At 38.5% G+C, this 144179-nt stretch overlaps 4 protein-coding genes across 11 annotated transcripts; 3 read left to right on the top strand and 1 right to left on the bottom strand.

The window, feature by feature from the left end:
* Positions 1 to 3278: 3278 nt before the first annotated feature.
* Positions 3279 to 99491, bottom strand: MRE11 (MRE11 homolog, double strand break repair nuclease). Of its 7 annotated transcripts, none has more exons than XM_055356086.2 (21): positions 80940 to 81032; positions 80560 to 80795; positions 79927 to 80051; positions 77975 to 78107; positions 73068 to 73228; positions 66828 to 66915; positions 65899 to 66040; positions 63451 to 63565; positions 58741 to 58926; positions 57638 to 57809; positions 54969 to 55049; positions 51269 to 51395; positions 44551 to 44651; positions 43023 to 43196; positions 39878 to 39940; positions 30818 to 31037; positions 29410 to 29493; positions 20742 to 20800; positions 19403 to 19470; positions 13472 to 13547; positions 3279 to 3601 (listed from the first exon to the last, which is right to left on the bottom strand). In XM_055356086.2, the coding sequence occupies exons 3-21, from the start codon at positions 79944 to 79946 to the stop codon at positions 3545 to 3547; spliced, it is 2127 nt and encodes a 708-aa protein (XP_055212061.2). In that variant the 5' UTR covers positions 79947 to 80051; positions 80560 to 80795; positions 80940 to 81032; the 3' UTR covers positions 3279 to 3544. The 7 variants fall into 7 exon arrangements, with proteins under 7 accessions (XP_055212061.2, XP_055212065.2, XP_055212063.2 ...); XM_055356090.2 differs by having other exon boundaries at positions 29410 to 29490; positions 80940 to 81027; XM_055356088.2 differs by lacking the exons at positions 80560 to 80795; positions 80940 to 81032 and adding an exon at positions 99128 to 99491.
* On the top strand, positions 81092 to 86710 carry ANKRD49 (ankyrin repeat domain 49). 2 transcript variants are annotated; one of them, XM_004051983.4, is made up of 3 exons: positions 81092 to 81184; positions 83732 to 84078; positions 85199 to 86710. In XM_004051983.4, exons 2-3 carry the CDS (start codon positions 83821 to 83823, stop codon positions 85658 to 85660), a joined length of 720 nt encoding a protein of 239 aa, XP_004052031.1. In that variant the 5' UTR covers positions 81092 to 81184; positions 83732 to 83820; the 3' UTR covers positions 85661 to 86710. The 2 variants fall into 2 exon arrangements, with proteins under 2 accessions (XP_004052031.1, XP_018892974.1); XM_019037429.3 differs by lacking the exon at positions 81092 to 81184 and adding an exon at positions 81202 to 81319.
* Positions 99492 to 99567: 76 nt separating the features above from the next.
* Positions 99568 to 119277, top strand: C9H11orf97 (chromosome 9 C11orf97 homolog). Its single transcript, XM_004051984.5, has 4 exons — positions 99568 to 99712; positions 104734 to 104838; positions 115242 to 115367; positions 119050 to 119277. Exons 1-4 carry the CDS (start codon positions 99568 to 99570, stop codon positions 119052 to 119054), a joined length of 381 nt encoding a protein of 126 aa, XP_004052032.1. The 3' UTR covers positions 119055 to 119277.
* Positions 119278 to 130046: 10769 nt separating this feature from the next.
* Positions 130047 to 137308, top strand: FUT4 (fucosyltransferase 4). The gene has a single exon (XM_031015951.3). The coding sequence runs from the start codon at positions 131529 to 131531 to the stop codon at positions 133119 to 133121; it is 1593 nt and encodes a 530-aa protein (XP_030871811.2). The 5' UTR covers positions 130047 to 131528; the 3' UTR covers positions 133122 to 137308.
* Positions 137309 to 144179: the final 6871 nt, after the last annotated feature.

The raw sequence follows: 144179 nt of genomic DNA on the forward strand, positions 1-144179 counted from the left end.
GCCTGTAATCCCAGCACTTTGGGAGGCTGAGGTGGCAGATCACAAGGTCAGGAGATCGAGACCATCCTGGCTAACACAGAAAAACCCTGTCTCTACTAAAAATACAAAAAAAAAAAAAAATTAGCCAGGCGTGGTGGCGGGCACCTGTAGTCCCAGCTACTTGGGAGGCTGAGGCAGGAGAATGGCGTGAACCCGCGAGGTGGAGCTTGCAGTGAGCCGAAATGGTGCCACTGCACTCCAGCCTGGGCAAGAGTGCGAGACTCCGTCCCAAAAAAAAACAAAAAAACAAAAAACAAAAAAACACAAAATACTATGAATTAAATTTACGACAGATACAAAAAGGACATCAGATTACTTTGGGGGAAAGTTGCTTTTAAATTCTATATTTCCAAAGAAGATATTTTACATTGAGATAACTTTTTTTTTTTTTTGAGATTGAGTTTTGCTCTTGTTGCCCAGGCTGCAGTGCAATGGCACAATCTCGGCTCACTGCAACCTCCGCCTCCTGGGTTCAAGCGACTCTCCTGCCTCAGCCTCCTGAGTAGCTAAGATTACAGGCACACACCACCATGCCCAGCTAATTTTTTGTATTTTTAGTAGAGACGAGGCTTCACCATGTTGGCCAGGCTGGTCTCGAACTCCTGACCTCAGGTGAACCCCCTCCTCGGCCTCCCAAAGTGCTGGGATTAAAGGCATGAGCCACTGCGCCCAGCCCATTGAGATACTTTTTTACTCAGTTTTTTTCTAAGAATGGATTTTTCTCTTTATGAAAACAAAATATTCCTTTTCTTTATAAAACTTGATATGCAAATTTATCAAGCTGGTAAATTCCATAACAGGCTGAACCAAATGAAATACCTAAGTAAAGCAAATTACATGATTAGAAGGCTAATTATGGTATTACTGCATAGGTTTAGTATTAATGCATATGTTCTAAGTTTATTGCAACTACACTAACTTCGTAATTTTAGATTTGCAGTTGCATCCTCCTAACTGCGTCTAATGGCAGAAGCACCACCTTGTGGCAAACGTAGGAGCTTTTAAATTACAGAAGTCAGGGCTTGTTACCCAGAAAGGAGAAAACAATATAATGGGCATCCAGGACACTGCGCTATTTCTTGACCTGTAGAGGGATTCCATCAGTGCTCAATTTATAATTATTTATTCAACCATATGACTTTTCTGTATTTATTGTATTTCCTACTTTTAAAAGTTTGGGAAAAAAGTCTTTTACATACCTGAATTAAAGGTCACATTCCTAAATGCTTGAATTTTCTAAGCACCACTTATATTTTCAAGAATTTCCTAGAACTTCGAGGAATCTTCAACCTTGTAAATGCACTGTTGTATTTTTATGATAGGAAATAAAACACCGGAAAGATACTTATTCTTTGGTAAGTGACAGAAGAATTCCCTACAGATGTCTTCCTCTGAATGTTTTTATTCCTGCTCTCCCAAAGCCTCCAAGAGCAAATGCAGCTGCTTTCAAATCATCTGAAAGACCTCTACATTCCTATACCAACAGGTCTGAAAATTGTTAGAAACAAAAAACAAAACTCCCCTAAAACCAACAGATTTTGCAGGATCAATATAAAATATTAAGGATATATAGCACATTTAACTACGTAACAATATTCAATCAAAAAAAGGTTTCCCTGTCATGTTTTATTTACCATATTTTCAGGGCTTAATACATAGTATTCACAAAATGACCTGAATTAGCTGGAGAGATTTATCACCTTCTGTAACTGCTATGGCATCACTTTCCTTAGCGGTGAACTGAATCGCATTTAGTACCTCTTTTCACAGCCAAGAGCAATTTTTTTTTTTTTTTAAGGAAAAAAGCTTTATTCCTTTTTTCCTAGGAACTTGTCAGGATACTTTAGTGACCATTCCCTCACTATAACTCTCACCCAGACCCACCTAACTGATGCATGAGAAGAGCCACCAGCTGATGTGGCCCACAGCTCAGACTGAGCCAGCATGGCTTGTGCAGGGGTAGGTAGCACAGCATCATCCAGACACTGCCTCCCCTGGTAGCTTCCATTACATCATGGACAGCACTGCTCTTCCCTGACTTAACCTTCTGCTTTGTTCAAATACTAGAAATATTAGATTTCAAGTTCAATAAAGATGTGGGCAGATCTGCCTAAGAATATTTCACAGGACAATGCCTTCCACTGAGTTAATGTTACCTGCTCAAATAACCCTTATGCTCAAGTTAGGTACAGAAAAAATATTTTTAAGAAAGTCAATAGAATGTTATATTGCAAGTTTTGACTTAGGCCTCTTCAAAAGTGCTATATGAGGCAGCCACTAACCAAGTGCCTGTCTCTTATAATTTGACACATTCCAGGTATGACTATTCTAATGGTCATGAGTATCACTGAGTCAAGTATTTGTTTTTACCTATGAAGAAATGTCGGGCCATTGTACTCCCAAGATGTACAACTTGAATTTTAAAGTAAAGCTGTCACATAAGACTAGAAGAAAGAATAATCTCAGGGATCTTTTTACAAAGGATTATAAAGAATAGGATTATTTAACTTAAATCTGAAGATGTCTAATTCTTATTTCTCCCCGAAAACAAGTAAAAAATAGAAACTTAACATGGGCTACTAAGATTTCTGGAATTGCCCATTCAGAAATGTATCACAGGAACCAAAGTTGAGATAAAATATTGTTAATAAGAAATCCTGGCATTGACATTCCACATTAAATATATTTCTATACTTTACTGTAAGGTTAACTGACCACTCTACCTAAAACAAATTCTTCAATATTTTCAAGAAGATGTAGTTTAAAACAATTTTTAACCCGCTTCCTCCTAGAACTAGGCACACATATATGTATGAAAGAGAAGAAAAAGCAAAGGAGAAAGGAAGAGTGGGGAACGGGGGGGAGAGAGAGAGAACACCATTAAGGATACAGAATAATAAAGGAAATTACTACCACTTAATGGGAACACAATCTTTTGAAATCTTTGCTACAACTGGAATAAAAAACTCAGTAATTCTGAAAGGTTATTCTACTCTTTTAAATAAAAACGTATCTGTTCAAACTATTAGGTACTTCTAATCATTTAGTCTTATAAGAAGCATTGGAAAAAAACATACATAGTAACAAACAGTGAATTTAGGCACAGGTTCGCATAAATTGTTTTACTTTCAGAAAACCCAGAACCTCTACGAAATTACTAAAATTATGAAGAAGTTAAATTTTATAAGCTCTTTCCCTCAACTTTGGCTAAATGTAACCATATTAAAATACTCACACAGTTTTTCATTATGAAATAGAAATGTAAAATGGTAGCTTTATTTTAATCTTTACTCAAGGGTGATATTGAAACAAAGCTCTTACCATAACAACCAGGTTAAAAAAACAAGGTGAATCAATGCTATTGTATATGTCTGTGAGCTAGAAATTTCTTACTTATGGAGTTATGCTCAGGAAACAATATGTAAAATCTTAAACTGTAAACTCTTAGCTTGTAACATTTTCATTTTTCCTATATCTTGCATGTTTCTCAGTGCCATTAAATATATTATCTTCTATTTCTTCTTAAAGAACTAGTGTTCATAAAAGGATCATCATCGTCATCCTGAAATGAGATACAAATGTTGTATTAGTGATTGTTCCATGCGTCACTGAAACAAGACAGAAGTCCTTATGGGCAAAACAATACCAGTGAGAGTCATTTCACATGGGGTAGACTTTATTTTTCTATTTCCTTTATAACTGCAAAATATATTAAGTACAATTAAATTCTTAATGAGCATTAAAATGAAAATTTATCCTGCTGTGTGTGCATGTATCTACAATATAAACCACACACATGTCCCTTACTAACCTTAATAAAGATAAATGAAGTATAGGTAAGCCAGAAAAATAATTCAAGTCATTTTATATTTGGTTTGTGAATATATTTTCTCATTTACATTTTATTACAGTTGTATCTACTCTTCTGGAAATTCACAGCGAAAAAATAATGAAGCCACATGGAGATCCAACTCAGAAACAGCTGTAATTTTATTTCCCATTACCATTTAATACTAGAAATAGCTAGCTACTGTCACACTCATACAAAAAACAACCTAGCAAAGCAAGCTTTCAAATAGTTTTTTGGATAAAAAAAGAAATACATGCAGTATTTCAAGAGTTCCCATGCTGGCCGGGTGCGGTGGCTCATGCCTGTAATCCCAGCACTTTGGAAGGCCGAGGTGGGTGGATCACGAGGTCAGGAGATCGAGACCATCCTGGCTAGCACGGTGAAACCCCGTCTCTACTAGAAATACAAAAAATTGGCCGGGTGTGGTGGCGGGCACCTGTAGTCCCAGCTACTCGGGAGGCTGAGGCAGGAGAATGGCGTGAAACTGGGAGGCAGAGCTTACAGTGAGCTGAGATCGTGCCACTGCACTCCAGCCTGGGCAACAGAGCGAGAGACTCCATCTCAAAAAAAAAAAGAGTTCCCATGCTAATGGGCTATAGATTGTATGCATGGTAAGAATAAATAGGAATATCAGATGTTAACTAATAATTTAATTAAAGAGAATGAAAACAAACCTCAGATAAGCCCAATTATACAATTTTATGAAGATAACATAAAACCAATCCTTACGTATTCTATAAATATTCAGAAAATAAAGCAAATTTGTTTGTAAGTTTTTTATTTGTGTTTAAGACATTAAAAGAAATTAAAAGAAATTATTTGATGCTAGGCTTTGTTGGTGGTATCAGCACTTCCAAATGTTAGCTAAATTAACTATCTCTGATGAGTAATGGATGCCTTAAGAAATATAAATTCATTTTCATTTATTGATTCATTTTCTGCTACTATCAAAGACAAAACTTAAATAAACCAGAGACAAATCCAAATGAAGTCTAATAGATAATTTGCTAATAGTTTGTCTTTGCAGTTAACATGAACTAGTATACAAATTTTTAACTGTAACATATAACCGCATATATATCCAGATGTTTTGGAATAAACAAACAATAATTGCTCACTTCCCTCCTGGAAGCAACATGTTAGTATTTAACAGGTAGAATGAGCTCTTGCTGCCATTTTTCTTGGCAGCCTGAGTTGAGTCCTCTCAAGCTGTTTTAAACCACAGCTGAAATATAGGGAACACGGCAGCAGCAGCCAAAGCTAAAAATGAAAGGTGTAAGTCACAGGCTACAACGTAGATAAACCTTCAGGAACTTACGCTATGTGAAATAAGCCAGTCACAAAAAAGCAAATACCATATGATTCTACTTATATGAAGTATCTAGAGTAGTTGAATTCATAGAAAGAGAAAGTGGAATGGTAGTTACCAGGGGATGAAGAAGGGGAAACAGAGACATTATTTCAGGCATATAGATTTTCAGTTTTGCAAAATGAAAAAGTGCTGAAGATCTGTTTAATATGGATCTATTTAACACTACTGAACTGTACACTTAATAATGGTTAGTTTTATGTTATGCTTTTGCTACAATTAACAATTTTTTAAATAAAAAAATAAATGAAAGGGGTCATGGGCCTAAGAGAAACACTTTCAAGCAAATCAACAAAAACTAGCAAAGGCCCTTCAAATGGCAGCCATGAAGGAAAGGGGAAGGGCAGTATCCTTCAGTCATGTAGTTTTATTTAAACTTAATTGAAACAGCAAATTAATAAAGGCAAGAGGCAAGTCCTGACTTATAACTCTTCCTCTTCCTCCTCCTCCTCATTCATGGTGGGGAGATTTCATGGTTGCAGACGCGATCTGGAACTGGAGTTTTTTCCAGACATCCTCCCAGAGAACATTTCGGACAATGCCTGAATACCTATATGTCATGAAATCACCACCATGTGCCACCCTCTACATGGCACATGTAGAGCATATAGTGAGTACTTAGTAAATATTCATTAAAGTAATATTAAAAGCTCTTGGGATATCATCATCATCATCATCATTTCTCCAAATATAGGTAAATGGTAGAAGCTAAAAAAAATTCTGATCCCACTGTTAACTGGGCAAATAAGAACTGAGTGAATATCATATTTTAAAAATCTACAGGACTTTTATATCTGAGGTATTACACTGATGGGCACTCAACATATGTTACTTATTAACTCTTAACATTAACTATAGTTCAAAGGAAGGTTATCAATGAAACTTTTTTTTTTTTTTTTTTGAGATGGAGTTTCGCTCTTGTTGCCCAGGCTGGAGTGCAATGGTGCAATCTTGGCTCACCGCAACCTCCACTTCCCAGGTTCAAGAGATTTTCCTGCCTCAGCCTCTTGAGTAGCTGGGATTACAGACATGTGCCACCATGTCCGGCTAATTTTGTATTTTCAGTAGAGACGGGGTTTCTCCATGTTGGTCAGGCTGGTCATGAACTCCCGACCTCAGGTGATCCGGCTGCTTCAGCCTTCCAAAGTGCTGGGATTACAGGCATGAGCTACCGCGCCCAGCCTGAAACTATTTTTAAAAATAATTTTTAGTGGAAGAAGGACAAGACGGCCAACTAGACAGGGCCAAGAAGCACCACTGCCACTGATAAAGACCAAAATATCGAATAAGCCAACATATTTTGAGCAGATCTTTGGAGAAAAAGCACCAAGAGCGGATAGAGAGGTGATACAAACTGGAAGCTGAAGAGGGAGGAAGCTGGTAACCTTGTGGGGGTTGCCCAATGCCAGGGCTGGTTCTTGGCCTTGAAAGGCTCCTAGAAAGGGGTGAGTGAATGGATGATGGGGCAGCACACTCTCACTATGGACCTCAGAGATCCTAGCTACAAGATTCCATGCCCCCTGGAGACGTTTCAACTGGCAGGGGGATTGGCCCAAACAGTAGGCAGAGACAGAGCTCCAGAATACATGGAGCCCAGGGGTTTTCATATCTAAGGCAGCTGCAGCAGAAGGTGGCCATAGGTGCCCATCCCCCAAGACTTCTTATTTCCCCTGGAGTAGGACTAGCCCCACCTGAATGCTGGGGCAGGCCAGACTGGGGCCAGCTTCCCTGTGGGACAGAGGAACATCTGTTCTGCAGGCCCTCCTCCCCTACAGCCCCTTCCAGGGCCGCTGCCAAGCTGCCCTGCAGGAATGTGTGCACAGGGCAGCCTCTGCTGCCTAGCCTTGTTTTTTGCTGGTGGTTCCACCTGAGTACCTTCCTGGCAGCCTGGGAGCATTTCGGATTCCCCAGCACAGCTGGTGCCTGACCCTGAGGGTCCAGACGATGGAGCCACAGGCTGGTCCCAGTGCTACAGGGCTACAGCACACAGCTGGGGCTGTCGAGCTAAGAGCTGGCGCTGGCACTCAAGTGGGGGAGAAATCCCACTTTCAGAACACTGAAAGGAGTGAGACACGTGGGTTCGTGGGCCAGTGCAGGAATGGGACATGCCTTCCTCCACAGTGCTGATCTGGGAAGGGTGTGGCCTGTCTGGCAGCCATGGCCTCTGTCTGAGGGAGCCCTGCAACCCAAGACACCAAACAACAGTAATGCAGGTGCAGTGCCAGTGATAGGAGGGACCTCACCCATGGCCCAGGAGTGGCCCTTGTGAGTGGTCATCTCTCTCCCCAACCCCACCACAGAGCATGGCTGCGAACACACAGAAATACAAAAGAACTATGCAGCTGAGTAAGAGCCTATCCGCTGGGCACTAATGTTAAATGCCAGCTACTGGATCACAGCCAAAATTACAACACCAAAATAATTCTGCCAATATACATCTCTGTGACACCCAGGGCAAGAATCTAGCCACAGTAAAGATCTATATAGAGCTGTGGCCCTCTGAAAGCACCCAGAAACAAGGCCAGTTGACTATACTCGACTTACACTGCAGTTAAAGGAACAATAGCCCTCTAACATGAGAAAGAATCAGTGCAAGAATTCTGGCAATTCAAAAAGCCAGAATGTCCCCTTACCTCCAAATGAGCCTGCTAGCTCACTAACAATAGTTCTTAACCAGATTGAAATTACTGAAAGACAGACATAGAATTTAGAATCTGGATGGCAGGGAAGCTCATCAAGATTCAGGAGAAAGTTAAAACCCAATCCAATGAATCCAGTAAAACAATCCAAGAGCTGAAAGGTAAAATAGCCATTTTAAGAAAGAACCATACTGAACTTCTGGAATTGAAAAATTCACTACAAGGATTTCATAATACAACTGAAAGTATTAACAACATAACCGACCAAACTGAGGAAAGAATCTCAGAGCTTCAAAACCAGTTCTTCAAATCTACTTGGTCAGAGAAAAATAAACGAAAAAGAATGAAGAAGAATGGAAAAAAAAAACCTCTGAGAAATATGAGATTATGTAAAGAGGCAAAACCTATGACTCACTGGCATTCCTGAGAGAGAAGAGAGAATAAGCAATATGGAAAACATATTCGAGGATACAGTCCAGAAAAATTTCTCCAATCTTGTTAGAAAGGTTGACATGCAAATTAAGAAATACAGAGAATTCCTATCAGACATTATATAAGATGACCATTCCCAAGGCACACAGTCATGAGATTCACCAAGGTCAACATGAAAGAAAAGATCTTAAAGGCAGCTAGACAGAAGGGTCAGGTCACTTACAAAGGGAACCCCATCAGGCTACCAGCGGACATCTCGGCAGAAACCTTACAAGCCAGAAGAGACTGGGGACCTATTTTCTGCATCCTTAAAGAAAAAAGAAATTCTAACCAAGAATTTCATATCCCACCAAACTAAGCTTCATAAGCAAAGGAGAAATAAAATCCTTCTCAGGCAAGCAAATGCTGAGGAATTCATTACAACTAGATCAGCCTTACAAGAGGTCCTTAAGAGAGTGCTAAATATGGAAACAAAAAACCACCACCTACTACCACAAAAACACACTTAAGGACATAGCTTAGAGACACTATAAAGCAACTACATAATCAAGTCTACAAAACAACCAGCTAACAATACGATGGCAGGATCGAAATCTCATATATCAATACTAACTCTGAATATAAATTGTCTAAATGTCACTACTTAAAAGGAATACAGTGGCAAGTTGGATAAAAGGACAAGACCTGACTGCTGTCATCAAGAGACCCATTTCGCATGTAATGACACACACAGGCTCAAAGTAAAGGGATGGAGAAAGATCTAACATGCAAATGAAATACAAAAAAGGGCAGGAGTCACAATTCTTTTATCAGATATAGCCGACTTTAAACCAACCAACAGTAAAAAGGGACAAAGAAAGGTATTACATAATGATAAACGGTTTGATTCAACAGGAAGACCTAACTATGCCAAATATATACATGCCCAGATTCATAAATCAAGTTCTGCTTAACCTAAAAAAAGACTCAGACAGCAACAGAGTAATAGTGGGAGGCTTCAACACCCCACTGACAGTGTTAGAAAGAACATCCAGGCAGAAAACTAACAAATTCAGGACTTAAACTTGACACTTGACTAATCAGACCTAATTGAAAGCTACAAAATACTTCATCCAGTAACTGCAGGATACAAATTCTTCCCATCTACACACAGAACATATTCTAAGATAGATCACGTGTTCAGTCATAAAGTAAGTCTAAATAAATTCAAAAAAATCAAAATCATACCAAGTATACTCTTGGACTACAGTGCAATAAAAAGAGATATCAATATTAAGAAGATCTCTCAAAACTACACAAATACATGGAACTTAAACAATTTACTCCTGGATAACTCCTGGGTCAATAATGAAATTAAGGCAGAAATAAAAAAATTCTTTGAAATTAATAAAAATTCATCCATTAATTAATGAAATTTATTTCATTAATGAAAATAAAAATAGAATCACAACTTACAAAATCTTAGGGATGCAGCTAAAACTGTTAAAAGGAAAGCTTACAGAACTAAATGCCTTCATTAAGAGAATCAAATTAACAATTTGTTAATTTAAATCAAATTAACAAATTGTTAATTTAAATCAAATTAACAAATTGTTAATTTAAATCAAATTAACAAATTGTTAATTTAAATCAAATTAACAAATTGTTAATTTAAATCAAATTAACAATTTGTTAATTTAAATCAAATTAACAATTTGTTAATTTAAATCAAATTAACAATTTAACATTGTACCTAGAGGAACTAGAAATAAAAGAACAAACCAGCCCCCAAATTAGCAGAAGAAAAGAAATAAATTAGAGAAGAACTGAACAAAACTGAGATGCAAAAATCCATACCAAAGATCAATGAAATCAAGAATTGGTTCTTTAAAATAATAAAATTGATAGGCTGCTAGCTAGATTAACAAAGGAAAAAAAGAGAAGATCCAAATAAGTACAATCAGAAATGACAAAGATGACATTACAATTGACCCCACAGAAATACAAGAGATCTTTCGAGACTACTATGAATAACTATTCACACACATTAGAAAATCTAGAGGAAATGGATAAATCCCTCTAAACACACAACCTCCCAAGACTGAACCAGGAAGAAAGTGAAAACCTGAACAGACCAATAATAAATTCTGAAATTAATCAGTAATAAAAAACTGACCAACCAAAAAAGCCCTAGACTACATGGATTCACAGCCATATTCTTTCAGACATACAAAGAACTGGTACCAATCCTACAGAAATTATTCCAAAAAAATCGAGGGGGGCTCCTCCCTAACTCATTCTACAAAGCCAGCATCAGCCTGATACCAAAATCTGGCAGAGACACAACAAAACAAAGAAAACTTCAGTCCAATATCCCTGATGAACACAGATGCAAAAATCCTCAAGAAACTAGCAAACCAAATCTAGCAGCACATCAAAAAGTTAATATACCATGATCAAGTACGCTTTATTCTTGGGATACAAGGTTGATTCAACATATGCAAATCCATAAATGTGACTCACCACAAAAGCAGAATTAAAAACAAATCGATATGATCACTTCAACAGACACAGAGAAAGCTTTTGATAAAATCCAACATCCCTTCATGATAAAAACCCTCAACAGACTAGGCACTGAAGGAATATATCTGAAAATAATAAGAACCAGCTATGAAAATCCACAGCCAACATCATGCTGAACAAGCAACAGCTAGAACCATTCTCCCTGAGAACTGGAAAAAGACAAGAATGCCCACTCTCACCACTGCTATTCAATATAGTACTGGAAGTCCTATCCAGAGCAATCAGGCAAGAGAAAGAAAGAAAAGGCATCCAAACAGGAAAAGAAGTCAAACTCTCTCTTTGCTGATGATATGATTCTGTACCTGGAAAACCCTAAAGACCCTGCCAAAAGGCTCCTAGAACTGATAAACGACTTCAGCAAAGTTTCAGAATAAAAAAAAAAGTGTACAAAAGTCAGTAGCATTTCTATACACCAATAACATTCAAGCTGAGAGTCAAATCAAGAACACAATCCCATTTACAATAGCTACAAAGAAAATTAAATACATAGCTATATAGCTAACCAAGGAGGTGAAAGATCTCTACAAGGAGAACTATGAAACACTGCTGAAAGAAATCACAGATAACACAAACGCAAAAACATTCCATGCTTAGGAACTGGAAGAATCAGTATCATTAAAATGACCATACTGCCCAGTGCTACCTACAGATTCAACGCTATCCCTATCAAACTACCAACATCATTTTTCACAGAAATTAGAAAAAAACTATTCTAAAATTCACATGGAACCAAAGAAGAACCCAAATAGACAAAGCAACCCTAAGCAAAAAGAACAAAGCCAGAAGTATAACACTATCCAACTTTGAACTATATTATAAGGCTACAGTAACCGAAACAATATGGTACTGGTACAAGGACAGACACACAGACCAATGGAACAGAACAGAGAACTCAGAAATAAAGCTGCGCATCTACAGCCATCTGATCTTTGACAATGCTGACAAAAACAAGCAATGGAGAAAGGACTCCCTATTCAATAAATGGTGCTAGGATAACCGGCTAGCAATGTGCAGAAGAAAATGGATCCCTACCTTTCACCATATACAAAAATTAACTCAAGATGAATTAAAGATTTAATAGTAAGACCTCAAACTATAATAATCCTAGAAGAAAACCAAGAAAATACCCTTCTCAACACTGGCCTTGGCAAATAATTTTTGGCTAAGTCCCCAAAAGCAAGTGCAACAAAAACACAAATGGACAAGTAGGACCTCATTAAACTAAAGAGCTTCTGCACAGTAAAACTATCAGGCTGGGCACAGTGGCTCACACCTGTAATCCCAGCACTTTGGGAGGCCGAGGCAGGCGGATCATAATGTCAGGAGTTTGAGACCAGCCTGGCCAACATGGTGAAACCGTGTCTGTACTAAAGATTCAAAAAATTAGCCGGGCGTGGTGATGCACACCTGTAATCCCAGCTACTCGGGAGGCTGAAGCAGGAGAACAGCTTGAACCCGGGAGGCGGAGATTGCAGTGAGCTGAGGTCACACCATTGCACTCCAGCTCAGGTAACAAGAGCGAAACTCCCCGTCAAAAAAAAAAGAGAAAAGAAACTATCAACAGAGTAAACAAACAGCCTACAGAATGGGAGAAAATATTCACAAAATATGTATCCAACAAAGGTCTAATATCAAGACTCTAAAAGGAATGTAAATAAATCAGTAAGGAAAAATCAAATAACTTCATCAGAAAATGGGCAAAGGACATGAACAGGCACATTACAAAGAAGAAGACATACAAAGCAGCCAACAAACAAAAAGTGCTTATCATCACTAATCATCGGAGAAATGTAAATCAAAACCACAATGATACCATTTCATACCAGTCAGAATGGCTATTACTAAAAAGTCAAAAAACAACAGATGCTAGTGAGGTTGTCAGAAAAGGGAATGCTTATACATTGTTGGAATGTAAATTCATTCAGCCATTATAAGCCATTTGGAAATTTCTCAAAGAACTTAAAACAGAGCTACGATTTGACCCAGCAATCCCATTACTGGCTATATAACCAAAGGAAAAGAAATCATTCTACCAAAAAGACACATACACTCATGTTTACTGCAGCACTTACTCACAGTAGCAAAGACATGGAATCAACTTAAGTGCCCATCAATACGGATTGGATAAAGAAAATGGTGGTACATATATAACATGGAACACTATGCAGCCATAAAAAGAACAAAATTATGTCCTTTGCAGCTGGAGGACACTATCCTAAGCAAATTAACAGGAACAGAAAACCAAATACCACATGTCCTCACTTACAAGTGGGAGCTAAACACTGAGTTCACATGGACATGAAGATGGGAACAACAGACACTGTGGACTACTAGAGAGTGGAGGCTGAGAGTAGGATGTGTGTTGGAAAACTGCCTACTGCTCACTACCTGGGTGATGGGATCTGTACCAAACCTCAGCATCACACAATTCCCATGTAACAAACCTGCACATGTACTCCCTGAACATAAAAGATGAAGTTATTTATCAAAGAAAAAAAAGTTCAGCAACTAGCTGGCAGTCTCTATTTAAATTTTATAAAGTTAAAAATTAATTAAAATTTAACAATATTACTTATTTACCTCACTTGATTCAAAATCAACCCCTTTCGATACTTGACTCTGGGACATGATTTTGCTGGATGATGTGCTGGACCACCTGAGGCAAAACAAAAACAAAAACAAACACAATGAACTACATAATTCATCAAGTGTGCCTTTCTGGCTAAGTTTTTCAATCCAGCAGCTGCCACGAATATAAATAACACACAATTCCCTTAAAATCTACATTAGAGGCAATAAAACTTAACTGTAAGGAAAAGGACTCTGGGGCCGAGGTTTGAACTCCAGTTTTGCCCTTTACTACCTATGTGGCTTTGAGCAAGTTACTTAACTTCTCTGTGCTTCAATTTTCTCATCTGTAAAACGGGGATAATAGTTTTATAAAGACTAAATGTGTTAATATGCTTAAACACTTAGAACAGTGCCTGACACATATTAAGTACTACAACGATACTTACTTATATTATTATAGTACTTATCATGTACCAAAATGTATCCATTACCATCTTCCACTTCTGAAAACCATGGGAACATTGAAATATTTTCTATTCAAATCTCAGTTAATAAGAAAATCATAATTCCTACTCTTTTTACTCTTTTTTTTTTTTTTGAGATGGAGTCTCGCTCTGTCACCAGGCTGGAATGCAGTAGCACCATCTCGGCTCACTGCAACCTCCACCTCCCAGTTCAAGTGATTCTCCTGCATCAGCCCCCTCAGCATGCCACCATGCCCAGCTAATTTTTGTATTTTTAGTAGAGATGGGGTTTCACCAGGTTGGCCAGGATGGTCTCTATCTCCTCTATCTCTTGACCTCATGATCCGCCCACCTCAGCCTCCCAAAGTGCTAGGATTACAGGCGTGAGCCACCATGTCCAGCCGATTCCTACTCTTACAAAGCTTAACTTGCAGTAAATTCCTACGTCTTTTAATTAATAAGAAATTTAAGTCATTTTAGATCGGGGCCAGTAAGCAAATCTAGCCCACCACCAGGTTTTGTTTTTTTTATGGCCTATAAGCTAAGAATGGTTTTCACATTTTGAAATGGTTACATTTTAAATGGTTATACAAGTGTCTACCTACATAATATCCCCAGTTTTGCCTCTTGACCTGCCGAGCCTAAAATACTCCCTATCTGGCCTGTTAAGAAAAAGTCTGCTGATTCCCGTCTTCAATAAAAGTAGTGTTTATAAATTCTTAGTCTACAATTTTATTAACATGCTTTGGGATGTCATTATAGCAAAAGAAATATGTCCAAAGGTTTTATCTGGAAAAAAGAATGAGAATCACGAGATCTTATGTCAGAAGTAAATAGAAAAATTCACAGGTCCTTTGCACAAAAGGAAAGTACAGAAGGATTTACCAGACAAACTTGAAGAGCAACTAAGGTTCAGAGGTAGCAGATTAGCACAATTATCAAGGTCCACTCTGGTAAGTGGCAGAGCTTAAATAGTTTAAATTATAAATAAAACACCATGCATAACCTGCAATTACTAAAACATTCTGCAAAAACAGTCTAAATTATCATTTAGATGCTGTAATTAGAAACACCAATCTGCCAAAGCTGATTTCTGATGTGTTTCCAAAATGTCAATTTTGGAAATTGCCTCTAAAATTTTAAACAGCCTCTCAAAACTTAAATGATTCTTATTGCTTGCACAATGGTCAGAGAAGTTAGTTACCATACCAAGAAGCAACAACAGAGATGAGTTTGGGGTCAGAATGCCTGGACTGTATGACTAGTTGGGTGACCTTAGGTAAGTTACTTAGCCACTGTGCTTCACACTTCATCTGTAAAATGGGGATGATAAAGTTATAACTATAATCTATCTCCTCGGGAAGTTGTGAGCACCACACAAGCTAATTCACGTGTAAAATGCTCAGAGAAGTGCCTGGCACATAGGAAGTGCCAAACAACTGTGAGTTATATTACTATTTCATGTCTAAAGAAATCGGCAGACATTTATACAGCTGAAAAGTAAACAATCTACTGTGATATCAAAAGCAAACTATTTTTTCTTTAATATCCTTAAGCATATATCAAAAATATCAAAATAGCATTTTGATCCATTTCTGGGAAAAAAAAAAAACTTAGAAAGCTAGATCTGATTTGTGTGTGCTTCAATTTACAAAGACAAGAACAACCAAACAAGGACTCAGAAAGGGGCCCTTACTTCCTTCCAAAACCTGAGGTATCCTGATAATCGTCCAATAAATCTCCTTTTCTGTAAGAGAATCTGAGTTAGGTTTCTATCAGCTGGAACCAAAGGAGTCCTGTTAAATACACACAAATGAGCCTGAGAAATTCAAGTAAACCTTCATGAGCTAAAATAAGTCCCTCCACTACTTACCATAAACATATAAACTGACTTGCATCTGTGCCCATCTTGGTATTTTTTACTCCTATAAAGGCCAGTACGGCCTTCTGCAACTCTATACTCTCCCGGATTTTTCTCATGTCTTTATTGTTTTTTTCTACTCTACCCAAAGGTTGAGTAAGGTTAAAACTGCAGGCTAGGAAAACAAACACTCTTCTGCTCCGCCTTCTTTTTTGAGGTGATCCTATCCATCCCAATGGTTTTAAGTACCATCTGCATGCTGTCCGGAGGTAAATCTAAGTACCATTTCAAACCCCTTATCTGGGACGAGCACGGTGGCTCATGCCTGTAATCCCAGCACTTAGGGAGGCCGAGGCGGGCGGATCACGAGGTCAGGAGATCCAGACCATCCTGGCTAACACGGTGAAACCCCATCTCTACTAAAAATACAAAAAAATAAGCCGGGCATGGTGGCAGGGCCTGTAGTCCCAGCTATTCGGGAGGCTGAGGCAGGAGAATGGCGTGAACCCAGGAGGCGGAGCTTGCAGTGAGCCGAGATCGCGCCACTGCACTCCAGCCTGGGAGACAGAGCGAGACTCCATCTCAAAACACAAAACAAAACAAAACAAAACAAAACAAAACAAAACAAAAACCCTTATCTGAGTTCTGAATTCACACATTCAATTGCCTATAACTTCCCTTCATGTAAGTTTCTAGGCATCTCAAACTTTTCACATCTAAAGTGGAACTTTTAATTATATGCCTATCATTCCCTACAACACATCTGCCCTTTCTTTTGTGCCCTTCTCAATATATGGCACAATGTAAATGCTCCAGCAAGAAACCAGAAAATCAATCTTGATTCCTTATTCTCCCTTACTCCAAATATTTAATCCATCTTCAAGTTTTGTCATGTCTATCTTCAAAATATATCCTGAAACCATCTGTTTTCTCCATTTCACCTACCACCAGCCTGTGCAAGCCTCCATCATCTCTCTTAGCTCGGACTACCTGCAGCACCCACCTTTCAGATAAGCTTGTTTACACTTGTTCTGCAACCACAGTGATCCTTTGTAAATGTAAATCAGAAGGTGCCACTCCTCTCTTAAAATCTTTCTGTGGATTCCCACTGCATTTATAACAACATCCAATACCTTTGTAGTGCTCACCTGTTCCTGCAGCATGATTTACCCTGTCTCTCTTTTCTATTCTCATCTCAAACAACCTCCTTTTCCACCACACATTAGTCATTGGCTCCTAAATAACATTATTAAACTTGCTTCTTCAATAGACTGTGATATGGTTTGGCTGTGTCCCTACCAAATCTCATCTTGAATTGTAGCTCTCATAACTCCTAAGTATTCTGGGAGGGACCTGGTGGGAGATAATTGAATCACGGGGGCAGTTCCCCCATACTAATCTCGTGGTAGTGAATAGGTCTCACAAGATCTTTCACTTGGCTCTTTTTCTCTTCTTTTGTCTGCTACCATGTGAGACATGCCTTTCACCTTCTGCCATGATTATGAGGCCTCCCCAGCTATGTAGAAATTTGAGTCCATTAAACCTCTTTGTTTTGTAATTGCCCAGTCTCGGGTATGTGTTTATCAGCAGTGAGAAAATGGACTAATACAGGCTGCATGCACTTGTCCCTCTGCTTTTTGCAAGGCCACGTTTCCCTTATTAAAATTTCGGCTTAAATGTAGCTTCCTCAGAGGCTTTCCATGACCATCCTTCAAAGTAGATGCCCGTCCTGTGCCACTGTTTCTTCTCTCTACACCAGATCATTTCTTTAATGCATGCTAACTAATCGGCTGATCACCAGCTCAAATGTCACCTATCTTCTTTGTAAAACCTTCAATGACCTTTCCCAGGAAGATACTGGCATGTCCCTTAGATTTCATTACACCTGAAGAAAACATTTATCTTGGTCGATTAGCAGTGCCCTGTAATTAGCATACCACTAAAGTGTAAATTCCTTGAAGGAAGAAACATTTCTTTTATCTTTCTATCCCCAGAACCTAGCATGATGTTTGAAGGATCTAATAAGTGAACGTGGAACTATACTTACACTTGCTCTAACATTAACCTTTAAGTCACATACAGCTTATATTCTCAGTGGGGTCAGTATCATAAAGAACAAAAATTGGCTCCAGGGGATAGAGTGGGATGAAAAAGCTACGGTTTTTGGCCCTCTCAGACTCAACTATACCCCAAAAAGTTTCATTCTTTAAGTATTTAATTTCTAATGTTAGGGAGAAATTGACTTACATCTAAGTTACTTAATTCTTCTCCTTGGATAATCAAGAAATGGCTGAGATCATGAAAAAAAGCTTGAGAAACACTGATATAAAGCTTTTTCCTCAATCGCCCTTCTTTCTGGAGTTCCTGCTCATGCCCTTATTCTCAGCTGGGACCACCATTCTCCACCCTACTAAGCCAAATATCTTTGAAACCTCAGGTCAATTTTACTCCCTTCATGAAGCTGCTTCTTCTAGCCCACATTCCTTGTTCCTTTTTTCACCAGCCCATAAGCACTCACACTTATGGGTCTGTAATATAAAATTCTACACCTAATTATGTACTAATTCATTCTTTGATGAATTCAAATATGTTCATTTCTCTTTTTCACTATAATTGAAGTTACCTGAAGGCAGAGGCCATATTAAAACATTCGTTATGCCCCCCTCATCAGACCTAATATAATGCTCAAACAAAAAATAAGTACAAAATAAGGCAGTTGATTACTTTATTAAGCAGAAATTCTCATTATTCGAGCTTTAGTTAAGCAGTATTCAACCAAAAATGTTAACGTATAAAAGCAAATGGTAATAGTGAATCAAGTCAAGCTTAACAGCAATAGGCAAAAAATCCCAAAACACACAGGAAGAGCATGCAAGTCCTCTGAAGGCAGACTGAGTCTATGTGATCCCCTTTTTAGTGTTTAGTACAGCACCATGTGTAGTTAAGAATATAAAAATAAGACAATGACAAAAAGCTGAAATCAAATGATAGCAAAATACAAAATTATTTTCTGTTATTTGGAGAGAACACAGTCTTCCATTAAGAAAAGCACTGAGGCCAAGCACAGTGGCTCACATCTGTAATCCAGGCACTTTGGGAGGTCGAGGTGGGTGGATCACCTGAGCTCAGGAGTTCAAGACCAGCTTGGGCAACATGGCAAAACCCTGTGTCTACCAAAAATACAAAAAATTAGCCACGTGTGGTGGTGCACGTCTGTAATCCCAACTATTCAGGAGGCTGAGGTGGGAGAATTGCTTGAGCCCAGAAGGTGGAGGTTGCAGTGAGCCAAGATCGCACTACTGCACTCCAGTCTAGGCGACAGAATGAGGCACTGTCTCAAAAAATAAATAAATAAATAAAAAGAAAGAAAAGCACTAATAAAGTCAAAAGGAAAAAAATTACAGGCTATTTCAATTTTCACTGAAAATCCTTGTACTAATGCTGCATCAACTCTGTAAACTAGCCCTTGGTCTGTTTTCATTCCTCTACATACTTTACTAGTTGAAAATAAGTCTGTTAAACTTACATGGCATAGAAAAATGTGTAACTTTGGAATTCTGGATAATTTTAAATTTTTTTCAGATGTTTCTTTTCGCAGAAAATCACTGCACCTACCTTTGACCTGTCTTTGAAGTGGTAGGAAAAATGTCTTCTTCCACATCTGATTCATCTACCTCAATCACCTGGCAAGGAAACAAAGCAACAAACAGTTTTTGTGAGAATAGACTCTGAATAAAAATGAAAATGAAGAAATGAATTACACGATTAAATCTTAGTTATATATGAGCCACAAAAAAGGAGACAGAAAGCCATAACCATTAAAACTAACACTCAGTCTGACCTCCCTCCAATGTCCCTCTTCATTCACAAATGTTACTTTCTGCTCACCTCTCTCCTGGCCATCCCAGGAGCCTGAGCACCTAAGGGAACACAGTTACACTGGTGAATGACTTGCATAGGCTCGTATGCAGACCTTATGACTTTCCTCTTAGTTTCTTACGAGAGGTGAGACCATCAGTGTTCCATCTCCAACTTTAAATGAAGTATCAGACCATGTGGGAGATACTAGATATCTTTCTGTTAAATCTGTCCCTCTTAAATACCATTTGTTAGTGTTAAGACCAAATAAAGGTATTTCTGACTGTTGATTCTACCGCCCAAAATACTATTTCTCTACATTTTGTTATCTTGACATTTGATACATACATTTGCCATATCTTCATCTAACTTAAGTACAGATGAGGATGAAGCCAAAGACCAAATACTGAACGAACAGCCCCTGAGGCTAAGGATGCTGTTAAATATCCCACAATGCATAGGACAATCCTTCACAACAGAGAATTATCTAGTCCAAAATATCAACAGTGCTACTATGGAGAAACCCTGATGTAAAGGGAAGAGTATTGGCTCGGGAGTTAAGACACATAGTTTTGAAAGTGAAGTAATAAGAGAATCAAGCCCATATTGGACTCTTCTTGGAATCGAAAGGAAGAGAAGGCCCAGGCTAAACCTAGGGCAAACCACATGGATCGCTGGACTCCAGCCTTTTCATTCATCTTAAGTCTAGCGACAGCTGTTAAGGCACAGCTAGTATTTTGGGAAGATAAGTAACAAAAGGAAACCCAGTATAGAAAAAACCTCTATAACCATTGAACTCACCTTCAATATTAGTATTCCACGTATGAGCTCTTTTGGTTCAACACTGTTATCCTTGAAAACATTACTGTATACATGACATCTATGGATTTCTATAATAACCATTATTTAAAAAAAGAGAGCAACCAAGAAAAAAAAAATCAAATCCTAGAAGCCCTAGAGATAATTGGCAAAGCTCCTTCCAGCTTTAATGTTCCACAATTTTTCTTCTTTTATTTACTTTGTAAATCAGAGAGTTGACAATTCATAATGCAGAAAACAAATTATTAATACACAACTATAAAACTTTTTTTCTTACCTCTGAATAATTCTTAGTAGTGACATTTCGGGAAGGCTGCTGTCTTGTAGATTTAAAGGCTAGAATGAAAAAGATGAAATGTGCATTATGTTATTCTTAAAATAACTTAGAAAAACTTGCATATTTCTTTAGCTAAAGATTTTCTGAGTCCTATCTGCAAAACTGCATGATGCCTAATTATAAAACTATTTGATATTTTTAAAAATCTAAAGGGAGATAGAATTATAGGTACGCATAACTCAATGCCCAACTGTCAGTCTCATTATTTCCCAGCTTATTGAGATACTGTAGTGTTTATAAATACACACACACTAAAAATATTTCATAGAAAAATACCTGAAGGATAAAATCTAATCACCTAACCAAATGAACTACAAATGTATTGAAGGAAAGCCTCCTAATCCCTTCTTTGTTGTTGACGATACCTTTATCCCTGTTGCTACATTAGGAGCAATGGGGTTCCAGTAGTTTCTCATTTTCCTCTATCTTAGTAGCCATATTCAATATCTAAGAAATATTCCAGAGGAGAATTCTAGAAAACAGCATTCTATGATAAAAATTCCTTTGTATCCATACCTTTTTTCCTTTTAAACTTGGTTAGATACTTGAAGTTTAGCTAGCTCTTTATCTTTCCCTTTCTTTTTCCTTGACATCGAAACCTACAATAAGGCCAGGCGCAGTGGCTCACGCCTGTAATCCCAGTGCTTTGGGAGGCTGAGGCGGGCGGATCACTTGAGGTCCAGAGTTCAAGACAAGCCTGGCCAACATGGTGAAACCCCAAGTCTACTAAAAAATATATAAAAATTAGCCAGGCATGGTGGTGGGTGCCTGTAATCCCAGCTACTTGGGAGGCTGAGGCAGGAGAATCGCTTGAACCCAGGAGGCAGAGGTTGCAGTGAGCCGAGATCGTGCCACTGTGCTCCAGCCTGGGCAACAGAGCGAAACTCCGTCTCAAAAAACAAAACAAAACAAAACAAAACCCACAATAAATTTCAAACGTCTAATTTAGGTTTATTTTCTCCTACGCCTTACCAGTTTGCTAATATCAAAAATATCTTCCCCAAGATAACTCACAAACTAAATAGGGCACAGAAAAACAAAGAAATACTCAAAAAATCCTGCAAAGTCCAAAATTCTCCTAGTCAGAAAACTAACGAATCTTTCTATCTAACCTAAATTTATTGTGTTTGCACATGTTTCCTATTCTAGGTTCTATCCCCAAACTTGTAATATCTAAGAGGAGAAACGAAAGGCAGAAACAGTGTTCTTATCTGCTTTACTCAGTTACTTTTTTCACATCCTACTCTAGTCAAAAGGCTAGACAGAGCAACTGAATAAAAAATCCAGTGATCATGATGATTTCAAAGAATATTTCTGTTCAGTATTTATTCACTGACTCCTTTAACTCTGAGATCCTAGAAAACAAGATACCTTTCTTTTTATCCCACTGGAAGGCAAAAGATGAGTGATGTTGTGAAATAATTTTATCAGAAAACTAAGCAATACGTTCTATTAGGAAGACAATAAAGTGTGGTGGTTAAAAGCTCTGGTTTTGGAGTTAGACTCATTTTGACTTACTAGCTTGACTATGGCCAAGCTCCTTGGCTTCTTTAAAACTCAATTTCCTCGCCTGTACAACAGTGTTAATACTTCATGCAGAAAACTGCTGAGAGGGTAAGAGGAAGTGTCTAGCAGATAGAAAGCATTCAAATACATGTAGCTATTTGGGTAGCAAACATAGTAGCAGCAGTGGTACCCACAGTGGTATAAATGAAATGTAAAGGCAGTGACTTCAGAGGTACTTTTATTCACCTAGCAACTATCCTCTGCTGACTAACTTCAATGGAAAAATCTGGGCTGTCAACTCCTATTTACAACTCCTGTGGCTACAAGTGTAATTTTTATCTTTTCCAATAAAATTGCAGCACAATAATAAATTTCCATACTCCATGGACCTTGTTATAAGAGAATTTGACCTTTATTTATCTCTTCACTCCTCCATTTAAAACAGAGATCTAGAAGTTAGTCTTAATTTGTTGCTTCTATCCCAAAGTGATGACAAGTATAGTTACTACTCCACAGGTATTCTGTCAGAGACTTAAAAAAAACCCCACCAAATCCAACCTGATAAAAATGTTTCACAAATTTATACTTAAAAAATCAGTTCATTTTTCAAAAAAAGGCCTAGTACTGGAAGTAATCAGTTAAGTTAGAGAAACCATTATATCAAATCAATTAGATAAAAGACAAATTTAGACCAATGATTCACATAATATTCATCTTCATAATCTTATTGCAAAACACTACCACTAATATTAATAACAGCTATCATCTATCGCATTTTTACCAGGTGCTGTGATCAGTACTGTAAATACTTAAGCTCATTTAATATAATTACTCTGAAGTCAGTACAACATTGTCAAATTTTATAGCTAAGGGATCTGATGCTTGTAGAATAACACCAGTTTGCACTTACTGAGGGCTTAATATGCATAGACACTGCCTGATACTTCACATGCATTTTCTCATTAATCCTCAAAATAACACAATGAGGTGGACGCAATCATTGTCCCATCCTACAGATGAGAACACTCATTCCTAAAGATGAAAAACTTAACATATTTGCTGGAGGACACACAACTAGTAAAATTGAGAAGTCAGGATCCAAACCAAGATCTTCCTGACTTTAGAACCATGGTCTTCACCCTTATGCTACACAATCTCCAAGTAATTTTTACTCAGTCATTGTCAAGTATTTAACAAGCATCTACTATGTTATGTGCCAAATATAGTGGATACAGTGATGAGGAGGAATGATGCAGACCCCTTTCTCACAGCACTTACAGTGCAAGGGTGCTAAGCCAGCAGTAAAGAGCTGGCTGTGACTGACCCAATGGACCTGACTCCAGAGCCTGCATTCTTAACCATCATGCTCTGCTGCAAAAGGTACCATAATATTTTTGCTTACAACATAATTCAGGAAATCTGACGTTTCGTATTTAGTTTATTTACATAGCCTCTTTTCATAGATGAATACTGTTTCCTTAAAAAAATTAGTCAAGCCATTCTGTAAAACTTTCAAGGCATCATAACTGGTCTCCAGTCTTTCTACACAAATAGAAGCTTTATTCTATGTTGTCAATGGGTAACAGTCATTGCAGGCTAGGTTATTCAGACAAAATGACCTCTCATTGTCTTCAAACTCACTTCTGCTGACAACAATCCAAGTTAGTACCTCAAACATTAAAAAAAAAAAAAAATTCTCAATGGCATTGAAGAGCTGATCACATACCAAGGAATTACCAGGCCAAAACTGAAGAAAAGCTAGAACTCAAGAGAGGTAAGCAGAGTCCTTTCCCTGAGTTCACTTTTCAATTGGGAAAATGTTAACATTGGTTTTGAGAATCCTGAAGAAAAAGAGAGAGGGCTACCATAGCCCACGGCTGCCCAAAGTGAAAACCCTGACGCATTTCCCTTCCTAAGGTGGAGCCCCAGTGGTTGAAGAGAGAAGCAGAGGTAAACAGGATTTCATAAGCATGTAACTGAGTACCCTCGTTTTTCTAAGAGGTAGTTCATTACTTTTTCTCTCTCTTCTTTTCTCCTTTCCCCCACTTTCTACTTAGTTCTTTAGAAATGCAACTATAGTCTTTTATTTCCTCTTCATCAGAGACTCCCTAAAAGGGGAGTTCATCTAACTATGTGCTTGGAAGCTCCAGCGTTGAACTATCACCCACCAGGGGGTTGCCTCTAGAGATAACAGTCAATTTACAACCCAAAGTCCTGCTATGAAACTCTCACCAACCTAGAGAGTATTCGGCCACCTTTATAGCCTATTTCTACCCATGAAGATGCCAATTCAACTGCCTGGTAGATAAGACACCAAACTAGAATGCAGACCCCCCACTTGCTCGCTTCCTCCCCTGCATGCCACTCCTGATAGGCCCCCTTTAAAAGAGTCCACTTTCTGCTGCAAAGGGGGAAGCAGTACCCTTAAGGTAGGAAGCCTGTATTTCTTCCCCTAAGTTCGCTTTGGAATAAAAAGTCACTTTCTTTATACCACACCTTGCTCTTGTTAATTGGACTTTGCAAGCAGCAAGTGACTGAACCTGCATTTTAGTTACAAGTACGTATCAAATGACTGGTCCGAGAAACCCTCAAATTTAGCTTAAAGTGGTCTAAGACCTGTGGTGCCCTACAAACCTAGAGAAACAAACGTGAATCTTCTCTGAAGGAAGATGGCTTCATCCAAGGTCTCAAATTATTCCTGTTGATAATTTTCTAGGGACAGTAAGTAACAAAGCATGGAAGGAAATAAGTCACCATAAATAAGAACCAACAGAAACAGACAACAGAAAGAGGCCAAAGACATTCAGACACTAGGTTATTAGATACAAAATTTAAAAAGTCCTTACTGTGTACACACGAAAAATTAAAACAGGCCTAAAAATATCTTCAGAAAACTTCTACAAACTATTAAAAGTGACAGAGCATATTTTAAAGGAAGCAAATAGGCTGGGCAAGGTGGCTCATGCCTGTAATCCCAGCACTTTGGGAGGCCGAGGCAGGAGGATCACATGAAGCCAGGAGTTTAAGACCAGACTAGCCAACACAGTAAAACCGTGTCTCTACTAAAAATACAAAAATTAGCCAGGTGTGGTAGTGCACATCTGTAATCCCAGCGACTCGGGAGGCTAAGGCAGGAAAATTGTTTGAACCCCAGGAGGCAGAGGTTGCAGTGAGCCAAGATGATGCCACTGCATTCCAGCCTAGGTGACAGAGAGAGACTCTGTCTCAAAAAAAAAAAAAAAAAGTGATCAGAAATAACTATTCAGAATGTAGCACAGAAAGAGAAAACAGAAAATACAAGAGTCATGTGAGGAGAGAGTAAAAAGGTCTTATCATTATTTAACTGAAGACTCGGAAGGAGAATAAGAATAGCATAGAGGTAATATCTGAAGGGATAATAGCTAAGGATTTTCTAGAAGTGATGGAAGACAGCAGTTCAGAGATTCATGAAGCCCAATAATTGCTAAGCAGGATAAACAAGAGTACCATCTTTAGATTCATCACAGTGAAACTACAGAACACCAAAAACAGCAAGCTGAGAGAAAAACAGATTATTTTTTAAAAAACAAAAACCAACAAGCTTAACTGATATCTGATTTCTTAATTACAGTGGAAACTCAAAGACTCACTTTAAGTGATGAATTCTACCCACTGGAGTCAAGGAAAGCTTAACATAAAACAAGCCAGGACACTGGATTCCACAGGACACAAAAAAACAAAAACAAAAAAGAAAAAAAAACCAAGACAGGACAAAAAAAGACGATTTGGGCTAAGGTAAAGGTGGGTAATCTACATCTATGACTCTGTCGATTGCATGCTAACCAATTTTGGTGGTTTAACATGGAAGTGTTCATTATTTTATTCACTCTTTTTCTATGTTCCTGTTTTCTCATTTTTAAAAGAACACTGGATAAATGCCTACTGTGCCAGGCTTTTTGATCATTTAATCTTCAGAATAACCCAATACAATAGAGATTATTATTTCTAATCATATCTAAGCAAACTAGGAGAGTGACTGATTTGTCTCAAGTCACAAAGCCGTCATTTGTTGAACGCAAGGTTGAACTCAGCATGAATCCTTTACAATTTTCCAGGCTGCCTTTTCTCTCTTTCTTCCTCTCTGCTTTTATATTAAACCTACCAAGAATGGAACAGCATCTTTCCAGATACCACTTCCTAAATGGCAATAAAGACAACATGTTTGTGAAGCAAAAAGCTAAGGATCTTAGTTAGCTCTTCTGAAGTACTAAATAATACTTGAGTAAAAATATAGCAATGGAATTTTTTGTAAGGTTTAAGAGTCATTTAATCAACCTGATTTTGTATCTTTTCTTCAATGTCAGCTGTCATTTGATAAATGTTGAAAATTCCTTTAATGGAGTGACACTTACTTCCAAGGCAAATTAGTCCATCTTTATATTAATTACATAGGTTATTCTGTATAATGCAAAAATTATTCTATGGAGAACTAGTAGCTAGGTCTCTAATTTTACCTTGCTCTGGAAACTAGTACAGTGGTCAACTACTGGTTGTAGAGTGCAGAGAATGTGAGATCATTCCCAGATCTGGTATTGACAAGTTATGAGATCTAGGGTAAGCTACCTATCTTTTTAAAGCCTCAGTTTCCTTTTCTGTAAAACAGAAATAATATAGTAAGTACCTACCCCACAGACCTGTTAAGAGGCACGCAGTTTCATAAACATTAGCTATTATTGCTACTATTAGTGGTTTTATCAACTCAGGGCAAAACTGCTTGGCTTAGTTCCCTCACATATAAAACGGGAACAAAGTTGTTCTTAAATCTTCCAGGTCCATTCTATCAGATGAGAAACTTAAATCAGTATGTTTCTAGCTATTCCCATCCATCCCCATTGGGCCAGGAGTTCTTAAGCTGGAAAACAGGAATGCGCTTCATGGGAGTGGCTGAACCCTTTGAAATTGGGTGCAATTGCATGTGAGTACTTATTTAAGGAGAGAAGACATAGCTTTCATCAGATTTTTAGAGAATCCATAAGCCAAAAGAGATGAAAAAGCATTGCCTTTGGGACTAAACAGATCAAATCTATTCATTCCACATTTTACACGATAGAACATAATCTACATAAAGATCTGAATGTTTCCCAGGTTAGATATCCTAAGTTCCTTCAACCATTTTTTTTTTTTTTTTTTTTTTTTTTTTTTGGAGATGCTCCGTCACCCAGTTCAGTGGCATGATCTCGGCTCACTGCAACCTCCATCTCCCCGGTTCAAGTATTCTCCTGCCTCAGCCTCCCAAGTAGCTGGGACTACAGGTGCACGCCGCCATGCCTGGATAATGTTTTGTATTTTCAGTAGGGGACAGGGTTTCACCTTGTTGCCCAGACTGGTATCGATCTCCTGAGCTCAGGCAATCCGCCCGCCTCAGCCTCCCAAAGTGGTAGGATTATAGGCATGAGCCACTGTGCCTGGCCAACCATTTTTTATATTATTTGGTATCTCTTCTGAATGATCATATTCATTCCTTGAAATATAATTTGACAGTCTCCTTGAAATATAATTCCAAAGAGGAGTACAGTATCCTTGGCATGTTATGGCCAATTTAGTACACAGGGAGAACTTCCTTGCTGTGCAAGCTTGTCCAACCCACCTCATTTTGTTATTGTTTTTGTTCTGTTTTCTTTTGTTTTAGGCTTTTAGCAGCCTGAAGCCATGGTTTTTAGTTTCTGTCGCTAGTGATATGAGGAAAAGAGGGATGAGAAAAGGGCTTTACTGGCCCAACCAGAAACAGAAACTAAGAATCCATGACTGTATTCTCTCCCTTGGACACCTCTGCAAGACTCATTAAATACTGTTTAAAATATCAATAGATTTGGACAGTTGGGTATGCCTGCATAACTCTTACTGACCTAAGTCTTTTTCACCTGGGTTGCTGTTAAACTCACATACCTCTCACAACTCTACTTGTGCAGCTGTCCTTTTGGACATAAATGTGGTTTATATTATCCTTGATAAACTTCATCTTCTGAGAATTAGTCAGCTCCCCAGTGTGTCAACAATTAATCCTAGCTATAAGATTATAAATATTATAATTATAATATTTAATAAATTAATATTTATAAATATTATAATTATAATATTTAATAAATTAATATTTATATTATAAAAGTGAAACAATAACCTCAAATAACTGATAATATAAATAATATACATATGAATATATTCTAAATGCTAGGTAGAAAAAAGTATCACCACCTATCTTAATACATACTTTTTGTAAATATGACTAACATTTTAGGCTGATCTCATCATCTATAATATTAAAAATAGTTAAACAGATCCCCTTAAGTTGAGGCCAATTTTTAGACCATAGGATATACACAAATTAATTCCAAGGGCCTAGCCGTAATTTCTCTTAAATATAGGTCACATGACTTCTCTATATGGAAAGCAGAGACTGACAGGGCAGTATGGGGGAAGCAAGGAAACAGTAGAGACAGTTCCTCTCTCTTTCGACCACTGTCCATATAGTGACCAACTACTTCACTTTCCTGTTTCCAGGGTCTCTCTGCCAAACAGAAACAACATTTGTCTGAAAGTAAGAAATTATAAAACATAATTTTTGTTTTGTTTTGTTTTGTTTTTGAGACGGAGTCTCTCTCTGTCGCTAGGGTGGAGTCCAATGGCATGATCTTGGCTCACTGTAACCTCCACTTCCTGGGTTCAAGTGATTCTCCTGCCTCAGCCTCCCAAGTAGCTGGGACTACAGGCATGCGCCACCACGCCTGGCTGATTTTTGTATTTTTAGTAGAGACGGGGTTTCACCATGTTGGCCAGGCTGGTCTCGATCTCCTGACCTCGTGATCTGCCTGCCTCGGCCTCCCAAAGTGCTGGGATTACAGGTGTGATCCACCGTGCCTGGCCTATAAATCATAATTTTAAAAGCTTACCCTCTTCAGTAACTCTAATGCATAGCGAAGATCTTTTAAAAAATAATTTATCCTGTGATTCTAACTGCCCTTTTAACTTCCCAATGATTGCAACACAAATAAGGGCTACCAATGGTGATTACCTTGGTCTTCCTAATGTTGGAATTTATAAATAATCACTTGCAGTCTATACTCACCATCTATAATAGACATATTTCTAGATGCTGACACAGCAGTCTTTGAGTTCCTGCTACGGGTAGAAGTCTCCAGACCAGTGTCTGCTGTTAGAAAAATGAACAGTCAATGCACAAGCCTATCAGCAGCTAAGGTTTATTTCATACAACACCAAAAAATGAAAGCTAAATAAACTTATGTCAAATAGTTTGTCTGTAAAAAGCCAGACATATATATAAGAACAAACATCTAGAGTCTGACCAATTTTCAGAGACTATTCTTTTAGGCCACACTTCAGTTTATCCAATTTAATTTATCCAATTAAAATGTAAGGAAATAGGCTGGGCGTGGTAGCTCACGCCTGTAATCCCAGCACTTTGGGAGACAGAGGCGGGAGGATCACTTGAGGTCAAGAGTTCAAGACTAGCCTGGCCAACATGGTGAAACCCCATCTCTACTAAAAATACAAAAATTAACCGGCATGATGATGGGCCCCTGTAATCCCAGCTACCTGGGAGGCTGAGGCAGGAGAACTGCTTGAACCTGGGAGGCGGAAGTTGCAGTGAGCTGAAATCGCACCATTGCACTCCAGCCTGGGCAACAGAGCAAAGACAAGACTCCATCTCAAAAAAAATTAAAAAACAAAAATAAAAATTTTTAAGGAAAAATTTTGTAAATGCAAGAATAGTGGAAATAATCATCATTAAAAGATGAGGATTTCTCTCCCTGGAGATTTTAAACCAAATTAATATTCATTTCACCAGCTTAAAATTCCTATGGATGCATATTTAATAAAAACAATTTTAAAAAATCTTTAGAGATGAACTGACATAATGTGTGAGAAAGTCACTGAATTACCAATTTCTATTGGCATGAACTATTCAATGCCAATAGTCTCACAGTAAATACAATGTTGACTATGTTAATGACTAGTTTTAGAAATCAAATTGGGGGCAGTTTTCTTTCTTAAACTGACTTTATAAAGACTACTTGATAAGCATATGTGTATTTGTATCTTATGACAGTAACAAAAATAATAATTGTATGATCTGGAGTTTTCCTCCTGTTGCCAAAGGCTTTTAGCTATTTTCTTTAACAACTCATATTTGCCTATTACTTTGCACATGTGAAAATACATATGACATTAAATGTATCCAAAAGGTACTACGTGACAAACACAGTGAAGCTTTTATAAGGTATGTGCTAAGAACAATTAAAACCCTAAGTGCATGTGGCCATTCAAAATTTATTTAAGTAAAAGGCACATGTCAGAACTGCCTTAAAGACCGTCTTTATATATTATAAAAATAGATTTTTAAAGAACCGTGTTTTAGAAATAAAACTTATAATTCAACTCTGACAAGATCTAATTCTGTATTTTCCACTCAACTGCCAAGAGTGAATGTGCACAGGACTGAACTCAGTGCTCACCTCTTCCTCTTTGAGACCCTCCTCTCGATGCTGAATTCTGCCCTCTTCCACCTCTTCGACCTCTTCCTCGGCCTCTTCCTTTGTTGGTTGCTGCTGAGATGCTATCATCAGAGTCATTAGCCATCTGTTCTGCTAAATCTATACTCATAAGGTCATCAGCACTAAAGGCAGAAGCAGACTCCTCTGACTGAGATCTGAGTGCTCTGGCCCTGGTCATAGCCTAAGAGGGAGAAGGAGAAAAGTACACACAATGAGATAATGTACCATCCTAAAAATCATTAATTTAGGCACTGACATGAACTAATCATACTATAAAAACATAAAGGAGGCTGACACAGTGGCTCACGCCTGTAATCTCAGCACTTTGGGAGGCCGAGGCGGGAGGATCACTTGCACCCAAGAGTTTGAGACAAGCCTGGGCAACATGGCGAAACCCCGTCTCTACAAAAAAAAAAAAAAAAAAAAAAAAAAAATTAGGCATGGTGGCATGCACCTGTAGTCCCAGCTACACAGGAGGCTGAGGCAGGAGGATCACTTGAGCCTAGGAGATACAGGCTGCAGTGAGCTATGATCACACCACTGCACTCCAGCCTGGGTGACAAAGAGAGACCCTGTCTCAAAAATAAAAATAAAAACAAAAAATATTTATATATGTGTAAAGGAGAACCTCCCCACCAATCAAATTTAATACTTATTATCTGTCAGATCAATCTACCATACTACCTATAAAATGAGACCCTTTGAAAAGGTTTACCAAGAAAAATAAAATTTTACAGAATCAAAATTTTCAGAACTAGAAGGAATACTGGCAATCATCCCTATTTCAATGCCACATTTGACAGTAACAGACTGTCATCATTTGAGCTACTTTTTAGAATCAGCTCCTAGGAAATAATAAGAAAAAAACTTACAAAAAATAGCTGTTATCTCTGGGCACTAATATTTTAGGGTGCTTTTGTTTTTTGTTCTTGAATATTACATATTTTCTATATTACACTTTTTCTAAAAAATTAGTTTTAGAATCAGAAAAAAACATGAGTAACAATCTCTCACAAATATATGGTAAAGAGAATTAAGGGCTGGGCGCAGTGGCTCACACTTGTAATCCCAGCACTTTGGGAGGCCTAGGTGGATGGATTGCTTGAGATCAGGAGTTAGGGACCAGCCTGGGCAACATGGCGAGACCCTGCCTCTACCAAAAATACAAAAAAAACCCAAAAGAACAAAATTAGCCAGGTGTCATGGCATGCGCCTGTAGTCCCAGCTACTTGAGAGGCTGAGGTAGGAGGATCGCTCAAGCCTGGGGGAAGCAGTGGGGAGGGGAGTTGTTGCAGTGAGCTGAGATTGCACCACTGCACTTCAGCCTAGGTGACACAGTGAGACCTTGCCTAAAAAAAAAATGAAAGAAACGGAAGAATTAAGGAGAATGTATCAATTGAAAGCCTAAGCCTAAGAAGGAATAAACACCTTAGGACCAAGAACATGCCACACATTTTTAATTTGATAAGAATCCATTTAGAAAAGACATCGTGCCACTGCACTCCAGCCTGGCAACAGAGCGAGACTCTGTCACCAAAAAATAAAATAAAATATAAATAAAAGCAATTTTGCCTTGATCTTCCCTTAAACCAATCAAAAGGTAGTAAGAGAACAAAAACAAAATACATTTTCCATAAAATTAAAAAATAGTTCCAAACCCCCAAACACACAAACTATAAAGAAAAGTTAATGAATACGATAAATATTTGACCTAGCTAAGGGAGAAAGGTGAGAAGAGTTTCAGGTATTATACAACTCTCCAAAACTGATGCATAAATCCCAGGAAGACATGATAGCAGTCTCTCTTGCTTGGAATGGCAGTTCTGGGTCTAAGAATAGCTGACCAGAACATTTCTAAGCTCTGTGATACCATAAAGTAAGGAGACCCAGGGCTAAATGAGGAGATGTGAACAAGGCAGGCAGCATAAAGTGGGACTGAAGTGGCAACTTCATGATGAGATGATCCCAGCTGAGGTGAAATCACAGCTAACTCACTGCATGCAGGGTTCAATACAGCATTACAATGCAAAAAGAAAACACTTTAGGAAATACAACAAAAAATATAAGAAACAACAGTGATTTCAATTCATCTTTCCTGTCCCACATGAAATACAGTTAATCCTCATTATTCATTAATCCTATATTTGCAAATTCACCGACTTGCCAAAATTTCTCTGTAACCCTAAAAATCAACACTCACGATACTTTTGGCATCATTTATGGAGACGAAGAGCGGTAAATATTTTGAATTGCCTGACACACACATTCCCAGCTGAGGCTGAACAATGAGCCACTCTGCCTTCTTGTTTCCACTTGTGTACTTTCAAGTGTCCTTTCTGTGATAGTCATGCATTGCTTAATGATGGATGCCTCATGAGAAATGTGTCATCAGGTGATTTCATTATTGTGCAAACATCATAGTGTGTACTTACACAAAGCTAAATGGTACAGTCTACTACAAACCTAGACTATAGGAGATAGCCTATTGCTCCTTGGCTACAAACCTGTACAACATGTTACTGTACTGAATACTGCAGGCAATTATAACACCATAGCTATGTATTTGTGTATCTAAGCATATCTTAATAGAAAAGATATAGTAAAAATATGGTATTATAATCTCATGGGACCACCACTGGATATGCAGTCTGACATCGATCAAAATGTTGTATGTGGCACATGACTACATATTTATTGCATTTTTTGCATTTTTGTACTTTTGCTTTGGTAATGTGGTGTTTAAAATGACCCCCTCAACATGTTTAGTGTTCATTCCTACATGCAAAGAGGCTGCAATATGACTTTTGGAGAAAAGATGTACATTAGATAAACTTCATTCAAGTATAAGTTAAAGTGCTACTGGCTATGAGTTCAATGCTAATGAATCATATGTTAAATACAGTATCTTTAAACAGAAACACATTAAAAAGATTATGTATTGATCAGCTGACAAAAACGTTATCAGTGGCTCATAGAAAGCTAATTTTGTATTTCCCCTAGGAGCAATGATTCACCATTTGCTAATTCTGTGCTGGAAGTGATTTTATACGACATAACTACCACAAATAACAGGAACCAGCTGTATGCTTTTAGAAAGTAGACTTAAGAGAAAAAAGATGATCTAAATCACATAATTAATAAGATAGATCTAACTGATAAATGTTGAATTCTATACACTGAAAATTAATAACATACTTCAAGACCCCATGAAACTTTTTAGCTGATACATAACAGGGTGCAAAGAAAAATCTCAATACATTTTTGATAGGAGAAATAAATTTATCACACTGTCTAATCATCATGCAATAAAATAAAAAATTAATAATAATAAAGCAAAAACCTGCCTCCTGAAAACAAACCAGTCAAAACTATAAAACAAAACGAAAGTTGCAGAACATCTAGATAATCATAACAAGAATACTGCACATCACAACATATGAGAGAACTAAAGCAATGCTTATAAGAAAGCCTATAGCCTGCTAAGAATAAATGTAAATAAGTTAATTCTGTATCCAAAAAGTTAGGAGAAACAAAATAAAGCTTATCCAAGTATTAGAATGAAGATAAAACCATATATTAATAGATTTTAAACAAAAACACATTAGAATGAATAAATATAAGCACTGGTCCTTTGGGACAAAACAATAACATTAATAAAAATCACAAAGCTTTAAAGAAAGGAAGAAAACGCAAATATACATCATTAGAAATAAGAGGGACGGGCGTAGAGGCTCACATCTCTAATCCTAGCACTACAGGTGTAGAAGCTCACATCTCTAATCCCCATACTTTGGGAGGCCAAGTCAGGAAGATCACTTGAGCCCTGGAGTTAGAGACCAGCCTGGGCAACATAACGAGACTCCGTCTATATAAAAAAAAATTAAAAATTAGCTGGGAGTGGTAGCACACTACAGAGCAAGACCCTGTCTCGAAAAAAAGAAAGAAATAAGAATGGGAGGGAAGACCCAAGACTTATGAGAGAATGCTCAATTCTAAATAATCTGGAAAATGAGTAACTTAATCTGATCCAAGGCGGGAAAAAAACAGGTTCAACAAACCAATTATCAAAGAAAATTTTGAGAAAATTATTAAAAGAAAAATACTCCCAAAAAAGGACCACAATCAGAAAGTTTCGTAGGTAAATTCTACCAAACTTTCAAAAAACAGATAAGCCCACTGCTATTTCAATAGTGCCAGAGCATACAGAAAGACAGCTTCCAAACTGTTTTCACAATGCCAGCATGACACAGTACTGACAAAGAACTGCGTGCACAAAAATTACAGAATCTTATTTATGATTATGAAAGCAAATAGAGACTCCAGAAGCATATGGAAAGACCAATATATCCATTACCAGGGGGTAATGGATATATTACCAGGATGGGTCGATAATAAGCTATGTACATAATAATATAACTCACTATATTAATGGAACAAAGAAAGAAAAAACCCAAATGTGTATCTTCATAAAATCAGAACCATGTAATCACCAATCATTCCTGATTTAAACAAATAAGCTGACGAATAAGTGGATACTTTATGTGTCAAAAAACCCTAAATATGCTATATCACTATGTGTATGTATCCAGAGAGAGAAAGAGAGGGCACACACACACAAATGTGTTCAAGTGAGTGCTCTTACAAATCAATTAGAGAAAGACCAATACCCGGCCAGGCGCGGTTGCTCATGCCTGTAATCCCAGCACTTTGGGAGGCCGAGGCGGGTGGATCACCTAAGGTAAGGAGTTTGAGACCAGCCTGACCAACATGGTGAAACCCTGTCTCTACTAAAAATACAAAAATTAGCTGGGCATGGTGGCGCGCGCTAGCTACTCGGCAGGCTGAAGCACGAGAATCACCTGAACCCAGGAGGCAGAGGTTGCAGTGAGCTGAGATCACACCACTGCACTCCAGCCTGGGTGACAGAGTGATACTTTGCCTCAAAGAAAAAAAAAAAAAAAAGAGAAAGACCAATACCCTACTCAAAAGAGAAAATGTGGCCAAATAAAATGACCATGTGTTTCATATAAATACAAATGATTTATAAACATAAAAATTAGGCAGACTCATTAGTAAAAAAAAGTAGTATGAACTGAAAACAACAGTAGGAAATAATTTCTTACCCCTTAGACTTGTAAAGATCAAAAGATACAGTAATACATCACGATGGTAAAGATGTGAGGAAACAAGCACTCCCAAATACTAATGGTGAGAATATAAACTAGTTAAGACATCTTTGGACTAATGTGGCAGTATGTAGCAAAATTTAAAATAAATATACCCTATTATGATTACTTCTTGGAATCAATTACTAACCATCATTTCTAAATTTTGTATTTTCCCTTTGTCTAGATGCTGTATCTTCATTTTTATCATCTCAAATTGTATATTCAAATTGTATTTTAACTCTACCTTTCCTATGAAAAACAGAGTTTACTGTTATCTTTGGAATGTATTACTTCTAAGAGCTTAACTCATGAGTGCAGGTCTAGAGCCAATGGCAAAAATGTTTCCATATACATTTTGTGAGATTTGAAAATATACTATCCTACTGTTAAACACTTTTTTTGTGGTGAAATATACATAACATAAACTTACTCTTTTTACCACTTTTAGGTACAGTAGAGTGACATTATGTACATTCATATGGTTATGCAATCATCCCCCCATCCATCTATAGAACTTTCTCATCATCCCAAACTGAAACTCCATACCTATTCAACAGTAACTTCGCATTCCTCCCTCTCCCCAGTAACCACTATTCTACCTTGTTTCTAGGAATCTGATTACTCTAGGTACCTCATATAAGTAGAGTCATATAATATTTGTCCTTTTGCATCTGTTTTTCTTCACTCATAATGTTTTCAGAGTTTCATCCATATTGTAGCATGTATCAGAATGTCATTCCTTTTCAAGACTGAATAATACTCCATTACATGCACATACCACATTTTGTTTATCCATCTATCTGCTGATGACCAACTGGGTTGTTTCCACTTTTTGGCTATTGTGAATCATGCTGCTACGAACACTGCTGTACAAGTAAGTTCCTGCTTTCAATTCTTTTGGTTATGTACCTAGAAGTGAAATTGCTATATTACATGATAATTCTATGTTTAGTTACTTTAGGAACTGCTATCGTTTTCCTCACTAGCTGACCCATTTTTCATCCCCACCACCAATGTATATGGTTCTAATTTCTCCACATTCTTGCCGAAACTTGTTATTTTATGGTGTTTTAATAACAGCCATCCTAATGGGTGTGAAGTGGTATCTCATTGTGGTTTTGATTTGCATTTCTCTAATGTCTGGTGATCTTGAGTGTCTTTTCATGTGCTATAATTTGTAAAGCTTCTTTGGAGAAATGTCTATTCAAGTCCTTTGCCCATTGTAAAAATTGGGTTTTTTTGTTAGTTACTGTTGAGCTTTAGAAGTTTTAAAAATATATTCTGCTTATTAATCCCTTATCAGATGTATGATTTGCAAATATTTTCTCCCATTCTGTGGGTCACTTCTTCACTATTGATAGTGCCTGGTATTGTATTTTGAAAGAGGGTATCAACCCACCTCAAACTGAGGTAGAACATAAGAAATCAGACACCAGGTAAACTAACGACTGTGGGTAAGACTAAGAATAGTTTTTATATTTTTAAAGGGCCATTAATAAAAAAACAAACAAACAAACAAAACACAAGAATATGTGATAGAGACCATACATGTCCCGCAAAGCCTAATGGTTACTGTTTGCTCTTTTATTCAAATATGAATTTATCATTAAAGAAAAGATTTGAGAGTTTTTCTATGTGAATAAAAGATTTTTTTTTTTTTTCTTTTTTTTTTTTTGAGACAGGGTCTTGCTCTGTCATCCAGGTTGGAGTGCAGTGGCATCATCTCGGCTCATTGCAACCTCTGCTGCCTGGGCTCAAGCGATCCTCCCAGTTAAGTCTCCTGAGTAGCTGGGACTACAGGTGGGAGCTACCATGCCTGGCTAATTTTTGTATTTTTTGTAGAGATGGGGTTTTGCCATGTTGCCCAGGCTGGTCTCAAACTCCTGAGCTCAGGAGATGCACCTGCCTCGGCCTCCCAAAGTGCTGAAATTACAGGTGAGTCACAATGCCCAGCCTAAAAGACTTTAAAGCATAATGTTTTTTCTCCAAATAGAAGAGCTAATAGTCTTGTTTGTCAGTATAAGCAATTTAAGCATGGCGCTGGGATTCATATTCTAAGCCAAATGATTCTGCAAAGCTGTGAATTATAGCTTGGCAGAGTTTCAGACTCCATTACCTAAGTTCTAAATAGTATGCTGAAAATGAAAAAATATATAATATCTTATGATATGCTGAAAAATTACCTAGGAAGCCCCAATTACATTTTAGTCTTAAAATATAGCTGAGTATCTGAACTCGTAAGTTATTTCTTCTGTAAAACTCCCATATGAAATTTGTCACAGCCTCTCCCACCTTTCTTGTATAAGACGTTCACTCTTACTCTTTTAAAAGCTTAATGAAAAATTGAGGTTTGTGGCTTCAAACATGAAGAACTCACTCAAACGTAAAGAAATATTTCTGTACCCTGTTAAATTGAAAGGGTTAATCAAATTTAAGCTAGATATTTAAGAATCAGGAATCATTTCTTCCTAGCATTATTCTTGCAATTTGGCAAACTATTTCTATTTTAAATGCACCTTATAAGATAAATACAAATATAATAAACGTGTTAAGCCATTTCTAATCTATAGCTTCTTTTCCTTAGCTTCCAAAAATCAACCTGTAAAAGATACAGTGGTTGCAACTATGCGTATTTCAACAGTGATTCTGATGTGTTGCATGACACTTTTAGAAGTTTTTCATTTTTAGAAAACCATCCATTTGCAATGCACCGAATTAATATTATAATAATCTAAAATTTTGATAGGACACAGGATGATAGAAAAGTCTACACTTGGAGTCAGAAATATGTTCAAATTCTAGCCCCACTCCATGACCTTGAGTCTGGTCTGTCTCCTCATTTATAAAATGGGCACCTAGGAAAAATAATTCAATAAATATCTTCCTTACACAAATGTCTCTTATCTACTAAATTGAGAAAATCTTGTGGATACAGACCTTAGCTTTTTTATATGTACAGTCCTAATATAAAGCAGAATATCTAACCCATAACAGGGACAATATAAAATGTTTGCTGAATGAAAGCAATCAAGACAAAACTAACAGTACATAGTTTATAACTTTTAAATACTAGATAGCAATCATAAAACACTAAGGGCAATCAGAAAATAAGAAAATACATTTCAATCATAAATTCAACAAGTACCAGGTAGAGGCCCCAAATTTAAGTAAATGGTTGCTAACTTGTAGATTCAAACCTGCAATGAGACTGAGAAGACAGTGATGATGGTGCTTAAGCTAATTTTAATATTTTAGAATAGATAATAGAAATTGTCTATTTGCCCATGCTTGCTTACTTATGGTTAACATTGCTAACCAAAACACTTTAAGTTTCTTTTTTGCCCAAAATACTATCAGCTCAGTAAGATTTTATCTATAAGATGCTCTGCTAACAAAGAGATATTATTTTGAGTAATAGGGGCTTTTGTTGTATATATCCCCACACACATACAATTAAATGGGTTTTATTTATTTTTATTTATTTTAGAGACAGGGTCTCACTCTGTTGCCCAGGCTAGAGTGTGGTGGTGCAGTCATAGCTCACTGCAGCCTTGAACTCCTGGGCTCACGCAATCCCCTCCAACCTTACTTAGCCTCTCAAGTAGCCAAGACTACAGGTGTGAGTCACTGCACTTGCTAAACAGGTTTTAGACAAGAACAAAAGGGAAAAAAAGAGCAATGAGCAGAATATTTGTAGGCTGAACTGAAATCAACCAAAAGCAGCCATCCTAAGCCAACCCCAGCTCACTCCTATCCCCTAGACCTATGGACTGACTATTCTAACTAAACCTACTGGTTATTCTAGTTTAAGAAAGTGATATATAAACACAAGAATTTGCAGCAGAATACTTACCTCACGGACTTCATCATCTTCTTCATTAGTATTTTTTTGTCTGGTTTCTCTGAAACGACGTACCTAGATCATAACAGAGTAAATCACAAACATGTTGCCTATTCCAGTTATGTAAATATAAAACAAGGGGCTACAATTAAGAAAGCTTTCTGTTATAAAACTTGCAAATTTAACAATCTGTCTCACAAAAGTAAATCATATTTTTCCAATTATTAATGTTAAAATTGCACAATGTACTCTTAAAAAAAAAAAAACAAACTCATATTGACCCAAAGCAAAATTATATTACCTGCTGCCAAAATGTTTCGCATCACTGAAAAAGTCTTTCAGACTGTAGAGGAAAAATTCTAATACCCTATGGTTATTACACTTCAGTAAACTAGTTAAAAACAAAAATATCTCCTTGACAAGGCTTGAAATATTTATTACATTGCAAATCACTCTTGTGCACCTTGCTGCAAGACATCCAGGAGGCTCTGTGAAATGGGATCTGAAGTGGGTGGCCCCTGAAGATCCATTTTTATTAACAGCCAATTCATGAAGGTTTGCTGAGCATGGTCCTGGTATCAAGAAGGAGACTACAGGTTTCTTTTTTAATGGTTCCTGCTCACAAGGCTCTTATTATACAGCTATGTATACGTTCTTTAAGCCCATTTATTTAATAATCTACTCAGCACATATTTACTGAGCACCTTCAATGTGCCATATACTATTGCAGAAACTGAGAATACAGTTATTAACAAAACAGACAAAAAGCTGCTCTCATGGAATCTATAATCAATTGATGATATGGGAGAGGGAACAGCAAATAAGACTCCAATGTAAGAGGCTGGAGCAATTAGAGGAATCAACAAAAGACACTGAAAATATGCAGCCAGTGAGGCAGGAAGATAACAAGAGTCTGGTATCCTGAAATCCAATAAAAAACATGTTTCAAAGAAGGTCAAGTGAGATGTAAGATAGAAAACTGACAGTGGATTTAGCAATGGCAGTCACTGGTGATCTTGACAAGTGCAGCTTCACTAGAATGATGGGATCAGGAGCCTGAGTGGATAGATTTAATAGAAAATGGAGAGAGAAGAATGAGTCAGCAAATACAGAAAACTCTTTGAAGCGATTCTGCTCTAGAAGAGGAACAGAGAGCAGTAGCTAAAGGAAAATGGGATCGAGAGTTTTGTTTGTTTCTTAAGCTGAAAGAAATAACAGCATGTTTGTTATGATTCAGTAGAGGAAAAATACAAGAATAACAATATTTTAAAAGATGACACAGTATGTAATCGTGCCCTAGGTGATAAGTAGCATACCAAAGGTGCTAAGCCATTCATAGAAGAGAAATGAGAGTCAGAGTGGGAACACTGAACAGGCACTATGTGTCAGACAGTATTCTAAGGATTTTACATGGATTAATTCTTCTAATCCTTACAACAACCTTGAAGGAGGGCCTATTATCATCACCATTTTATCCTCAGATGAGGATACTGAAGGATAGGTGGGTTTAGATAACTCAATGATGGGTACACAGCTAATAAGGGTTTTGATTTTGAACACGGGTGTCTGGTCAGAGCCACCATGACTCACACACACTCTTTCTCTTTCTCTCTCTCCCTCTCTCTCTCTCTCTCTCTCTCACACACACACACACACACATACCCCACACAGACTTTGCTGCTCAGGAGTCATGATGTCACTCCAGGTGGGGATGGTTATGTTTTATTTCTGGTATGTACCTGAGAAATCTATTTATGCTATAAATTAGCAAACCCAACACATCCAGAGTCATAGAGTGAATGGTTTTAGAGTATGAACTGCCTGTCCCACCTCTGGAAGTACTTGGTATTAAATAATATTAGTTACACATTGACACCATAAGGCTTTAAGAGAACCATGTTAACCAAAAGCACTAAAGCACTAAAATAAGGGAATGAGTTTTTTTTTTTTAAATAATATTGTTTTGTTCTTCTGCTTAGGGAGAATCTGGGAAATAGAGAAAGTGATCCCCTGTAATATAACTACCTTGACATAACTGTTGATAATATATCTGGGATATTTTATTTACATAAACATACACAATTACATATAAAATAAAAATAATTGAGATTATACTACGCAGTTTTTCATCTTTGAAATTCTTTTCCCAATTAACATTAGATTAGAAATATCTTCTCATGTTCTTCTTCCAAAATGTCATTTTTAAGCTGTGTAAAATTTTACATGGTATATGTACCAACATTTATTGTATCGAAACATTTCCAATTATTCCCCACTATGAACAACACTAAGATGAATCACTCCATACACAAATCTCTACCTCATTATTTTCACAGGGAATTTTCCCAGGCTGAGTTAAAGGGTAAATCTTAAGCCTCTTAATATACTCTGCCAAACTGCCTTTCAGTAAAGCTATTCAAACGTAATACTACTACCAGCAGTGTGCTAGATACTATTTTTCTCAAATTGCTGCCAATTTGACAAACAAAAGATGTATTTGAGTTTCTTTGATTATCCTAGGCTAAACACCATTTTCATATGCTTATTAGCTATTTATATTTCTTTTATGAACCACCTATTCATGTCCTGTGTTCATTATTCCATCAAATGTTTAATTATTTTTAAGATTTCTAAGAGCTCATTAATATTAAGAATATTAAACTTTTTTTCTGCCCACATACAAATATTTTCATGTCAATATCTTTTAATTTTGTTTTTTGACAATGTGATATGCAACAATTTATAATTTCTATGTAGTCAAGTCTAGACAGCTTTTCCTGTAATTTTTCCACTGCTTCTTGCTTAGCAGAAATTTTCTAAATGAAATTCAAGATCTCAATCAAAACTTACTAAAAAAATTAAAACGAACAAAAATTACCATCCTACAAGGTTCATTTTAAAGCCCTTTCAAAGGATCTTTAAGAGAAGATACTATCCATGGGGAACAAAACACTTTAGTACCAACCATATGCAAGACTCTGTTCTAGGCATTTTCTACATTTTCTAATTTAACCTTCATTTTATCATTTCAATTTTATAGATGAGAAAAACTAAACAAATCAGAGAGGTTAATAGTGATTTACCAGAAAAAAATCTCAGAGCTACTCTTAAAGACAGACTATTTAAATAGACCTAGACACTCAAATTAGTTACTTACCTCCTCATCGATTTTGTCTTCTAGGGCATCAATATGGCGTTCTTTAAGAAATCGCTGTGTTTTTTCCAACTGGTATTTCACTAATTCCTCAATGGCATCTTTCTCCTCCTTGTCCACAAATTCTTGTACTGCTTCACCCATCCCTCTTTCTGTTAGCAGTGAGAGCTGCACATTCTGTAAGATACAAATCACTGGATGCAGAAATAGTTTTTATTCCTTACAAAATAATTATAGATGAGCAAGGAAAATTACCAAATATGTTACCAGAGAAAAAATATAGTGAACAGCTGTAGTTAAGCCTACTAATATCAGGAACCAGAAAAAGCAAAGTCAAAACCAGAAATGGGGGAGGAGTACAGGACACGTGAAATGTAGAGGCCTGATGGCTAGGATATGGAGTCCAAAAATGGCAGCTATGATTAATAGAGATGAAATTAAACAGTGTGGTAGGCAAAATAAGAGCCCCCTAAAGATGTCCACGTCTTAAACTCTGGGACCTGTGAATACATGGCAAAGAGGAACAAAGGTTGCTAATCAGCTGTCTGTAAAATAGGGAGAGTATCAGAGACTATCCAGGTGGGCCCAGTGTAATCATAAGGGTCCTGAAAAGCAGAAGAGGGAGGCAGATGGGAGCTGGAAGGAAAAATAACTCTGGGGAAATGGTTAGAGAGACACAACATTGCAGGATTTGAAGATAAAAGGAGAGCAAGAGCCAAGGAACATAGTAGGCACCTCTAGAAGCTGGAAAAGGTAAGGAAATGGATTCTCCCTTAGAGCCTCCAAAAAGGAAGACAGCCATGCCAAAACCTTGATTCCAGTACTGTGTAAGATTTCTGACCTACACGACTGTAAGATAATAAATTTGTGTTGTTTTAAACCACTAAGTTTGTGGAAATTTGTTTCAGCACCCATAGGAAACTAATACAACCGGAGGATCTTAGAGTGGCATATACTTATGACAGTAAGTTTCAGTGGCTTCACCATCATGTGGCTGTCTTTGTTTGTAGAATAATTCTGAAATTACATCCAAATGTGAGAAAACTAAATCTGGATTGAGATCTTTGCAAGAGAGATACAAATAAAGTAAGAGAATAACAACAACAATAACAGTTAATAATGGTATTCACAATTAACATTAATTAAACACTAATTTTCTTTGATGTGCAGCAACTACAAATGAATGTAAATGTCACCCTACTTACTTCTAAGTTTCCCTTAAGAATGTCCCTGATTTAAGTTAAAATTATTCATTTAGTTTAATAATTGCAACAGAGATACAAAGAAAGAGAATAACAACATCAACAATAACAGCTATATTAATAACAGTACTAATAACTAACATTAATTAAACACTAATTTTCCCTGCTGTGCAGCAACTGCAAATAAATGTAATTAATTGTCACCCTACTTACTTCATAGAAACATTTTGAGGATTCATTTTGTTTAAACTATCAACTAAACATATCCTAAATTAAAATCTGTTACTATAAGGTAGCCATTATTCGAAATGTGAACTGTAAGAAATTACCTTCTCTGCGGTTTGAAAGTACTGTTTTACAAGATCTTCTACCCTTAAAGTTGTTCCTTCTGAAGGCTTTGTGATAAGTTTCCCAAAGTTGATCTCTTCTCCTAGAAAAAAAGAAGTATATCAAAAAAATAGCTTCTATCATAATGTTAAAATGCACATACTCATTGCAAGTTGTCAGTGGAGAAGGTAAGGCCAAACTTTATCAACTGCCAGCTTGCTCAACATGGTAAATTTTGAGGCAAAACAAGCCATTTTTGTTAATAGCCACAGTCTTTTCCCCACGGTCAGTATTTCTCGTTCATACCTCCAGGATAGGTGTCTTGTAGCTGTTCTCACTGGGTGAAGCACAGACTTCTGGAGGTCCTCAAGACCCATTCAGGGAGTAATAACGTCAAAAATACTGTCATAATAATCCTAAGATGCTATTTGCCATTTTGCCATCTGCCATCATTGCTACACTGATGATGCAAAAGCAATCATGGGTACTGCTGGTGCCTTGTGATATCAAGGTAGTAGCATAAAACTCTACTATGAATGGTAGTCACGACCATGTACTCATAGCTCAATACACAACACAACACTTTCACTTAAGAATGTCTCTGATTTAATGGTTAAAATTATTAATTTAATTAAATCTCAGCCCTTGAGCACATATCTTTTTAAGATCCTGTGAGACAAAGGGAAAGTATGTTTAATACACTTCTGCTGCATTACTAAGCAAGATGATTGTCTCAAAAACAGGAGGCACTGACTAGAAAGAGCACTCAGTAAGAAGTTAGGAAGCACAGAATCCAGTATTCGCTCTGTCAATAACCCTTGTCAGGTAAATGCATGTTAAGTGTCTACATGTAAAAAGATAGGATCCCTGCCCATAAGAAAAATTACTATAATACCAAGTGGTAAGTGCTCCCGAGAATATAACACATAGAGAAGAAAGCAATTAATTCTTCTCAAAGAAGGCAGAAAATCATGTATAGGTATCAAACGCAGCTGTCATTTGAATCAACACTTGCAGAATGAACAAGATTCACTGAGCAAAATAGGGAGAAAAAATTTCAGGCAGAAAAGGCCTAGAAGGGAAAGAGAAATAATGTTCAGTGTTTTTCTTGCCAAATGCTGGGACAGGTGAACAAAAATCTTTTTTGAATTTCAAGGCAGGAGAGTTAATATTACCAAATAAATATGATTACTACATTTTACTATGCCAGACACTATGTTAAGACCATTTATATACATTGTTATCATCTAATCCTCACAACAATCCTATGAGACCAGTACACTCCTTAGCCTGATTTTAGAGATGAGAAAACTTAGCAAAGGTTTAGTAATTTGCATAGTGTAGTTAAGTGGCAGAGCTGGCAATGCAACAGAAAATGCTTTCAATAAAACACACAAAAATGCCATTGTTTCCATTGAGCAACTTAGGTTTAAACACATTTTTTAGAAATCACTAAAACAAAACTCACTATAGATTAAACTCTTGAAAGATATTTGTATATTCTAGTTGTATATTCTGTTTCTCTTCTAAATGTTACACTAATAAAATTTCAAGCAATTGATACAGATGCATAATCTATTGCATAATGGAAGTAAACTATTATCAAGAAACAACTAACTAAAATTTATAACATAAAAATATAATTCTCTGATATGGATTTCCCCCTCCTAAAGCAGTATTACACGACGTCTACTTAAATATCTGAATGATTGTTTCAGGTTGAATTCATAGCATACCCAATATCTGATCACAATTTGACAGCAAAAATAGAAGCCCATTAAATCTAGGCTCATAAAAACCTAGGTAGCTTACTTGTAAACAGCCATACATTTCTGTGAAAATTCTCTGACTCAATAACTCTAAGAGTCTCTATATTTTATATGTCCAATACTTCTTGTGAAAAAGCACTATTTCAGTCAGATGACCCTGTTTTATAAATGCTAAAAAAAGGGGAATTAGTTTTTGTGAAATTTAATTGGAAATTAATTACCTGGATCATCAGAAATATCAAACTATGAAACAACTCTTATTCCCAAAGTCTGAAGTCGTCCTAAATCACTGTATACTTTAAGGTCAAAATGCTTAATAATGCAAAAATTGAGAGTACATTCTCTGAACATTAATAATACATACTAAGTAATACATATGTATTTTGAGCAGTAAATCTCTAAAGTCTGTGTATATTATTACTTACCAGGACTGTTTAAAAAAAAACGTTTTCAGAGAAAGTCCTCCATTTCTTTATTGATATCCACAGGTTTAAAAATGATTGCTATCTAGCCCTTTCCTAGCCAAGGGAAGCAGTGACAGACGGTACCTGGAAAATCGGGACACTCCCACCCTAATACTGCGCTTTTCCAACTGTCTTAGCAAACAGCACACCAGGAGATAATATCCCGTGACTGGCTCTGCGGGTCCCACGTCCACGGAGCCTTGCTCACTGCTAAGGCAGTGGGCTGGGGGAGGGGTGTCCGCCATTGCTGAGGCTTGAGTAGGTAAACAAAGCAGACTGGAAGCTCGAAATGGGTGGAGCCCACCGCAGCTCAAGGAGGCCTGCCTGCCTCTGTAGACTCCACCTCTGGGGGCAGGGCATAGCTGAACAAAAGGCAGCAGAAACTTCTGCAGACTTAAACATCCCTGTCTGACAGCTCTGAAGAGGGCAGTGGTTCTCCCAGCACGGAGTTTGAGCTTTGAGAACGGACAGAATGCCTCAAGTGGGTCCCTGACCCCTGTGTACCTAACTGGGAGACACCTGCCAGTAGGGGCCGACTCAACCTCATATAGCCGGGTGCCCCTCTGAGATGAAGCTTGCAGAGGAAGGATCCACATAATTGGAAGTAAAGCACTCCTCAGCAAACGTAAGAGAACAGAAATCACAACAAACTGCCTCTGAAACCACAGTGCAATCAAACTAGAACTCAGGATTAAGAAACTCACTCAAAACCGCTCAAATACATGGAAACTGAACAACCTGCTCCTGAATGACCATGGGTAAATAACGAAATGAAGGCAGAAATAAAAATGTTCTTTGAAACCAAAGAGAACAAAGAAACAACATATCAGAATCTCTGGGACACATTTAAAGCAGTGCGTAGAGGGAAATTTATAGCACTAAATGCCCACAAGAGAAACCAGGAAAGATCTAAAATAGACAACCTAACATCACTATTAAAAGAACTAGAGAAGCAAGAGCAAACACATTCAAAAGCTAGCAGAAGGCAAGAAATAACTAAGATCAGAGCACAACTGAAGGAGATAGAGACACAAAAAACCCTTCAAAATATCAATGAATCCAGGAGCTGGTTTTTGAAAAGATCAACAAACTTGATAGACCGCTAGCAAGACTAATAAAGAAAAAAAGAGAGAAGAATCAAATAGGTGCAATAAAAAATGATAAACGGGATATCACCACTGATTCCACAGAAATACAAACCACCATCAGAGAATACTATAAACACCTCTATGCAAATAAACTAGAAAATCTAGAAGAAATGGATAAATTCCTGGACACATACACTCCCAAGACTAAACCAGGAAGAAGTTGAATCTCTGAATAGACCAATAACAGGCTCTGAAATTGAGGCAATAAATAATAGCGTACCAACCAAAAAAAGTCCAGGACCAGATGGATTCACAGCCAAAGTCTACCATAGGTACAAAGAGGAGCTGCTACCATTCCTTCTGAAATTATTCCAATCAACAGAAAAAGAGGGAATCCTCCCTAACTCATTTTATGAGGCCAACATCATCCTGATACCAAAGCCTGGCAGAGACACAACAAAAAAGAGAATTTTAGACCAATATCCCTGATGAACATCGATGCAAAAATCCTCAATAAAATACTGGCAAACCAAATCCAGCAGCACATCAAAAAGCTTATCCACCATATCAAGCTGCCTTCATCCCTGGGATGCAAGGCTGGTTCAACATACGCAAATCAATAAACATAATCCAGCATATAAACAGAACCAAAGACAAAAACCACATGATTATCTCAATAGATGCAGAAAAGGCCTTTGACAAAATTCAACAGCCCTTCATGATAAAAACTCTCAATAAACTAGGTATTGATGGGACGTATCTCAAAATAATAAGAGCTATTTATGACAAACCCACAACCAATATCATACCGAATGGACAAAAACTGGAAGCATTCCCTTTGAAAACTGGCACAAGACAGGGATGCCCTCTCTCATCACTCCTATTCAACACAGTGTTGGAAGTTCTGGCCAGGGCAATCAGGCAGGAGAAATAAAGGGTATTCAATTAGGAAAAGAGGAAGTCAAATTGTCCCTGTTTGCAGATGACATGATTGTATATTTAGAAAACCCCATCGTCTCAGCCCAAAATCTCCTTAAGCTGATAAGCAACTTCAGCAAAGTCTCAGGATACAAAATCAATGTGCAGACCAGGCGCGGTGGCTCACGCCTGTAATCCCAGCACTTTGAGAGGCCGAGGCGGGCGGATCACAAGGTCAGGAGATCGAGACCAACCTGGAAAATACGGTGAAACCCTGTCTCTACTAAAAATACAAAAAGTAGCAGGGGCGTGGTGACAGGCGCCTGTAGTCCCAGCAACTCGGGAGGCTGAGGCAGGAGAATGGTGTGAACCTGGGAGGCGGAGCTTACAGTGAGCCGAGATCGCACCACTGCACTCCAGCCTGGGTAACAGATCATGACTCTGTCTCAAAAAAATGAAAATAAAAACAAAATCAATGTGCAAAAATCACAGCATTCCTACACCAATAACAGACAAACAGAGAGCCAAATCATGAGTGAACTCCCATTCACAATTGCTTCAAAGACAATAAAATACCTAGGAATCTAATTTACAAGGATATGAAGGACCTCTTCAAGGAGAACTACAAACCACTGCTCAACGAAATAAAAGAGGACACAAACAAATGGCAGAACGTTCCATGCTCATGGATAGGAAGAATCAATATCATGAAAATGGCCATACTGCCCAACGTAATTTATAGATTCAATGCCATCCCTATCAAGCTACCAATGACTTTCTTCACAGAATTGGAAAAAACTACTTTAAAGTTCATATGGAACCAAAACAGAGCCCACATTGCCAAGACAATCCTAAGCAAAAAGATCAAAGCTCGAGGCATCACCCTACCTGACTTCAAACTGCACAACAAGGCTACAGTAACCAAAACAGCATGGTACTGGTTCCAAAATAAGAGATACAGACCAACAGAACAGAACAGAGGCCTCAGAAATAACAATGCACATCTACAACCATCTGATCTGTGACAAACCTGACAAAAACAAGCAATGGGGAAAGGATTCCCTATTTAGTAAATGGTGCTGGGAAAACTGGCTAGCCATATGTAGAAAGCTGAAACTGGATCCCTTCCTTACACCTTATACAAAAATTAATTCAAGATGGATTAAAGACTTAAATGTTAGACCTAAAACCATAAAAACCCTAGAAGAAAACCTAGGCAATACCATTCAGGACATAGGCATGAGCAAGGACTTCATGACTAAAACACCAAAAGCAATAACAACAAAAGCCAAAATTGACAAATGGGATCTAAGTAAACTAAAGAGCTTCTGCAAAGCAAAAGAAACTACCATCAGAGTGGACAGGCAACCTACAGAATGGGAGAACATTTTTGCAATCTACCCTTCTGACAAAGGGCTAATATCCAGAATCTATAAAGAACTTAAACAAATTTACAAGAAAAAATCAAACAACCCCTTCAAAAAGTGGGTGAAGGATATGAACAGACACTTCTCAAAAGAAGACATTTATGCAGCCAAAAAACACATGAAAAAATGCTCATCATCACTGGCCATCAGAGAAATACAATTCAAAACCACAATGAGATACCATCTCATACCAGTTAGAAAAGCGATCATTAAAAAGTCAGGAAACAACAGGTGCTGGAGAGGATGTGGAGAAACAGGAACACTTTTACACTGTTGGTGGGACTGTAAACTAGTTCAACCATTGTGGAAGACAGTGTGGCGATTCCTCAAGGACCTAGAACTAGAAATACCATTTGACCCAGCCATCCCATTACTGGGTATATACCCAAAGGATTATAAATCATGCTGCTATAAAGACACATGCACACATTTGTTTATTGTGGCACTATTCACAATAGCAAAGACTTGGAACCAACCCAAATTTCCATCAATGATAGACTGGATTAAGAAAATGTGGCACATATACACCATGGAATACTATGCAGCCATAAAAAATGATGAGTTCATGTCCCTTGTAGGGACATGGATGAAGGTGGAAACCATCATTCTGAGCAAACTACCCCAAGGACAGAAAACCGAACCCCGCATATTCTCACTCATAGGTGGGAATTGAACAATGAGAACACTTGGACACAGGGCAGGGAACATCACACACCGGGGCCTGTCGTGGGGTTGGGGGAGGGGGGAGGGATAGCATTAAGAGCAATACCTAATGTAAATGACGAGTTAATGGGTGCAGCACACCAACATGGCACATGTATACATATGCAACAAACCTGCACGTTGCACACATGTACCCTAGAACTTAAGGTATAATAATAATAAAAAAGATTGCTATCTAATTTTTAGAAGACAATTATTCCCACTGTCAATTTGTTTAAGACATTACAATCATATTAAAACATCTTCCATTATTATGTTACAGTTTTTAATAAAGATTCCTTCACAAATCCTATAAGAACATTTTTTTAACTCGTAAAAATAACTAGCTTACCTGTTTTTTCCTTTTGTTCTCTATGCCTGAAAAAATGGATAATGTCTTTTGGATTAGCTACCCGATCCACAAATTTCTGGCTAAAGCGAAGAACACTGAAAGGTTCAAAACCTCCACTATAGTCCACCTGAAAACACAGAATAATCTATGAAGGCTAGGAAACAACAATTTGCCAATTTTTAAAACACACACTAATCCTTCAGTATTCACAGTGTTTATGCTTGATACTTTCAAATTTATGAATTAATTTTCTACAGTAGATCATGATGGAGCTATATCATTTATCCTATTGAGAAACTAATGTTTGAAAAGTTTATAAGCATAAGCAAAATACTTTGTTTGATGGAATCAAGGTATTGCAATAATTTCCACAATGCAGAATGATTACATCTCCCCCTGATAACACTAATAGTCTAGGTACCTACCAAGCAAACCAGCTGAAAACAATTTTCTGAACTTTCAAAACAAACAAACAAACAAACACACACCAAAATAAAATACTAGCCCTAAATGCATTAGTAAATTGGTCTATCATCTTAGAGATGTGCCTCAGGAGAAAGATGAATGCTAGGAAAATCCAGGTAATAAAGAATCAAATCTGTGAGCCTTGAGAAATGATTACCTCCAAAACATGGTATCTCACTGAAACTGACAACTTCTCTCAAGGTAGACTCTTTCTACAGAAGTCTGTAGTGGTAAACAGACCTTTACAAAGACAAATATCACCTTTCTTTCTCAGAGATATGTTCTAAACTAGCTGTTCCCAAAGTATGCTATGGGGACCAGCACTGCACCACCTCACAACTTCTCCAGAATGCTCCCTAACTAAAGTGCTCCCACTTTCACTCATCATCACTATCTGCTAAGGTTTTTTGTTCATTTATTTGATATTTGTGTATCATGTCTCTCTTTGCACCTCCACTTCCTGTAAGCTCGACGAATTCAAAACCTCATCTGTTTTATCATCCCTATATCCTGCAGCATCCATAATAGCAGGTACTCAATAAGATTTAGTCAATGAATTAATGAATGTCTTTTAGTCAGTACAATGTAGTTTTGTAATATTACTTATATGACAATATGTGCTGTTTTATGAATGAATTCGTAATTTACTGTGCTTAGGAAAAGAAATGCCAATTTTCTATTAAAGTCTGGTTAGTTTTAATGCTGTGAGGCAGACACAGATGAGAAAATTGGGATCTTTTGCCATAATGAAGAGAACTATGTGATTCCCTTAAAGTAATTATTTTTGTATTACCCAGACCATCTATCTCTCTCTCTCTTTTTTTTTTTTTTTTTTTTTTTTTTTGAGATGGCATCTCACTCTGTCACCCAGGCTGGAATGTAGTGGCACAATCTCAGCTCACTGCAACCTCTGCCTCCCGGGTTCAAGCGATTCTCATGCTTCAGCCTCCCAAGTAGTTGGGATTACAGGCATGCACCACCATACCTGGCTAATTTTTGTATTTTTAGTAGAGACAGGGTTTTGCCATGTTGCCCAGGCTGGTCTCGAACTCCTGACGTCAGATGATTCAGCCACTTCGGCCTCCCAAAGTGCTGGGATTACAGGCGTGAGCCACCATGCCCAGCCTTACCCAGATCATCTCTACAGCTACCATGTTATAAAAGACAAAATACTAAATGCTAAAGCAATTAGGTCTCTCCTTCAAACTTCTCATTTATAAATGTTTGGTCATAACAAATTTTATTGGATGTCCTCAATGTTCTAAGTATGCTGTTCAGGGCCAGGGATACAACCATAAATAAATACAATCTTGGCTGTCAAGAAATTCACAAACTGACTGGGAAGACAAACATGTAAACAGATCACTGGAAGCAGACTGTGAGTGGTGCTATAAGAGGTATGTACAAAGTTGAATGAGGACACAAAGGAAGAAGCATGTTCTCTGCGGGCAGGTCAAGAAAGGCTTCTTTGAAGAGGGAGGCTTTAGGTGGGTGCTGAAGAAGGTATAGAGAAAGGAGGAGAGAAGTGTGTCCCACGCAACAGGATCAACATGGACAAAGGTTCCAGTGAAATAAACTCCACTGCACCCAGGGGACGGCAGCTTTTTTGGTTTAGACCACATCATGTAGACCCCTGAATGCTAACCTAAAAAAGTTTAGACTTTTCCCTGTTAGTGCTGGGGAATAATTAAGTTATTTTTAGCAGAAAAGACATGCAAAACTGTGTTTTACAAAGATCATTTTGGCATTAGTGTGGAGAGAGAAGGAAACTGGAGGCAGAGTCCTGGTAGGAGGCTGCAGCAATAGGCCAGGAAGTATTAATAAGGGCTTCACTATGCCAGCGACAGTGGGATAAAGAAACAGGAACAGATTACCTACTGTGCAACAGACACTATTTAATCCATTTAGATCTCATAAATCTACGAAGCATTTGGTTGGTGCACAAGTAACTGCAGTTTTTGCCATTACTATGACAAAACCCGCAAATACTTTTGCACCAACCTAATACAAACCAAGGGATAAGAGATGGCGGTTGCTCAAGGTCATACAACTAGTGGTTGGGCCAGAATGAAGCTCAGGAAGTCTGGCTCTACACTGTACTCTTTACCTCCACAGTCTACATCCCAGGAGTTCTCAAATTTTCATAAACATATACATTTCTTGGAGATTTTTGTTAAAATACAGTGGGTTCTGATGCAGGGTCTGAGGCTCTGCATTTTTAACAATTTCCCAGGCAACAACAAGACTGCTGGTTTAAAGACTACACTCCTCAGTACCAGGCCTCAGGGGACTCCTGGAGATACAGAACAAGAAGGAGGTCTACGTAAAGATTTTGAAGTCATCACTCTATTGGTGGTCATTAAAGCTGTATGCCTACACTGAAAAGAGGGCTAACTATGAGACGGGACGGATACAAATAACTCAGAGAATGCCCAAGAGTAATTCAGCAAGATGAGACACGATCTACTGGATTGAACAATTAAAGGTCATCTTTTCCACTGGATATGGTGAAGTCAGAGCCTTGGTTATAGGGAACTGAAGAAGAGAAAGTTAAGAGAGATATAGTTATATACTTTCAGGGGCTTTTAAAGAGAGTAAGCAACATGGGGTAGGAGTTAGGAAAAGGGAAGAGCATAGTGGTAAAGAAGAGGTCTGTTGTTGTTTCTTTGTTTATAACACGACAGAAAGGATAAGCAGATTTATAGGCACAGGAAACAATCCTAATAATAACCAAAACAAATAAACCGTACATAGATTAGAAGGATGTGTTACAGGGAAAAAAATAAGAAAAGAGGAAGCAGAAGAAGGTAAGTGAAATCAGGAGCACTGGAGAGAAGGTAGGGGCTGCAATCTTGATGGTAGGGCCTCAGTGAGGTGACACGGGAGCAGACTAAAGGGAGATAAGAGCACATCCCACATGCCCAAGAAACTGCGAGAAGGCCAAGGTGCCTGGAATGAAGTGAGTAGAGGAGGTAGTTAAAGATGAAGTCAGAGAGCTCAGCCAATCTATTAAATATAACAACAAATTCTTTAGAAAATGAGAAAAATAAGTTACCAAACCTATCACTTAAACTGTGATTAACTCAAATCCTTATATCTTTGTTTTTGCCTCCGATGGTGATTGCTCTTCTTATTATTGAGCACTCTCCTCACTACTTTTCAAAGAAACCATGTAAACTGTACATTACTATGCTTTGAAAATTAATAATATTCAATCTGTATAAATAGGACTTACTCGCAGTCGTACAAGAGGCTTCTCTGGCTGGTGAGAATTACCCAGACGTTCCCGTTCAGCATTTTCAAGCATTTCTTCAATCTCAAAATTTTTAAAAAGATTAAAAAACAAAGTAGTAAACTGAGTTTAACTTGGCTGAATAGCAGCTTATTACCACAGGAATTTTCCTGAACTATATAATCATCTTTATTTCCTAGGTCATCTATGACACCTTTTCAAATATACCTTCTTGTAATGTTCCTTTAATACTATTCCTTAATGTTTTACTTTCATGAAAGTTCTTTATAATTTTTCAATCTCTAAAGTAATTCTTTTAGAATAAAATTTAAAATATCACTACTCGTGTTTCAATTTTCTACTCATGTTTCAATAAGGCTTTCCTCAGCTTACCAACTTAAAACCAAGTAAGTCTAGTTTTTGCAGTCATATGATCCATGGGAGACTCACCAGAAGATTTAGGGATCTATAAGCAAGGACTTTAGATTATTTATCTTGGAAGAGTTCAAGCTAAAAGAAAATAAGACTGATGTTTTCAAATATGTGGAGTTGTCTCATACTCTGAGAGGACAAGATTATAACATCTTAGACTTGAAAGAGTTCTGAAGACAAAAGCACTTGTTCTATATTGTTCTTAAGGGTAAAACCAAGTTACAAGGAGACAGCATTAGATTATTTTCATAAATGGCTGTGTGGGCAGTGATTAGATATCTCCAGATGGCCAACTTCATAGCTGAACAATTCTAGTTCTTAGAAAGTTCTTGTATTGGAACAAAAACTGCCTTCCTATAACTTGGTCCTGATCTCAAGAACAATACAGAACAAGTGTTTTTGTCCTCAGATTTCTTTCACATCTAAGATTTTATAATCTTGTCCTTTAAACTGTCTGTAACAATGAAGTCCAAAAGAGCTTTCTGCAATAATTTTTTCTATGTGCATATTCAATATGGTTGCCAAAACCATATGTGGATATAGAGTACTTGAAATGTGGCTAGTACAAGTGAGAAACTGAATTTTAAATTTAAATGTAAATAATTAAATGTAAACAGCCACATGTGCTAGTGAATACATATCAGACAGCACAGAGAAAATCTATAAGAATATGATCTCCTAGGTCAATTATTTCAATCCAACAAGCATTTATAGAGCATCTTTTTGCCAGGTACTAGGTCAAGTGCTGAGACAGAAAAGTAAGATATGGGTCCTGTCCTCAAAGAGTTCAGAAGAGACTCACATGCTTATAAAAAATAATATAACTTAACTAAGTACAATAACAGAAATGTACATAAAATACAGAGATAACAGAAAGTTATGTGCACACCTGGTGTTTAAAATAAACCTCTATTACTTTTGTGTCACCAGTGTCTACTTTCCTCTCTGGATTCATGTCACCAAAGCCCACAGGATTTAGGTGAAGTTCATACAGTAGACCTCAACCAGAGGTGATTTTGCTTCTCTAAGGACATTTGGCAAGGTCTGTAAACATTTTTGATCATCACGACCAGTTAGAAGGGGTACTACTGGCATCTAGTGGGTACAAACCAGGGAGAATACTGCTAAACATCCCAGAGTGCACAGAACTGCCTCCCACAACAAAGAATTATTACTACAAAATGTCAACTAAGCCAAAGTTGAAAAACCCAGGTCTGACTCCAGGGAAGGGCACATGACTCAGGCCTGGATCAATCAATGCAAAAGCAATTAATGCATTTTCTATCTCTTTGGCTTGAGAGATTGGATTTAGGGATGCCAGAATCTTAATCTACGTTTGAGTTTCTAGAGTCAATCATCTTGAAACAAGCGTACACTTTTGGTTATGTGAGCTACACACTGCTCAAAAAGCTGTGACACTGAATGAGTCACCTTATCTAAGGTTCAGTTCCTCTAAACTATAGATGGTAGAAACTACTCACATATAGTATTGTTGGCTAGATTAAATGCTGTCAACAGTGCACATCACATACGGTAAATCAGTAAGTATCACTGGTCATAATTATTATCATTGTTACTATGTTACATGATTTTTCATAAAAAGAAAACATAGTAGGACAGCTGACACAGAGTTAAGAACTGAGTGTCAGCAAGTGATGCTAATTACTTGCTAATTAAATGCATTAATCCACCCAACCTTAGTAGTGGCTGAAATTTTCTACAGAGATTTAGGGGTGGCCATGTGCATAGAGAGGGAGGTTTGGGACTTACATTGCAGCAATAGGGTGGATAGCAAACACATTTTTCACATTTCATTTGGGGTAGCTTTCAGGGTGAAAGGGACGCCTAATAGAGATTATTAGAAGCTAAGGCTTTTCCCACACACGATAGTCTCCCATTCCTCAATCAAAGTTACTGCCTGCTTTCATAAATAAAATGAACAAATCATCAAATCAGGATTAAAAAGGAGAAAAGATTATGTATTATGTTTTTGAAAAGGAAGAAAGAAACTAGGAGAGAGATTTAATTTTTTTTAACATCTAGTATTCCTCTCTCTCAATGACTTAAAAAAAAAATCTTGGACACAATTAAACACATTCACTGAAGAACAGTGTCCTTACAGGCTTCATGAGAATGTAATCAACATAAAGGCTTCCCTCTACTCTATTAAATTACTTAATTGAAGGTGAATAATTCTTCAACTAAAGTAGATCTCATTGACTTTATCAAAAAAGAATTACCTTCTCCAAACAGAAGCTTTGTATGGCTTGGGTTACTTTAGGATTATCTGGGTTAAAAATGTCTGGATGATTAGCCAGAACAATATCCTCCATGAAAAACTGCCGCACCGTGTGAAGAGGAATTTTCTGCATATTCATCTTCCTCCCTTTAATACGCAGTAAACCAACATGTCTGACATGGAGAGAAATGAACACCGAGTCACAGTGTAAATTTCCTCAGGGTGATGTGCATACGAAAGCTTTCATATTTCTTAGTTTCTACAAATTGTTTCTTTATAAAATCATACTCTTAAAAATCAATGTTTCTGCTAATTTAACCTTAATGTTATCATCACAGGAAAAGATGGTAGACATTTTCCTTCCCCAGAGTAAAATCAACTCATCCATTATTATTCCTGTCTGATCAGTCTTGTAAGATAGACATAATAAGCATAAAAAAATGTTATCAGGACTATGATGGTAGCATATGTAGACTATAGTATTACATCTATATACCTATGTATATGTACATACATGTACACATATAGACAAAATGATTTTGCAGTGGACTCATGAAGAAAAAAACCAACCAACATAGATTCTACTACCATATTCTTTAACCCTATTATCATTGTAACAATCAGAACTCAAGTGATTCAAAAGATAAAACCCATGATAAAAATTGAGTTTAATCACTGTTAACTACTTCTTACAATCACATCATTCCCCCAAAAATGTTTTAAAAATGAGATCTATTATATTGCACTTATAATCAGAAAATTTTCAATTAAATGGTTTTAGGATAATTTTTTATAATGAACTTTGTGAAATTAGTAATCATCAACCTAAAGCATCTAACTTGAAATATAATAAAAATGTGCATCTTGAATTTGCCTAATGAGCAGCAAAATAACACCAATTGGATGCTCTGTTTTTGAAAATGGCTTAAAATCTGGAAAAACAATAGGACTACATAGAATGATCAATTTTCAAAAATAAAGCTATCATATAAATTACAATACTGCCAGTTAGTGGTAACCTTAACATAGGCCTTAAACCTATGAGATGATTAGTTATTATAGCAAAGATTTCTTAAAAATTGGCTCAAAATATATAACACTCACTTCTTTACAGCTTCTCCTGGGGAAAGAGAAGTAACCACCGAGCTTCCAGGTTGTGAGATATAAAACAGCTGTTGTTCATTTTTGGTTGGAGCTATTTTACACTCATGTTCATGGCCCCAGATAACAAGATCAATGAAGTCATCCAAAAATTGTTCTGGAATGAAGTTAGTACTTCCATGTTTACTCCTGCATCAAGATTTTGAAAAATATAAATTCGGTGGTTAGAAAAATTTCATATTATTGAAGTCTATACAGATCTTTCTTTCTCCATTCACTAAAGATTTTATTGCATCCTTCTATGTACCAGAAAGTGTGCACAGGATTGGGAATGTAAAGATCATCAATACTAACTCCTGACCTTGAGAGCTTTACAAACTTATTGGACACAGACAAGTGGAAACCCGAAAAGAGAAAGCAGTCAATTCTATATTTGGAGGAAGATCATGAAAGGTTTTACATAGGAAGGATTTCCCCTTTGGTCAATCAGAAAAGCATGAATTCTATCAATAGTAGAAATCTATAAATCAGTCTAACTATATACTAGAGAAAACACACAGAAAATGAAAGTAAGTATAAATATGTCCAGTAATTTCTTAACATTATCTTTTTACTAATAAATATAATGGGAGTAAAAACATCAATCTCACATAAGTGCTAGGAGTTTTCAATATCAAATATTAAATAAACAAGTGATATGCAAACTATGATCTTATACCTATATCAGTTATTATTTAAAGATACATGAAATGCAAGGTGATAGAAGACAAGAAGGAACAGTTTTCCCTAATATTAACTTACATCATTGGAGATTCAAGTAAAAGTGTTCACATAGTTTATTTAACCAAGCATTCATTTAATCCAAACCAATATTCTTCCATTCACCCAACAAATACTGTTACCCAAACACTGTCTACTTTATGTCAGATGTCCCAGGCTTCTTCTAGATATGGAAGACACAGCAGTGAACAAAGTCCTTGCTCTAGTGTGGGAAACAAGCAATGCAGGTTGAGTCCCTAATCTGAAAATCCAAAATCCAAAATATTTTAAGTGCCAACATGGCACCACAAGTGGTAAATTCCACACATAAATACTTAACACAAACTTTGTTTCATGCACAAAATTATTTTAAAACATGTATAAAATTAACTTAAGGCCATGTGTATAAGGTATATATAAAATGTAAACAAATTTCATGTTTAGACTTGGGTTCCATCCCCAACATATGTGCAAATATTCCAAAATCCAAAAAATCCAAAATCTTAAACACTTCTGGTCCCAAGCATTTCAGATAAGGGATACTCAATCTCTAATACAAGATGTATATGCATGTGTGTAAGTATGCACGTGTATAACTTGTCAGTTAGTGATAGGTGCTGTAAAGAAAAATAAAGGGAAAAGTGACACAGAAGTGGCATACTCCTCTCTACATACACAGGGTAGTCAGGAAGTCCTCTCTGACTAGCATCAAATGAGCAGAGAACTGAGACGAAGCATCAGTACGCAGAGAGAGAAAGTCCTAAGCAGTAGAAGAGCAGATGGTGCTAAAGTGGGAATGTGTTCAGTGAATTCAAGGAACAGCAAGGAGAACAGAAGGGCTAAGCAGAACAAATGCAGGGAAGACAGAATATACAGGCTTGTGTATCCAGGAATGTTTTTATGTAAAAAACATACATCTAAGGTATGAGATTATCACAACTACTAAGGAAAAGCAGAATAATTCCCAAATACAACATGATGCCATTGTGCCTTCATTGAGTGCTGGTTCTTTCCCGGAAGAAGAAGGGAGGATGATGCTGGTAGGCTGACTGTAATTTGTGACCTAGAAGTGATCACAATATCCTTGTTGAAAGATTTTGCATGACCAAGTCATCTCCAAATTCAGATTCTTTCTTCTTTGAAACAAGAGAAAAAAACAGTTGATGTAGAGAAACAAATGGGAAATAAGGCAAAATGCAGAAGGCTCAAGATTCTCACCCAATCTGTGAAAACCTTCTTTGTTTTAAATATGAAAGCAGAAGTATCTTGAGAATGCACAGGGTGACAAATGAATCTAACAGCATTACCAAAGAACCACATAACCACAGTGAAGGGGGTGGGGAGAAAATGAGCTAAATAAGTTTGAAAAATTAGGTTTCAACTAGATACAGAAAGGCTAAAGACTAAAATAACTCACACAAACATTGTAACCTAGTTGGGAAAGTTGTTTTGCACAGGGGTATGAGTTAGCAATTTTGAAATTACTTTATAATTTCAAATTATACCAGGATTGGAAATATAATTAAACCAAGATTGAAAAAATAAGTAAATATATAAATTTATAATATGATCCAGGCTTCTGTTAGACAAAGAAGTCACAAGTAAGGAAAGAGAGAAGACAAAAATGGACCTTGTAGGGCTGGATTAGAATCAGTCTGAACTTATCATTGGTTTTTTAAGCACATATATAGACATGTATGTATGCATGGGTTACTATATACACATATATCTATTTCCATAACTCTGTTCATTCAGAGTGCTGAGCAAGCCCTGGTAGCAGTAAGCACACCTAGTACCCATTTGTGGATTTCTGAATACCACTCTCCAATAAAAAGAATCAGAGCACCTTGGAGAAATGGTTGATTCCAGGGCTAGGTAGGAAAATATCAGGTTGGTGCAAAAGTAATTGTGATTTTTGCCAGTACAAGAGCCAAGAGCCTAGAGCATCTTGAGATGCCAAAAAGCTAAGGTCATGACCCCAAAACAGGTGAGGAGACACTGAAAGGACACAGAAGCCAACATAAAAGAGAATGCAATGGTCAAAGCTGCAACAATCAGAGGAACAGTAGCAACCAAAGAACTTATAGTACTGGATCTTCAAGTCCATAATGACATAAATAAGTAAGTAAATAGAGAAGAAGGGACAAATTTTCCTTACAGAAGAATTCCATTAGTAAATATAGAAAGAATGAAGGAAATCAAAACTTACAATTAAAATACCACAGTATTAATTACCGGAAATAAGATCACCCATGGATACTAAAATTAGCGAGTAAAAGTTTAAGGTGAAACAGGATATTTGCATAGTCTCAAAGTATTTTCCCAAAAATATTTATTAATTGAAAAGTAGAAAATGGGAACTTTACAGCAGAGAAACCTGTTACACATTCCCTTAACCAAATGATGAGGGGGGTAATGAGAAAAATCAACATCATATGGTGACTACCCATTCTCCTTACCAATGCTGCCATTCTACCTTTCATTCAGCTTAAATTCTTAGAATTACTTATGAGTTTTCCTTTCAACTCATCATCCCTACTTCGGCATAGTACAAAAAAATGGTAGACCTGGGAAGCTCTATGGAAGAGAAGGAACAAATCCCAGTGATGCAAAGTTATATGAAGACCACACATATCTAAACTCTGGCCTGCTCCTCCTTTGAAACTCACAGTTTATTCAAGAACTCACACATAAGGTAACACAAGTCAGCCTCTTAAACCCTTTCTTTTACCGAGTATTTAACCCAAGTCTGCATTCACTGAATGCACAGAGTAGTCTGCATTCAATAAATGTGTTCAATAAATATAGCTGGCCCTCTGTATTGGCAGATTCGTGGATTCAACCAACTAAAGATCGAAATATTCAGGAAAAAAACAAAAAATAACAATGAAAAATATAAATTTTTAAAGCAATACAGTATAACAACTATTTAAACAGTATTTACATTGTATCAGGTATTACAAGTAATCTAGAGATGATTTAAAGTACATAGGAGGATATATGTAGGTTATATGCAAATGCTATACCATTTTATTCAAGGGATTTCAGCATCCCAGGATTTTAGGTCCTGGACCCAACACCCCCCGTGGATACCAAGGGACAACTGTAATAAATTATATAATCAGGCCCCAAATCCTTTGAGTTCTTCCCTGACAACTTCTCAGGTGTGTCCCTCCCATTTCTGTTTCATTGCCATCACTGTCACCACCTCACATTTTTACTGCAGTGATCAGATAATAAATCTTGCTTCTTCAAGTCTGTCTTCTTTTCAATCAATCCTATACCCTGCCAACAGATTAAATTTCTTAAAACTACTAACAAAAGAAAGGTAATCTAGCTATATTTGTATATCCTGGAAGAACACTTGCATATATGTAGCAGGAAACATGTCTAAGAATGTTCATAACAGCAAGGTTTATAAAAGGAAAAAACTCCTGTTCACTGACAGGAGGCAAAGCATAACTGTACACATCAGTAAAAATAAATTACATTTCTAAGCATCAAAATGGATCTCAGTAATGTAATGCTGAACATAAGTTGGCTGTAAATATAGCATAATATGAGTACACATGTGATTAAACAGCAAAGAAAAGCAATGAAATAATTAATTCAAAATTAATAATGCTTCCCTTTGGGATAGGGGGAAGCAGATGGGATCAGGGAAAAGGAATGGGATAAAGGAATGGATAATCCAACAAAAAGATTCTACCTTTTTGTTGAATTGAGGAGTATTCATGTGTATGCCTTATTCATATGTTACAAATATTCTTGTAGGTATTAATATATACTAAAAACAATTTCAAAATGAAATCACACAAAGCAAATCTATGTTTTGTCTGATCTTGCATTGACAACCTTGAAAGATTAAGGGCATTTCACTAAAATAGGTAAGCTCAGAAACAGATTTGGGAAACCTCAGCACTTGGCTCAAACTTTTTAAGAGAAAAGTTTTACCTGTTCTGATGAATCACAAATAAGTTAAACCAAGAGTTCTCATCTTCCTTTGGTCTCAACATTGTTACTTTTTTATTGACAAACATTCGATAGAGCCTTTCATCTGGAATGGATCCTGAAATGGACATTACATTATTTTTATATTGTTTTCTTACTTCAGCTTAAAAAATGAATCTATTTTGCTTCTAAATTATGTCCTTCTCAAAGTATTTCACTTTACTGTTGGGAGATATATTTGAATTCTGGAATAATTTATAAGTGGGTATGTTCCAGGTTCTTTTTTAATCTTTTTTTTTTTTTTTAACTGAGACAGGGTCTTGCTATGTTGTCCAGGCTGGTCTCAAACTCCTGGGCTCAAGCAATCCTCTCGCCTCAGCCTCCCAAAGTGCTGGGATTACAAGCATAAGCCACCATGCCTAGCTGTTTCAGGGTTTTTTTCTTTTCTTTTCTTTTCTAAACAGAGTCTTGCTCCATTGCCCAGGCTGGAGTGCAGTGGTGTGATCTCAGCTCACTGCAACCTTCGCCTCCTGGGTTCAAGGGATTCTTGTGCCTCAGCCTCCTGAGTTGCTGGGATTACAGCATGCACCACCATGTCTGGCTAATTTTTGCACTTTTAGTAGAGATGGGGTTTCGCCACGTTGGACAGGCTGGTCTTGAACTCCTGACCTCAAGTGATCTACCTGCCTTGGCCTCCCAAAGTGCTGAAATTACAGGCGTGTGCCAGTGCGCCTGGCCTGTTCCAGGTTCTTGATAACAGTAGTTAGTTGCATTTGAAAAACATTTTCCATTTCAGGCATATACATGTTCAAAACCAGCAAAATGTAGAATAAAAATGTGAGTTTTCTATGGTAAAATTCTTACTAAAACTTCTAGTAATACTATTTTTCACCATCCCTTTGTTATAAATTATATATACTTTTGATCTAATATATACATTATAACGTGCAGAAATAAATATTAAAAGGGATGATAAAAGTGTATTTAAAAACAATATTCTTACATTGTTTTAATATATTGTGCTTTTTAAATAATTCAATGACTTTCAAACAATTCTCATACTCCATAGGTTCACCTTGATCTAGTGAAAGAAACTAACAAAAACAAGTCAACAAAATAGTTACAAATATTAAATATTATAAAAGGAGAAAAAGCCAGGATGCTAAGATGGCGAATTAACACTATGGAATTAAAAGGGTGGACAACACTGCTACTTTATATACGGATTAGAGAGGGTCTCAGAAGAAAAGCCAACAATGTAGAAGTCTAGAAGTTAGAAGTGGCCTAGCTCCCAAGGAGAATGCTACAGGAGTGGCCAATCGAATACATGGCTGAGGTGGAATGTAGAACATGTAACTGGAGACAAAAAAGTCAAGGCACACAAAGCCCAAGGCATTAGAAGATTAATCTACTTGAGTGTTGAAACACTAAAAACACTGGCAAAATTGAAGGTAGGTAAGTAGGTAAAAAGTCTGAGAGAAAAAGCAATGCAGTTTAGCCAGATGGCAGAAGCTTAAAGGGAACAGTGTGTTTGCAGGCAGAAAAGGAAGCAGTGGGTGGAGCAAGGAGAACAGTGATCCCCGCTTCTTTCCAAAAGCCCAGGGGTAAGAGAACTGCATGGGACACAGGAACCTCAGGGGACAGCTGGGCTTCACTGAAGGTTAGAAAGTGGAGGTAACATTCAGAGAAGAGACTGATAATAATGAGGAATCTGATAATTATAAAAAGAGTTCTAGAATTTATAATGAAGGGCTGGGGGACAGGGAGGGGTGCAGGGTGGAGACAGAGTCCAGTTAAGGAAGGTATAATAGAACAGGATAAGATAAGAGTTTGGGAGAAAATGGATGACTGGAGAGATGTGCTTCTGGTGGTGACTGAGGCATAATGGAATCTGTCCTTAGTCTAAATGGAGGAGGAAAGGCAATTTTCTGGAGATATGATCCCTAATAACACTGCAGTGATTAAAACAACTGTTAATAGCTTTTTCAAGAAAAGTATATTTCACTTCCTGCTCTTTCACTTGCAGAATCAGATATAACATCCAGATTTCATTTTCCTTATCTCTAAAATATAAATAACCATGATGCTTTTCTACTTGCCAGAGGTATTATGAAAGCTGCACAAAATTATAAGCTAGCGGTATTGTACAGTGAAGCAATAGACCTTTCAAAGACTTCCAAGATATCAAAGTGCAGTTTTGCTAATTATTCTATAATTCTAACATTCAGGATTCTACACCTGAGTCTAAAAAAAACCCAAAATAATAAATAGTAACGAAAAGACTTTTCACCAAAAATTTTTACCAAAACCATCCATCATTTTTTATAGTCACCAATAAAGAATAATAAGGTTTGCCCCATTTTTTCCAAACAGATACAAACTTATCTCCAAATTTCTCAATTGTTTAAAGAATCACGCACGGATATAAACAGTAAAATAAAACTGTCTTACCTAAACCATATAGCGCAATCCTTGTGCTTCCTTTTTGAAGCAAAACCGGACTAATGTCTATCTTCTCCACAGACATTGAACGTCCAAAGTGATTTACAAATCCAGCACAACTTAAAATGTCCAAGGCACAAAGTGCATCTGCCTATGCAAAATAATTTCAAAGAATGTTAGTGTGTATGTAAAAGTAGGTATCTGCATGAATATCGTATCACCTGTTAAAAGCATACTCCATATTCTACTTACAAAAACATAGATGAGGATAGTGTCTTCTCAAAACAAAATTACAATAGTAAAATTATTTGCTACATTTTTTACTACAAATCACCTACAGCAACTGGAATCACATGCCAAATGCAAGGTTAATATCTCATCAAAACTTATGATGTCTTGGCCACAAAAAAATAAATGAGATAAATGCTTTGTAATATTAAGCAACCGTCTTAAAGCCTGGGGAAAAAAGACCATAGATAATCAGCGATTCATAATATTAACGACCAGATAAAATGAAAAAATACTTGTAGGATCTCTAGTCTTACTTCCATATCAAACAGGTAATAAGATAATCTAATTTAGATTTAAAGATGGTCATGAACAATCATTTCCTAAAAGTGAGATTTTATAAGATAGTTATAAAAACACTGACAAACTGTAAAGCACTATACAGATGTTAGGTGTTCACTCCTACTCCTGGCTTCTTGTTGTTAACATCAGTGTTAATGAAATAAAAGCATAGCTCATACACCAATTCTTATTTCAGATTTTTAAAAAATCTAAAAAGCAGTATAAAAGCTTGTATGAATGTGAAAAGTCAACTTGACTTTTGACTCAATTTGACTACACAATGAGAAAAAGGGAAGGCATGCTTTCCACAGACAAACTAAACTGATCATTTCCAAAATTCAAACAAACTGTAAGAAAACAATAATTACCCCTGTGGGATCGTCATGATTGCCATGAATACTAAACACTGGAATTGAAATGTTGAGGTTGCCATCTTGATAGTTCACCCATGGAAACCTTAAAAAAAAAAAAGTTACTTAAAATTTCTACAAGGGACAAAGCTGTTTTCCCTAAGATTCTCCTCCAAAATATTAATGCAATCATAGGCAAACTGCATAATCTACATTGGCATATGACCACTAGTTTAGAGCTTTAAAAAATAAAATCATAGGCGACAATTCATTTCAATTAGTTTGAAAATATCTCAAAGCACTACATTTTAAAGAAACCCCAACTATAATAAACAGTGCTTGTGGTATGTATTAGTATATCTAATTAATGAAAAGTTAATAAGCCTTCAAAATTTTAAAAACTTACCATATGGTTTTTATTCGTAGTGGGGGGAGGGAAGAAAATCCATATACTTTAGAATCCCAAAGAGGTAGATTAAAACTCCAAGCTCTATCACTTATTACCTATGCAAATTAAAGTCTCCTGTCAGCCCCTGCCCCCAGCCATCCAGCTCCTCTTCTCAGAGGCAAATAATGTTAGCAATTTCTAGTGCATCTTTCAAAAGGATCCTATACTTATCCACACAAATAAACAGATTTTCTTTCTCCTTACATAAATGATAGAAAAATATACATTTCTGCATCCTGCTTTTATCACTCAACATATTTTAGAAATCATTCCACATCAGTACATGAAGACCTTTCTTCTGCTCTGTCAGCCACACAGTACTCCATTGCATGGATTACCACAATGTGTTTGAGCAGTTCCCTACCAATGGACATTTAGATTCTTGGCAGTCTTGTTTTACAAACAATGCTACAGTCAGTAATCTTGTACAAAGTAATCTTGTACAGTGAGTAATCTTGTTGCCCTGGTGAGTCGACCTGTAAAGGAATACCTGGAAGGGAATTGTTAGGTCAAAGAGTACATGTATTTGTAATTTTGATAGGCGCTGCCAATTTCCCACCATAGAGATTTACACATAATGCAATGGCAATGCACAGGAGGGACAGTTTTCCCCTACCTCACTAACATAGTATGTCATCCAGCTCTTAAATCTATGCTAGCAGTTCTTAACGCTAGCAGCATGTTGGAATTATCTTGGGGATCTTTCAAGAAATGCCAATGCCCATGACATACTTGGAGAGACTCTAAGTTAGTTGGCCTGGAGAGGGGGCATCCATATTTTCAAAGGTTCTTAGGTAACTGTACTGTGCACTCAGGATTGAGAGTCACAGACCTATGCCAACCTTATAGGAGAAAAATATTTCAATATAGCTCTGTCTTTTTCTTATGAGTGAGATCAAACTTCTAAAAATATGTTTAGGCCGGATGCGGTGGCTCACGTCTGTAATCCCAGCACTTTGGGAGGCCGAGGTGGGCAGACCACCTGAGGTCAGGAGTTCGAGATGAGCCTGGCCAACATGGTGAAACCCTGTCTCTACTAAAAACACAAAAATTAGCCGGGCATGGTGGCACATGCCTGTAGTCCCAGCTACTTGGGAGACTGAGGCAGGACAAGTGCTTGAATCTGGGAGGCAGAGGTTGCAGTAAGCCGAGATCGCACCACTGCTCTCCAACCTGGGCGACAAAGCAAGACTCTGTCTCGAAAAAAAAAAAAAAAAGTTTAAATGTCATGTTATTTCCTTTTCTGTGAAGTATGTCCATATTCTTTATTTATTACTAACTCATGAATTTTATTGTCTTGAAAGAACTGCTTATTGGGGAATTCAACCTTAATTTGCAATTGGTTGCAAATATTCTTCCTGATTGAACTGTGACTTCTGGCTTTGCTTCAGGCAGTTTTTGGCATGCAGAAATTTATTTTTGCAAAGACAAATGTATGAATCTTTTATGGCTTCTGGGTCTTGTGTCATACTTAGAAGCCTTCCCCACATCTAGATTTTTTAAATATGTGTAACAGTTTCTCCTAGCAGTTTTACTGAATCCATTATTTCCCCTACATTGTGAGACGGTGACCTTCATCAAATACTCAATTCCTACATGTATTTGAGGCTATTTCTAGAGTTTCTATTCTCTTTCACTTACCTATGTACTAATTCATGAGCCATACCACATTTTCAATTATTGTAGCATTGTTATACTTCAAATCTAATTGGCTACTAACTCCTTAGTAGTCTTCTTTTTCGGGATTTCCCTATCTTTGCCTATTTTCTACATGAACTGTAAACTGGAAGATTAAATTATCCAAAATGAAACACAAAGAGGTAAAGTTATGGGCAATATTTTTTTAATAGTATGCTATATAAATGATATTCAGAAAGAGAAGGGAAACAATATTTGAAAACATAATGAATAGAATAGGAATTTCCCTAAGTTGCTGAAAAACAATATTACATTAGAATATACGATAAAGCCCACGCGGGACAAACAGAATTAAATCCACAGCTAAACAAGACTGCAACATGTTAAGAACAACGAGAAAATCTTAAGTTACCCAAGTATTGTCTTTATGCTGGTCACTACTCTAGGCATTTTTCTTATCATCTCAATCTTCTCAACTCTGTAAGATTGGCACATTTCTTTCCCATGTTAGGAAGGACAGAACTAAGGTAGAGTGGTTAAGTGACTAACATAATTTTACAACTACTAAATGACAGAACCAGGATTTGAACTCCGACTGTTTTATACCGGAACCCATGCTCTTAATCACTATGCTAAACTTTCTAGCAACTCAACTAACAGTAGACTCCTCAACAGCAACAAAAAATAAGAGTTTACCACTCACTGACACTCCATGAAAAAACTACTGAAAACTGTACTTCAGAAAGGAAACTGAATCTACACAAAAGAAATGAAATACAAGAAACAACAGTGAGCAAAGAAATAGGTAAACATGTATATAGGGTGGGGAAACAGTTTTCAAAACAGAATGCAATTTAAAAATAAGATGAAAGAAAGAAAATACTGAAGTTAAAAAATGTCCCAGCTGGGTGTGGTGGCTCACGCCTATAATCTCAGCACTTTCGGAGGCCAAGTCAGGAGGATCACTTGAAGTCAGGAGTTCAAGACCAGCCTCACCAACCTGGTGAAACCCCATCTCTACTAAAAACGCATAAAAAAATTAGCTGGGCATGGTGGTGCACACTTGTAGTCCCAGCTACTCAGGAGGCTGAGGCAGAAGAACTGCTTGAACCTGGGAGGTGGAGGTTGCAGTGAGCCAAGATCGTGCCTCTGCACTCCAGCTTGGGTGAGAGAGTAAGACTCCTTCTCAAAAATAAAAAATAAAAAATAAAAAATGTCCCAAGTTTTAGATTTGAATAGAAGGAGGGTAAAGACACTGATCACAATTTTGAAAAACAAGGACAAAGTTAAGTATTACACAAATCTTTTAAAACTCAATTATATACGCAGCCAAACTATCAATCAAGGGGAAAGTGAACATAAACATTTTCATGTGGACAAAATCTCAAAAAAAAAAATTACCTCCCAATATAAAGTCACACTTTAAAAACTAAATAAGAAATAAATATGGGCTGGGCATGGTGGCTCACAACTGTAATCACAGCACTTTGAGAAGCTAAGGCAGGAGGATTGCTTGGGCCCAGGACCAGCTGGGCAACACAGTGAGACCCCATCTCTACCAAAAATAATTTCTTAAAAATTAGCTGGGTGTGGTGGCTGATATGCTTTGGCTCTGTGTCCCCACCCAAATTTCATCTTGTAGCTCCCATAATTCCCATGTGTTATGGGAGGGGCCTCATGGGAGATAATTGAATCATGGGGGCAGGCCTTTCCTGTGCTGTTCTGGTGATAGTGAATAAGTCTAAAGAGATCTGATGGTTTTAAAAATGGGAGTTTCCCAGCACAACCTCTCTCTTTGCCTGCCATCATCCATGTAAGACGTGACTTGCTCCTCTTGCCTTCAGCCATGATTGTGAGGCCGCCCCAGCCAGGTGGAACTGAAAGTCCATTAAACCTCTTTCTTTTGTGAATTGCCCAGTCTTGGCGGGTATGTCTTTATCAGCAGCATGAAAACGGACTAATACAGTGGCACATGCATATAGTCCCAGCTACGTGGGAGGCTGAGGCAGGAAGATAGCTTGAACCCAGGAGGTTGAGGCTGCAGTGAGCTATGATCATGCCACTGCACTACAGCCTAGGAAAGAGAGCCAGACCCCGTCTCAAAAGCAAAAATTAAATAAATAAATAAACATGAGTATGTCTATTCTCATGGGTTAGTATGTATACATATTTTTCTTAGCTCTGTCCACTGAGAGCCTAGAAGCAACAATACAATAGTAATGTGCACATGTAACATCCAGATCTTGGTTTCCAAATACCATTCTCCAAAAGGAACCAGGGTTCCTTGAAGAAATGGCTGAGTCTGAAGACAAGAAAGACAAAGTAAAAAATCAGAAGAAAAGGTAGGATATATCAAAAGGATACAGGAGCCAATCTCAAAAGGAGCCCAATGGCTAAAGCTGGAACAATTTAAGCCACAAGTAAATTATGATCGTATTAAATTATAACCCAAAGAAAAAAAAATGGGTTTCTACTGATATAGACAATTGAATAAACAAATGTGGGACAAGGGACAAATCTTCCTTACAAAAGAATCCCAATTAATACACGTAGAAAGAATATAGGAAATAGAAAATCACAATTAGAATATCACAGTTACAACTGTTGTAGGTAAGATCCACTGATGAATCTAAAATTAATGAACAAATTTAAGGAGGAACAGAAAAGTCACACAGCCTCAAAATATCTACCCTAAAATATTTATTAATTACTTTGGTGGTTTTAACTTATGTCCATCAGAAGTGGAAACTTAACTCCCTGCCCTTTGAGAGTAAGCTGGACTCAGAGACTCAATTCTAACCAACGGCATACGGAAAGGAAAAAATAATGACTTTACACTGGAGAAACCTGGCAGAGACCAGCTTAACCAAGTGATCAAGGTTAAAATCACCAGTGATAAATCAGGTTGATGTCATGCACCTCCTGATGTGATGCGACTGGAAGGGTACTTCACTTCTTGAATATTCTCCCCCGAAACCTGTAATCCCAATCTAATCATAGAAAGCAGGAGAAAATACCAAATTGAGGGACGTTCTACAAAATACCTGACCTCTTTATAAGTATCAGGGTCATGAAAGACAAGGAAAGACAGAAAACCTGACACGGGCTGAAGAAATTAAGGAAACGTTTCTACTAAATGCAATGTGAGATCCTGTACAATGTTTAAGACATGATGGGCCGGAAGCGGTAGCTTACGTCTGTAATCCCAGCACTTTGGGAGGCCAAGGCAGGTGGATTACCTGAGGTCTGGAGTTCAAGACCAGCCTGGCCAACATGGCAAAACCCTGTCTCTACTAAAAATACAAAAAATTTGCCGGGCATGGTGATGGGCGCCTGTAATCCCAGCTACTCGCCTGTAATCCCAACTACTCGCCTGTAATCCCAGCTACTCAGGAGGCTAAGGCAGGGAGAATTGCTTGAACCCAGGAGGCAGAGGTTACAATGAGCCAAGCTCATGCCACTGTACTCCAGCCTGGGCAACACAGCAAGACTCCATCAAAAGAAAAAAAAAAAGAAAAAACACATGATGATATTTTTCTAATATAGGGATTGACAAATATCATAAATAGTCCCAAAGGCACAAATGGAAAAAAAGAAAAACCAATAGATTTAACTACATAAAAATTAAATATTTCTGTCAACAAGAGTCCATAAACAAAGTCAAAAGACAAGCCATTGATTGGGAAAAAATATATGTATCACAAAGGTTTACTAATTAGAATATATAAGTAACTTCTGGAATTCAGGTAGAAAAACAAAAAAATCTCAATTTTTAAAACAGGCAGAGGATATGAACAGGAGAGGATACCAAAATGTACAATATAAACCTGAGAAGATATTCAGTCCCACCATGTATTTTTTTTTTTTTTTTTTGAGATGGAGTCTTGCTCTATCACCTAGGCTGGAGTGCAATGGCACAATCTTGGCTCACTGCAACCTCTGCTTCTGGGGCTCAAGTAATCCTCCCACCTCAGCTTCCCGAGTAGCTGGGTCAGTTCCACTATTAATTAGGAAAATATAAATTAATACAATGATGTACAAAAAAATTCAAAGAATGATATTTACTAAGAAAATAGCTTATATGGAAGGCAAAACAGTTGTGTGTTTATGTGTCTTATACAGCAAATACCATACACAAGTAATCACTCACTCAAGTAAATAAATATACTTACTTACTAAAACCAAAGTTGACTGACTGATCACTGAGAATTTCAAACTGGACAGGCCGATCACCCATACAATATTTTCTTAATAACTCGAGGCAGGTATGTAATGTTTTCCTTGAGGGCTTATTTTCATGAAAAAGATCACCACCTAACAAAATAAAATCCACCTGATCAACAGAAAAAGGTGTTAAAATTAGTATGTTTTACAGGTAAAATTTTTGTAAACTGCAGATGAAAGAGATAAAAAAAAACTCACAAAAGACACTATTATATATGGCAACTTAAAAATTTACATTTTATTTATTCAAAGGGACTTTCAATCTGGTAATTAATCTGGCTCTAATTTAGCTGACTAAGCTATCTTCAAAAAAGCCATCTTCCAATTACACCAAGTCTCTGATTCAGGCCACACAAGGTGATCATATTTTTTCTATTATTTGAATCAAACATAAACTTAGCACTTTAACAGAACATATGGGAAGAGATACCAAATTCAATCCAAATCATTCATTTAATTCATTCAGCATTTATTTACAGAATTCCTACAGGTTCTAGAAGCTCAAAAAATAGCAATCTACAAAATAGATTATATCCCTGCCCTCATTAAATACTGACTCTATGCAAGACCCTCTACTGAGTCCTGAGAATACAATGATGAATAAAATATGATCCCTATCCTAAATATGTTCAAACTCTAATGGAAGAGGCAAACTGTTATACATTTAAACATAAGTCAAACGCTGGGGTGCACTAGAATGGACACGTAAGCAACCAGCAGCAGAGATGACACTACGATGAATTTGAGCTCAAGGGAGGACAACTCGCCTGAGGACAGAAAGTCTAGAAGGGATGAACTAACATGGTGGCATGTTAGTTGCACTAGGAAAGATAAATTATTGTGAGGAAGAGAATTCTAGGAATAACTTCAGTGAAGGAGGGAAATCATACAGAAAAAGTCTAACACAGGCTTTCAAGACGTATACGATGCACCTAAAGAAACTTAAGTTCTTAATCACACAAAAGAACACAAGGTATAGATCACTGTGCATATGGTAGTTAGGATAACTTTAATAAAAATGTGAGGTTTAAGCTAGGCCTTCCAGAATGAACACTATTTGAGTAAAAGGAAGAAAATGATCACAATCAAAGGCATGGAAGAAACAAAACAAAGACAACAAACCAAATGAAAAACATACTGGGGTGAAAAGAAGTTGTTGCTTAATGGGTGTCATTTTTGCAAGATGAGAGTAATTCTGGAGATTGGTTGCACAGCAATATGAACATATTTAACACTACTGTACTATACACTTAAAAATGGTTAACAAGGGAAATTTTATGTTATGTATTTAATATATTTTGCCATCATTCAAACATTTAAAAAAAATTTTTTAAACTGGCTGGCAGTGACTCCAGGAAATATTGAAAAGAACACAACTCACTTCTGTGGTATTCTTGCCAAAAGTGCAGAATCTGAAACTAATCATGAGGAAATACCACTTATAGCCAATTTGAGAAAGATTCTATAAAATAACTGGCCTGTGTACTCTTCAAAATATTAGGGTCATGAAAAACAAAGGCAAGGCAGATGCAGGAAAATGTACCAGATAAAAGGAGACAAAGAGACATGGCAACTAAATGCAATATGTAAACCTGGACTGGATCCTGGACACCACCAACCAGCCTCCACAGTGCTGTAACAGACATTACAGGGACAATTGGCAACATCTTAACATTATATAATAGCACTGAATCAATACTAATTTTCTGGTTTTCTATGATTATACATGCGGTTTACTCTCAAATGGTTCAGGAAAAAAATCGTGTGTATTTGTAAAGAGAAGATAAAGCAAATGTGACAAAATGTTAGAAAACCTGGGTGACGGGTAAGGAATTCTATGTGCTATTCTTGCCAACTTTTCTGTGAGACTGATGTTGTTTCAAAATAAAAAGTTTTTTTAAAAAAAGACTCCAAGAAACTAGGGAACAGAACTAAGACTGGTTAGTGGGCATGGGCCCACATCATAAGGGACTTAAAAGTCAGGAAGAATTTGGATTCAATAATAAGAAATACTAAATACAAATCAAGAGAACGAGTAAATATAATACGCATCTAGAAGTCCCTACCTGGGGTTATGGGGGGTGGAACAGTTACAATTAAGGGACGCAGGGAAGGTAAACAGTGGAAGCAGAAGTGAAGGAAAGGGCAAAGTAGAATTAAGTAGCTTACACACAGGAGAAGATTCTGTTTTAGGGCTCAAGAGTTAAAAAAGAAAGAGCACATGCAGGATTCTCTGGCAGGAAACAGACCTCCTTTGGCCACAAGTTTTTTTGCCTTCAAGGAAGGAAAAATGCACCTTACATTCTATTATTGAAAAGTCAAAAAAGAACAGATGCTGGTGAAATTATGGAGAAAAGGGAATACTTATACACTGTTGATGGGGGTGTAAACTGGCTCAACCATTGTGGAAAGCAGTGTGACGATTCTTCAAAGAGCTAAAAATGGAACTACCATTTGACCCAGCAATTCCATTACTTGGTATATACCCAAAGGAATATAAATCATTCTACCATAAAGACACAGCACACATATGTTCACTGCAGTACTATTCACAATAGCAAACACAGGAATCAACGTAAATGCCCATCAATGGTAGACTGGATAAAGAAAATGTGGTACATATAAACCATGGAATACTATGCAGCCATTAAAAAGAACCAGATAATGTCCTTTGCAGGGACATGGATGGAGCTGGAGGCCATCATCCTTAGCAAACTAATGGAGGAACAGAAAAATCAAACACTACTCCCTTATAAGTGGGAGCTAAATGATGAGAAGACATGGACACAAAGAGGGGAACAACAGACACTGGGAACCACCAGAGAGCAGATGATAGAAGGAGGGAGAGGATCAGGAAAAATAATGAATGGGTACTAGGATTAATACCTGGGTGCCAAAATAATCTGTACAACAATCCCTGTCATATGAGTTTACCTATGTAACAAACCTGCACATGTACCCCTGAACCTAAAATAAAAGAAAGAATCCAGCCATTGCCTCACTTACTTAAGAAATTTAAAATATGTATACCCACTGCTTTCTGATTCTTTCTAAGCACTAAGATATAGCATGAACAAACAAAAGATTTCCACTCTCATGGAGTTTTCCTTCTAGTGAAGACAACAGACAATAAACAAGTAAATAATTCAATAAATTATTTCAGATAGTGCTATTAAAAATATGCTATGAAAAAAAGCAGAGTAATGTGATAAAACAGTGCTTGGAAGTATCAGGGAAGACGTCTCCAAAAAGGTAAGACTTGAACTCTCAGAAGTCGGCCCCACCAAGATCAATGTGCTCCAAGCAGAAAGAACTACATGTGCAAGGGCCTCAGAGTAGAACATGCCGGTGTGGATGTAGCACTGTAAATCAGGCAGAGAGTAGTAGGAGATGAAGTTTCATGGCAGGGGTCAAGATCAAGTCGAACCTTGTAGTTTGAATTTTATACTAGATTCAATGGAAGGACACTTGGAAAATTTTAGGCAACAGAGTGCCATGATCTGATTTATTATTTTAAAAGTTCACTTTGGCTGCTATGCTGAGTAGATGTAGCAGAAAAGAATAGAAGCAGAAAGATGGAAGGGGACCTCCTGCAGGCCATGTGAAATGTGATCAAGTTTTGGACTAAGTTTATTAGTGTGAAAAGAATAGTAGAGAGGAACCATATATATTTGGGAGGAAGAAGTAAGGACCTAGCAGATAAACTTAAGAGAAATCTCCAGAAAAGTCAAGGCTGGCGGTGTTAATTTGCAAGTCAATTTTCACATTCTCCAACTCTCTCCTGGGCTGGCGTGTTAACTGCCTGCTGAAATTTTTCCCTGAATGTCCCATTGCAGTCTCCAACTCTAAGTTTGTTGAAATAAACAAAGAATTTGTCACCTTCCCACATGAAGAAGTACCTCTTCCTTATCTACCTATTTCTATTTTTGGTACAACTATTCACCCAAACTCCACACACTTCAGAGTCACTGTCATCCCTTTGCCCTCATCCCCACCCCGCTACAACTAACCAAAGTACACAAATCCTCTTTTTGCAGTATCCCTTGCATTCATTTCCTCTTTTCCATCCCTAAGGTCAACACTTCAGCCTCTAACTGGTCTCCAATTCATGGTATTACACTCTGCTGCTAGAAGACTTTCTATTGAACTGGATACGAATTTCTCAATCTGATATTTGAAGTCCTCATTAATGCAGCTCAAATCCTTCCTTCTAGTCTCTCAGCATGCTTGCTAACTATGACCTGCTGGTGAGCCAAATTGACTACAGGGCCCCTAACATTCCTTATACTGTCTCATGGGTTTCCTCACTCCTGCTTCACATGGATGTACATTCTCTATGCTCCCCACTGGCCAAAAGTCTACCCTTCCTCCAAAGCCCAAGTTAAACACAACCTTCTTCATTAAACTCATCTTGCTATAATCTAAACGTGATTTTTTCTGCCTCTAAACTCAAAGGAAATGCTATTTAGAATTTTCTTAGGGCTCCGATCACATACAACCTTGCATCTGTGGATTGTGGATATTTGTCTTTCACACCAGTTTTCTTCTACGTTATCTGAAAGCAGAAGCTTTGACAGTCACCTTACATTTCAAATAGACACTGCCACAGGATCCTGCATTCAGTAAACACCCCAAAAACATTTGTAAATTTTAACAGACTATTTACAAAAGTAGCTCCTACTTGAATTTAAGACACAAAGCATACAAAATCGGCTTTGAGCTTTCAGTATATCGATATTCAAGCAGGCAAGGTAAGCACCTGAGCTTATAAAACAAATCTCTAACTTTAGAAGGAAAAATAACTTGTTAACCAAGGGAATATGGTAGAAAGTGCACAAATACAAACCACACTCACTTCATTTTCCTGGGCAAGTCTTAAAATTTCATCGAGTGTTACAAACGTATCATTTCCTCTGACTGCATCTTTCTCCATAAATCCAAGATGAATATCTGTTGCAACTAATATTTTAAATGTGTTTTCATCATCACTATATTAAGAAAGAAGAAACATTTCAATATATTAATAATTCATTAAAGGATATTCAAACAAATTGAGACTTAAACTTATAAAATAAATAATAACAGTTACAGAGTAAAATCATTTCTTTAGCCTTAGAGTTCATCTGAAAATCTGAAGTATTCAACGTTATCATTAACATTACAGTTTTCCTAACCACTAGTTCAATATAGAACAAATGTACATAAATCTTTACAAGGTTCTATAACTGCTTCAAAAATTTATAACCTTGTTACAACCGGTTTTACAAACTCATGTAACCCAGGCCCGAAAGTTTGCTTGTTTTCCTCAGATAAATAAACTTGTTATTTATCTGACTTCGTACTCTTCCAAGAAAATCGAAGTTAATTTAAAAAGCCTTCCTCTAAGTTTATGAGTCAATTTTATACAAATATGCAATAATTTACATTCAGGCCCTTGAAGACACTTGCATGACTCTACTCTCTACAGAGGTAGATTTCATTAATAAAGTTGGCCAACACAGAATTGTTTCAATTTGAATTTGGTAATATTCAAAGGTACTTTAATGTGAAGTAGCAATGTAATAGTTATTAATACTCTTACACTAAATTTAATTGTATGAAATACTTTTATTTTTATGCTCTCATCTCAACCCTCACAGATAAAGAGTCAGGCATTATTATCTCTGGCAAATGAGAAGGCTAAACCCAGAGAAATTAACTGCTTTATCACATAACTAGTGACGGAAATGGGACTAAAACCCATGATGAAAACTCAGACTGTTTTCAATAAACCACAATTAATTTTTAAAAAATCTCTGTATATATCTCCAAAATTCAAATCTTTACAAACAAAAGATATTTCCACAAACGATTTCTCTTCAAAAACTTCAAAAATGATATGCACACAGTTCTCACTGATATATCCAAGAAGGTAGGTCAGAATACTTTTCAAATCATAATACTACATGTTTCTGTAGCAATTTATGAAGTATTTTCTCATGAATTCTCTCATTTAAGCCTCAAAATTAATCTGAAAAAGGTATAATTATTCCAATTATACCAATGGCAAAATTGAGGCAAGGCTCAGAGAACTGCTGACTTGCCCAAGGTCACACAGCTAGTAGCGTCCAAGGACTTGAAACTAGGGTAAAAGACTCCAAGTCTAAAGTCTTTCCCACGTAACTTTTTTTTTTTTACGATCTCGGCTCACTGCAACCTCCGCCTCTCGGGTTCAAATGATTCTCCTGCCTCAGCCTCCTGAGTAGCTGGGATTACAGGCATGCGCCACCACGCCTGGCTAATTTTGTATTTTTAGTAGAGACGGGGTTTCACCATGTTGGTCAGGCTGGTCTCCAAATCCTGACCTCAGATGATCCCTCCAGCCTCGGGCTCCCAAAGTGCACATAACTTTTACAGTCCTTTTATTTATTCCCTTTCCATTCAAATTCATTTCCAGCTTATTTAATACTAGAGGAATTTACTCTAAAAATCTTAAACAGAACTGCATTGACTAATAAGAATTTGTCAGGAAAATTCAAGAATATTTATCACTTCAATAATTTAAGATGAAGCCTAAGAACATAAACAATACTATATCAATATATCAAATTACTGCAAGACTCCAATCTATAGCTGCATATTAGCTTCTAGTTAACAAACAGTTAAATATTTAAAACATTCCAAATATCCTTTTTGATGACTAATATTTCTGTTGATAAGCAGGTTCCTTATTTACTGCTTATTAAATAAGTTTTCTTTTACTGTGATCACAGTTGACGAGCTTTAGAAACCCCAAATAACAAGGGATTCCAGAAGTCAGGTGCTTACAGTGCATCTGCAGTACTCATTTTTCTGGTCAGTCAAGCTCCTCTGGGACCAGGTTCTTCTCCAAGAACCCCTGGGTACTGTACTCAAATGTCAGAAAATGCACTCGATTCCAAATTCTAGAAATTCTAAAAACAAAATTACATCATAAAACACATTTTTTAAAAGCCTGCACGTATTTAACCAACATGATTTACGCTGCACAAGGTACAGACGTCTTAATTAGACTGGCAAATCTAGAAGTCTCATTTTCATCTAAGCACCCACTATACTTTTATTTTTTTAATGAACTGAGCATAGAAAATAATACATCTCCAGTGTACATCCTGTTTCCTAGTTTCACCAAGATGATTAAACTCCTATTTTCCTTTCCCGTGCTCTTATGGGAAATTAATGTATGCTAAATAAATGGGCAGAAAGGGTCACATACGGTTCTGGTTCAACACACAAACAACTCTAGATGTGCAGATATTTTTAAGTTGCACGCATAGGTTACTCTGGAGAACAGAGGCAATCCTGTACTTCCTATTCAAACCCCACGATTTTTTTTAAAGGACCTGGCTAGTTTGGAAAAGGGAACGGGCCCGCGTTTAAAGCGAGTGTAAATAAACAAACACGTGGTCTGCGGAGGAACACCTTTAGGCACCAGCAGGCTGACTGAAAATAGCCAGGTTTCGGGAAGAGTGGCTGCCACCGCGAGACAACCCCCACCACATCTGGAGCTCCAGATTCCGTCGGGATTCCAAGCCTCAACACGCCCTCACCGCAGGGAACCTCGGAATCAGAACGCTGAGCCCGCCAGGACCCCTCCCCGGCCCACTCGGCCCGCTCTTCCCGAGGTTCCAGTTAACTCTGGGCTTCCGCCTGGGAACCTGCAGAAACAGGAGACGAATGCGATTCCTAAATTACCCCACTGCTGGACTCTTCAAAGCCCCACAATCGCGACCCAAGGCTGAAGTCTTTTCGGGAAGAAAGGGCAGGATCCGTGAAAAGAAAACAACACGGTCTGAACTTGCCTCTGAGAACCCGCAGGGCCGTAAACCTGAATTCCGCGGGAGAGAACGGCGTCCGTTTCTCTCGCGACACTTCATGGATAACGTAGACGCTTCAAGTCCAGTTCGGCTCTCATTGACTACCGCACGCAGTGAGGGGGCGGGGAAAGTAGCGGCGAGGCCCCACCCTCACGCAGGAGCCAATCCTGAGCAGGCTAGGAGACGAACCCGGAAGTGAGATGCAAGGCGGCGATTTTCCCTTCTGTCAGGTGGGTAGTTATTCCCTGTCCCGGACCTCGCGTTTTGATGGACCGGCGCCATCTAAGAACTCCTGAGCCCGTGGGGGTGGGTAGCCTGTGGACACAGGCCGAGCCCTGCAGGTCAGGCCGCGTCATGGTCCCCAGGTAGGACCGAAGCCGCTTCTCCGCTCCTGGCTGTTTGGAAGGCCGCAGGCGGAGCTCGCGGGCCTGTGAGCTCCCGGCTGGTGGCAGAGTGCCGGAGCTGGATCCCCTCTCCCTCCCTCCCAGTCGCCAGACCCTCTACAGGTGTCGCCCCTAGGTCCTTGAGTTCAGCACATCTGCATTTTTTTGTGCTGAGAGCAGTAAGATGTATAGTGCAGCGAAAAATAATGTAGAACTTTTGAATTAGAACGTCTGCCCTTTCAGTTCCATTGAAGGGTCCTTGATCCAGGGCAAGTTGTTTTAATCTATCTGAATCTCCTTCACCAGTAAGGTTTATAGCCCCGCCTATCACTGAGTTGTTTGTAAGGAGTTGACATAGTTCGGATCTCTCTCAAAATAGGATATGCCCTTTAAGTTAGGAAACATACCCTGACATTCCTGGTGGAATATCAGGAATATCATCATCAAGTCATCAGTTTTGTTTCTTAACTGTGAGTCGGGTAGATGCGCCTAGGCTTGGCTTTTTAAACTAAGTATACCAGTAAAATTTTTTACATAATTTTTTGTATCTGGATCTGTAAACTCAAAATTTATATAAAGGGAGTTTTTATTGAAAGGAAAAGCATGTTGGGGGAGAGGGTAAGATCTATATTTGATATAATTACAAGTGAACTTTATTAGCATCTGTTAAGTGTTTAATGAACTGATGTATGGTCATTTTTGTGTTGCAAAGTTCAGGAATTAGTTTGGGAATCAAAGAAAAAGTGGAAGCTCCAGGAGAATTAATAAAACACAGAGCAATTCTGATTGGATATCTCTGATTCCAAGGGTGTCTCTGATTGGGTGACTGAAAAGCCGGATTGGCCTTAGGAATACTTTAGTAAAATTCTTACATTTTACAATAAAGTAACAGGTCCAGGAAAGTTACTGGACATGAGTAATACATTTAAACTTGAGTTTAGTGCTATTGCCACTAGTAATAAAGTTTAATACCACATTAAGATTGTATACTGTTAAACTTGTGAGCTTAGGTACCAAGAAATCAGTATCTTGGGGGTATGCCTAACTCTGGAACTTCTCAGAATCCATTCCAGGCAAAATCAAGTGACAAGACTTTAATTAAATGTAATGCTACACATACTTCTTAATGCCTTCTATAGACAAGTAGGAGATAAATATAAGTTAAATGTGGTCCTTATCTTTAAGCTTATAATCTTTTAAGGGGCTAAAACAAGAACAAAGTTAGAGGTGAAATGTAGCACCAAAAAAAGTAGAAAGCAGAAAGCGATCTAAATGAGAGGATCAAGAAAGAATGAAAGAGATAACATCAGAGAAGAGCCTTGAAAGACTGATTATATTTCAACAAATAGAGTTGGGAGGCTGGGAATTCGTATTTGTAAATTATCTATTGGTTATTCTCCTTTTCTTTAATTGATTAAGGTTTATATGTTGTGTAACCCTTTAAGCTGATATTGGTTTAAAAATTAATATGACAGCTTAGCAGAATAAACATCAGTTCCTTCAGGAAGCCTTCTTTAATCCCTTAGGACTAGGGGAATTATGAACCTCCTGTATACTCATGGTTTCTAGACGAGGTCTTGTAGTAGTACTTATCATGTTGTCTTTGCCAGACACATGATGTCTTTGCCAGTCACCTACACTAGAGTAAGCTTCCTGAGGTGAAGACACGGATCTTGCTCATTATTGAATCCCAGTACCCAGAAATTGGCACATACCAGACATTCTATTCATATTAGTTGAATGAAGGAATGAATGACAGCCAAAATTCAGTTGAAAACAAGGACCCAACTAAGAACTATAGTTGCCTATCAATAAACAGGACTACTTTTTAAAGCAGTGAATTTTCCTAGGCCTGAAATTATCAAAGTAGAAATAGGATAATTAGTGTAGATGCTGTGATAAAGATATATGTACCGATGAGAGATTGGAACAGATGTCCTTTTGGGGGCTATTCCATCTTCAAGAATCCCTGATTCTTCGAAATAGTATTTTTAGGAATTAGAAGTTTTTATTTCTGCTCTATATTATCTGTGTGTCTAGTTTATAAAAATCTTGAATGCACCTGTCTTCATTGTATTAGTTATACTTCAAAACCTTTAAGCATTCATCACTGTTAGCATAACACCATCATACCTAAACCAGTAGATTAAAAATAATAGTTATAATAATATAATTGACTTAGAAGAAAACAACAAAAGTAAGAAGCATTAGACCACTATTAGATCATAGTTTGTTGTTTTCTGTCAGCATCAGTATTTAGTGTATGTAAGGGATATCATGAGAAAAACAAGAGTTTAGACAGGGTTTAATTGTATATGTTTGCAAGACTTATCTATGCACTTGATAAAGCCTGAATTATTGTTTTACTAATAACTTTTGTATTTGTGTTTTCAGATCTTGATGAACAAAGCAGTCATAATTCATCTCTAGAAAGATTTATATCCTGGCATTTGAAATGCTTTTTATTTAGAATAGTAGTAAAAATGGAAAAAGAAAAAGGAAATGATGATGGAATACCAGACCAAGAGAATTCCTTGGATTTTTCTGAACACTTTAACCAACTTGAATTGTTGGAAACACATGGACACCTTATTCCTACTGGTACTCAAAGTCTTTGGGTAGGCAATTCTGATGAAGATGAGGAGCAAGATGACAAAAATGAAGAGTGGTATCGATTGCAAGAAAAAAAAATGGAAAAAGACCCAAGCAGATTGCTTCTTTGGGCTGCTGAAAAAAATCGGGTAAAAAAAAAAAATTACAGAGGGAAATGTGACAGTAGGAAAAGCACTGGGTTCAAGCCAGAAGACCTGCCTTTACTGTTATGGCCATCATACCTATCTCTTGATTGTGAGGACCAAATGAGACAATGTACATGAAAGCACATATTAAGCTGCAAAGTGTCATGCTAGGTATTATTTGGGGGTTTAAGGATAATTATCTATAAAGATAGCAAGCAATCATCTATATTTTAAAATCATTTATATAAAGTCATTAGGATCATTTAGGAAAGAGAGGATGGAAACTAACATTTATTAAATACTAACTATACCAGGTACCTTATTACATTATTTTATTTAATCATCATGTATCCCTATAAGTAATATTCTTCTCTTTTATAGAGTAAGAAATTGAGATTCAGGAATATTAATTTGCCCAGGATCATCGAAGTGGAATGAACATCAAAAGCCTATTCCCTCTGCTTGGCCACTTCCACCTCATTTTACTAAGTTTCCCCATGTCTGTGTTAGTAAACTAATAACTAAAAGGGTCTTGCATTTTAAATAGCTTTTTAACCCAAGAGCATGCCACATTTAACCAGAGGCCCATAGAACAAACTGAAAATTACAACCTAAAAGGATGTTTCTAAGGTTGTATTGAGAAGGAATTGAGCTCTTCAATCCCTAGAATTCCTTATTAATACTTTATTCTTCTGTTAAAAGTTTTATTTTTAAAAGTTTCATACAGTGTGTATATTGGTGTGATAATCCTACAAAAAAATCAAGCAGTTATGTTTTCTTCACAGATAACACATAAAATATTAAACAGAAAGCCTATGTTATTCATTGGACTGAAGCTTTTATGCAATAAACCTTAGTTGGACCAGGAGTAAATGTATGGTTTGATATTCAGAGAATCTCATTCTTAGAAGCAACAAAGTGTAGTTAACACTAACTTGTTCATTCTTAAATCAGTAGTCCTCTCCTCCCAAAAAAGAGATCTTAAAATATTTTCATTTTAAAGTCATCTACTAACAAGTAAGTTTTTATTCAACTTAATTAAATCTAACACCACAAGACAATTTTGTTTTAGTTATTGTTTTGGTTTGAGTTGAGTTGAAAGATTTCTTTTTTTTCTTCTCAGCTTACCACAGTGCGGAGACTGCTTTCTGAAAAGGCCACTCATGTGAACACTAGGGATGAAGATGAGTATACCCCTCTTCATCGAGCAGCCTACAGTGGACACTTAGATATTGTCCAGGAGCTCATTGCACAGGGGGCAGATGTTCATGCAGTGACTGTGGATGGCTGGACGCCCCTGCACAGTGCTTGTAAGTGGAATAATACCAGAGTGGCTTCTTTCTTACTGCAGCATGATGCAGATATCAATGCCCAAACAAAAGGCCTCTTGACCCCCTTGCATCTTGCTGCTGGGAACAGAGACAGCAAGGATACCCTAGAACTCCTCCTGATGAACCGTTACGTCAAACCAGGGCTGAAAAACAACTTGGAAGAAACTGCATTTGATATTGCCAGGAGGACAAGTATCTATCACTACCTCTTTGAAATTGTGGAAGGCTGTACAAATTCTTCACCTCAGTCTTAACAATTCTAGTAATTTTCCTAAGTTTCTAAATACCAGTGCCTCCTGTGTGTGAGATGTATTCCCATAATCAAAGTTGACGTCAAACATCTTACTACAAAAATTCAGTGATATTCATTATAACATTCTTCCAAGTGAATTGCCTGACTTTAATGTCAAAATGTATTTGAAAGTAATTTGCATATATCTTTAATTATTTCTGTGGAGTTTGTGATTTTTTTATCAGAAATAATTTTAATGTGTGTATACTTAAAAACTTGACACGGGTTGTACAGAAACTGGTATTTTTGGTGCTGATACAAGAGAAATGTATTTTTAAATATCCCACATCCTGGATCTTTGTTGGGTATTTAGTATATTGACATATATTTTTATAAGGTGAGGTAACTCAGAACTTAATTTAAAAGTCTTAAATATTCTGATACAATTCAGCTGTCTTCTCTACCTTACCATAGCCAGTTGCTTTCATTTTAAACCAGAGCAAGTAACATATTAGTGACTTGAATCTTCATAAGTTAAAGAAAAAAACAGCAAAAAACCTAGATCTTTGTCTTTTAGAACACAGACCATTTTCAGGAAAGCAGTTAGCTAAGTGTTTAATTCATGAATATTGTATACTGCCTCCCCTACCACAATTTACACAATCCTGTGGATAGTCCTACCTCACCCTGGTCAACCTACATGATCCTTAAGCTAATGGTGAATCACGATGACCTTGTAGACATGCACACAACTATACCTTTGTCCAACAGATCATAATATATCTGCTATCCAACTGGTTTTACCTGCCTAATCCTACTGATTTGGGCACTGCTTGTATAGTCTCTCAAGTTCACAGGAAATGTTGATTTTCTAAGGTCCTCATTTTTACAGACTATACAGGCAAAGTGACAGGGGAAAAGGAATTAGTCTAAGAGTAAGGGGATGATTATTATATTGAGGCTAAAACCACAAAGTGGCTCAGGCTTTAAAAAAAAACACTGTGGATAATGACAAAAAGCATAAGTAAAAATATTTGAGAAAAATAAAGTACAAGTTTTGAACAACACAAAAGGCATGAATTCATTTTTACCTGTGTATGTCTTTCTTGGATCCAGAACATTATTCATCCAGCACACACTTAGTTATTTAACATCTACTCTCTCAGTCTCTCCAGCAGCAATTTTGCATTGTCTATCTAGCCCCTCTGTGATTGTTCCCAAAGTTTTGTCTTCTCAACACCACAACACTCTAGGGGAAGGGAACTAAACCAATTGCTCTTTACTTCAGTTAAATTTTTAAAATGTCCACCAAGGTTTATCTCTTTCAAGCCATCCTATGTAACCCAGTCACCCTAGACTAAGTAATAATGTTATTTAATCAAAGATTAAATATTTATTTTTGCTTAGAACTTATTAGATCATCTCAGAAAAGTCAGAGATAATATATGAACTGAGTCATCATGACAACAGGATCTTGAGAGTTAGTGCTTTAGTTTATGTTGTGATCTCTTCCTAGGGAGATGCTTTGTGGCAGAGGTTGCTTTCTGTTTGATCTGGCCTAAGTTAGTGACACCAAATGACAGATACAGCTGACAGGCAGTGATGATAGGATAAGACTTTATTTATCCAAGCAGACTGCTGAATGAGGCTGCTTAGCCTGAAAGTCACAGAGCTGATGGCTCCTTTCTCACTTGAGAATGGATTGTACCCATGATTCCATGTAAACTTTCCATTTAAGTATGGAGCCAAAGAAGTCTTGTTTCCAGTAAGGACCTAAGATATGTCTACTCCCTTGTTTTCACTCAACACTCACTGATGCTAGAGAGCAAACTCTACACATAAGACAAATCCCACCCCTGAGGGCAGAATTTGTATTGTCTGCTTCCTTTATACTTTCCAGAGCATTTACTAGACCGCTCTGTGCACAGAAGGCAGTCACTAATTGTGCTTTGAAAGGATTACTTCTACTTTCCAGTTTAGGCAGGCTAAATAGCTCAGTTTACAAACAGAATTTTCTCTAATCTTGGAAAGTCTATACAAAGACTTATTAAAAAATAAAATCTGAGTTTTTCATAACTAAGGGTTTAATTTTGATTAACATATGCTTGAGGAAGAGGTAATTTTTGTGAATGTTCAAGGTTCATATCGTCATTCTTAGGCCTAAAGTGGAACTAGTTGCCTTTGCTTTTATGAATCTTAAATATGCTTTTCCAGGGAGCCTTCCAACCCACAGCCTACCACAGTGGTGGGATTTAGAGTCTTTATACTACAATATGAAGACATTTATTTGTATTATTTGACATCTATTACGTTATCTAACATTATGCTGGAAAATCATGATCAAAAGAAGCCCGGAGACTATACTGAGATTTATGTCCCATACCAAAATGAAATCTGTGGATCAACTCTTGATTCCTGATCAACACATATACCATCTTCGCCTTACCTGCAATGGCTCTAGGAATTTATGCAACTGCCTGCAAAATAAGATCACGAAATCATTATGTCTTTGCTATAATTAGTTTATCATAAGATGCTCCAGTCCGTCTGTAGGATTACTAGATGACCACTCAATTTGTTCAATATGAAATGCTTTCTCTAAAGGATATTTAAGGTCTATCTTTATTAAGTTCAGAAGAGAGTAAACCAAGAAGGATTAAGTGTAGCTGATTGATGTTTTAAATTCCTGGAAATTTCCCTTTGAAACTCCAAAATTTTACTTCTCAGAACCTAAGTGGAAATGATCTAAATCAGTGCCAACACATAGAAACGTGGGCCTCATGTAATTTTATGTTTTTAGCATGACTATTTTAGATACCTCATATAAGAGGACTCATGCAATAAGGACAGAATTGCATTTTATGGCACACAAACATAGATAAGCAAAAATCCTGGTAGTTGAAAATCGTAAGAGCCATATTAAAACAAAAACAGGTGAAATTAATTTTATATATATATGACAATACATCCAAAATATGAGATATATATTTAAAATTTTTTGAGATGTTTTACTTTTTTTTGCAGTAAGTCTTCAAAATACAGGGTGTATTTTACAGCACATCTGGATCTAGTCACATTTCAAGTTCTCAGCTATGTTTGTCTAATGGCTACTCCATTGAAAGCACAGATCTACATGCCTGAAATTATTCCCTGGAGGCACAGAAGGATGGTTACACAGAGCATTAAACTCTGAGTGAGACAAACTGAGTTCAAATCTTCAGTGCCACCTGTGGGTCACTTTGGGCAAAAAAAAAAAAACCCTCGGTTTTCTCATAGGTAAATCAGGGATAATATCTATCTTGTTGTAGGCTAGTTTGTTATTTAAATGTAAAAATCATATGGTGTTATTTATTTTGTCAATTTCTTTAATACTTTAAAAATAAATATCAATATGAAATACATCGAAATCATATTGTTTTTTTAAAAAGCTACGTATTTATCAATGTCCTCCAGTCATCTTTTATGAATGAAATAGTCTCATCCGATCTTCTTCATGAAAGTTCTTATATATATATAAGATGTGGTACACCAAACCTCTGTGACAATATTAATAGCTAACAACTGAGTGCTCACTGTGGGCCAACTATGCTGTATGTGCTTCACGTGTGTGATATCATGTGTGCCTCACAACAACTCTCTGAGACAGATATCATTGTATAAAAGGAAATCAGGTTTATAGAACTTACACGGATTGCCCATTGTCATGCCATGTGCGCATGATGGAGGTTTGTCTATCTGATTCTACCACCTTTCCTCTTCACCACACGCTAGTATTTGATATGTATTTGTAAAGTTGATTAAAGAATGCATCATTTGGTGCATGTTTAGTGTATCTTCTTAAGTTCCCAGAAAGCTCATGTTCAAATGTCACAGTGGTTACCTATGGTGTTTTTGAATATTATCTGTATACCACCAGTTTGTCTATCATAATAACCAAAATTCCATTTTCTTTAATATTATATTTATGTAGTTTATTTACAGTAGGGTTTGAGGACATAACAACTACTATCAGGAGCACAAGCAACTGCATTTGCTTTTAAAGCTGCAGTTTATATTTTTTGAATTTGGTTACTTGTATCTACTTTTAAATATGCTTGCCATTTATCCACATATGAAGTATATGTTGTACATAGGCTATAACTAAATTTATTTATTTATTTTTTAATTTTTGTTTTTTTTCTTTTTGAGACAGACTCTCACTGTTGTCCAGGCTAGAGTGCACTGGCATGATCTCGGCTCACTGCAACCTCTGCCTCCCAGGTTCCAGTGATTCTCATGCCTCAGCCTCCCAAGTAGTTGGGATTACAGGCATGCGCTACCATGCCCAGCTAATTTTTTATGTTTTTAGTAGAGACTGGGTTTCACTATGTTGGCCAGGCTGGTCTCAAACTCCTGGCCTCAAGTAATCTGCTGGTCTCGACCTCCCAAAGTGCTGGGATTACAGACTTGAGCCACCATGCTTGGCCACTAAATCTATTAATTTTATTCCCCTTCCATGTAAGATTCCATACTTATGTGCAAATTTCTTGTTATTGTGTGAAGAACACTTAACATGAGATCTGCCCTGTTAAAATTTTAGTTCATAGTATTTTTCTTATCTATAGGCACAATGCTTGTAGATTTCTAGAACTGCAGAGATTCTAGCTTGTACAGCAGATCTCTAGAAATTATTCATCTCGTATAACTAAAACTTTATACTCATTGAATAACTACTTCCCGTTTACCCTTGCCCCAGATCCTGGCAGCCACCATTCTACTCTCTGTTTCTAGGAGCATGACTATTTTAGACACCTCATATAAGAGAACTCATGCAACAAGGAGAGAATTGCATTTTATGGCACACGAACATAGATAAGCAAAAATCCTAGTAGTTGAAAATCATAAGAGCCAAAGCAATATTTAAAAAGAAAACACGGTGGCTCACACCATCCAACATTTTGGGAGGCCAAGGTGGGCAGATCACGAGATCAAGAGATCAAGACCATCCTGGCCAACATGGTGAAACCCTGTCTCTACTAAAAATACAAAAAAATTAGCCGGGCATGGTGGCACGCCCCTGTAGTCCCAGCTACTCAGGATGCTGAGGCAGGAGAATTGCTTTTGCTTGAACCCAGGAGGAGGAGGCTGCAGTGAGCCAAGATCACGCCACTGCACTCCAGCCTGGGCAACAGAGTGAGACTCCGTGTCAAAAAAAAAAAGAAAAAGAAAACGTTAAAATCAGGATTTTTACAACCTAATTTTAAGACTACCTATAAAACAACAGTATTAAGACAATGTAGTATTGGTGGAAGGACATGTGGATCCATAGAACAGAATAGAGTCTAGAAATAAATCCAGATATAGATAATTAATTTTTGACAAAGGTGCCAAGGAATTCAGTGGGACATTCTCTTAAACAAATGGTGCTGGAACAACTGAATATCTTCTTGGAAAAAACATGAACTCATTTATAGGCAGAAAGCAGTTCAGTGGTTTCTTGGTCACAGGGACAGAGGTTGGACTACAAAAGGGCAGGGAGAACCTTTTGGAGGTGATGGAAATATGCCGTAGCTTGATCGTGGTAATGATTTTGCAGGTGTACACAACCGTCAAAAGTCACCGGGTTTTAAAGAGTAATGCAGGGTTTTTGTACATAAGTTATATTTTTATGAAGTCGATTTTTAAAAATAGATATCCAGATATGACTAATTTTATTATTTTATTATTTTCCATGGCAAGCATAAGATGACCTCATTCTCAAATTCTAGGGATATATCTTCAGGGGGGCCTGTTATTTAAAAAAATACATTTCACCAATTCACTGGAATTTTAAAATTCCAAGTAACACAACCTTTATAATCAGAACGACCAATTTCTCCATTAAATGACAGAATGGGAAACAAAATAATTGCTTTAAAATAATTAGTCCATTTGGCTGGATTCAAGAAATTTTAAAAGATGGCCAGTTACTACATAAGAAGGATTTGGTTGGCTTTTAATTTAAATCAGGACTGTTAGAACCTAGAAGAGGATACCAAAGTGGTTTTAGCATCTACTTTTCTGAAGAAAAATGATAGCATTCAACATCCCATTGTTTATTCAGTTGTGCTATAAGACAAACTGAGATGATTTCTTGAGACGTGTTTTAGATCTATAGAATTAAACACAAGTAACATGAAGTAACCTATTTACTCTGGTAATATATTAAAACTTTTTATTTCTTTGATAAAGACTTCATTTTTTACATGAATGTGTAACTTTTTATAAGAAAACTTTAGTCTTGGGTTTTGTCTCCATCTAGTGGTCATGTTGGTCTTTTCCATTTACAGTCAGGCTTGGGTAAATGATGTATCGCCTATACTGACAGTGATCTCATAAGATTATAATGGAGCTAAAATTTCCTATCACCTAGTGATGTTGTAGCTGTCATAATGTCATAGCACAACACATTACTCACATGTTCAAGGTGATGCTAAATGTAAACAAACCTACTGCACTGCCAGTCATGTTTACATACAACTATGTACAGTATACAACACTGGATAATGATAATAAACAACTGTTACTGGTTTATGTATTTACTATAATATACTTCCTGTCATTATTTTAGGGTGTTCTTCCACTTATTAAAAAAAGTGAACCGTAAAACAGTTTCAGGCAGGTCCTTCAGGGAGTATTCCAGAAGAAGGCATTAATATCATAGGAGATGACATAGGAATAACTCCATGAGCGTTATTGCCCCTGAACACCTCCCAGCAGGACAAGATGTGGAGCGGGAAGACAGTGATCATGATGACCCTGTGTTGGCCTAGACTAAGTATGTGTTTATGTCTTTGTTTCTAACAAAAAAGTTTAAAATTAAAAAATATATAAATAATGCATATTGAAAATACAAAAAAAGCTCATAGAATGAGGCTATAAAAATACTTTTGCATAGCTGTACAAGGTGCTTGCATTTTAAGCTAAGTGTTATTACAAGAGTTAAAATGTTTTTAAAAATTAAAAGTTTATAAAGTAAAAAAAGGACAGTAAGCTAAAGGTAATTTATTATGGAAGAAAGAAAAATATGTTTGCATAAATTTAGTGCAGCCTAAGTGAACAGTGTTGATAAAGTCTATAGTAGTGTTCGGTAATGTCTTAGGCCATCACATTTGCCCACCACTCACTCACTGACTCACTCAGAGCAACACCAAGTCCTTCAAGCTCCATTCATGAAGTACACACTCTACAGGTGTACATTTTAAAGTCAACTATACCATATTTTTACTGTACCTTCTCTATGTTTAAATTTCTTAAGATACACAAATATTTCCCTTGTGTTACAATTGCCTACAGTATGCAGTATAGTAACATGTTCTACAGGTTTGTAGCCTAGGAGCAATAGGCTATACCAAGTAGCCTAAGTGTGTAGTAGGCTGTGCCACCTAGCCACCTAGGTTTGTGTAAGTGCATTCTGATATTTGAACAATGATGAAATTGACTAACAGCACATTTCTCAAAACATATCCCCACCATTGAGCGACGCATGACTGTAATTGAAATTTTAAAAGGATAAGCCAACGATCCTGGATTTTTTCATTCTGTTTTTGTTGTTCATTTTTAGTTTTTTTTTTTGGTAAGGACTGAAAAACTTTTAAGTAGTATGCTTATTACCTGGGTGATGAAATAATTTGTACACCAAACTCCTGCAACATGTAATTTTCCTATATAGCAAATGTACCCCTGAACCTAAAAAAAAAGTTAAAAAGAGAAAAATGGAAACCACAGTTCATACCTAAAACAGTACCTTTTATACTTATTTGTGTCAGTAACTTCTTTCAAGAGAATATGCATTGGTATGTAATTGAAGACACACATGTAACAATTGGAAACAAAAAAAATCAAAAGCCATTTAGAAAGAAAAAGAAGGAAATAAACCACCTAAGTCAATATAGTTATTAAAATTGATAGATTATCTTTAAGGTTTTTGGTAATGAAGAAAAAAGAGGAAGACAGTAATTGCTTTTTTTTTTTTTTTTTTGAGACAGGGTCTTGCTCTGTCACCAAGGCTAGAGTGCAGTGGTGCCATCATGACTCACTGCAGCCTTGAACTCCTGGACTCAACTGATCCTCCAGCCTCTGCCTCCTGCGTAGCTAAGACTACAGTGCAAGCCACCACGCTGAGCTAATTTTTTAATTTTTCTTTTATTGAGACAGAGTCTTTTATGTTGACCAGGCTGGTTTTAAACTCCTGGCCTCATGCGATCCTCCTGCCTTGGCCTCCAAAAGTGCTGGGATTATAGGTGTGAGCCACGGTGCCAGCCTTTTTTTATGTTTGTTTTGTGCATATTTTTTAATTTGATCAAATAAACCACATTTTTATGAGTAAAAATATTTTTAGACATTTTTTCTAAATAAAATATTCTTAATTTTGTATAATTTTATAGAACTATAGCATACACAAAGTAAAATTCAGAAATCTCGGTGAATTCTTCAAAGTGAATAGGGTTATGTAACTATCACCCAGCTCAAGATCTAGAACATAATCAGCACCTCCAACAGCTACTTTGTGCTTCCACTCAGTGTTCCCTCAAAGGTAACTATAATCTAACTTTTATTTCCATCATTTAGTTTTGCCTATATAAATGTAATAACTTATTGTGTATATTTTTGCATTTGGTTTATTTCACTCAACATTACATCTATGAGATTTCTCCATTTCTGCATGTAGCAGGGTTTTGTTGTTTTTATTGATGTATTCTGTTATATGAATATGTAATAATTTATATATACATGATATTGTTAACTTTTGGGGGGATTTTGCATTGTTTCCAGTTTGGGGATTTTATGAATAGCGCTGCCATAAACATTCTAGTACATGGTTTTGGTGTACATACTATACATTTCAGTGCATATCTAGTAAAGCCTGCTGAGCCACAGGATATACTTATATTCCACTTTAGTAAAAACTGCCAAAACAGTTCTCCAAAGTAGTTCTACCAATTTACACTCTTAGCAGCAGGAAATGAGCGTTCCGATTGCTCCACATGCCCATGGCTCTTGTTACTGCCAGGTTTGTTGATTTTCATTTCTTTTTTTTTTAATAGCCATTCTAGTGGGCATGTAGTAATAGCTCATTGTAGTTTTAATTTGCATATTCCTGGTGACTAATGATGTGAAGCAATGTTTTTATGTGTGATGACTCACCACTTGGATCTTCTCTTTCATGAAGTGCTTCATCTTTCTCCATTTTCTTTCTGGGATGTGTGCACATGTTTCCTATTTTTAGAAGTTCTTTATATATTCTGGATCCTAGTTATTTTTTGGATATATGCTCTCTCGGTCTGTGGCTTGCCTTTTCACACTCTTACTGGTGATTTTAATGAAGAGAATATCTTAATTTTATTTATTTATTTACTTTATAGAGACAGGGTCTTGTGCTGTTGCCCAGGCTGGAGTGCACTGGTGTGATCGTAGCTCAGTGCAGCCTCAAATTCTGCGGCTCAAGCAATTCTCCTGCCTCAGCCTCCCAAGTAGCTAGGACTACTAATTCATGTATTTGTTTTTGTAGAGAATCTTGCTATATTGCCCCAGGCTGTTCTCAGACTCCCGGGCTCAAGCCATCCTCCCGCCTCAGCCTCCTAAAGTGCTGGTATTACAGGCATGAGGTACAGCATCTGGCCTGGGAATATCTTAATTTTAACAACCTCTAATTTATCTATTGCCTTCTTTTGATTAGTGCTTTTGGTTTCCTGTTTAAAAAATAGTTGTCTACTCCAAAGGGTAGACATGAGGAAGACATCATGAAGGTTTTTTTCATTGTTATACTCTAGAAGCTTTTGTGTTTTACCTTTAGTGCTATTTTGAGTTGATATTTGCATTTGACATGCGGTAGGAGTCAAAGTTCATTTTCCCATATTAATATCCAATTTATCAATGCCACTTATTAAAAGGAACAGCCCCTCACACAAACACACACACACTACATTGCAGTGACACTTTTATCATTTATCTGGTGATCATATTTAGTTGGGTCTGTTTCTAGATCCTATTTTATTTCATTGAGCTATCTTTGCCCCAATACCACAGTTTTAATATTTTGGCTTTATCATAAGTCTTATTATGTGGTAGTGTAGATATTCCAACTTCTTTCTTATTTTTCAAAGTTGTTTTGACCAGTCTTGGCCCACTACATTTACCTTTTTTTTTTTTTTTTTTTGAGACAGAGTCTTGCTCTTTCACCTAGGCTGGAGTACAGTGGCACGATCTCGGCTCACTGCAACCTCTGCCTCCTGGGTTCAAGCCATTCTCCTGCCTCAGCCTCCCCAGTAGCTGGGATTACAGGCACGCACCACCACACCCAGTTAATTTTTGTATTTTTAGTAGAGACAGGGTTTCACCATGTTGGCCAGGTTGGTCTCAAACTCTTGACCTCATGATCCGCCCTCCTCAGCCTGCCAAAGTGCTACATTTACTTTCTAATTTTAGAATCCCCTTGCCAACATCTATTTTAAACAACCCTGCTGAGATTCATATTGAGATTACATGAAATTTCTAGATCTAGTTGAGGAAAATTAACATCATTGTAATATTCAGTGTTACAATTCTCGAATATACTGTAATACATTTCTGCATTTATTTAGGTATTACTTTTTCTTGATAACGTTTTAGAGTATTCAGTTGGAGTTCTCTCTTTTTAAAGATTTATCCTTAATGTATTTTTTTGGCTCTCAATGCTGTTATAAATGTTATTGTCTTTTACATTCCATTTTTAATTTTTTTAATATATAAAAGTAACATTTATTTTTCTCTATTGACCATGTGTCCACTGGCCTTGATAAATGTATTAATTCCAATAGCTTACCTGTACATTCATTTGAATTTTTTTTTTTCTTTTTGAGATGGAGTCTTGTTCTGTTGCCAGGCTGGAGTGCAGTGATGCGATCTCGGCTCACTGCAACCTGTACCTCCCGGGTTCAAGCGATTCTCCTGCCTCAGCCTCCGGAGTAGCTGGGACTACAGGCACGTACCACCACGCCCAGCTAATTTTTGTATTTTTAGTAGAGACGGGTTTTCACCATGTTGGCCAGATGGTCTCGATCCCTTGACCCCATGATCCACTCGCCTCAGCCTCCCAAAGTGCTGGATTACAGGCGTGACCCACCTTGCCTGGCCTGAATTTTCTATGTATACAGCCATGTTGACAGCTAATAACAGTTTAATTTCTTCGTTTTTTATTTTTTTAATGTGGTAAGTTATACAGTATTGATTTTAAACAACCTTGCATTCCTGCAATGATCAAAACTTGATCGTGATGTATGTATTATCCATTTTTTAACATGCTACATTTGGGTTATATTTGCTAATATTTTATTTAATATCTGAATTGATCTTCTTGAGAGATATTGACCTATAATTTTCCTTTTTATTAATGTTCTTTCAGATTTTGGTATAAAGATGAGTTGGGAAGTGTTAACATTTTTTTTTTTAATTCCTGCAAGAGATTAGATAGAATTGGTGTTATTTCATTCTTAAATGTTTGGAAGATACCAGTGAGGCTTTTTCTTTGTGGAATATGTTTTAATCTTAAATTCCATATTTTTAGTAGTTATATTTTTATAACTACTTCTATTAAAGCTATATTTCTGCTTGTGTCTATTTTGGAAAGCTTTTAAGTAATTTCTCTATTTTATCTAAATTGTCAAATTTACTAGCATCAAATTATTCAAAATATCTTCCTATCTTTTTAATGCCTGTAAGATCTTTAGGTATAGATTTACCATTTCTGATATTGGTGAAACTAATCTTAAAGAAGTTTATTCTGTGAGAACTAACAAATGACAGTTGACAGAATGAACAGCATCTTTAAAAATAGTTTCACTTAAAATTCAGAAATATTTCTTATTTGACTTTTTTCCCACTGCTTCTTGATAAAAACTAAGAACATAACGTTAAAATAGCATCATGAGTCAATCAAATGAAATCTAGGTGTTTTTGCTTTCAAATTATATAAACCCATATTAGGTAAGGATATAGTGAATATAAGTCATTTAGAATAACTTTTTGGAAATTATTTCTGCCATTTGGACTTCTGATAGGTGAGTTGCCATAATTCACCTATCAGAACTCATGGTGAGTTGCCATAACTCACCCATCAAATTATTTCAGCCATATGGACTTCTGATAGGCGAAGGGCTTAGCAAAAGCCAAGGGATGTTGGCAGTAACATAGCTGGGTGAGAATGGCGATGAATTCACTCCAAACATGTTAGGTAAAAGTTATACACACACGTACAAACATGTCAACAACTCTGTTCAAATCAAATCTTAGGCAGAATGTGAGCTCAACTACATAAGGGCAGGGATTTTTGTATGTTTTGTTCATGGCTGCATCCTTAGCACATATAATAGCTCCTGACACAAAGCAGTCATTCAATGAATATGTATTAAATGAATGAGGAGTGCCTGAACTGCCTGGAGAAACACCGTGGGTACTGGGGAGCAGTTTGAAATTCAAACTCATGTTAAGAAAAATCTCTCAGAAAATAGTGCAAAAATACAGAGATATAAAAAAGGAACGCAACCTTTCCACACAACCTTTTAATTGCCTCTCTCTCTCTCTCTCTATATATATATAGATAGATATAGATAGATATCTCTCTACAAAGAGAAAGAAAGAGAGAGCGATCTCCTGCTTTTGCTATGTGAGCTGCCTGTTCCTCCTCTGCCTTCCACCATGATTTTAAGTTTCCGGAGGCTTCACCAGAAGCCAAACAGATGCCAGCATCATGCTTCCTGTAAAGCCTGAAGAACTGTGAGCCAACTAAACCTTTTTTCTTTATAAATTACCCAGTTTCAGGTATATAGCAATGCAAGACTAGCCTAATACAATTGTCATAGTAATGTAAACAAATATTACTCTAGCGAAAATTTCAATTTATCTATAATGGGAGTATAAAGGAGCAATAAGTATATGTGACACAGGGAGTATGAAAGAGAGAGAAATCTCGTCTTTCACCGTAGGAAATCAACATGATATCTAAAATTGAAAAACATAAAAAGCAGCAATATAAGGATTTGGTATTAAAAGTGTTTGGCTCTGGGGTACAGTGGAGACAGAAGAGGTCTCCTACATTTGGTTGCAAGCCTTGTAGAACGATTTAATACTATAAAACAATGCACATTCAACTTCCATAAAATTAACACCACAACGTAATCCATTTTTAAGGCCTGCAAAACCAAACCAAGACAAAAGCAACCTTATGCTCCAAATAAAACCCTGAATTTTTCTACTTGCTCTTCAAATTAAAATTTGCTGAATTTGATTTCATCTGTAAAGTTAGTTATTAGCTTGTTATTTTGTGAATACAAAAGAGCTTGGAAACTACAATGTGCTTAATATAATAATTCACAACGTGAAAGTTGGGAATCCTCAGTATTTACTTATTCAATCACGCTGCGTGTGTGTAGCAGGGAGCAGGACGCGACAGGCACAAGGCTGAGTGAAACCAGCGACGGTGCCTTGCACTCACCTGCACACCGGTTCCACTTCTAACTTTTCTGTTCTGGGCAGTGATCTATTCTGTCGGCTTGGGACCAGACTTCTGAGTCCACATTCCAACGGTGCCTCTTCCTAGCTATGAGGCCTCATGCAGTTTCCTTCGCTTTTTCTGAATCTCGGGTTCTCTGGGAATAGTAAAGCCTCTCTTGCCGAGTTCGTGTGAGAAATTAACAATAAATTAACGAGAAATTAATGGAAAGTCCTTTGCTTTGGTCAGTGATAATACTAACCCCAGCCCCATAACTTCAGCACCTTCTTTGGTGCGCGGAATACCTAGGGCCTCGGAAGGCCGGCTGGGGGCGGGGAGAATCGGCAGTCACTATGGCAACCCGAGACGCCTCGCATGCTGGGCTGCCTGCGACTGAGCCGAGAAGGAAACCGTGCCCAGGGCTCTCGGAAGACCGTTGCGGCATGACAGACGAGGAGGCGGTGGTGGTGACCGCAGTGGTGGCGCCCGAGGCGGGTCGCGAAGAGAAGCAGCCTCCTCCGCCAGCAGGGCTGGGGTGCGGGGCGCGCGGGGAGCCCGGCCGCGGCCCCCTAGAGCACGGCCAGCAGTGTGAGTTCAGCTCCAGCCGCGGACGCTACTGGGAGGAGGGGCGTGGAGAACGAGTGACAGGGCAATTGGGGGAAACCGCAGTGGGACTGGCTGAGAAGGTTTGGGGCAGGGGAGGTGGAGCTGCTGCTTTTGGCAGAACCAGAGATGATGGCACTGTGGCAGAAAGCATAGGTCCATCTTTCCAAGCCCTCCTTCCCGATAGCCTGCCTGAATTCAGGGTCTGGGCATCAGCTCCAATTTAATCGGTAGTGGCGTTATTCTGAAAGGAATTCACACACACACACACACATTTATATGTATACCATTTTATATACACATTTGTATATGTATATGTGTGTGTATGTATGTATGCGTATACACCCTTAGAAACACGCAGCTCATTTTGCCAGTTATTTCATTTTACAGATGAGGAAATTGAGATCTAGACCAGAGGAAAGAGACTTGCCACAGCCAGTCAGTGCAGGCGAAATACTAAAATCACTTTTAACTTCCATCTCTTGGACTCTCAGTCTACAATTACCCAATCCTTTTAGAATCTCATAATTATGGGCCACATTTTAACGCACTGTTCTTTGCTCTCTGCCCTGCCAAACACACAATATTCAAATAGGTAAAGACAGTTCTGGCCCACAGCCATAAAGGAAGTGGTTGTAATTTGAGTCCTAGCCAGGTTGTTATTCACCCATACTGTTTCATGAATTAACAGATATTTCACAGCCTCTTGCACCCCCAGGTCTTCAGTAGGTGCTAAGGAATGATGGTGAGAAGAATAAGCCAGAGGAACAGAGTAGTTTCCAGCCTTCCTGCAGCACCTTCTTGACTGCATCTCTGGAGAGCAGACTGGGTTTCTCCAAGGTTCCTCTGCACTGGGAGGCCCCAGGAGGGAGGGTTGGGCTGAAGCACCTCCATACTTGTGCTTGGTGGACCACACACTCTCCTCCCCAGAGACCTCATCAAGAAGTTACAGAACTACTGCCTCCTGGTGAAAGGGGCCTCTTCCCTGGGCATCAGCTCCAGTATGACTATGAAATGTCATTCCTTTTGTTATTATTATCAGCAGCATGCAGAGGCCTTGCTTAGAGCACATAAATTCAGTATACTTGGGTAATGGAGATTCTTTACTCCTACTTAAAATTATTATGATTATTATTATTTTTAGACAGCTCTGTTGCCAGGCTGGAGTGCAGTGGCATGATCTGGGCTCACTGCAACTCAGCCTCCTGGGTTCAAGCAATTCTCATGCATCAGCCTCCTGAGTAGCTGAGATTACAGGCACACACCACCATGCCCAGCTAATGTTTTCCCATTTTTAGTAGAGACAGGGTATCGCCATGTTGGTCAGGCTGGTCTTCAACTCCTGGCCTCGAGTAACCCGCTCGCCTCAGCCTCCCAAAGTGCTGGGATTACAGGCATGAGCCACCGCGCCCAGCCTCCTACTTCAAATTCTATCAGGAAACTTCCCCATTAAAGATGCTAGTATCTAAGTTTCTTTAGTCCTGTGGCTCTAGGAGTAAAAGGTGGGATTAACATTCACTCATCAATTTAACATATTGAGTCTTTATTACATGCCAGGCATTCCACAAGTTTCAGGGAAAGAACTAAGGACTTAAGGCAGGTGTCCAAACTTTCACAAGCTCACAAAGTTGGGGTGGGAAAATGAAAGAGTTCCTGCCTCAGCCTCCCTCAGAACCTCCTTTTAGGGCCTCAGCCTAAGTAGAGACAGGCTGTTCGCACAAGCACAAAGTACTCAGTCAATTTTTCAAATGTCTGTAATTATTGGAAAAGTCTTCAGTCTCTTTACAGCTTCTATTCCCTAATCACAGGCCTGCTCTCAAACACGAAGTGTGGTTGTTTGCCATGTAAACATCCTTGAATTATATAAAGGCAGCCTTTGAGCACCAACCAAATCTTTCATAGACTTAATGTCACTTTTATTTTTTATTTATTTTATTTTTGCCTTTTTTTTTTGAGACAGAGTCTCAGTCTGTTGCCCAGGCTGGAGTACAGTGGCACAATCTCGGCTCACCGCAACTTCCCCTTCCTGGGTTCAAGCAATTCTTTGGCCTCAGCCTTCCAGGTAGCTGGGACCACAGGCACGCACCATCACGCCTGGCTAATTTTTGTATTTTTAGTAGAGATGGGGTTTCACCATGTTGGCCAGGCTGGTCTTGGACTCCTGACCTCAAGTAATCTGCCCACCTCAGCCTCCCAAAATGTTGGGATTACAGGCATGGGCCCCAGCGCCTGGCCAATGTCACCTTTAAGATCACCTGTGGTGCTCTAACCTGGCTGGCTGGCCACTTCTTCCAACAATCTCCAGTGTATCATATCACTGAAACCTGTATTCTAGGTATGAACTGATTAGTAGAGTGCGGTGGATCTATAACCATGCGTTGTAATAAACTATAAATAATTTTTAATAACCCTAGGAGCTTGGGAGACTCAGGTAGGTGTGGCTTCTCATTTTCATGATTTTAGTTTTACGACTTAAGGAAGCTACTTTCTCAACTATAAAACAGGAATAATTATACTTGCCCATAGGTCATTGTGAGAAAGAGAAATAATAATATATATAAGATGCAATTGTTATTAGCTCTCAGGAAAAAAAACAAAAAACAACAACAAAAAAAATCCAAAAAACCTGGAATAATATTGTTTCAAAAGAAATTCTGGAATAATACTGTTCTTAGTCATACTTCTCAGTGATCACAGCTTCTCATCATCTATACACACAAGACATCTATCGATCAATCCACTCAAAATGCTGGTAAAGATCAACATCAAACTGCTATGGTAGAGTTTGTAGAATTTTCTTTCTCTCTCTCTTTCCCTTCCTTCTTTCTTTTTTAAATTTGCTTTCCCTTCCTTTCCTTTCCTTTCCCTTTCTCCTTTTCTTTCCTTTCCCTTTCCTCTTTCCTTTTCCTTTCCTCTTTCCTTTCTCCTTTCCTCTTTCCTTTTCCTTTCCTCTTTCCTTTCTCCTTTCCTCTTTCCTTTCTCCTTTCCTTTCTTTTGTCCTTTCTCCTTTCCTTCCCTTTTTCCTTTCCTCTCCTCTCCTCTCCTTCCTAGCCAAGTTTGTGAAACCTTTTCCTGCCTGAAAGTTCTGCCTCCTCTCCTCTCCTTCCTAGCCAAGTTTGTGAAACCTTTTCCTGCCTGAAAGTTCTGCCTCCTCTCCCCTCCCCTCCTCTCCCCTCCTTTCCTTTCTTCTCCTGAGCAGGAGATATTGCCCGTACTAGCTCCTTAGTACTCTCCCAATTACCACAATTCTTCAAATCACCTTTAGTGATTTCTTCTGTACATTTTCCTAGCACGAGGGCTGAAATTTGTCAGGAGATCTGAACTGAAAGCAGGTGGTCTTTTCCTTTCTGTTGTTCTGTTATACGCTTAGTTTTCTTCCTAGCCAAGTTTGTGAACCCTTTTTCTGCCTGAAGATCATGATTTAACAGATTAAACCAAAATTAGGCTTCAGTAATGCTGATCCCATATTTTATTCATATGACTTCCAACTTTGGGGAAACAAGAATGAGACCCTGAAAGTATGTAATTCTAACTTTTTCATGTCTGAGGGTGTGTCTGGGTCTTCATGACCAGGAATGACCTGGGATCACTGCCGGAAGCAGCAGGTCTCTTGCCCCATTTTTGCCAGTCTGCATCCCCGTCAAATTGACTCACTTGGGTTGTTTATTGATTAGTCTGGAAAAGATGAGATACCTGCCCATATATATGTGAGTTTAAAATCAAATCATAAACAACTAAAGTATTTGGTTGTTTAGGTTTTCATTGGTTCCTTGAATTGAGCTTTTGGGTACTGAGATTAGAACTATCGGTTCACTGACATTCACAGTGACCGTATAACTGCATTGACAGACATGCACACAGTCTTTAGTTAGAGCTCCAATTTATCAGTGCTTAGTTCTAACTGAACACACATTTGTTGAGCATTTATTATCATGCCAAGCTCTGTTTTAAGACTCTGCCGAACTGAAGAGACAACATCCCTGCCCTCATGGGGTTTGTGATCTGGTAAAGAAGATATATATTAAATAAATAGCTACACAAATAATTGTGTATAAAAAATGAAGCTGTATCCAAATTGCAATAAGTAAAATGAAAGAATAAAGGAGGGTGCCATGATAAAAAGTCATTTCCAGATTGTGGAGTAAGGGAAAGTTTTCCTAAAGAACTAATGTTTAAGCCAAGACCTAAAATTTGAGTAGAAGTTATATAGGCAAAACCAGGAGAAAGGCAGCTCAGGTAGCAAAAACAGCATGTGCAAAGGTAGGAATGAACAGAAGGGCCATGTGGCTGGAGCTCAGAGAGCAAGAGAGAGAGGCTGACCGGAGAGATTAGGGATATGGGTAGGCCCAATAGCACAGAGCTCTTTTGTTTCTCTGGAGTTCTGACATCTGGGCTGAGCTACATTTCTGAGAAGAAATGTAGCTACAGTGTTTAAAACAAACAATTCAGTCCTTGACTGTAGTAGTCATGTCCTATAGGTCCAGATTTAAAGGCCAGGGAAAAGTGCTATGTCCATAAGTGGTTCACTACTACAATTCAGTTTCAATCTTTTAAAATGACGATTTTAAAATGCTGAGATTTTGTTGTCTCTTCTGTACCTGGACTGCAAGCTCTATACACACATCTGTCTTACTCATTGCTCTGTCTTCAGCCCCTAGCCAAATGCCTGTCACAGAGTAGGACTTTAATAAGAGTTCATTGAATAAATGAGTGCAAGTTTTCTTGAAGCTAATGAGAAAACTTAATCTATTTCTTCATAACACCTAAAAGAGGTACCTGAAACTTACCCTGCAAGTTCAGGAATTACATGAAAATGTGAAGTCCCAAAAGAACCTAAAGTTTCCATGGAAGAGATCTTTCCAAGATAGAGCCTTCAGGGCAAATTGTCTGATATTTGTATGGAATAACATGTCTTCTTTTAAAAAAATTGTTATCATGTAGATATAATGGCTAGAAGATCGGGCAGAATTTATACTAAGTAATTGATTTTGTTAATGCCTTTATAGGGAAGAAATTTTTATATTGTGAGCCACATAAGAGAATTAAGGAAGTACTGGAAGAAGAACTTCATATTAAGAGAGATGAATGCCACATTAAAAATCCAGCTGCAGGTAATCTCAGTGACAAATGAAGTATGTTTGTGAAATGAATGTGAAATTGCCTACTTGATGACAGAGTATTTTATTATAAAACCATACGATTGAAATAAAAAGTTTTTGGAAAGTTCTTGAACTAGTTGATAATTAATTTGCTTATGTCCAAATAAACCTTCATATCTAGAAAAAAAAATGGGCTGGGCACGGTGGCTCAAGCCTGTAATCCCAGCACTTTGGGAGGCGGAGGTGGATGGATCACGAGGTCAGGAGATTGAGACCATCCTGGCTAACACGGTGAAAACCCATCTCTACTAAAAACACAAAAAATTAGCCGGGCATGGTGGCGGGCACCTGTAGTCCCAGCTACTCCGGAGGCTGAGGCAGAAGAATGGCGTGAACCGGGAAACGGAGCTTGCAGTAAGCCAAGATCGCGCCACTGTACTCCAGCCTGGGTGACAGAGCGAGACTCCATATAAGAAAAAAAAAAAAAAAAAGAGCTAGATATCAATATGTACTTTGCTGTCCCACTTTCTTGGTGGAGTTATTTCTATTTAATGACATGTACCATTTTTTCCAAGTGCCTGAAAAACACAATAATATATTTAATCTTTATCAATATAGATATGACAAGTAACAGTGGTTTCCAAACTTTAGATTTTTATCAGAATTACCTGGGAGCTTGTTAAAAGCAGATTGCTGAGCCCCACCCCTAGCATATCTGGCACAGTAACGTTTCTGCAGTGGAGCCCAAGAATTTGGATTTCTACAAATTTCCCAGGTGATATTGATGCTGCTGGTCCAGGACCCGACTTTGCAAATCACTGACTCAGCAGAACCTAAGTCATTTACATGGTCAGATCATCCAAGGATTTCATCCCGTAGAGGATCTGAGCATTGACAGCTCTTATTGATGGTTCATGTGTGAAAGAGATGCTCTAGGAGCCCCAGAATCCCAGATGTTAGTTTGAAACTGCTGGCGTCCTTCATTTTCATGGTTCTTTCTCAACGATTACTAGATGCATATTTCATGCTCTCAAATCATCAGATTTTTATTGTGACACTCTTGGGTATCAGCAGTTGCTAGAAGAAATAACAAAACTATTACATAGACTCCTTCATTTGTGGAGAATTGTTGGTCAACCTGCAAGTGAGGTCCAAATTCACTAAGGATTCCTAACAGAGAGGCTGCAGGCCCAGAAGTCCATCATTTCAGATTACATGATGTATGTTGTGCCCACTTTACATTTTTTTTTTTTTTTTTGGACAGAGTCTCACTCTGTCACCCAGGCTGGAGTGCAGTGACGCGATCTCTGCTCACTGCAACCTCTGCCTCCTGGGTTCAAGCGATTCTTCTGCCTCAGCCTCCTGAGTAGCTGGGATTACAGGCACACACCACCACGGCCCAGCTAATTTTTGTATTTTTAGTAGAGATGGGGTTTCACCATGTTGGTCAGGTTGGTCTTGAACTCCTGACCTCGTGATCTGCCCGCCTCGGCCTCCCAATGTGCTGGGATTACAGGCATGAGCCACCACGCCCGGCCCCACTTTACATTTCTAAAGCAGACATAGAAACTCCTTTGGGTCTTCTCGTATGACCCATTCTTATAAAAGGAGAGACCAATAAAATGGTGAAATTTGCTCCCATAATATCTTCAAGGAAAGTTTTAAAGTCTATTTTGAACTTAATGAATGGATGCGGAATGACCTACTGCATTTCAGCTGGGAAGCCCCGCCTACATGTACTATTTTCCTGGTGTTTAACATTTTTTTCTAAGTCTATACTGTTATATTCTGGATTTATCTTCATTGTTTTAAAAATCTACATAAAAACTAGTTTATACACTAGCACTAGCTGTATGTTGTATTATTCTTCTTGGATACACTAGATTGTGAGACAGTCTGAGTGAATAGGATGTATCATTTGGTTTATAAAAATTCATTTTCCTAAGCAATCTTTTCAAATATCCTTTATATAAAATGAAGACTGTCTGGGCTGCTTTTTAAAATAACATCCACTAGAGGTCGCACAGAGGTACTATTTTAGCCTAGAAAAATCTTTCAATGCTGAGAATAGATTCTATAAATTTGGGTTTTAAAATGATCTACTTATGGGAAATCCTGCTCTTTTTAAAATATATATCATGGCTAGAAGCCACATACCATTGGCCAGAACAGGGAATTAGCATCTAGAGAGGGTGCCACACTCTTCCAGCCCAGCCTCAGAGCCTAGAGGCCAGCCATTGGACCTTTGCTTCTAATTCAGTTTGCAGTGACCCCTCCTTTATATATCTGATGACAGCCATGGCTTCTTTTCCTGGAAGACACAGCTTGTCACATACATGCAGAATTCTGCATAAAACTTTTAGAGAATGTGTGGTTCCTATAGCTGCTATTTTTAAAGATAAGTACATCCTCCCCTTTACTTCTCCTTTGCTACTTCACCTATTCTAATTAGGCATTTGTTCCCATGAGTCCAGGGAAGCTGTTCTTTCCAAGATTGCAAATAGCCTTCCTTTTGAAGGTCAAATCCAATGATCCCTCCAACATACTCAACCTCTCTGTAACATCTGATGTAGTTGTTTCCTCCTTCCCTCTAAAAACACTTTCTTAGCTTGGCCTGTAGGTCACAATGCTCCAATTTCCTGGTTTTGCTCCTACCTCTTTAGCTATTCTTTCTCCATCTTCTTTGCTGGCTCTCCCTCCACCTAACCTGTATAATTTAGAGGGCTCAGTCACGGGCTCTTTTCTCTACCTACCCTCACACCGTGGGAGATCTAGCCCTATTGGGCTAATGACTCCCGCATTTTTTATTTCTACGCTATACTTTTCCCCTTAAATCCCAAAACCTACTTGATTCTCCACTTGGATGTCCAATAGGCCTCTCAACCTTAAGATGTCCAGAACCGAAGTCTTATTCTCTATTCCCAGGCTTTTAAAAAACCCATAGGTCTTTCCCATATCATGAGATGGTACCACCAAACACCTAGAAGTCAAGTCCTCAAACTCTGTATCCAGTCTATCAGCCAATCCTTTTGAATTCAGTATATATCCTAAATCCCCCACCAGCACCGTTGCCAAGCCCCTGTCACCTTTTGCAGGCCTGGCAATAGCATCCTATAACAGCCTCTGCTACTGCCCCTGCTACTGTTAATTCTCTGCACTGAAACCGGAGGGATCTTTTACAAACGTAAATCATTACATGTCACTTCCATGCTTAAAGCTGTCTGATGGCTTTTTATTATTCTGAGACTAGATTTCATGCTCCTATGGCCAGCTCACCTCTCTGATCTCATCTCCTATACTTTTCCACTCCATTTTAACCACACAGGCTTTCTTGACACTCTGGAATGTGCCAAATCCATTTTCACCCCTCAGGACATTTAAAGGTCACCCAGACGTTCAGATATCTTCCTCTCTCTTCATTCAGGCTTCAACTGCATATGCCATCTTCTCAGAGAGGCCTTTCCACTCCACCAGGTCAAAATAGAAATTGTCCTCCAGATCACCTTCTAATCCCTATACTGCTTTCTTCTTTCTCCTGTTTTCTATTGCTACCTGAAATTTTATGCAGACAGTCCCCAACTTATTGTGGTTCAACTTATGATTTTTCAATGTGATGGTGTGAAAGTGATATATGTCAGTAGGAACCCTACTTCAAATTTTGAATGTTGCTCTTTTCCTGGGCTAGCGATCTGCCTTATGATTCTCCTTTGCAATGCTGGGCAGTGGCCATGAGCCGCAGCTTCTAGTTAGCCACTCTAATGTAAGTGTTCTGAGCACACTTCGCCTAGGTAGGCTAGGCGAAGCTGTGATGTTTGGCAGGTTAGGTGTATGAAATGCATTTACTACTTATAATTTTTTTTCAACTTATGATAGGTTTTTCAGGATGTAACTCCGTCATAAGTCGAGGAGGATCCATATTTCTTTACATACTTCTTTATTGGCTATCTCTCCCACTAGAACACAAGCTATCTGAGGATAGGGGCTTAATTTTGCTTACCCCAAATCCTCACAAAGCTATATGATATTGATATTCTGATCCCCATCTTAGGATGAGTAAACTAAGATTCTGAGAGGTTTTTAACTTGCCCAAGGTTATGCATTAAGTAGCAGAACCAGATCCAAATTCAGATCTGACCCCCAATCCCATTGGCTTTCTACTCACTATGGTGTCTCTGGTGACACGTTATGGCTAAATGCAGTGGATACTGTTCTGCCTCTAGGTGGCTTGAGCTTTCTGCAACATTTCACATAGTCGATGGCTCTCTCCTTCAACCTTGTTCCTTTCTCAAATTCCATGATACTTAACTGTCCTGGTTCTCCCTTTACTTCTTTCTCATCCTCTGTTAAGCACTCTTTTTATTCACTACATTCTCCGAATCTTGATGTTTATTGGAGTGTTTCCCACAGTCTTGTAATCTTGTTCCATTAGCTTTCCTGGGATTTTCTCATACTTTTCACTACGGCCTCTCTAGGATGCCTCTGAAATGTGTCTCTGCAGGCTAAACTTCTTTTCCTGGATGTCCCATAAGTCATAAGATAACTCAGGCCCAACATATCCAAAACAAAACTCACACCTCTGGGCTGGGCATGGTGGCTCACGCCTGTAATCCCAGCACTTTGGGAGGCTGAGATGGGTGTATCACGAGGTCAAGAGATCGAGACCATCCTGGCTAACATGGTGAAACCTCGTCTCTACTAAATAATACAAAAAAAATTAGCCGGGCGTGGTGGCGGGTGCCTGTAGTGCCAGCTACTCGGGAGACTGAGGCAGGAGAATGGCGTGAACCCGGGAGGTGGAGCTTGCAGTGAGCCGAGATCTGCCATTGCACTCCAGCCTGGGCAACAGAGTGAGACTCCGTCTCAAAACAAACAAACAAACAAACAAACAAAACAATTCACACCTCTCCCCGACTTGCTGCTTCCCCTATATCACCCATCTCAATGAATGGCATGGCCTATGGTCCAAATGCAAAACCAGAGAGCCATCCTCTATCTCCACACCAGACCACCATGTTCCACATCGAATTAGACTGTGAGGGGTACCTTAGTTTGGCTCAAGATCCCAAAATGTTGACCCATATGCCAGGTTCACCTTGCAGACATATTTATTTGCCCCACAGTATATTTTTTAAATATCTGAACCAGTTGTCAATATTTTAAAATTAGAAATTTTATATACAAATCTAGATGTCTAGGTTTTCTTGAGCAGGGATGGAGCATGGAGGACAAAGGTTGATTTGACACCATCAAGGCACCATTTGCATTAGCAACAGTGGCTGGGGTTGGGTTACAATGCCCCGTGCTGACCTGCCCACTCCACTGTTCAGCATCCTACACCAAGTTCCCCACTCCAGTGGGAAACATCACAAGCTCTGTATGTTCACGTGCCCACTGCAGGTTTTTTCTTCTCATCGTAGAAATACAAAAAATTGTTTCTCTTGTATGACGCCTCCATCAAAAGTAGTAAAAAAGAGAAAGACTGGGAGAACCAATTATTTCTTACCCCTAGCCAGCTTTACTCATATTACCTGCCTGGCCTCTTCCTATATATATCTGAATTCGTGACTTTGGATAAACGCTACATACTGTTTTGTAGATATTCCCAAGCCTGTCTAAATTCTAGGGACCCCAACATATATGCATGGATCTAAGCATATTTGTAGCTATGTATGAATTAGCTGGGTTTGTTTGAATTTTAAGACAATCAACTCCACATATTATCACAACAAAGTAATTGATTGTTGAAGGTGAGATTTCAGTAAGAGTCCAGATTGGATTTTCCTTAACCATAGATAAAATACTGCAATACTGGGCTATGTAGCAAAGCATAGATGAACTTATTGAAGAGTCTATTAAGAGGGCGATCTGTCCTGGAGGTAAACAACTTAAATTATAGCACGTTTTATTTTTGAATGAGTTGACAGTGACAATTATGGAAGTACCCGGAAGCTGTGGGGTCATTTCTGTGCTTTTTCTCTTCTCCTTTGGCTGAATGAAATTGGTAAAAAATCAAAAGATTCAGAAATTGAGTTTTATGGATGTTGAATAGAATGAACATTATATTTCTTTTGGGATACTGTTGGTTGCATAGCTAGCGGGACACAGGAGAAATAGTTGTTCAGACTGGGGCTCTTACCTGAATGAACTGTGCTACTTGTTCTTGTGGTCATATTGTGACTACAGTTAATAAGGGCTGTGAAGACACTGAAATGGACAAGGTGTCTCATGTGGTTGTTACTTTGCACTCTATACTTGGGTCTAGGGAATGCCATCAGTGACAATAGAAATAATGGGCTGACAGGCCTCTTGTCCTCCCTTCTGTGGACTTTTGATTCCTTGTAGGCTCCTGATGTGTTGATACACGGGCTGAGTTAGAAGCACTGGATGCTGGGTTGAGAGGTAGGGATGTCTTTTTATATGATGATGTTGATGTTGGGAATTATGGTGATAGTAATAATGGTTATCATTTGCAGAGTTTCTTCTGCACGTGATAAATTTTTTGCAAATAATCTCTTTTAATTCTTGCAATAACCCAGTGAGATATATGCTCTTTTAATTCACATTTTGAAGAACTTGAAGCTGAGGCTCAGGGGGATGCAGTGACTTGTCCAATGTTACACTGATACTTGGATGCAGGTTTGTCAGAAGCTGATGTTGCTTTTAGCCATTGGGTTCTTCTATCTCTCTTTAAAACATAAGATTATGCCTTCGGAGAGGAACAGAGATTTGAAATTGATTTAGTAGCAAGTAGTGTTCTATTCAGTTAAAAAAAAGAAATGTTACTAGTTTTCTGTAGGTTCAGTTTCAGTTTAGCCTCCAGGTTCAAATTTGAGGTAAAAACAGGTTTCAGAGGCTTTCTGCATTCCTATCAGATAAGGGCAAAGAACCTGTGTCTACTTGAAAAGGTTAACCTCATCCTGAAAAAAAAAAAAAAAAAAGGGAGTGTAGTTTTCTCATCAGATCTTTTAATCAGATAAAATGGAATTTGGGCAACTTATAGAACTTTCTGGATAAGGAAGAATTTAGCTAATGTCCATCATTCATGTATTCTCAGTGATTTCCTGAAGATTTTCCTTTCTTTACAACTTTTCAAAAAGAAAAATGTAGAATTGGCTGAGCTCAGTAGCTCATGCCTGTTATCCCAACACTTTGGGAGGACAAGGCGGGCCGATCACATGAGGTCAGGAGTTCAAAACCAGCCCAGGCAACATGGTGAAACCTCGTCTCTATTAAAAATACAAAAATTAGCCAGGCATGGTAGTGTGCGCCTATAGTCCCAGCTACTCTCGAGGCTGAGGCAGGAGAATTGCTTGAACCCAGGAGGCGAATGTTGCAGTGGGCCGAGATCTCACCACTGCACTTCAGCTTGGATGACGGAGCAAGACTCCATCTCAAGAAAAAAAGAAAAAAAAAAGAAAGAAAGAAAAGAAAAATGTAGGCTTATGAGACATTCATTACGGAAATAGTGCATTTATTGTATTGTTTATTTTAAAACTATTTCTGCATTTCTATTCTATAAAGGACTTTGCAGAAATAAAGTGATGTATTAATGTTTTCAAGTTGCAAGGGCTTTTGTATTTTTCTGGCTAAAACCTACAGAGGTTATAGTAGTCATGAAAAATTTGATTACTAAACTTATTAATTTTCCCCTTACACAACACTTCCTTTTCCAAAGAATTTCGGAAGTGTATTGCCAGATACATTAATGAGTGTCTACATGTGTGTTAATACATGGAAACTTAATTTTGAATCCAGTTTATTTACTACTTAAGTACAAGCTTAGAAAGTGCAAAATGTTGCCAAGCAAATGTGGATATATTTCATTATTTCATTCAATTAAAATGTTTTTTGTATCTACAATATAGGAGGAATTTACTAGACACCAGTTATTCATTATTTCATTCAATTAAAATGTCTTCTGCACCCAAAATATAGGAGGAATTTACTAGACACCAAAGGCATGCCAAGACAATTATAGAGCCTAGGAGTCACCAGACATAAATTAAAATTACTTATATTTTTCTTTCTCTAGTCAAACTCTGACCTTGCTTGCACAAGAGAAGTACAGACGATATGGCTCTAAACTGGCTTTTCAAGCTCCAATGTTCATTATTTACAATCCAAAGAGAGCTGAAAGGAACTAAAATATTTTTAAGGTGTGAGCTTACCTTCCCTATAAGACCAGGCCAGGTCCTACTGGCTAAAATTGTGGGCATAAAGGCATGGTTTAGTCATTTTAAAATTCAGTATAAAAATACACATATAAAGGTTTCTGAGCAGAAGGTGTTGGAGGCATGAGAAGGGAAGAGAGAAGAGGAATCTCTAGAAGATTCTGAGCCTCAAGAACAAATTTGATTCTTTTCTTCTAGCTTCTCCCCTTGTGCCTGCTGCCCTTTTCTTTTTCAGTTGAGAGGAGTCGACACTTGAAGTCTTTCTGGCTCCGTGCCCGCTTTGTCTGCCTTCCTCCTTCTGGAATGCACATGCCCTGAGCTGAGGGAGTTAAGTTTCTCTTAAAAGAAGCAGCTGCCTCAGAGAGCATCCATGCTTTTTTCTAGACCCCCTTTTATCCAGTCAAATATATCACCTTCTGTAACTTCTTCACCCAAACATCACTTCACATGTATGGAGGGCTATTTTTTTTTTCCTGCAACCATTATCCCTGAATATAGTAAATATTTATGCATAACCATATTTTGCTTTGAGAGTTTCAAATGCATTTCTGGGCATCTGCATTTATATTTCAGGTGTTTTTCTCTATGACATTCTTGTGATTGCATCTGAAAGAGCACACTTCATATAGTACAATTCTTTCATCTAATTTGATGTGATTTGTCTGCATGGTTCTGCTTCCTGATTTTATACTGCTTTCCACATACTGGATCTTCACAAAGTGTCAACCACAAGTTCAAATCTATTTCCCTGGTCTCCCACAGGGTATCATGCACTGGGGGTATTGAATAAATGTCATAGGCTCCTAAATTTGAGAGTTTATTATCCAGAGGCTGGGGAGCAGCCCTTTTCTATCTCTGAACAGGATAGAAGAGGAAACTGGCTTGAATGGCAGGGGAAGATTTAGGTTAGATAGAAGGAACAGCTTAAACTTTGTAAGGTCTTAAACAGAAGGAGATTGTGCAATCTTCCTTGAAGGCCTTTGAAGAAGAGAGAAACTAATCTTGACAGATAGCTTCAGCTACTCCACTCAGGAGTGGGAAAGGAGAGGCAAGTATTGGCATTCAGCTTGGCAAGTCAGCTCAATGACTGTACCTCCAGTCACGGAATCTTAGTCCATGCTTGGATAGTAAAATCATTCTCCGTGTACAAAAATAGCTATCATTTATTGAGTACAAAGCACTTTACAGCCATCTCATCTAAATCGTACAATAATCCTTCAAGTAGATATTATTATCCCTATTTCAAAAATGAGGAAATTAAGACATAGTGGGTTAAATAACTTGGTCAAAATCATGTAACCGATATATGGTAGAACTAAGATCAAAACCCAGATCTCCTCTGAACCCAGAGACTATGCTGCTAGTAATTACTTGCTATGGAATCCTTTAGAGAGGGATCAAATATCAGTGAGGATGCCAGTGGGCAGCCTTGGATCTGTGGAGAATATTTGGCATTAATATTTGCAGCGTTAGAAATGGGAAAAACAACTTGTGGCAACTCACCCAAATTCACCAACTTACTAGACTTGCGTTGCAGTTTTCTACACAGTAGACATTCACCACATGCTTGTTTGCTGAGTCTCAAAACCTAACCAGGTGATTTTAGGATATGGAGGATAACCAAGTGCAAATCTTTGCTAAACCTTATTGAAAGGTATCAGGACCCAAGACCTATAATTATCAATGGGCAAACATCACTTTCCAGGTATTTTGCAATGATTTTTAAAATGTAGGATCCAGTGAGTTTATTGTTGCTCTTTTTCAAGGGGAGATTAAACAGCATCTAGTTTGTGGCTTTTAGAGGATTCTTGGATCTATTGGATGAATTAACTATTGGATGAATTAATATAGTGATTTTTGGTCCTATTCTCTTTGGAAATATTTTCTCTTACTGTAGGAATTAAATCAGAATCAGATAAAGTTGACTAAATGAATTCCATTTATTAACTGTTATTTCTGATCCTTCTCTGTTTTGTTATGTATGTTTCTATTCATCTATTTATTTAGGGGCAAGTTAAATTATCTAAGAGCACTGTAGAGGTTTAATTGCATAGAGAATAGTTGAATAAATGAAATGGAATAAAAGATTAAACATATGATAAAGATTTGAGTGGTTTGATTAGTCAAACCAAATAAACTCCCACCCAAATAAATAAAAAAATTACCAATTAAATACTTTAAAAACTCTGTGCTAAAAAGAGAATATGCTAATAATTATTTTCTTGCTTTAAAAAATATTGACAGTGGCCCTGGAAAGGATTTGGAGCATTAAAAGGAATCTGCCTGTGGGAGGCTTGAAGCCAGGACTGCCGAGCAGAAACAGTTTATTGCCACAAGCCAAGTACTACTCCAGGCACGGAGGACTCAGAAGTAAGACCCTGATGCCCTTGACTTCCACTGAAGCCCCTGAGGGGACTTTACAGTTTACAAACCAGTGGTATATGCTCTGTTTAAAGATCTCAATCAAAACTCAACCTTCCTTTGACTTGTTTCTCTTGGGTTGCTTTTAGTTTGGCCATATTATGTGATTATGGAACTCAAACCGTAACAATTCACCTAACCAATTTACCCCCATGGATACAACAGAAGTTCATCCTCTGAGTTACACTCATGACTTTTTTCTTTACTTTCTATCTACACAAGACTTTCTAGCACACAGTCAGCCTCTGTGAAGAGGAATCCTGCACTGTCTTTTCTTCTAGATAGAGGATCTTTGTTTCCCAGTGGAAATGAGGAAAGGGAAATGAGGGAATGAAGGAAGAACATAGCAGCCACTTTGCTTGGCTCTCTTAGTTTCACCCTACTCCAGGAATGAGGCCACCAGACTGGGCCCAGGATACCGTTGTTCCTTAGCAGACATAAACTTTGGAACAAAATATTACTCATTCCTCACTGTCATAGCCAGTGTCTGCCAGGAACATTTGTAGCAGGATGTGGGGAAGACAGAGGTCTTCATATGGAAGCACAGTGTCCAGATAATCTAGGGACATGCAGCTGTGTACATAAGTCCTCAAAATAGACCTACAATTGGGAGATTACCCTGGGTAAAAAGGGAGAAGTAGATAAAATTCAAGCTTGGGTACTCAACCAAGATATGAATCATAATAGCAATGCTATATAGCATTGCTTATTCTAGATTCTTAATATATACAATAATAGGCTGGGCACAGTGGCTCACACCTGTAATCCCAGTACTTTAGGAGGCCAAGGTGGGCAGAAACTCAGGCACAGAGAGGTGAAATAATTTACCCCGGTTCGCTCAGCTAGCAAGTAGAAGAGTAGAAATGCTGGGATTTGAACCAAAGCAGCCTGTCTCCAAAGTCCATGCTTTCAACCACTAGACACTACTGCATCTCTGAGCCAAGTGCCCACGAGCTAGGATGTCTACCGAACCTGAAGTGAGATGAGAGTTCAATAAAAGTGTCACATAGGAGTAGGGTCCCCAGGAGGCCAGGGATGCAGCCTCTGGGATACGGACTCAGTAAGGGAAAAAATACAGCCACTAAGAAACTGAAACAAGAGGTTAAAAAAACAAACACAAAACTTGTTACTAAAGGGGATTCATGTAGCAAACAGGAACCAGGTAGGAAGACTTCAGTTTAATGATAATAAAGTAGTAGTAGCCACCATTTATCAGGAGCCAGGCATGGCAGCAAGTGTTTTATACAGTTATGTAATCCGCATGATCATATGAGTTGAGGATTATAATCTCCATTTTCTGGGTAAGAAAACTGAGGCATAGAGACACTTTACTACTGACAATCCCATGTCTAGCACGTAGTGGAGCCAGAACTACAAACCCATGTCCATCTGGCTTCCAAGACTATGCCCTCAGTTCCAAGACTATGGCCCAAAACTACTGGGCCATCATGGCAGAGAATCTAGTCACTGTGCAACAAGCAACAGTTGTTGTGTTGCGGTTAAATAGGTACAAATGCCAGGGATATGGAAACACAGGGTTTTAGGAACCTGGGAGGCAGCTACCTTCATAATTCACAAAGATATTAGTGTCCTGAAGTAATGGTTGATTCAACCAAAGTCTGGGCCACTTGCCTATTGGAAGCTATTTATCTCAACTTTCCACTCAATTTCTTAGGTTCCACTTATCGTAGGTAATTCCATCATTCCAAGAAAACTCACTAAGTAATTTGTTTTAAAGATGAATGGTTTTCTGCATGCATATTATGAGACTGATTGAATAACAAATTTCCTTTATTTAAAGACATACAAGTCCAATAAATTATCCAATTTATTGATTGGGGACATATGATAAAAAATGCATGTTTCATTTTGAACATAATTGCATTCCTTTCATCCATACAATTTAAGAGACATTTCATGGCTCCCGCTCATTTGTACTCATCCACACTACATTCCTAGTAGCCCTCGGCCCTCCATTTATTTCCAGCTGGTGCCAAGCCCTTACAGTGGTCATGTTACAATATGTAACTGTTATTGACACATAGCTTAGCTTCATCTCTTTAGGTTGCCAGCTGCATTTTTGTCATATCATATGAGCTGCTACTATCTGCTGTACAATCACAATTGATCAATCTATATGTCAGACTGGTAACCAAGAATTAAACCTTTCTCATTATCAATGAAAAAGGAAGATGCTAGGCACAGAAATATCATAGATGAACAAAATCCATAGATAATTTTCAAAAATTGTCAGTAGTAATTAATACACTATCACAAACTCCATGGAGGCAGGGACTGTGTTTTACTCACCACTGTGTATCTGGCACTTAGCACAGTGCCTGGCACAGTAGGTGCTCAATTGCTATTAGTCATGAGAATGACCAATGAATGAATGAACCAGTAAGTATATGTTAAATGCCTCTTTATGTTTAGAATCTTCTTGCTGCTAACTCACATACATCCCCTGCTCCCTCAAAAGTATATTGTTTTCTCTACTTGAGACCACTAAACCAAATGCAAACAATAGAGGGAAAAGCAATGCAACCTACTTTCTTCACTGTGTGAATCTTGAAACGTTGCATATATTTTAAATACATCTTGGAACTAACACTTTCAAAGAGAGGTCTTCTGTGGCTTACAATGAGTTTTCCAGGAACTTCTCCCATAAAATATGCTTCAGTTAGATACTTCAGTCAAATCCCGCTGTCAATTTAAACAATTCGCTTGTGCTTTTCTTCTCTCTTTCTCATGAACAATGTGATCATGGTAGTTGGGACTCTTCCAACATATAATACACATCATTTAAAGTTTAAATTTAGAATTATGATCATCCAACTGTAGTTCTAAAGCATGTTTCCATTAGAGACTGTGAAGCATCTACTGCTTTCATCACACTAAGAGGTTTTATTCATTTACTTTTATCAATCCCAGCACTCTGGGAGGCCGAGGCGGGCAGATCACTTGAGGCCAGGAGTTCAAGACCAGCCTGGTCAACATGGCGAAACCCCGTCTCTACTAAAAATACAAAAATTAGCAGGCGGGGTGACGCACGCTTCTAGTCCCAGCTACTCAGGAGGCTGAAGAATGAGAATCGCTTGAACCTGGGAGGCAGGGGTTGCAGCGACCCAAGATTGGGCCACTTCACTCCAGCCTGGGTGACAGAGCAAGATTGTGTTTCAAACAAACAAACAAACAAATGGTAATGGTTGATGACAAAAAAACCTTTTATCGTTTCCTTCTTATTCTATGCCACAAAACAAGCCAAAAAAAAAAAAAAAAAAAAGCATTGTCTAGTCTGGTGCTAAGCTTGAATGTGCCTACAAATCACATGGTATCTCAATAAAATTCAGACTCTGATACCATAGGTCTGGGGTGGGGTCTGAGATTCTGTATTTCCATCCAGCTCCCAGGTGATGCTGATGCTGCTTGTCTGGAAACTATGCTTCAGTCATGAGGGTTTGGAAGACTGAGTAGTGGCTTTTCTGGTTACTGGGATGACATGGGTGTGGCTTTTACATTCTGCTCAACCAAATGGGAACATTAAGTCAAATTTAGATTAAAATGGGTGAGATTAAAGAGCATCTCCCCGAAGTAAAACACTTATTTTTTCACTTTTTTTTTTTAACTCTAGGATAAGATGAATTAGATTTTCCATTAAGAAGGAACCTCTTTCTGCTGATGTCTGAAGAACGGAGAAGAAACTCAAGCTTGTTTCAGGATTTAAGATGTGTGCAAAAAAATGATAGCCTTAATTACTATTATTGGTATTAATACTTATCTATAAATTAATCCAAAGTAATGAAAGACTATCGGTAATGTTCAGTAAGTACCTGAAAACAATAAAGGAAAATATACTTATTTTTAGTTGTCACAGTTATAATTCATTTGGCTTCTAATTCAGGTTATTTTATTAAATATGTGAAACAATGATGAAGCAAAGGCACGTTTACCGAGTATTTACTTCAAGGCAAACATTATAAACCCTAACCCTTTACTACAGCATAATGTGTTAGCCCATTTTTAAAAAACAGAACTAAATCCAGATACAGATAATGGTGAGTAAATGAATGACAGAAGAAAAGTCTTTGACTCAGAGACAAACATTTTTATGGTAACCTTGGTAGAGCTAATCATTTCTCTAGAACTTGTTCACTAAATAGTAAGGAGCCAGGAAATTTATGGTAAGATCTTAAAAAAGAAAGTATTTAGGCTGGGCACAGTGGCTCACACCTGTAATCCCAGCACTTTGGAATGCCAAGGCGGGCCGATCACTTGAGGTCAGGAGTTCAAGACCAGCCTGGCCAAAATGGTGAAACCCTATCTCTACTAAAAATACAAAACTTAGCCAGGCATGGTGGCACACTCTTGTAATCCCAGCTACTTGGGAGGCTGAGGCAGGAGAATCGCTTGAACCCAGCAGGCGGAGGTTGCAGTGAGCCAAGATCACACCACTGCACTCCAGCCTGAGTGAAAGAGTGAGACACTGTCTCGAAAAGAAAAAAAAAAAGTATTTAAATAATACTGCCAAGTTAAAAAGAAGAAAAAAAAACTCCCTCCCTTTCCACCATTTGTCAAAGTAATATATGTGCAATATAGAAAAATTGGAAAATGAAGATATGTAAAGGAAAAAAACTCATCTGTAATTCCATTTCCAGAAAGAACTATTGAATTACATACCGTCCCATTCATTAAAATATCATGTTAAATAATTACATAAATTCTTAATATATTTGTTCTGAACTTATTTATTTATTACTCTTTTTTTAATATTTGGGTTTTTCATATTTTTCATTTTATACATAACTGCTGTGATTTGTTTACACTCCCAGCCCCTACCCCTTACAAAGTTATTTTTTTCTAGTATTCTGGTTATACACTTTTCATTCTCCTTCCTCTCTAGACTCAGCTCATAAAACTTACTTCAGTTCCCTGTTCCCAAGTTCATAATTGTTTCTAATGTAACAAATCTAGTCAACAGATTTTTTGACTGAGTATGTCCCTTCCCTACTTAAAAATATTTGCACTATGAAACAGTCAATAATCTTGAGTCAAGATCCAAACCTTTCCAGATTTAATATAAAATTTTCCATTTAGTTACTGCCTGCTAGATGAGATCCTACATGTAAGCCAATTCCAGCCACCACCTTGTTTATGGAACTTTTTCATCACTGGCTACTTCAAAACAGTGTTACAGGGCAATGCCTAAAACTGAGGGATTACATCTGAAATTGGTCAAGAAATATAACACCCAAAACTGCCTAGTTAGGGCAAAGCATTTACTATTTGCAGATATCTAAAATCTTAAGCTTCTAAAAATCCTTACCCCCAACCTCATCGCATGTATGTTAGGATGTCACGCAGAAAGTGCAATGGGTGGGAGACTTTTGTTAATCCATTGGAAATGATATCCTGTTCTTACTTGAGTTCCCAGTATGACTTTATAAACGTGCTCAGGGATTTCCTTTCTCACTTCCACTATATTCCTGCCAATAAACAAGCTCCTTGTCATTTATTTTCAGATTTGCTGCCTGGGCTGGGTGCTCTGAATTGGTCTCTCCTTTTCTGACCATCCTCTACTACTAAGAGTTGTTCTCATGGCACTGTTTCTGTGTTAAAGTTTCATTCTTATTCCACTCTGGGGACCTGGTTCCTTTTGTAGTTGAATTCTGTTCTTCATTGCCCCATTGAGTATTTTCCCAACTAGATTCATGTACAGGCATTATTTATAATAGTGAATAACTGAAGCCACCTAAAATGCCCGATAGGAGATGATTTTTTAAAGTTACTATATAATATGATGCAACTGTTTTGTTTTGCTTTTTAACTCAATAAGTATTTTTCTTTTTTTTTTTTTTTTTTTTTTTTGAGACGGAGTCTCGCTCTGTCGCCCAGGCTGGAGTGCAGTGGCGCGATCTCGGCTCACTGCAAGCTCCGCCTCCTGGGTTCACGCCATTCTCCTGCCTCAGCCTCCTGAGTAGCTGGGACTACAGGCGCCCGCCACCACGCCCGGCTAATTTTTTGTATTTTTTAGTAGAGACGGGGTTTCACTGTGTTAGTATTTTTCTTAATAAAGCAGGATTACAAGGAGGTTTCTTTAAAATTATAAAAATATACAGCAACCTTAAGCCAACAGTCATTTTCATACTTAATGATGTAATACCCTAGAAACACTCCTACTATTATCTGGAATAAAACAAAAATGCTGTTTTTTCCAAACATGTTTGCAACTTGCTCACTTTCCCTTTTCATTTTATCTGCCTCCTGGCTCCAGGGTCCTTGAGTTTCAGGGCCCTTAGTTTCTATTTCTGTCTCAGTTTCTGCTTCTGTCTTAGGGTCCTCAGTTTCCGTTTCCTCAGTTTCCTCAATTCATGCCAGAAATAGTCACTGCAGATACTGGATAACTTGGTGTCATAAGGGCTTACAGCCTGCTTTTCTGTTTCTCTTACTTTGTCGCCTTGGCTGGAGTACACTGGCGCAATCACAGCTCACTGCAGCCTTGGCTTCTTGGGCTCAAGCGATCCTCCTGCCTCAGTCCTACAAGTAGTTGGGATTACAGGCATGCACCACCATGCCCAGCTAATTTTTGTATTTTTAGTAGAGATGAGATTTTACCATGCTGCACAGGCTGGTCTCAAACTCCTGGGCTTCAGCAATGCATCCGCGTTGGCCTCCCAAAGTACTGGGATTACAGGCATGAGCCGCCATGCCCAGCCACAGCCCACTAATTAATTTGGCCAAATTGTCATGGCAAAAGCATCTTTGAAGTACACAGATTAAAAGTAGAAAATAAAAAACCAAATTGATTGGGAAAACTATTTTCTTACAGCTGCATCCGTTGGGACAGATTTTTTTTTTTAAAGACAACTTTTTAATTTTTTTTTTTTTTTTTTTTTGAGAGGAGTCTTGCTCTGTTGCCCAGGCTGGAGTGCATTGGCGCGATCTCGGCTCACTGCAAGCTCCGCCTCCCGCGTTCACGCCATTCTCCTGCCTCAGCCTCCCGAGTAGCTGGGACTACAGCGCCCGCTACCACGCCCCGCTAATTTTTTGTATTTTTAGTAGAGACGGGGTTTCACCGTGTTAACCAGGATAGTCTCGATCTCCTGACGTCGTGATCCGCCTGCCTCGGCCTCTCAAAGTGCTGGGATTACAGGCGTGAGCCACCACGCCCGGCCTTAAATCTTATTTTTAAAGAGCTCTATCCCATGGTTTATCTTATTAACACATCCTTTATCTTACAACTGAAATATTTATAGAGATAGAAATTATAAAATGAAGAGGTTTTTGGTTTTAATAAAAGTGGTATCATATTATATACATTTTGTGGCCCTCATTTTTTTCACTTAGCCATACATTATGATCATTTTCCTATGTAAAATATTTGTCTAAATTATGATTTTATAGGTTATATGTCATGATATGGCTGTACCAAAATTTACTTAACCTCGGCCTTATTGATGAGCATTCTGTATCCAATTTTTCTACACTTGGCATTTTAAGGAGTTTTTCCACCTCCTCCCATACAACACATACGAAACCCCTTATGTGTTCTTCATAGCCTAGATTACTCTCTCCCTAATCCTAATCCTGACAGAAATCTGCAAGTTTACACTATAGAAGGAAGAAATCAGTAGGACTTTGGATGAAAATAGGGTGATCAATCTTGTAGTCAACATGGTCCATTTCAAGAACTACGCCTCCTTAGTTTCCAGAATGTTTCAGCTCCTATCAAAACACATACACACAGGGACGGGGGATTGGAGGTTAACATAGATGAACCTGGAGAACATTACGCTGAATGTAATAAGTCAGTGCCAGAAGGACAAATACTGCACGATTCCACTTATATGTGGAATCTACAGCAGTCAAACACATGGAAGAAAAGAGCAGTTGCCAGGGGTGGGGGTGAGGGACTGCTGGGGAGAATGGGGGAATTGCTAGTCAAAAAGCATAAATTTCAGTTGTGCAATGTGAATAAGTTATAGAGATCTGCTGAACATTGGGTCTAGAGAGCAGGGCTTGTGATGGCTGGTTTTCTCTATATGTGCTGTTCGTAACCAAAAAAATCCTAATTAATACAGCTACCTTTAGTTTTATCTGGCTTAATTACAGTTCTTGCTTGTAGCACATGTCTGTGGGCTAAATAGCTTCCTTCTAATTTATAATTCCACATCACATCTCCATAACTAAAGGAGAGAGAGTGGAAAGTATTGGGTGGAGGGACTCATGTCTATCTCCTTCCCCCAAAGGAAACTTGCTTCCTTTTAACTTGAAATTTTTTTTTGACATTCTGAAAAGCCTTGCCTAACAAATGGTACATGGGGATGAGAAAGTTGCAAAGACGAGTGTCTAATTTTTTACTCTGACAATGACACTTGATCAATACAGAAGTCATAAAGGATGAATTGATAAGGCAATCAAGGAAATAGGGTTTCAAAAGGCATCTGGTCAGGGTTACTGAAAGTCTAATACATTCACAACTTCTGACATCAACCTTTGGACTCAGGTGTGGAATTGCTTTGAAGCTATAATTAAAATGGGTGGGTTGAGTATGATAGCTGGCATGTCCTACAAGGGCAGATATTTTTTGTTTGTTCAGTTACACGTCATATGCCTGGCACATAATTGGCATTCAATAAATGTTACTGAATGGAAGTTATAGCTTTTGCAGATTTGTAAGCCCAAATAAGATCTGACCCTAATGGACCCCTACAAATATCAATATAGAACAATTCTCACTCAGCCCTGTATTGCTTGGAAACACTTTGAAAATAGCATCACAAGCCTCCTAATGATAAAGGAGTCATGCCATATTATATAAAAGTAAATAAAACCTAAAGTGTTTTGTCTTTTTAAGTAACTCAGCAAATACTGGGGTCATCATATCAAAATCTCTACTAGCAATCTTCATCAGTATTTGTCAAACTGTGAATCGGGAAATGGGAGAGCTTCAAAGGAGCCAAGGAAGCTGAACAGCTATTCAGTGGTGGAAGATGAAGAGTGGGCTCAGTGAATGGGTGGTTAGAATGCATCTACGTTTTTCATTGAAGCCTTGCCGCTATTTCCCTGCTGCCTTGGATGATCCAGGAAACTAAGTGTTTGAACAGTGAGCTCACTCAAGAAAGAGGCTATCTTTTCATGCAGTGCCCAATGGTGCTGCCAGAAGAGTTGTTCCTGCAATGCAGTTATGTCTCTCTGTCTCTCTCTCTTTCTCTCCCCCTCCCTCCCTCCCCCAGCCCAAGACCAAAAGTTTATTGACTTGCACTAAACATTACTAAGATTAAATACAGACCAAACATTTTCTCTGGAGTGGTTAAAAATAATATTATTATAGCCAGCATTATTAATGTGATTTCACCCTTATACATTGTGCAAGACTTCTGGGCTGTGGTTTATTTGGCCACAGAAAGCATGATCTGGAACTATAAAATTGGCTGTCCGACTTCAGGAATGTGTTCTTCCTTGTAACATAAGCAACATGCATTTACCCTTTCATTTTCTATACTTGTCAAAAATCTACTATATGTCTCTAATTTTGTCCACTTCAATTCAACAAGCATTTCTTAATATTGCAAGTGCCCCAGGCCCTTTTAGAGGAAGAATCATAGGAAGGAATGTGACCGAGCCCAGTTAGAACCACTGTTCTGTGCTAATTGGCTGTTGGTGTGGTCAAAGAAGAATTACCTTACCTGTAGGGAGAAGACATCATTTCTCTATTTTCTTCCATGAAGCATGTCCTGGGTCTGTGTAAGAAATAAGGCCAGAAAAGGGGAGGAAGAGAGTACTCAAGATCCCTTCCTGCATCTGGAGAGAGTTGGTCTACCTCTCTGAGTTAGACTCTGGCTACCTTGAGTTAGGGTGCAGCCATGTAGAAGTACTGAGAGCAGGTACCACAGTAAGCCCAGACCACACATATTTGAGTTCCTGAAACTGTACAGGATTTGTGCTAACTCATTTGAGGATTCAAGTAGACTTGGGATGGTGGCAAGGAACAGTGTTAGTGAATCTGGATTAGATCTGGGGAGGACAATGTGATAGTTACCATTTTTACCCTATACTTGGGTACCATAATATTTATCTTAATCATTACTTTATAGTCCAAATTCTTTCATATAAATTTTCATAAGTACAGGAATTAAACTATTTCATTAGTGCCTCAAGAAATGTAAAATAAATAGTGATGTTCATTCATTCATTTATTAATTTATTTAATAAATATGTATTAAATATTTGTCAGACATGTGCCAGGCATTGCACTGTATGATGTTAACATGTTTATCTCAATGTCAAAATAATTTTATTTTGTGTAAGCCTTGTATGCTATAATTTTTTCCACATGACTGAAAATAAACTCTATTTTAGGAAAAGGTAGTTTAATGAGAATGTAGAGGTAAACCCTTGAAATATTTAAAATACCATGAAAATACAGTCAGCCTCCATATCTGTGTGTTTCATATCCTTGGATTCAACCAAACTTGGATTGAAAACACTCGGAAAAAAAAAAGGATGGTTCCGTCCGTACTGAACGTGTACACACCTTTTTTTTTTTTTTTGGTCATTATTCCTTAAACAATAGAGTATAACAATTATTTACATAGCATTTACATTGTATTAGATATTATAAAATAATCTAGAGATTATTTAAAGTACACTGGATGATTGTGCAGGTTATATACAAATACTATACCATTTTATATAAGGGACTTGAGCATCTATAGATTTTGATATCCATGCGGGTTCTTCTACACTACTTTTGCAACCCTCAGTGTCTAAAGACCCTTCTCCATGCCTGATCTCATCTTCATGCTTGCAACTGAAAGCTAGTTCTTTCTGTGCAAATGGATATAGAAGGACGACTGCATTTCCGATTTTAACCAAAACTTCACTATGTCCATTTTTCTGAGCATCCACAATTCTTGCATTTCCTATTCTGTCAAGTAAATGTACAGGAAGAACTTGAGTGCATAAAAAGTATAACACTAAAGTAAATATAATAAATTCCCATATTGACTATCTATAACAATTTCTTTTAGGGCCAGTACATTTTCACACTTAGATAAAAAGAAAAGCACTTACAAATTTGTGTTAGGTTTATTTTTCTTTCTTTTTTTTTTTTTGACAGAGTCAGGCTGGAGTGCAGTGACATGATCTCGGCTCACTGCAACCTCCGCCTCCCAGGTTCTAGTGATTCTCATGCTTCAGCCTCCCGAGTAGCTGGAACTGCAGGCATGCGATACTACGCCCAGCTAATTTTTTTTTTTTTTTTTTTTTTTTGTATTTTTAGAAGAGATAGGTTTTCACCATGTTGGCCAGGCTGGTTTCGAACTCCTGACCTTATGTGATCTGCCCAACTCGACCTCTCAAAGTGCTGAGATTACAGGTGTGAGCCACCGCTCCAACAGTTTTATTTTTCTGTAAAAGATTTTGCAGGGCAATGAACAATAGATTGTGGGTGTCATTGATTGTATACAATTTTTGATTTTTTAACCAACAGTCCATTCTATACTTATCTGTCCAACTATGCAAGGTTAAAAAATTGTTCCTGACAAAGGAAACTGTCTCCACCTATTTGCACACAGATTAGCCATTCCAACCACACCTGCTCACTGACGCCCTCAGCATTTCCTGGTAAGTACACAATGTAGGAAGGGACTCAACTGCCTTTTTCTCTCTTCAAGGAAAAAAAATTAAAACATACTTAGCAGGCCAATGTTCAGACACAGAAATCTCAGAGCCAACCAAGGGTAACAACCCATTTGAGGGTAGCCTGAATCTCAGGGAGTTTATGCTGACAGAGCTTGGCTCCACCTAGAAAGCTAGGCAGTCAGAACCCATTCTGGGGCTTCCATAGGAAATATCAAATCTGTCTCTGGTGAGTAACACTGGGAGAGCCTTTAAAATGAACTAGGATGGTCTTATTATCAAATGAACTATATCCTTGAGAAAGAATAAGGAATGAGTTCGAATTTTAGGAACCACAGTTGGCCTGGTTCTTGCTCCCAAAGAATTCTGTCCAATATAAAATTTTGGAACCGAATAGGTCACTTTTGGCATGTTGTGAGTTCATTGCTCATTCAGCGTCATAAATTAAGTCTTGAATTATGGAGTTCTCTTCTACACCACTTTTGCAACCCTCAGGGTCCAAAGACCCTTCTCCATGCCTGATCTCATCTTCATGCTGGCAACTGAAAGCCAGTTCTTTCTGTGCAATATTTTGTGGAAACTGAGAGGCCTTTAAATGCACAAAGAATCATTTGTCACCAAATGTAAAAGAATCATGGACTATTCTTCCATGTTCTAAATCTAAGATGATTCAGAATTCATTTAGTCCAGACTCTTCATTGTAAGAATAGTAATATCTCCTTCCACATGGGTAGCAGACATGTTTTTGCCCACCTAGCACCCTTTCCCTCTTTTTCAGGTAACACCACCTCATTTTTTCTTTTGGGTAACTTCTCTCCCCGCACTGTTATTCAAGAATAACAGATTATTCCACATCTGTTATTCAGATGGGACTGATTCTAGCTCCAGAGGAGGGTCTAAAGAGAGTACCCATTCCCTGACCACAGTGATTGCTTCAAGAATGAGCACTCATCCCAGGTTTGGCCAATGACAGCAGTCTAATTTGATATCATTTCTGATGCCTGTCGCCAGGACTATGCTTAATACATGTACAATATTTTCCACTGAAAGCTTAAGGGACATTTCAAGGTCATAGCAAGTCATTCACACAGCCAAGATCTCCGGATGTCTTCTCATTTTGTAGTGGGGAAAGAGATACCAACAGATAATTTCGGTAATACATTAAGGGCATACATTCATTCAACAAATATTCACTACTAGAAACCTGGTTCCATGGTGGGTGTTCAGGATGGAATTATGAATGAAACAGTCATGATCTCTGGATGTCCCATGATGTTCTGAAAGGTGCAGCATGTGTGAGAGTGCACAGGAGGGCCATGTAAACTACCCTGGATATATGTTTGTGGGTATCCAGAAAGGCTTCCCAGAGAAAGAAACCAGCCTCCTAAATCTCTCTGAATCTATCCTCCTTTAATTTTCTTCCTCATCCTCACAGCTACTGTCTCAGTTCAGGCCCTCTTTATTTCACATCTGAATTACAGCAATAACTTTCCAACTGAACACCACCACACCCCTACTCTTACCCTATTTTTACCCAACTCACTCTTTACTAATGACAAAATGATTTTTTCTTAGAAACTTTTTTCTAAAGTATAATGTCCACCCATAAAAGTACATATGTAAGCATACAGTTTGATGAACTTCCATAACCAAACACACCCATTAACCAGAGCCTACATTAACAGTCAGCATTCCGCAGCCCCCCTGTGTCCCCATCCATATACTCACCCTCCTTATACGTAATAAAAATAAGAATTCATTTTAAAAATGAATATCGCTTCCTTCCTTTGTTAAAGCCTTCCAAGGACTTTCTCCACAGCCTGCAGGATAAACACCATCTCCTTCGCCAAACTATACCCTAGTAATTCCTCGCCTACTGCCCCGGTCTTCCCTCCCTGGCCTCTGCAGTGCTGCTCCCTCTGTGGCAACTAACACCTCAGCCCTCTTCCTCTGCATTGTAATGATTCCTAATTATTCCAGGAGCCACCTTCTCAAAGCCTTCCATGATCCCTTCCCTCCCCACTATCTGTTTCTCTCGTAGATTTTTGAAGGTAGAAACCGTGTTTTGCATTTGTTTCCCAATTTGTTAAATGAACAAGTGAGTAAATTTATTAATTTCCCATAACTCCTTTCCTCCCTTTCCTTCCCCTCTACCCTACCAATGGCTCTTTTAAAATAAGAACAATCCAGTCCCCTGTGAATGTTTGTGCATGTATGAGATGCACAATGATCACGTATGACCTTCAACCAGCAATTTGTGAAGTCATGACTGGTTTCCATTGATCCAGACACACCTTACTACCTAATATCCCCTCCTCCCACATCAAATAAGGGTATAGTAGGGGCAGTTTGTGGTCTCAACCCTACCGAGGTAAGAGGGCACCAAGAAAATTGATATGCATGAGACCTCGGGCATTCTTCAGGGAAAAAGATGGCTTAATTGGAACATTCGGAGGCTTAAGAGAAAATCGGGAGTGGTGGAAGGAAGCAATCAAGAAGGGTAATATTTCCCAAATGCCTACCGGCCATGTGCCAGACACAATGTTAGGCTCTATCTGTGATGTCTTATTTAACTGAAGTGGGAGAAGAATGTGAATAAATGGCTGGATTCTTGAATTGCATAAAAAGAGAAGCCAATACACTTTTTCCTTTATTTGGTTGAAACAAGTTATTTGTGCATTTATAGCTTTTTCTTTTAATTAAAAGTAAGAGTGGAAAAAAGTCACTGGAATGTCTAATTTCAAATAAAATATTTGATTTCTAATTTCTGTTTTTCAAACAAACAAAAAAACCCCAGAAGCATTATGAAAGGTTTTACTGTGCAGGAGGAAATGTTACTAGGTTGATGGGCCTAGCCAGAACACCTAACATCCTCCATCTAGTCTCCAAACTGAGGCTGTGTCCCTGCAGAGAGCGCCACCGGAAGCCACTTTTATAGAAGCTTTTACACTCAATGCTTGATTTTTTTTTTTTTTTTTTTTTGATACGGAGTCTCGCTTTGTCGCCCAGGCTGGAGTGCAGTGGCGTGATCTCTGCTCACTGCAAGCTCCGCCTCCTGGGTTGACGCCATTCTCCTGCCTCAGCTTCCCGAGTAGCTGGGACTACAGGCGCCCGCCACCAAGCCTGGCTAATTTTTTTTATTTTTAGTGGAGACAGGGTTTCACCGTGTTAGCCAGGATGGTCTCGATCTCCTGACCTCGGGATCCGCCCGCCTCGGCCTCCCAAAGTGCTGGGAGTATAGGCGTGAGCCACCGCGCCTGGCCTATACTTGATTTTTAATGAAAACATTCTTAAATTCATATGGCTAACGCAAATTTATTTTCTGTAGGCATAACATCAAAAACACCTGGCAGGATTGCCCCATTCCCAGCACTGTCTATTTCTCCCCTAATATCAGTGGGACTCCACTGATGCACAGCTGTGATCTACTAAAACTTCTCTCAAAACTTTCTCCTCTCCTTAGGTCAGCAGCCCCGCCCCTGATCTATTTGGAAATCCCCTGAATAAAAGTTGAATATCATAAACCAAAGCGAACACCCAGAAATTCAAATTCAACCAGTAGGTAAAAAATTTCTCAAGTGACTGTAGACGTAGATGTCTCCAGTGTCGCCTCACTAATAAAGTAGAAGAGGCCAGTGCGATACTGTCTTTACACCCTTAACTTGGGTGCTAGAATATTTATCTTCGTCATCATTTTATCATCCAAACTATTTTGCATAACTTTCATGGGTGCAGAAATTGTTTTTTAAGTGCTTGGTAAAATAGTGATATTCATTCATTCATCTCACTGAACAGGCAATAAATCCCTTGACGACAAGGGCCTTGGGGGGGCCACATCTTCATCTTTGGTTTATGAGTCCTGTGCGTCTTGGTACAAGCAATACTACTATGAGCCGGCAAGTCAGACTTATTTGGTAGGGGACCAAAGGAAAGAACATGTTTTGATTGCTAAGAAAACATTTTGTTCTCTATCCTTTACTGGGCTGGCAGGCAAAGGAAATGTTCTTATGAGCACTCACATTGAAAACTTAAGTTCTTCACCAAATGCAGAGACTCTGAAGGCCACGCCCCTGCGGGCTGCCTCCACAATTCGACCGTCTCGGCGGGCCACGAGATCCTGGCCACGGATGCGGTGGCCGCGCCTCTGCTCGCACGTTCCCCCGGCCTCTGGACTCCCTCCCTCCCTCAATCCCTCCCTCCGGCGGGCGTCGCTGGCGGGTGGCTAGGCCCAACGGCAGGAAGCCGACGCTATCCTCCGTTCCGCGGCGCCGGGTCCGCCTTCCGTCTGTTCTAGCGCCTGCTCCTGCGCGGCAGCTGCTTTGGAAGGTCTCGAGCCTCCTGTACCTTCCCAGGGATGAACCGGGCCTTCCCTCTGGAAGGCGAGGGTTCGGGCCACAGTGAGCGAGGGCCAGGGCGGTGGGCGCGCGCAGAGGAAAACCGGATCAGTTGAGAGAGAATCAAGAGTAGCGGATGAGGCGCTTGTGGGGCGCGGCCCGGAAGCCCTCGGGCGCGGGCTGCGAGAAGGAGTGGGCGGAGGCGCCGCAGGAGGCTCCCGGGGCCTGGTCGGGCCGGCTGGGCCCCGGGCGCAGTGGAAGAAAGGGACGGGCGGTGCCCGGTTGGGCGTCCTGGCCAGCTCACCTTGCCCTGGCGGCTCGCCCCGCCCGGCACTTGGGAGGAGCAGGGCAGGGCCCGCGGCCTTTGGATTCTGGGACCGCCCCCTTCCATTCCCGGGCCAGCGGCGAGCGGCAGCGACGGCTGGAGCCGCAGCTACAGCATGAGAGCCGGTGCCGCTCCTCCACGCCTGCGGACGCGTGGCGAGCGGAGGCAGCGCTGCCTGTTCGCGCCATGGGGGCACCGTGGGGCTCGCCGACGGCGGCGGCGGGCGGGCGGCGCGGGTGGCGCCGAGGCCGGGGGCTGCCATGGGCCGTCTGTGTGCTGGCGGCCGCCGGCTTGACGTGTACGGCGCTGATCACCTACGCTTGCTGGGGGCAGCTGCCGCCGCTGCCCTGGGCGTCGCCAACCCCATCGCGACCGGTGGGCGTGCTGCTGTGGTGGGAGCCCTTCGGGGGGCGCGACAGCGCCCCGAGGCCGCCCCCTGACTGCCGGCTGCGCTTCAACATCAGCGGCTGCCGCCTGCTCACCGACCGCGCGTCCTACGGAGAGGCTCAGGCCGTGCTTTTCCACCACCGCGACCTCGTGAAGGGGCCCCCCGACTGGCCCCCGCCCTGGGGCGTCCAGGCGCACACTGCCGAGGAGGTGGATCTGCGCGTGTTGGACTACGAGGAGGCAGCGGCGGCGGCAGAAGCCCTGGCGACCTCCAGCCCCAGGCCCCCGGGCCAGCGCTGGGTTTGGATGAACTTCGAGTCGCCCTCGCATTCCCCGGGGCTGCGAAGCCTGGCAAGTAACCTCTTCAACTGGACGCTCTCCTACCGGGCGGACTCGGATGTCTTTGTGCCTTATGGCTACCTCTACCCCAGAAGCCACCCCGGCGACCCGCCGTCAGGCCTGGCCCCGCCACTGTCCAGGAAACAGGGGCTAGTGGCATGGGTGGTGAGCCACTGGGACGAGCGCCAGGCCCGGGTCCGCTACTACCACCAACTGAGCCAACATGTGACCGTGGACGTGTTCGGCCGGGGCGGGCCGGGGCAGCCGGTGCCCGAAATTGGGCTCCTGCACACAGTGGCCCGCTACAAGTTCTACCTGGCTTTTGAGAACTCGCAGCACCTGGATTATATCACCGAGAAGCTCTGGCGCAACGCGTTGCTCGCTGGGGCGGTGCCGGTGGTGCTGGGCCCAGACCGTGCCAACTACGAGCGCTTTGTGCCCCGCGGCGCCTTCATCCACGTGGACGACTTCCCAAGTGCCTCCTCCCTGGCCTCGTACCTGCTTTTCCTCGACCGCAACCCCGCGGTCTATCGCCGCTACTTCCACTGGCGCCGGAGCTATGCTGTCCACATCACGTCCTTCTGGGACGAGCCTTGGTGCCGGGTGTGCCAGGCTGTACAGAGGGCTGGGGACCGGCCCAAGAGCATACGGAACTTGGCCAGCTGGTTCGAGCGGTGAAGCCGCGCTCCCCTGGAAGCGACCCAGGGGAGGCCAAGTTGTCAGCTTTTTGATCCTCTACTGTGCATCTCCTTGACTGCCGAATCATGGGAGTAAGTTCTTCAAACACCCATTTTTGCTCTATTGGAAAAAAACGATTTACCAATTAATATTACTCAGCACAGAGATGGGGGCCCGTTTCCATATTTTTTGCACAGCTAGCAATTGGTCTCCCTTTGCTGCTGATGGGCATCATTGTTTAGGGTTCAGTGAAGGAGGGGGTTCTTCCTCACCTTGTAAACAGTGCAGAAATGAAATAGCTTAGCTGCAAGAAGCCGTTGAGGCGGTTTCCTGAATTTCCCCATCTGCCACAGGCCATATTTGTGGCCCGTGCAGCCTCCAAATCTCATACACAACTGTTCCCGATTCACGTTTTTCTGGACCAAGGTGAAGCAAATTTCTGGTTGTAGAAGGAGCCTTGTTGGTGGAGAGTGGAAGGACTGTGGCTGCAGGTGGGACTTTGTTGTTTGGATTCCTCACAGCCTTGGCTCCTGAGAAAGGTGAGGAAGGCAGTCCAAGAGGGGCCGCTGACTTCTTTCACAAGTACTATCTGTTCCCCTGTCCTGTGAATGGAAGCAAAGTGCTGGATTGTCCTTGGAGGAAACTTAAGATGAATACATGGGTGTACCTCACTTTACATAAGAAATGTATTCCTGAAAAGCTGCATTTAAATCAAGTCCCAAATTCATTGACTTAGGGGAGTTCAGTATTTAATGAAACCCTATGGAGAATTTATCCCTTTACAATGTGAATAGTCATCTCCTAATTTGTTTCTTCTGTCTTTATGTTTTTCTATAACCTGGATTTTTTAAATCATATTAAAATTACAGATAAATAATAAATAAAGCAGAAGCAACCTTTTTCCCTCTTCCCAGAAAACCAGTCTGTGTTTACAGACAGAAGAGAAGGAAGCCATAGTGTCACTTCCACACAATTATTTATTTCATGTCTTTACTGGACCTGACATTTAAACTGCAATGCCAGTCCTGCAGGAGTGCTGGCATTACCCTCTGCAGAACAGTGAAAGGTATTGCACTACATTATGGAATCATGCAAAAGGAAAAAAAGTTTCATGATATCTGTTATTGGCAGTTTTTGTTTATCTCTGACAGTTTTTAGTTAAATGTTTAGATCCTCAGAACTACATCAGTGCCTACTATTAACTTACTCTGTCTCTTGTTAAAGGCTAAACCTGCGCTTCTCCCTGGTGCCAGCAGGTTCCCCTCACAGTCAATGCATGGTATAGCATATCCTCACATTTCCAGTGCCCTTGAGACTGTGCTATGGAACCAATCTTGAACATACATGCATTGACTTGACAAGTTACTGAGTAAGCAGCATATTCAGCAGGTGCCACTACATGCCTACTCTGCCAGACACTGAGCTGGGGGCCTAGGGAAGATAGAGAATTATACAAGGCAAAGTCCTCTTTAGGGCTCTTACAATCCATCACTTCCAAAAAGTAAATGGTGACTGATAAAACAATTGGCAGAACCTGTTTGATTACTGTGACAGTCTTAATGATACCATAAATCAATATTAGAAAGCTAGTTGACTTAAAGCCTGAAATAATGGGAGTTTTCTCCTCCACTTATTAGAATAAGGACCCTCAGTGACTAATTATTGTGGGTAGGGTCAAGATTAACTAGTTTTATACAGAGTTCTGCTGTAAATAGTCATTTTGCATTTGATTAGTGCAGTTCTCTGAATCATAAAGCAAGTTTTACCTCTCTGTACATGTTTTTGCAGACATACTTGAAAAGCTCACTTAAATCTAGGTGCTTCAATTCACTTTCTTGAGAGGACAAATGAAAAGCTGTGGAGAAAATGTCCCCATTAAAGTATTAAAGTGTGGGCAGAATTACAATTACAAAATGCCAGCCACCGAATAAAGATAAAAGTTCAGTTCTTAAAATGAGTTTTTATGAGATAACAGTCAGTGATCTTGGTGTTACTGGGATTCCACATGGGGCAGTGGGAAAGAGTTCAGGTTTTGAAGGTAACCTAGTTTAGATTTGAATTCCAGCTATGTGACATTGGGTAAATTAGTAGTAGTCCTGAGCCTCAGCTTCCTCATCTATAAAATGACTGGCGAAAATACTTCACAAGCTCATTTTCAGCACTTTAGGAAGTAAGTGAAAGTACCTAAAATAGCAGGCACCCAATTGATGATTTTATATCTTCCTTCTGTGCTTGCAGTGATTTCAGGATGTCCTCATATCTATTTATAGGTCTAAAATTGTATCTTAAGGTATGTTGTAGAATAAATCTAAAATAAAAAGGATAATCTAAATCACCATTTAGATTAAGCTTGACTTGCAAACTAGGAAGAAGCACCTAGGCTTTCTTTGAAAATATTTTTTTGGTTCGTTTTAGTAAAGCTCTATAGTTAAATTGGTATCTATTATTTTACCAATTTTTTTTAGTATTAAGTCCATTTAGAACTAACCATATTATTTATGGAATATTTAGCATGAGGAAGGTATAATTGCATTTTTTTTTTTTTTTTGAGATGGAGTCTTGCACTGTCGCCCCAGCTGGACTGCTGTGGCGTGATCTTGGCTCACTGCAACCTCCGCCTCCCAGGTTCAAGCGATTCTCCTGCCTCAGCCTCCCGAGCAGCTGAGACTACAGGCGCCTGCCACCACGCCTGGCCAATTTTTTGTATTTTTAGTAGAGACTGCGTTTCACCATGTTGGGCACGCTGGTCTTGAACTCCTGACCTTGTGATCCACCTGCCTCGGCCTCTCAGAGAGCTGGGATTACAGGTGTGAGCCACTGTGCCCAGTCGTTGCATTTTTATTCACATACACATTGTTAATGTGGAACAATTTGTTAACACTAATCTCATCAGAGAGCGAGATGAATGTGGCAATTGCTCATTTTATTTTGCATATATTAAATTGAGTAGGTTCAGCTCTAACATACCTTAAGAAAAATGCATATCGGTGCACTGTATGTATTTCAAAATGCCTTTCCTATGATTGTCATGTCCTCCTTTAAGGCTTTTCCCTCAAATTTATTACAAATTTAGTATTTTTAGTACTTGATGACTCTAATTACATGAACGCACCTGGAATGACATTTGTAACAGAAGACAGTCTGACTTGCTTTCAGTATTCACAAGTTCTTTCCAGTTTCCAAGTCTTTTCCTAGCAGTAATTTAGGGGAGACAGAGGGGTTTCATGTAAAGAGCATGCAGTTTGGAGTCAGAACCTGGGTATGACTCTGTGGCCTTGATGAAGCAAGTTACTTAAACTCTTGAGTTTTAGCTTTCTCCTTTACAATGCATGAATGCCTATCCCCCTACAAAACAAAGATTAAATGTGATGATGTATGCCAAGGTGCTTTGTATATTGTAAAGTGCTATATAATTATAAGATGTTCTAAATTTTCAAGGATCTAAACCAGGGATTGGCAAACGTTTTTCCAGGGAGTAAATATTTTACGCTTTGCATATATAATTTATGGAGGTGTTGAGAGGATAGATTAGACACTTGAAGTACTCAGCATAGTGCCTGGCATGTAGGAAGCACCTTTAAAATATTCGCTGTGATTACCATCAGTCCATTTTACCGAGGAAGGAGCCAAGGTCCAGGCCCACTGAAGGACTTGCATAACATTACAGTAGCAGTGGCAGAACCAGCCATGCTTGTGCAAATCACAACCTCTTTGAGCCTCTGTCACCTGAACTGCAAAATGAGTGGGTTAGACAAAATCATCTCTTGGGACCTCCTAGTTCCACGTGCTATCATTCTACTAACTGGCACCCTAAGGTTGAAAGTGCTTATCCGCTTTCCAATGTGGCTTCCTTACAGTCTGGAACTGACAATATGCAGGAGCAGTAAACTCGCAGAAAACCAGGAATCAGAGAAAGAAAACATAATTTAACTTTAAAGATGTAAATTATATATATAGTATATTATATATATTTTTAAAGCTTTATATGCCTCAAATATCAGGGAAAGGAGCCAAGTCTTTGGTATTTAGTTTGGTGAATACTTGCATTGAATACATGTCAAGATGTCAAGTCATTTTTGAATGTGTCTCAGGGATTTCTATGCTACACACTTTGAACAAATCAAGTATTTATGTACACATGTTCAGATTTTTTGACAAAATGATTAAAATAATGAGATGGAAAATGACTCTTTGTTTATAATGTATATCCTCCATGCACTAATGTGTTCAGTCGTCACCCATGGGATATTTCTTGGCTTGGGGCAGTATCTGTAAGTTCACTAGTTCTAGATTGGTAATTGGAATGTGATGGCTTTGCCTCTTCTGTGTTGCACCAAGTCCAATTCAGCCTGTCCTCTTGTTCTTTCTTGCCTGTCTTTTCCACTTTATTCTGAGGAATCATCTCCAAGGGCATAAGTAGTATACTCCTTTCTCTCAGTCCAGTTTATTTTACTGAGTGCTCTGATGTGATGCCCTCCATGTATTGTCTCTAGCTCCTGTTCACTAAATTAAATGCCATTTTAAAAAGAGTAGGATCAGAACTGGGAACATGATGATGGGCAGAGAGAAGGGGAGGCAAGCTTTCTTCTTAACAGCCGATGCTTAAATTATTGAAATAGGAAAATACGAAGTGGTAATAAACACTAACTATTGTCTCTTCTTTCCTACCTGCCCTCCAACACCACACACACACGCATGCACGCACACACACATGCATGCACACACACACACTCTGACATGTTCATTTAAGCACAGACTTTGAAAAATTATGATGGCCAGCTGAAGATAGGAGCAGGATTGGCAAGAAAAAAGGATTCAATAATGAATGAGTAAAAAGAAAAGTGCATTATAAAATAGAGCAGGTGGTGAATATAGATGGGGAGTGAAGAGGAAAAGAAAGATGGGGGTGGGGATGAAAGTACAAAGTGAAGAGAAGATCAGATAGAAGAAAGGCAGAGGCTAGGAAACATGAGAAAAGTAGAGGAAAGATAAGTGTTAAACGGCAAGAGTGGCAGGACAAAGGAGGAACATATGTGGCAAGAATGAGGAAATAAGTTAAAATCTACCATTCTCTGCCACAATGCTGAAAAGAAACCTTTGCTCCAGCTTGAAACGCAGCATCTGTCAGCAAATGGGGAGTCAAATCAAGAAGTCTGAACTCACTAACAGGGAAAGTCAGAAACTTAACAAGAAATCACCTAACATTTTAGCAGAAATATAGAACTGTCCCTTGATTCATGACAACAGATTCTTGAACTTGAATGAATGGTCCTTTTCTTCATCTTGGAAAATTCACATTCATGGCCACTTTTTCATTTCTAGACGGCATATTTCATCTGTACTCAATATTCACTTTTAAAGAAGTATATTTTGTTACATTGTCATAATCACCAATTTACTGTTTTAAAGAATAGAAGGCCAGGTGCGGGTAGCTCATGCCTGTAATCCCAGCACTTTGGGAGGCTGAGGTGGGCAGATCATGAGGTCAGGAGATGGAGACCATCCTGGCTAACACGGTGAAACCCCGTCTGTACTAAAAATACAAAAAATTAGCCGGACGTGGTGGTGGGTGCCTGTAGTCCCAGCTACTCGGGAGGCTGAGGCAGGAGAATTGCTTGAACCAGGGATTTGGAGGTTGCAGTTTGCTGAGATCGTGCCACAGTACTCCAGCCTGGCGACAGAGCAAGACTCCATTTTCAAAAAAAAAAAAAAAAAAAAAAAAAGCTATTTCAGGTAAGTTTTAAAGAATTGGATTTTTATGATGGATGTATTTTCAGATCTTCAAATGCATGTTTTAAAAACTTACTGAAGCTGAGTGCAGTGGCTCATGCCTGTAATCACAGCACTTTGGGAGGCCAAGGTGGTCGGGTCCCTTGAGCTCAAGAGTTCAAGACCAGCCTGGGCAACAGAGAGAAACCCTGTTACTACAGAAAATACAAAAGTTAGCTGGGCATGGTAGCGTGCACCTGTAGTTCCAATGACTTAAGGGGCTGAGGCAGGAGGATCGCTTGAACTTAGAAGGTCAAGGCTACAGTGAGCCAAGATCGCGCCACTGCACTCCAGCCTGGAGACAAAGAGATCCTATCCCCCCCCCAAAAAAAAAAAAATTACTGAATCTCACCTAATATACTAAAAAAAAAAAAATGCCCTATGAGACCATGAGTGCTAAGCATCTTAATCTGAATTATTTTTAAAAGGGGAAGAAATGGGACTAAAATCAGCAACTTTTAACCAACATTTTTCGAGTGGCTTCTATGTGCAGGCACTGTGCTAGGACTTCGGGATGTAAATAAAACTAAAGCAGGGACCCTGCACTCAAAATAGTCTGTTGGACAAGCGTATGCCTTGTCAGGGAAACAGTCATGTTGAGAAATAATCCCAACACATGATATATATGTTAGATCAAATGTAGAACCAAATAATTTAAATAACTCTCAGTAGGAGCCTCAGAGTTGTCAGAGGATTGCATTTCAGGAATGAATGTCCTTCATCAAAAACTAAGTCATCTTAATGTTATTTCTGAGAAATATAAGTGCTGCAGGCTCCTGTCTCAGCACTTTAGGCACCTGATGGTTTTCACTAATACTGCAGTTAAAAATAAGTGTTATTGTTAAGCATCACCTTCAAAATGATTAATCTCTATAGGGATTTTGTTCTCCTAGCAACTAGGAACACCTGCCCTTACCCTATGATTTTTCTGGTTCTCATATGTTAAGTACATGTTTTAAAAATCTCTGTTCCATTAGCTGAAACTTATTCTGAAATATAATTAAGCACATCCATCTTGGTGATCAAACAGTAACACCTTTAGATAACTTTAGATAACTTAGGGTTTATCAAGCCTTCTTGGGGAGGTACAAATTTGTGGCTTTGAAGTTAGGATTCTTTGCCGGATGTTTTAATTCACTAATATTTGTTATTTATTAAGCTCCTACTATACACAGGATGCTGTACCTAAGTATTGTTCTGTTTTTTAACTCTTTAGTTAAAGGCATTGTGGTACACAGCCACGATGACTGACATTGGTCCTTGCCTCCTGGTATCCATGCCCTCCTGTATTCTTTCCCTTTGAGTTTGGTTTGGATTTAGTGACTCACTTCGAATGAATAGGATATGGGAGAAATGCAAGGCTGAAGCTTCTGAGATTAGGTTATACAAAGACCAGCTTGCTTTCTTGGGAGCCCTTTCTCACCCTCTACCTTCATTGCTCTGAAAGAAGCCAACTGATGTGGCGTGAACTGCCCTGTGGTAGGAAGCTGAGAAAGGCCTCTGAGATCCTCGGTCCAACAGCTGGCTAAGAACTGAGTCCAGGCTGGGCACAGTGGCTCACGTCTGTAATCCCAGCACTTTGGGAGGCCGAGGCGGGCAGACCACGAGGTCAGGAGATCAAGACCATCCTGGCTAACATGGTGAAACCCAGTCTCTACTAAAAAAATACACAAAAAATTAGCTGGGCATGGTGGCGTGCGCCTGTAGTCCCAGCTACTCGGGAGGCTGAGGCAGGAGAATCGCTTGCACCTGGGAGGCAGAGGTTGCAGTGAGCCAAGATCACACCATAGCAGTCCAGCCTGAGTGATAGAGCAAGACTCTGTCTCAAAAATAAATAAATAAAATAAAACACCAAAAAACCCTGAGTCCTGCCAACCACAACCACACAAGTGAGTTTGGAAATGATTCTCCCCAAGGTGAGCCTTCAGATGAGGCTGACATCCTAACTGCAATCTTACGAGAGACCTTCAGCTAGAGGCCCCCAGCTAGGCCACACCAGGATTCTCGAACCGCAGAATTTATGAGATAATAGATGTTTTTTGTTTTAGGGTTTGTTCGTTATGCAGCAATAGATAACGCAGACATTATCTCAATTTTTGAGATAAGAAAACTGAGAATCAAACATGTTAATCATGGACAATTATGCAGATAGTAACTGAGCCAGGATTCTAACAGGTCTATTTGACTCCAAAGTCCGTGTTCTTTCACTATCGTACTCTTTCATTAAGTCTAAGTTTTTTTTTGTTTTTTTGAGACGGAGTCTCACTCTGTCGTTCAGGCTGGAGTGGAATGGCGCGATCTCAGCTCACTGCAAGCTCCGCCTCCCGGGTTCACGCCATTCTCCTGCCTCAGCCTCCCGAGTAGCTGGGACTACAGGTGCCTGCCACCTAGCCCGGCTTATTTTTTGCGTGTGTATATATATGTTTATATTATATATATAATATATATGTTTATATATATATATGTTTCTTATCTATATATGGGGCACATCTCTAGCACTGGCTTACCAGGAGGCTTGTGGGGTCTCAGTGTCTGGATATTTGGAATGAAGCAGGAGACAGGACTGGGAAGGGCTTCTTGGACAAGGTGGGCTGACTCACTAAAGGCAATGCCTTGGGTGGTTGCCAGCAGTTCTTATGGTGTTTACAAGAGCCTACAAACCTTATGGTGAGGGCCAGTATCAGGTTAACAGCAGTTGTGATCTTGTGAGATAAGTATAATACTCTCCAGGTGGACATGACATGGGGCCACATGGGTAGCAGCCTTGCTGTTTCAAGTATCCAGTCCATGTGATTTGGAGTATAATCACCATCACTGGCCAGGATTACAGGAATCAGGGTCCAGGGTCGCTCTGGTACTGGGTTCCTCATCATTCTACGAGCTTTCTAATTTTCTGCATTCCCAGTGATGGACAGGGAACACTGGTAATATAAAGAAATAGTACTGGCTCTAGAGTGATACAGAGTCAAGCCCATTGATTCCAGGTCCTGACTTATTTCAGGTTCCGGATTTCCTCAGGCACTTTTAATTTATAATATTTTATAATATGTGCCTATTCCTCCATATTTCCCAATTTTGGGTTTGGAAATGTGGTACTGTAATTTTGGAGGACAGCCTCCCTGTTCACAGATTGGTGATTGCAGGTTTAGGCCATCTATAGTGGATGGGATCCAATCTTAACAAAATCTTTTTGCCTGTGAGTGAAGTGGGAGGGGAGGTGTGTGTGTACTGGGATGGGGGCATGGGGGTGAGCAGGGTGATGCTGCTGAGCTGTCCACTGGGACTTCTGAACCCCAAATTTTTAACCTGAAAAACTTGAAGAACACTTGGCAAAGGAATTTGGTAGCTGTCCGCAACATTTTGGCCTAAGTATTGTTGATGTAGTGTGGATTTGTGGATTGTTCCTTATGTGGATTTTTTTACAACTGGAACACTAGAATGTACCTATCTCCTCTTAAATATCAGCTATGTCCTGTCTTGTTATCATGTCATTATGCTGGAACTATGATCATATGTAAGACATCTTTGTTGAGAATTATGTTTCTATTATTAATAGGTTTATATTACTTAAAATTTAAGCTACAGGCAAACAGAAATAACTAGAAGCTGTAATAAAATTTGGGCACTAGTCATTCCAATTATCAGAGCTCAAATTTTTTTACTCTGATTTTCGGTATTATTTTAATAATAACAGCCTGCCTAGCTGGCAGAGGTTGCAGTGAGCTGAGATCACACAACTGCACTCCAGGCTGGGCAAGAGAGACCCTGTCTCAAAAAATGAAAAAAAAAAACAAACCCAGACTAATTCGTTGCTTTTCTTTTCATAACTCATTATGCACATATTTATAGTTATTTTTATTACTTAGATTATATACTATACCAATTTATTAAACTTAGAAGAAGCCATTGTGATGCCAAAAGTACACGTTCAAAGTACTTTTAATTTTCAGGTTGCTCCTTCATGTGTAGCTACTTAATTTATTCATTTTTTTTTCATTTGTCTAAGCCTAGCTGTGTCCCCAAACAATAATCAAAGTGTCTCCTCCTCCTCCTCCCTCTCTTCCCACTCCTATAATTCTCCTTTTTCCTCAGTGTGGACTGGGCAGAATTCTAGTTATATTTCAGTTATTTGAACTTATACTTGAGATTAAATCTGCACCTATAGACTCTTGATGTAATTGGAACAGTATGTAATAGCTTTGACTTGTCTGATTTGCCTGATCATCTTGATATTGTTCAAGTGATAAGACTAGTATTTCCAGAAAGATGCTGCCATAAAGGTTATCTGTGGCCAATCAATGTCCAAATATGTGTGTCTCCTACAACCTGGCATATATTATCTTCTACCACGATTACAATTTAGCTTAATCTGTATAAATTCCATATCTGAAAACAGAGTGGTAGTGGGATAACTAGAAATCCAAAATCAGTCAGTCAATCAGATTTATTAATGCACAAGGATCACAGAGACAAAGCTGGGATTACAGGCACGTGCCAGCATGCCCAGCTAATTTTTTGTATTTTTAGTAGAAACAGCGTTTCACCATGTCAGCCAGGCTGGTCTTGAACTCCTGACCTCAGGTGATCCACCTGCCTCGGCCTCCCAAAGTGCTGAGATTACAGGCGTGAGCCACCGCGCCCAGCCCTGTTCTTTTTAATAATAGCCATTGTGACTGGTGTGAGATGTTATCTCCTTGTGGTTTTGATTTGCATTTCTCTAATGATTGGTGATGTTGAGTTTTTTTTTCATATGCCTGTTGGCCACATGTATGTCTTCTTTTGAAAAGTCTGTTCATGAAAGTCTGCTCATGTCCTTTGCCCACTTTTTAATGGGGTTTTTTTTTTCTTGTAAATGTGGTTAAGTTTCTTACAGATTGTGGATATTAGACCTTTGTCAGATGCATAGTTTGCAAGTACTTTCTCCCATTCTGTAAACTGTTTACTCTGTTGATCGTTTCTTTTGCTGTGCGCGAGCTCTTTTGTTCAATTAGATTCCATTTATCAATTTTTTTGTTGCAATTGCTTTTGGCATCTTCGTCATGAAATCTTTGCCCATTCCTATGTCTAGAATGGTATTGCCTAGGTTGTCTTCCAGGGTTTTTATAGTTTGGGATTTTACAGTTAAGTCTTCAATCCATCCTGAGTTAATTTTTGCATGGGGTATAAATAAGGGGTCCAGTTTCAATTTTATGCATATGGCCTGCAGTTATTCCAGCACCATTTATTGAATAGGGAGTCCTTTCTCTATTGCTTGTTTTTGTCGGCTTTGTCAAAGATCAGATAGTTGCA

This window comes from Gorilla gorilla, chromosome 9 (assembly GCF_029281585.2).
Source record: "Gorilla gorilla gorilla isolate KB3781 chromosome 9, NHGRI_mGorGor1-v2.1_pri, whole genome shotgun sequence".
NCBI classification, from domain to species: domain Eukaryota; kingdom Metazoa; phylum Chordata; class Mammalia; order Primates; family Hominidae; genus Gorilla; species Gorilla gorilla.

Coding starts and splice junctions, on each gene's coding strand:
- MRE11 (XM_055356088.2), bottom strand. CDS start 79,946: ATGAGTACTGCAGATGCACT. Junction 39,941..43,022: donor AAGACAAAATCGATGAGGAG/GTAAGTAACTAA, acceptor GTTATGATCTAG/GTACGTCGTTTCAGAGAAAC. Junction 13,548..19,402: donor ACTTCAAAGACAGGTCAAAG/GTAGGTGCAGTG, acceptor GTTTTGCCTCAG/GTGGTCCAGCACATCATCCA.
- ANKRD49 (XM_004051983.4), top strand. CDS start 83,821: ATGGAAAAAGAAAAAGGAAATGATGATGGAATACCAGACCAAGAGAAT. Junction 84,079..85,198: donor GGGCTGCTGAAAAAAATCGG/GTAAAAAAAAAA, acceptor TTTTCTTCTCAG/CTTACCACAGTGCGGAGACT.
- C9H11orf97 (XM_004051984.5), top strand. CDS start 99,568: ATGACAGACGAGGAGGCGGTGGTGGTGACCGCAGTGGTGGCGCCCGAG. Junction 99,713..104,733: donor CCTAGAGCACGGCCAGCAGT/GTGAGTTCAGCT, acceptor ATGCCTTTATAG/GGAAGAAATTTTTATATTGT. Junction 104,839..115,241: donor CATTAAAAATCCAGCTGCAG/GTAATCTCAGTG, acceptor AAATATTGACAG/TGGCCCTGGAAAGGATTTGG.
- FUT4 (XM_031015951.3), top strand. CDS start 131,529: ATGAGGCGCTTGTGGGGCGCGGCCCGGAAGCCCTCGGGCGCGGGCTGC.